Source organism: Trichosurus vulpecula, chromosome 1 (genome assembly GCF_011100635.1).
Source record: "Trichosurus vulpecula isolate mTriVul1 chromosome 1, mTriVul1.pri, whole genome shotgun sequence".
Taxonomy (NCBI): domain Eukaryota; kingdom Metazoa; phylum Chordata; class Mammalia; order Diprotodontia; family Phalangeridae; genus Trichosurus; species Trichosurus vulpecula.
Window position 1 is genome coordinate 521,725,962 of NC_050573.1, and position 129,773 is coordinate 521,855,734.

Here is a 129,773-nt window from a genome sequence, read left to right on the forward strand (position 1 = left end):
TTCCCTCCCTTGTTTATCATCTGGTCAAGAGTATCCTAAGGCTTAACCACGGGCCCTTTAAGAGCCTCCGCTCTAGGGAGCCGCTCACCCCACTCCGAGGCCATCTATAGGGCCTTAGGCCCACCTCCTCAAGGGGCGGAGTGCGAGGCTCTCTGATTGGTCCATGTGTGGGCCCGGGAGAAAAATAAGGTACTTTATTGGCTTCTTCTCCTGTCTTGTCCCGCCTCCTCCCCGCTCTCTATTGCCTGGTTACTCGTCTGCGCCTGCGTAAAGGGAGAGCGCGCCGGAGGACCGGAGCCCGGGAAAGCCGGGTCGGGAGAGGGGGAGGGGCCGGGCTCAGAAGCTTCACGTGGCTTCGGAGTTAGCGGGTCCTCTGCAGCACCATGCCAGGGGGCAGCGACCCCGAGGGCGCGGCGGCGGGAGCAGCGCCCTCGGGGCAAGACGTACCATTTAGCTTCAGCCCGGAGCCCACGCTGGAGGACATGTGAGATGCACTTCTCCTCCCCCTCCTCGGGGATGCCGCCCACCCCTGGGGGAAGATGGCGGGGGATGGGAGGGGGGTCCTGATGAACCCGAGACTTCCTGTTTCCTAATAATGCTCAGCCTAGGTTGGAATGCAATCTGGAAAAAGCCCGCATTTCTATTATTTCGTTATTAGCGTTAGCAACTCCCAGGTGAGGAAACACCCTCTACCGGTATAGGTTCGCACCTCCTCTGCACTTAATAAGCTCAGTTGCCTGGAGCCCAGTGGTTAAGTGACTTGCCCAGGGTCACATAGCCGGGACTTGAACCCAGGTTCTTAAGTCCTCTCTGCCATGCTGCTTTGCATACATATAAAATACACAGGTGAAAAACCCAAGCTCGTAGGAAGGTTCTCCCGGGTCAGGAGGTGATGTAAGTGCGGGGCGCTGGGCTCGGAGTGGAGGGACCCGTGGGAGGGGGTGTTAGTAACAGCGCGCACCTCCCGAGCCATGAAGCTCTGTGTAAATGTTAGCCGTGATGATGGTGATGGTGGTACCCGCGCCTCCAGCCTCACCTGTAAGGTGGGCGTGGCAGTGCCCCCACGAGGGCGTCAGCCGTGGAGAGCTTTGTGGTGGCTGCTCAGTCACTTCCGACTCCTCCCGACCCCGTTGGGGGTCTTCCTGGCAAAGACACTGGAGTGGTTTGTGCCATTTCCTTCTCCGGCTCATTTTACAGATGAGGAAACTGAGACAAACGGGGTGAAGTGACTTGCCCAGGTCACACAGCTAGTAAGTGCCTGAGGCTGGGTTTGAGCTCAGGACGATGGGTCTTTCTGACTCCAGGTCCGGTGCTCTATATCAGCTACATCACCTGCCTGGCCTCAGTTTACCCCTCTGTAAAATGAGGGGTTCGTAGCTGTGCTGACCTAGCCTCTGCCTCTCCCACCCCTCCCCCTTCTCTCTCCTCCGTAGCCGCCGGCTCCAGACAGAGTTTGCCGCAGAGCGAGACTGGGACCAGTTCCATAAACCTCGGAACCTCCTCCTGGCCCTGGTTGGGGAGGTGGGGGAGCTGGCAGAGCTCTTGTGAGTAGTTGGGATGAACTGGGGACAGGTGGGGAAGAACGGATGCCTCGGGGCCTTCCTCTCTTCCCGTCCTGCTTTGGCATCAGGATTCCTCTGTGGGGTTTCATCTTTGTTCCGTGGTGCAGCGGGGCATATGAAGAGGTACCAGGCATAGGCTGTGCCCTTAAAACGTTCACAGCCTGGTAGGGAGAATGAGTGAAATACATGTAATGAAATGCCATCTCCCTTCAGAGAGAGGACTGATGAACTCTGAATGCAGAATGAAACACGCCTCTTTTAACTTGCTTTATTTTTCTCCCTTTTTAAAATTAATATTTCTGATGAATAGAAAACAAAGCTTGAAAAGGAGGGCAGGGCCGCATCATAGAGAGATAGAGAGTCCTGCTTGCCAGGCTAAGGATTTGGGATTTTATCCTAAGTAGTGGGGGAGCCACTAAAGGCTCTGAGCAAAAGAGGTCTGGTGGTCGTTAGAGCTGTGCATTAGGAAATGACTTTAATAGTGGAAAGAAAGATGCATTTAGAAAGAGGAAGAACACAGAAAAAGGGAGACCAGTTACAGTATTATAGGCAACAGCTACGACAAAAGACTTGGGAATTTTGATCCACCACGGTTCTAGAGCAGAGGGGGCAGTTGTGGCAGTCTGAACCAGATTAAATGTAATTGGGAAATGCTTAACAAATTAAAACTATAACAAAACATAGGTAATGATTTCAAAGTCAGTATGTAATGTACGGGGTCCTTTTGTGACTTGTTTCTACTTGAGTTTGACTCCATTCTTTTGGAGGACTCATAATGAAACATGCCGCACACATCCTGATAGAGAGATGACGGACTCCGAGTGAAGAATGATACATTTTTGGACAAGGCCAGCGCAGGAACTCCTTTTGCTCGATTATACACATTTATAGCAGTTTTTTTGTTTGTTTATTTTGTGTGTGTGCTTTCTCAGTGGGGTGGGAGGATGTGATGGGTTGCATCTTCATTTGAAAATGAAATAAAATTTAATTAAAAAGACTATGGTTTCAAGCCTGGGTGTAAGGGCTGATTTGGGGAAAAGGGAAAACTCAGTTTGGGATGGGACTGCCCTGAACATCAAACTCGCTAGACACACAGAGCAGGGTCTGGCACTTGGATAGTGGTTTTGGGGTTAGGAGCCATCCGAAGAGGCAGAAGGTGAGGCTGTGGTTGTGGGTGCTTGGATTTGGGCACCTAGCAAAGGCCTGGTACTAACATCTGTCTCCATGTCTGTCTGTCTCGTCTTCCCCTCAGTCAGTGGAAGCCCGATGGCGGGCCTGGACCCCTGTCCTGGTCTGAAGCGGAACGAGGGGCTTTAGGAGAAGAGCTCAGTGATGTCCTTATCTACCTGGTAGCCCTGGCGTCACGATGCCATATTGACCTGCCACAGGCTGTGCTGGCCAAGATAGAGACCAATCGGCGCCACTACCCGGTCCACCTTGCTCGTGGCTCTTCCTGCAAGTACACAGAGTTGCCCCACGAAGACATCCCGAAGGCTGAGAGCCTTGGTCCTGCCCCAGGAGCTGCAGAATGTGCACCTGACCCTAAGGGAGCAGAGGGGACTAACTAAAGAACAGGACCTGTGGAACAGGGATGGGAATGTGGGCCCAGATGGGAGCTGGAATTCATGGGACTGACTCCAGCGAGGCTGGCGAGAGACAGCCTGGGACAAGAACACACTGGGAAAACCGGGACACGAAAGCCTTCTCAAATCCTTCTTTAGCTGTGTTACTAGATCCTAGAAATGCAAGGTTCCTCCACCCTCCTAAATCCTACTAGAGGAGGTAGGGGTGGGATACATGCATGGAGGAGGTCCTTCTCAGGTTGTCATTTTTTCCTTTAATAAAACGGTTTGGGATGAAGCAATTCCTTGCTGTTACTTGGATGGGGAGGGGGAGAGGTGTGACTGAGGGAGAAAAGTAACCCTTATCACATAGGAAGAGGGCTGCTTCCAAGACCCGCTGAGAGAGCCTTAGGTCTGTAGGGTACCCCTTGCTTTCTAAGTGCTTCATAAGCTCGGATGAGTCACTGTCGTGGTTCCATTGCCTCTAAAAGGAAGGAATTGGACTGGATGATTACTGGGTCAAATAGACTACATTTGCTTCTTAAAACACTTGTGAGGGAGGCAGGACGGGACCTTTTTCATTCAACGGATGGGGAAAGTCCTCATCTTCTCTAAGGCCCAGAGGGGTGACTTGTCCCAGGTCACACAGCTGATTCTTGGCAATGTTTTTCTAGGAACACAAGGGCTCCTTGGGGAGCATTGGTCCTCTGTTTGAATCCTGTTGTTCCTGGAGTCTGAATGGGAACTGAGTAGCAGCGTCACCCTCCTTTACTCACAAAATATAAATGGCTCCCTATTGCTTCCAGGAGCAAATGCAAAATGTTGTTTGGCATTCAAAGCCCTTTGTAACCCAGCCCCCTTCTACCTTTCCAGTCTTCTTACACCTTATTCCTCACACGCTCTTTGGTCCAGTGAAGCTGGACTACTGGCTGTTCTACAATTGAGACACTGTCTCACTGCTCCAGCCTTTTTCCCTGGTTGTTTCCCATGCCCGGAATGCTCTCCCATGCTCTCCCTCTGCCACTCCCAACTACTCACCTCCCTGGCTTCCATAAAGTCCCAACCAAAATCCCACCTTCTAGAAGCCTTCTCAATTTTCAGTGCCTTCCTGTGGCTAATTATCTATTTGTCCTATAGTTTACTTTGTATATATTTGTTGGCGTGAGTTCTTTGAGGGCAGGGACTGTCTTTTGCCTTTTTTTGTATCCCCAGCATTTAGCACAGTGCCTGGTACATTGTAGGTACTTAATAAATGTTGATCCATCCAATGATAGTGGGGAGCGTAAAAGATTTCTCCTGGAGTCCCAAGACCCATCTCAGTCCATTGCTGATGGCAGACAGTACTTGGGAGAGGTGAGGCCTTTGGGCTAAATCAGCTTTTCTAAATGGATTGTTTCTGCCAACAGCTTGTGTGACCCTTCAATTTTTCCAGCAATCTGAAAGCTTAGAAGAATGACATTGTGATGTAGTGGTGTATGTACATCTGTAAGTGTTATTTTCCTGATAGAATGCACACTTGAGGGCAGGGACTTGCATTTTTTTCCCATCTTATTTGCCATCACTGGGCACATAGGTACTTAGTAAATGTTGGTTACGTGAAAGAGCAGAGTTTACTGTCGGCACACTCAGATTTGAGGCCCCGCTTTGTCCTCAATTTAGTAAGTAGGCAAATCACCTTACCTATGGGACCATACAAAACCTGGAGATTCTAGCTCCTGTGCTGTGCTTCCCCAGGTAGTATAGAAAATGCTTTGTAAACTACAAAATGCTGAAGAAGAGCTCTACTTAATCCAGGGGGTGGGAAGATTTAACTTGCCTGGGGGCCTCTGGACAAATGCTTTTCCAGTTCTGGATTCTGTTGGAAGTAGAACATGGCCTGGCTCAGGGCACTCGATCACTGCTTCCAAAAACAGGGACTCAGTCTGTGTCCAGTAGCTTCACAGGGGTAAAGGGCAAGGCCTGGAACCCAGAGGACGGCCAAGACTCTGTCTCACATGGGAACCAGGCTGTTTGTAGGTTATTGTGTCTGAGCCAAGACGGAGGCTGGAGAAAGTCGCCAGAAGGGCCCCATTTCCTTAGTGACCACAGCAGTGGAAAGAGAGGGAGGGAGGGAGGGGGGAAAGCAGAGAACAGACTTCTCACAGGGAACAAGGGAGAAGGGCTGGAATTAGACATAGATGGCACCCTACTGCCCTCCCATCCCCTTTCCTTAACTCTACCAGACATTCTTTTCATTCCGATTTCTTTTTCTACGCTCTCCTATCACCAAGGCCTCACTTAGGGAGCAAGGCCCAGCGCAGGCCAGCATTTGGAGCCAGCGGGACCAGGACTGAATCCCGGCTCAACCTGGGTGATATCAACCAAGTAACTTCTTTTTTGTGAGGTTTCAGATACCTACCCTGTAGAATGACAAAGTTGGAGTAGATGCCTCTGAGGTCATTTCCAGCTCTAAATCTAAACCTGAATAAATAAAGCTCTAAATCTGTGATCCCAAGAGTCAAGAAAATCTGGGTTTACATCCTGGTTCTTCCACGTAGCACCTGGGTGTTTCTTCACCTTTAAAATGGAGCCTTCATGATTGTCACAAGACTCAAAAGAAAATGTGAACATAAAACATCTTGTAAACCATACCGAACTCTAGGAACATCCATCCTGGCTCTCCTTCACCTCTCCCTTCAAGTCCCGAGTCAGGTGCCACCTCCTCCATGAAGCCTTCCCCTCCTCACGTTCTCCCATTTCAGTTATCCATACATATGCCCCTCTCCCTTATCAGACAGCAAATTTTTCAACCGCAGATCTGTCTTGTCCAGTAGTTTCAGTCCTGTCCAATTCTTCACGACCCCATCTGGGGTTTTGTTGACAAAGATACTGGGGTGGTTTTTCACTTCCTTCTCCGACTCATTTACAGATGAGGAATTGAGGCAGGCAGGGTGAAGCGACTTGCCCAGGCTCACACAGCCAGGAAGTGTCTGAGGCCTCATTTGAGCTAGGGAAGATGACTCTTCCTGACTGCAGGCCCACTGCTTCATCCACCGCACCACCTAGCTTCCCCAAGCTGGATCTTACTGGATTCTTTTAATTCCTCCATTACTAAGAACTGGCCCTTGCCCATAGCAGCTGCCTACCCAATGACCAAAGCTGAACTGCACAGCCAGCCAGCTGCTACAGCGGATAAGGTACTGGAAGGAAGACCCAAGTTCAAATTCTGCCCCAGGGCACAGCCTGGATGTATGACCCTGGGAATGTTCCTTTACCTTTGTCTGCCTCAGTTTCCTTATCTGTAAAATACAGGTAATACCAGCAGCTCTAGTGCCAGGGTTGTTGTGAGGATCAAATATCAAATGAGACATCTGTAAGGTACTATATATAAGCGCCATATAATTATGTACTATTATTAATATTTCTAGTATTTCCTGAGCTGGGTGAGTGGCTCTAAAACGTTATTCATTCATCAAACATCTGAAGCAGAGGACTATGCTGTGTAAACAACAGACCTGGCTACACTGGGGAGGGGGTGGGAGGGAGGGTGACTAAGGCAATGCCTGTAGCTACACCAGGATAGGGAAGGAGATGCTTAACCAAAGGAAAAGTCCAAACGAAGTGCTGGGTGAAATCCAGATATAATTTTAACCTTTTTCCGGGTATGTGGCACAAGGAGGGATGGGGGCGGGGTTCATGGTGTGGTCAGAGGCTTAGGTAGATAATCTCTACGGTCCCTTCCAGCTTGGGGATTTTGTGACTCCGTGATTCTAGACAAGATGAAGACAAGGGCAAGGGGAGGGGGAGATGCCAAGAATCCCCCCAGCACGGCCCCCATTCTCTGCTTCAGACATACCACAAGGCGTTAACAGGAGGATAATACTTTATTCACGAACACAGGCTCCAACGTGTGTAGGACGTAGGAGGGGGGGCTAGTTCCTCCAGTTAACACAAGCCCCTGACCTCCTCCCCTAAGCTGGAAGCATCCCTGGGAGCCCTTGGCTTATGGGTCCCCGGTTCTTCCCTCAAGCTGGTTCCTACCTTTCTCCCTTCGATTCTACATTTGCAGAGTAAAGAGCAAGAAACTCAGTGAGAAGAAAGGGAAAAAACCAGGTAGGCAGGGTTGGAGAGCAGGGGCATATCATAGCTCCCTTAGAAATATTCTAGGGGCCTTCTGGAGACAGTGTGCTGCTTCTGACACTTCCTGTGGCAGATGCAGAAACTTCTCCTCCCAGAGTTCTCCTCATGCAGTGGAGAGGAACCTCCCTTACTGCTCCCTCTCCCTGGGGAGTGGGGGCCTTCTCTGCTGCTCCTTCCCCTATCCCTTCCTAAGGGATACGTGCGCCAGCCCCCCCAGTTTGTCTGTCCTCAGCTCCCCTCACACTCAGGGCACCGGTCGGTTCTCTCGTTGCCCCCCACTCTCCCCACACCAGATGCTAGCTTGAAGCCGCGGCCACAGCCCTCGCAGATGTAAAGCCGCCTCCGCAAGTGGGCCCGCCGGTGCCGGATGAAGTGGGAGCTGAGGCGAAAGCGACGGCCACACTCGGGGCAGGGGTACGGCCGCTCGCCCGTGTGGGTGCGGGCGTGCTCTGCCAGGTTGGAGCGGTGACCGAAACCCCGGCCGCACACCTGGCAGCGGTGGGGCTTCTCCCCGGTGTGCACCCGTCGATGTTTGGCCAAGGCCGAGCTCTGGGCAAACCTCGTCCCGCACTCGGGACAGGAGTAGGGCCGCTCCCCTGTGTGGGTACGCCTGTGCCTTGCCAAGCAGGAGCTGCCCCCAAAGCCACGCCCACAGTCTGGGCAGGTGTAGGGCTTCTCACCAGTGTGCACACGAAGATGCTGGGCATAGTTGGAGCTCTGGGCAAAACGGCGCCCACACTGGGGGCAGGCATAAGGCTTCTCGCCTGTGTGCCGGCGTCGGTGCTGCCTCAAGTTCGAGGCGGCTGAAAAACGCTTTTCACACTCGGGACAGGCATAGGGCCGCTCCCCTGTGTGGGTGCGGCCATGCTTGGTGAGCGCAGATTTCTGGGAGAAGCGGCGCCCACACTCTGGGCAAGGAAACGGGCGCTCGCCAGTGTGGGTGCGCGCATGTTTGGCCAGGGTGGAGCGGCGGGCGAAGGCTCGGCCACATTCAGGACAGGCGTGAGGCCGGGCTGGATCTGCTGGAGGCTCAGGGGCTGTGCCTGGGATCTGGGGGGAATAAAACAAGGAGAGAATCAGCTAGGAGGGAAGAACTAAAAAAAAAACAAAACAATGCCAGGGCTACAAGAAACCCAAGAAAGCATTTAATCCAACCCCCTTCATTTAAAAGAGAATCCACAGCCAAACAAGGCATCAATCAGATGAGAAATTTAATGTAATAAAATAGTAAAACTCTTGTATCAGTAAAATCAAAACACCCAGAATAAGAGGAACGGTCAAGATGGGAAAAAATCTTTGCATTAAGCATCTCAGATAATAATCTAAATTTTTTCTGGGGGGGAGGAGTCCACACCTCTGATTTCATTGGCTATTTGTCTGTAACTTATAGTTTTAGAGGATTGCTTGGGACAGACAGAAGTCACATGACTTGCCCATACTGACTCCCAGCAGGTGTCCCAGGCAGAATCTGAACCCAGGTTTCTTGACTCCAGGTTCGGTTCTCTATCTGCTATATGGTGCTGCCTCACTGATATTTAAGATATATATGGAAGTGACACGAATTCACGCGTTTGAGAGCCATTCCTCAACTGATAAATGGCCAAAGAACAGGAAGTTTTCAAAAGGATAATTTCAAACCATCAATCAATGCAAAATGGTCCAGGGAATAAGGGAGGCGAATAAGGATTTATGCAGCACCTGCTATGTATCAGACACCATGCTAAGGGCTTTGTGGTGATTACAAGTGACATCATTTGATCCTCAGAACAATGCTGGGAGGGAAGTGCTATTATTATCCCCGTTTTACAGTTGAGGAAACTGAGGCAAATAGAGGTCCAGTGACTTGGCTAGGGTCACACAACTAGAAAGTGTCAGAGACTGCACTGGAACTCAGGTCTTCCTAACTCCAGGCCCTGTGCTCTATCCATTGTGCCTCCAAATTGTTAATAAGAAGAGAAATGAAGATGAAAATAACTGAGGATTTGTCTCATATTCGTTTAACTTAGAAACATGTCCACTTGGAGAGGCTAGGTGAAGACAGGCACATTAATGCCCCATTGGCAGTTACTATTCATGCCCTTTGACCCTGAGATTCCACTAGTGGACCTGTATCCCAAGGAGGTCAACCATCAAAAGGTCATACTTATTCCAAAATATTCACAGTAGCACTTTTTATGGTAGCAAACAAACAAAAAACTAGGAACAAAATGGGTACCCCTCAATTGGAGAAAGACTGCAGAAACTGCAAGTATACGAATATAAAGAAATATCATTGCATTAAAAGAAACAATGAATATGAAGACTTTAGAAAAACATGGTATGACTTCATTTGAACTGAAGCAGAGTGATAAAAAGCAGAATCAATGAAACAATATGTACTGACTATAATAACGTAAATGAGAACACCGCAATGGCTGAACTAAGATTAACGTCTGTGATCAATATCTGTCCCACAACAAAACTTGGCTCTCTCTTTCCTGCTGTCTCTCCTTCTCTGTGTCTTTCTCCTCTCTCTCTCTCTCTCTCTTGCTATATATATATATATATCCCTCTCTCCTCTGTGTCTTTCCTTTCTTTCCCTCTGTCTTTGTGTGTATGTGTGTGTATATCTCTCTCTCTCATCTCTCTCCCTTTGTGTCTCTTTCTCTGCGTGTGTGTGTGTGTGTGTGTATTTTCCTCTCTCATCTCTCTGTTTCTCCTCTCCCCTTTCTCTCTCTCTCTCTGTCTGTCTGTCTCTCCCTCTGCATGTGTGTATCCATCTTGTTTCTCTCTGTCTGTCTCTCTGTCTTTCTCTGTCTCTCCCTCCCTCCCTCCCTTTCCCTTTCCTGCTCCCTCTGTGTCTTTCCTTTTTCCCTCTGTCTCCCCTCTCAACTGAGGATGCCCAATGTTCCGTATCTCGTCAGATGGTCGCTATGTCAACATTCATATTTTGTTTTACTCAACTGTTTTTTCTTTTTGGTGAAGGAAGAGTTCCATGGGGAGAGAAGACTACTGAGATCTGTCCATGACGTAAGAAACAAAAGCATTAACAGTAATAATAACTGGCATTTATATAGGGCTGCAAGTTTTGCAGTTAACTCAATTGGTCATCACAACAGTCCTATGAGGGAGGGGTTATTATTACCCCCATTTTACAGATAAGGAAACTGAGACAGGCACAGGCTAAGTGACTTGCCCACGTCACACAGCTAGTAAGTGTCTGAGGCTACATTTGAACTCAGGACTTCCTGACTCTAGGCCCAGTGTTCTACCCACTGAGCCACCTGGCTGCCTCTGTCTCCTTGTACAGGAAATGAACCCAGGTCTCCTACATGATGGCAGGGATACTCACCACTATACTTTACCATACTTTAAAAACAAATAAAAATAAAATAAGAGGCCCAGAGAGGGAAATTCTTATTTGTTTTTTTTCCAGACATCACACAATCTGCCCATGGCGGAGCCAAGACTGACCCCCCAGTCCAGTGCTCTTCCCCTAAAACATGTTGCTTTTTTCTTTCAAAGGCATCTGGCATCTCATGGCAAAAGCGCTGTTGAGCCATAGCATTCAAAATGAAAAGATGGGGAGCTCAGGAAGTATTTACTTATAGCAGTTAACATTAATTCAATTGAGGAAAATGAATAAAAGAAAGAAAATTAATTAAATTGAGTTTTCAATAAGCTTAATAAAAACAGGCAAAGGGATCTCCACACACAGAGGAGAGGTCTAAGGAGCCAGGCATCTGTCCAGAAACACTCAATGGTCCGTAAATAGACCTTCAAGAGCATCCGAAAAATATGCTGTTTTCCCAGGCATCACCAGAACAGGAAACAAGCAAACAAACAAAGCCAGGTAATCCAAGAGCTCCTTCACTACAGAGAATGAAACTGCAAATGAGAAAAACAAACGAAGGGCAAGTTGGGCCAATTTTTAAAAAGGAGAATGGCAAGGAAGGAGAAGGGGCTTCGCAGGCATGCGAGCAGGAAAGCCAACGCAGAAAGGTGCTGAGCCTTGCCAGAGGCAGGGCAGCAAGAGCCAAACACATTTTAATTACTGTATGGGTTCACACGAGCTGCGGCTGTTTCCCAAACCCGACCTGTGGCCTATCATCGGAGTCTTAGGATCACAGATTGGGGGTTCTCTGGTCAAGCCTCTACACGTTGTGAGGCCTGAGAAGGGAATACGGCTGCTCAAGGTCATGGGGCTCCTAAGTCACAGGACCAAAGATTCTGTGCTGGCAGGGTCCCAGAAATCGAGTCCAGCCTCCTCGTTACACAGAGGAGGAAGCTAAGGTCTAAAGCAGTTGGAGTGACTTGGTTAGTCACACAGCCAAGCAAGCAGCAAAGGCAAAATCTGAACCTAGGACTTAAGCAGCGAGGTGGGACAATGGAGAGAGAGCACCGGGCCTGGAGTCAGGAAGATCTGTGTTCAAATCCAGCCTCAGACACTTCTAAGCAAGTCACTTAACCCTATTTGCTTACCTGTAAAATGGAGATAACAGGACCTACCTTCCAGGGTGGTTGTGAGGATCAAATAAGGGAATATAGGTCACCCGGCACAACGCCTGGCCTACTGCAAATGACATGTAAATGTTAGGCATTATTACTGATGATGACGATGGCCTTCTGCTCTTTGCAACAGCAGCCAAACCAGGACAAACAGCCTCCCCACCAGGGGAACCCTACTGGAAGGGCCCGTGCTGGACCCTCCTGATGCTGTTGGCAAAAGGCCAAAGAAACAGGTATTTCTTGCAGGCATGATCAGTGATGGCCTGAATCCTTTCACCAGTTCCTTTGGAAAGACAGACGCCTGCCACAGAGCCCCAAAATTCTACCTCTCTTCCCAGGCTTTCCTAGGCTGGAGAGGATGCCCAGGCAGTGCCCTCCCCAAAGAGTTTGTGCCTTGTCCAGTAGCTGGCATTTGCTTCCCACTCATAGACAGATGATCTCCAGGGTTCCCCGCTCAAAGCTACAGAAGTAAATATGTGGATCCCATGGGGGAGTGGGGATTTCCAAGCTTTACAACTGAGAATGGTGTTGCCCTAGGAGCAAAGTGAGGGAAGGCGTGAGAATTGCCCATCTGTGGTATCTTCCTCCTCCTACTTAGCTTAAAAAATCCCAACTTCCCACATGACTTCAGTACTCTCAGTTTCTCTACTTTCCTGGATTAAAACTTGTCACTGCAAGTCTAACTAGGTTTTAACCATTTTTTTATTATAAACTTAATAATATAAGATTCCTTGAAAGATGCAACAGGAGAGGACTTTGTCCCATGATCTTCTGATTATTAAGTGAGGCATAAAACTGAGAGACAGGCTTGCCAAGAGTGTTTGCCACTGTCAAAAAAAGATTCTCAGTGCAGAGTTTAAATGGAAGAGGAATCTTTTATAGATGGCAAAGCCCTCCATATGTTCCTATTTGCCAATAATACTGTGTCTGTTACATCAAGCTCAGGAAAATTTCAGAACCTCATAAAAGAGATCCACAATCAAAGGAGTTCAGCGCAACATCCACATTCGACAAATCGAGTGGATGAAGAATATCTATTGCCCACAGACATGCAGTTGGAGGCACAGCTCATACAGCTGGTCCAACTGAACAGGTTTCTTGGACAGACACTTTGGATGAACCCAACTGATCAAGAAACATTCATTATCCACCTACTATATGCCAGGGTACTATGCTTTAACCAGATAGCAGGACAGTGGGCTGGATTGAATGAGAAATTACACAGTGTTTTCAATGTCCCCAAACTCCGGAAACAAAAGTCCATCTTTTTTTAACACCAATATTCTTCCAGGGATGCTACAGATCACGGCACACCACAGTATCCAAAGAATTAAAATTGTGGGTCAGTCATGAGGCAATGAAGAGCCATGTGATGGGTGTGAGTAACTATTACCAATATCACCAATGACAGAATGCAAAAGCAATAGCTTAAAGGATTTCATCACAGAAATGTATATCCAGAAAAGGAGATGAGTCAGTCATATCAAGGGCAAAGGATAACCTAAAGACCACCCACATGCTTTACTGCATCTAAGCAATGTCAAGGGATTTGGAGGAACAACTCAGCACCTGTGGAAGATTTACAGGGAGGACACATAAAGAGTCACCAAAGGACTCCAAAGAAGATACACTTGGATTACAATCTGCACCCCTGGAAGGAGTGTCCATTTTGTTAGAAATACAGGTCCATTTAAGGATCAAAGCAGAAATTTGATCACATCAGTATTATGAGACAGTGTGGCGTAGCAGACAGAAAGGGGGCTGGAAAAATTGGGTCATTTAAACTCTGAGCTCCTCCGGCAACTCTCTAAAACCTTAAATTTCAGAGAAAGTGCTGACCAGCACTAGTAAAGGGAGTTCTGGGAGTTTCCTTACCTGGAAATTCCAGTGAACTCGCCCAGATCCAGTCCCTATCTAAAATATCATAAACTTAAGAGCTGGAAAGGCCCTCAGATATCATCTCATAGGTCAAATAATGGATTCAACTTTGTAATGACAAAGTTAGTATTTGTTATGATTCCTTACATTTTAGTGTATCAGATATTTATGTGTTTTTTTAAAAAGTAACAGGTTTCTCTCAAATAAGTCAGTGGTTTTAAAAAAAATAGTAATTCATGTAATTATTTTTTAGGGTATGCCTATGCTAAATAATATTTACAAAAGCTCATGTCAAAGGCAAGATAGTAGCTCTGTCATGTACAAAAGCCCAGCCCAGAATCGAGTAGCCTATGAAAAACCACAGACACCCCAATTATTTGTGGTAGGTGATGGGTGAGAAACCAACACCCTTTGTGGCCTCCAAGATGGATGGCCCACCCACCATAGCCTCTAACACTTACTGGAAGAGTGCCTGTCAAAAAGTCACTCAAACTAGACTTTTAACTCCTAAGTTATAAAGTGGCTGTGATGTCTTGGACAGAATTCTCACATCAACAAAATCAGAAACTTGATGAACTGAACTATGTTGAAAGCCCTTCTGAGTAACATGAAGCTGCCAACTGCTGCAAAACCCCATTTCTCTTAATACCAATATTTTCCCAATGTGGGAATGGAATATTCCATGGAATATCACGGGTAGCAGAAGAATTGAAAAAAAAAAAAACAACTAAACAAACCCTGAAGTTCACTAGTATGTTGGCGGCAAATTCTCTACGAAGGATTTACAGAAACGAATAGACACAGGAGTGTGTCCTCTCTAGCTTGCACTGGTAGAAAGAATACATACATTACAGGAAGAGACCTAACTAAATACCTCAGTATAATCAAAGACTCTTAACTTGGGGTCTGTGAAATTGTTGGGGTTTTTTTAAACATATTTTGATAACTATATTTCAATACAGTTATGTATTTAACTTTCTAAGGATACATGGGTCCATGACACATAAAAAGTTAAGAACCCCTAAAAAATATCAAGGATATTTGATTTCTTCCATGCATGAAACCAAGCAGAAAAAGACAAAACAATCTACGACTTAATAGGTAAGTGTTAAGAGAGTTGCCTGATCTCAGAGAGGTTAAGGGATTTGCCCACAGTCACAAAGCTAGTAAATGTCAAGGCAGGACTTGAGGCCCCTCTTCCTGATGTCATATTCAATGCTCTATTCTATGTTTATTCTTGCTAAAGGTCTCTCCACTTTTTTCTCTTCATTTTAAGGGGTTGGCCTATATTTGGACAAAGGCATTAAGTGAAGGAGACAATGATGAACGAGGACTGATTAAAATACTACAGAGAACCTAACAGGAAGGGAGTCCAGGTGGGAGTGGGGATGAGAAAGGATCTCATCCAAGCTTTCCAAGCTTTGACAATGTTCACACCAGATGACCTAAAGAACTGTTAGCTATTCTTGGGAAAATCTGTGATGGCTGAAATAGGTATCTGAAAAATGAGAAAATGCAAATTTGGCACCCACATTTGGAAGGATAACTGAAATGAGGCACCAGGTTAAGTGAAAGTCTTGTAACTTTGACCTCTTGATGGGCTTAAACAGAGGGTTTAAAAGATCAATGAGATGAGTAGGGGACTGGTGAGGAGCTTGACAAATGATTCACATGAAAACAGATCTGAGCAGGGTTCAGGGGTCTGCAAACAACATGAGTCAACACCCTGACATGGCAGTCAAAAAAGCCAATGCCAAAGGGGCAGCTAGGTGGCACAGTGAGTAGAGCACTGGCCCTGTAGTCAGGAGCACCTGAGTTCAAATGCAGCCTCAGACACTTGACACATGTACTAGCTGTGTGACTTCAGGCAAGTCACTTAACCCCAAGTGCCCTGCCTTCCCCTCTCCAAAAAAAAGCCAATGCCATCTCATGTTCCATTAATGAAGTGTAAGATCAAAGATGAGAACATTTAATGAACTCCACTCCCCCCCTCCCCTTATTCTGCCCTAGTCTTGCAGGCCACATTTGGTTCTGGGAGTTACTCTTTAGGAAGGACACTCATTGGCCGAAGCAGACCAAAGGTGGATGACCAGGCTAGAGGGAATCAGAAGCCATGCCCCAAGATCAGTCAGAGGAACTGAAGATGTTTGGCATGTTAGAAATCTTCTTTTGTCCAGGTTAAAGAGTTCTTTAAGAAAGAAAGAAAGGAAGGAAAGAAGGAAGGAAGGAAGAGAGAGAGAAAGAGAGAAAGAAAGAAAAGAAAAAAGTTCTTTTCAAATATTTGAAGGGCTATTTTGTGGAAGACCTGTTTTTTCTTGGCTTTGGAGGGCAGACCTAGGAGCAACCAACAGAAACTGCAGAAAGAAAGATTTCAGCATGAAATAAAGAAGAAATTTCCTAACAGTAAGAGCTGGTCAAAAAAGTGCAATGTACTGCCTTGGAAAGCAAGGAGTTCTCTCCAACACTGAAGGTCTTCAAGCAAAGGCTGGATGACCACTTGTTGGGGAGGTTGTAGACAGGATTAAATATTCAGGCATGGATTGGGTCAGAGGACTCTCCAACTGTGAAATTCTAGGATTCTGTGACAAGAGCAAGGGTCAAGCAAAGAGAAGGTAACGTTTAGTATAGTGTGGAGGCATAATATGTATGAGAATAATAGGGGGTGAGTATGGGCTGAATATACAGGTGTCCCCAAACACAGATGACATCCCTAAAATGAGATTAAAAAAAAAAAAAAGAAAACATGCATATATATGTATGTGTATAATATTTATTTATCTATAGATATAGACTTACTTCTAAAAGTAACATTGGCCTATACACACACATACATATGTGTATGTTATATAAACTATATATAATTGTTATTTTATTATGTGTAAATTATATATATACACATATCAATTTTCGATAAACAAGATTTTTTTTGGTAGAGAGAGTATGCTGTATATTCAAACCAGCATAGTTCTGTCTTGATCCCAGGTGTGTGTAATAATTTCAAACGATTAAACATTTCTCAATTCCCTTCTGAGAGCAGAACACCAAGCTGAGGGAGACACAAAATGTTTAGTTAAAGCAGTCTCTGCCCTCATAGTGATTCCAGTCTGGTTCTCACACACATAAAATAAACACACAATAATATATCATACATGCATGAGAGAGTTGCGAAACAAACTGCCAAGTGAGGTCTAAGAACTGGATGGTTACTAACCTCAAAGAGGAGGTGGCATTTGAATTGGGCTTTATAGGATAAGTAAATATTCAATAAGTGAAGCTGCATGGAGAAAATATTCCAGGCTAAGGGGGCAATGTGAGCAACGGCACATAGAAAATAGTCCAATATGACTAGAGCATATAACACATGGAGGGGAATAATCTAAAATAATGCTAAAAAGATAAAGATAAAGTGATGCCAGATTGTAGGAAGCTTTGAAAGCCAGGCAAAGAAATCTGAATTTTGTTCACTAAGCAGTAGCAGGCTACCAAAAGTTTTGCATAGGAGAGTGAAAAGACCCAAGCTCTGCCTCAGGAAGATTACAGACTGAAGGGGGACAGAGATTGGTGGTGAATATCTGGTAGGATGATACTGCAATAATTCAGGGGGGGTTGTGATAAGAATCTGAACCGTGTGGTGGCAGTGGGACCAGCAAGGAGGAGATGTGAGAGACATTGCAGAGGTAGGGTTTGAGGTGAGAGATATTATGGAAGACCTGTAAGGGCGAGAGGGAAAAATCAAAGATAAAACCAAGACTCTGAAAATGGCAATGGATTGGTGTGTCACTGACCAACACAATTAAGTAAGAGGGATGAGCAGGTTTAGGAGGAAAAATATTAAGCTAAGTTTGGGGCATGTTGAACTGAAGTTCCAGAGAGGCAACCTATCAGGCATTTAATGAATGAATTCTGTCTGATAAGGAAGAATAGAACAGAAAAAGATGTGGAGATCAGAGCGGACTTCTAGAAGCCAGAGAAATGGTGTCAACACAACAGTGGAATAGATTTAAAAGGTACAAAGTGTGATATCCACAAGCTCCCGTCATGTTCAACACGGAATCCTCACAAGTCTACAGGCCTTGTTGCCAAAAACAAACAAATCCACAATTGTGAAGAAGTATCCCGCTCTCTACCCTCTCACTTGCTCTCACACCCCCAGTGCAGGTGCCTCTATGGTTGGCATAGACCCACCTATACTGAAACCTTTGAAACGAGTCTCTTAGGGGGCTAGTATTTCAAGGATAGGGACTAGACCTGGGATTGCACTGGTTTAGGAAACTCTCTCAATCGATGCAGGTCAGCATCTTTTCCTCAATATACAGTTTGAGATAGTTACCTAGGACACTGAGACATAAAGTGACTTACTCTGGATCAAACAGCCAGTTTATTTCAGAGGCAGGACCTGAACCCAGGACTTCCTGGTTTTGAGGCCTGCTCTCTATACTATTCCCTGATACCACTGAAAACAAGAATCCTTAATTTGGATGTCATAAGTACTCCCTCTAACAATAACCAATTACAACTTCTTCATGCTATAGTAGACAGGCTTCGTGTGTAGCTACGGCCAGAAAATTCATCCTCCTTTGCCAGCCTGCTGCCTTGGAGCCTCTCCAAAGGTGGCCAGGCCGATCTCTGACTACGGATATACAATCTGTCGCTAGGCCTGTCCTTGAGGACTTTCCAGTATGGTAGCATCTTCCAGCATTTTTGCGCTGAACAGGCAGGGCCTTCGATGACCCAGGATCGCTTCCATGCCATAATGAGACATCCAAAGAGGGACTGGCAACAAAGGGGACACTCTGGCACAACGTGAAGCTCCTTCTTCTTGCTGATGGTGCCAGATCACTACTGCCTGTCTATTTTAACTTCAGTCTTGGCTCTGATCTCTAAAATCTACCGAGTTCTCCCTGCCACCTTGGGACTTCCCTGGACTCTAATTCTTTTAATCTGCTCTGACTTAACAGGAGTTCCTCCATTCCCCATCTGGGTATCCCAGTCAACCTGGCCTTTCTCCTAAGGATATTCCCTTTGACATCATCACCCAAGCATTAAAAATGTAGAAGGATGGGGCAGTCAGGTGGCACAGTGAGTAGAGCACTGGTCCTGGGGTCAGGAGGACCTGAGTTCAAATCCAGCCTCAGACCCTTGACACACTTGCTAGCTGGGTGACCTTGGGCAAGTCACTTAACCCCAACTGCCCTGCCTTCTCCCCTCCAAAAAAAATGTAGAAGGATGACAAAAAATGAATCATACTGAAAACTGGGCTGTCTTGTCACCATCTACTCTAATCATAAGAACATAAGATTTAGAACTAGAAGGTACCTTAGAGGTCACTGAGTCCGGCTCCCATCATTTGGCAGATGCTCAGAGATGAGATTTGCCTCAAGTCACACAACTATTAAGTGTCTGAGGCAGCATTTAAACCAGACCTCCCCAACTCCAAGTCACCATCACGCTGCTCCTCAGTCTTTGTCCTGAGGGCGCTGCTGCTCCTGGCCACTCTGGTCAGAGCTCAGGATGAGAACCAACAACCTTGTCCCTAAGCCCCGTCCTCAGGACCACACATGTTCAATCCTGGAAAGAGCACTGGAACAGGAGTTAGAAGACCTGGTTTCCATTGTATATGCCGTCAAATTCAAATGATGTACCAGTTAGTTTTCCTGACCTGCTTCCTCCTGAGCCCACTTTTATTCTATGTTACAAGCAGTGGCTCTCTGGGGAGTGACATATTTGGAAAATGAAGGTGACACCCCCGACAGAGAAGTAATGTACTCAAGAGGCAGAATGAGACATATATTTAGGGTCAGAGACAATGCGCAAATTTGTTTTGCTTGACAATGTGTATTTGTTACAAGGGCTTTGTTTTTCTTACTTTAAAAGAAAAGCAAGTTGTACATAACACAGCTTTCATGTACAATCCTCTTTCTGTTCTACTGTGTACGTGGAAATACCCATTTTATTCAGTGTTTGTTAGATTCAGAACACAAATAAATTTTTAAAAAAGAAAACGAAGGTGATATAAAAATAAAATATACTGACCAAAAAAAATTTTTTTTCAAGAAGTCCTGGGTTCTAATCCCAGCTCTTTTCACTGACTCACTGTGTCCCCTCTCTGAGTCTATTTCCTCTCCTCTGTTTAACTCATACTTTCCAGGGACATACAAATAGATGATGAGTTTGATGCATGCACTGCCAGATCTGCTCGGTGCTGGCGAGGCTCTGAAGCAAAGTACGGGAGAGAAGATGTATTAGACTGACTACCAAACTGAAGGTCTACAGAGCCTTTGTGCCAACCTCATTGTGGTATGCTTGTGAAACCTAGAGTCTACCAGCATCGTGCCAGGAAACTGAATTGCTTCCCTCTGAATTATCTTAGGAAGATGTTAAAGACCATCTGGCAGGATAAGATACCAAACACCGAGGTCCTGTCTAGAGCTGAACTGCCAAGCGTGCAAAACTCTACCGCAGAGATTGCAACTCTGGTGGGCTGGCCACCTTGTTCAGAAGCCGAACATACATATGCCTAAAAGACTACTTTACAGAGAACTCACACAAGGCAAGCCCTCACATGGAGGTCAGAAGTGTTACCCAACATGACTAATGTAGAAATAGGTTTAATATGACTGTACATGTATAACCTGTATCAGACTGCTTGTCATCTTGGGGGGAGGGAAAGGAGAAAAAAAAAATGGGAACTCAAAATCTTATAAAAGTAAACATTGAAAACTATCTACGTGTAATTGGAAAAAATAAAATACTATAGAGGCAGCTAGGTGGCGCAGTGAGTAGAGTACCAGCCCTGGAGTCAGGAGGATCTGAGTTCAAATCCGACCTCAGACACTTGACACGTACTAGCTGCCTTCCCCCCTGGAAAGAAAAAAAGGAAAAAAAATACTATCAAGTGTGGAGAGAGGTCAGTATTTCCTATTGACAAGAGAATGAACACTGACAAAATGATCTGAAAAAAAGTGTTACAAGCACACACTCAAGGTCTCTCTGAAGAACTGTGGAATCAATTGTGAGACATAGGACAGGACTCATGTGAGACATGAGACAATGACACAGGACTGCCCAGGATGGTGTACCTGCATCAGAGAAGGAGCTATGATCCATGAGCAAAGCAGAACTGCAGTAGCTCAAAGAAAACATGAGATGCACAGATTTGGAGACATCTCAATTCCAAATGTCCATATGGACTATTTGTGCCAGCTCTTATTGGTCTGATAAGCCACAGTCGGGCACACTGTACCTCGACCCCGACATAGTGATATCACTTTGGTCCTCTTCAGCTACGAAGGACAACACCCTTCTTCTATTTAAAATGAGGAGATTAAATAAGATGCTCTCAAAGAACCCTCGCAGATCTAAAGGGTGACTCAAGAAAATTAATGCGGACTGGAGAGTGGGTATCAGCCAGAAATTTTTAAGGAATTATTCTGTCTAACACTGGTATTGGAGACATCCTTGATTTAAATGGATAAGCACTAATTAAGTACAAGCACGGATGATACACACCAGGTACTGTATTCAATGCCTGACCTCCAGGAACAGATAATGTAATATGGGAAAGTAAACAGCAAATATATGACTATGATATTAAGGTGTGTGCGATAAAGGAGAGAGAGAAGTGTGGGCAAAACGTTAAGAGAAATTTGAGGCAGAAGAGATTGTTTTCATTTTTAAAGAAAGGGGAAGGATGGGGGGAGAATTACAGAAGACTTCATTCTTAGATGAATGGATGAGATGGTCCTTGACATGAACCTGTCCTTTGACAGAGCCAGGGAAAAAGGGAGGCCATTCCGGTCACAGAGAAGAGAGACAGCAAGATACAATCAGGAACAGAGAGCTGTCCAGTTTGGCTGGAATGTGGAGAACATTTAGTACCAATAGCAGAGCAGGCTGAAAAGGCAGGTTGTGGAGAACCTCAAATACCAAGGCTGGGCATTTATATTTTATTCACTAGGCAATGGGGAGCCACTGAAGTGTTTTGTTTTGTTTTAGGAGGGGAATAACAAGGAGGGGAGTAACATGAGCTGAATGGTGCATTAAGAAGATTACTCAGATAGTGGTAAACTGCAGAGGGGAGAGAATGGAGGCAGGAAGTCAAGTTAGGAAGCTATTATAAGTCTAGGCGATCTGGCCCAGACACCCCACTGCTAGGCACGTACCCCAAGGGGGTCAAAGCCAGAAAGAAATGGCTCATATACAACAGACTATTCAAGGTGACATTTTATGCAGTAGCAAAGAACTGGGAATAAGGCAGACAGATGCCCGCTGACTAAGGAATGGCTAAACAAACCATGGTGTGGTTTGGTACGGGAACATAATAGAATATTTCCATGCCATAAAAAACGATTAATATGAAGAATCCAGAAAAGCATGGATTTATACGAAGCGATGAAAAGTGAAGTAAGCAGAAACATGAAACAACACACACGATAGCCACAACAATACAGAGAAACAAAAAATAAAAATAAAAAAAATGAATGCTGTGTAATTATAATGACCGAGGTTGAACTGGAAGAAAAGATGAGAAAAATGTATCTCCCTCTCTTCTTTGCAAAAGTGGGGGCCTATGGGTATGGAACACTGTATACACAGTCAGTCCTGGCTGATGTGTGTATCAGTTTAAATGAATTGCTTTTAAAAAAAATCTTCTTTCGTATTCTTTATTATGAAGGATAGCTCTCCGGATAGAAAAGGAGAGAGGGACATATTTGGAAGAGACGATAAAAAATAAATATTTTTAGTTGTCTTTTCCATTGTGTCCAACTCTCGGTGAACCCTTTTGGGGTTTTCTTGGCAGATACTGCCACTTTCTTTTCCAGACCATTTTACAGATGAGGAAACTGAAGCAAACAGGGTTAAGTGACCTGCCCAGGGTCACACAGTTGGAGAGTCTCAGAGGCCAGATTTGAACTTAGGAAGAGGATTCTTCCTGACACTTCCAGGCCTGGCACTCTATCTAACCACTGCACCACCTAGCCACCCACAAAAAACCAGGAGATATCAACAATTAAAAAAACAAATCTGGGCAAGAAGTGATGAAGAATCTGAGCTGGAGCAGTAGAAGCCTGAGTACAAAGGAAGGCACAGTGATGAAAGGTGTGGCTATAGCTAAACTTGAACAGACCTGGATGCAAGGCACAACAGAGAGGGGAAGGTCAGAGATAATTTTAAGGTTTCAAGCCAGAATGAATAGGAAGATGAGGGGTGTGGGTGTGTTGGTGTACATAAACATGAATTCCTATACATAAAGAGAGAGATAGATTAGAAGAAAAGTCAGGTTTTGGGGGGGAAATATAAATTATAAGTTGAATTTTGGACATGCTAAGTTTGAGGTTCCAGTGGGAACAGCCAAATGAAAGGGTTTAGTAGGCAGAAGGAAGACGAGAGTTCTTGGGTGAGGTTGAGGAGTAGAGATACAGATTTGGGAAAAGTATATAAGGCCAAAATAGGGGTTGACAGACTGGGAAAATGGAGAGATGAGGAGGGACTGAGGTATGAAAAAAAAGTAATGGGAGGAGAAAGGTAGTAGAGAAGGTGGAAGGACAAGAGATTATTGCTAAAGAAGGGAATTTTATAGTTCAGGATCTTAGAAATGGTGCAATTTTGAGTGATGGTATTATGGCCACCCTGGCGGGTAAATGTTCAGATGACAGGAAAGTGGGAAGAACAACTGAGTCAATGGATGACAGAATCAGGATTCAAAATAGCTTGACAGGCTTGCTGAGCCAAAACTCATGAAATGAAATTTAATAGTTCTAATAGTAAAGCCTTATTCTTCTTACGTTCAAGAAATAAATTATATAAGTAGGGTGGAAGCAACAGGCATTCCTATGAAAAAAAATCTGAGTATGTGAGTTGACTATAAGGTCAGTATTAGTATAAGAACTGATGAAGCTGATCTTAGGCTATGTTAATACAATGTCCAGACAAAATGGGGTCACAGTCCCACTGTACTCTGAGCTGGTCAGACCATATCTGAGTATGACCAGGACAAAAGGAGTCAGAGACATGGATATGAACAAGAATCATTCAGGGAGCGCTCTTTGGAAGGAGGCCATGAACTGGGTCTTGAAGGATGGAATCCTCCATCTGAAGTATCACATTCAGCTTTAGACGCCACATTTTAAGGAGTGATCTGTAGTCTAAAGAAATAAAGACAGGGAGACAGTGCCCTGCAGATAATAGATATTTAGAAGTATTAATGGGGAACAGTTAAACAAATTATCAAAAATGCATGTAATGGAATATTCCAATGCTATACAAAACAACAAACATGAAGAATTCAGAGAAGTGTGGGAAGACTTAGATGAACTGACACAAAGTGAACTAGGAAGAATGAGGAGGGGAAAAGAACATAATGATTACAACAACGCAAATGAAAAAAATAAAGTAATGAAACTGAATGCTGTATAATTAAATTAACAATGCTCAGGCCCAGAAAAGTCTTGAGAAAATGCATTTTTCTCCTTTCATAGAGAGAGATGGAGGTGGACGACTACAGCTGTTGCATAAATGGTCAGATACAATCAATGTATTTGTTAGTTTTGCTGCATTAAAAAAAACCAACAAAAAACTATTACGAGAGATGGATAGGGTAGGGCAAAGGAAAGGGATACCTTAGTGAATGAGGGTACTGTAATAACAAAAGGTTAACAATAAAAAGATGTAAGATTTAAAAAAAAATAATGTGATAGAAATCACACAACCAGGATAAATTTATACTGCAGTCTCAAAAAAAAAAGTTTGTTAAAGTGAATAAATAGTTATTTTTAGCATCTGAAGGTCCATTTTGGGGGAAAGGAGAACAGATCTGTTTTTGCTGGCACCAGAAAGCAGAACCAGGGCCAATGAGGGGAGGTTATAAGGAGGCAGATTTCAATTTCACATGGGCAGACGTTTCTAATAGTCAAAGCTGTTGAACAATGCAATAGACCGTGCAGCAGTGAGCTCCCTATCAGTGGATTTGTTTAAGCTGAAACTGGATATCCATCTGTCAGAGACCCTAAAAAGGAAATTCCTATGTGGGCAGAAGGTTGGATTAGTTGAGAGGTAACAATGTTAGAGCAAAGTGTGAACCAGATTAAAATAAAAATATAATACAAAACAGATAATGCTACTTTGTGGTTTTCTACATCAATATGCAAGGCATGAATGCGTTTCTATTTTGAACCTGACACCACTGGACTAGATGACCTCTGAGGTAGAATCCAACTCTAAGTAAGAGTCCAGTCCATGAATACAGATTCTGTAGCCCGGAAGAACAAAAGGCGGGGACAGTGATGTATAATGGAAGAAGTTGTGTATTGTAAGGTGAATTCTATTTTGGTTATAGGTTAGTCTAGGGGGTCACTACTAGACTGTAATCTCCATGAAGGCAAGGACTATTTAATCTAAACTCTTTGTTTCAGCTAGGACCACGGTTTCTCTCCACACAGGAAGTGCTTAATATATGTTTGTCGAATTTGAACTCTTGTTTATGCAACGAGTATGTTGACCTCTTCCCTTGTTCATGGTGCCTGGAAAAAGAACAATGAACCTACAGGTACGTGACCTAGGTCCTAGTTCTGGCTCTGCCACTAATTCTGTGTGACCCATTATTCAGTTATTTCAGCCAAGTCTGACTCTTTGTGACGCTGTTTGGGGTTTTCTTGGCAAAGATACTAGAATGCTTTGCCATTTCCTGCTCCAGCTCATCTTACCGATGAGGAAACTGAAGCAAACAAGGTTAGGTGACTTGCCTAGGGTAACACAGCCGATATCTGTGGCCAAATTTGAACTCGGGTCTTCCTGACTCCAGGCCCAGTACTCTATCCAATTTGCCACTTAGCTGCCGCCTGGGTGACCCTAACATCCCCTCAATCTACTACCCTACATCTCTCCTCACATTGACAGCTAAACTCCTAGAAAAAAAAAAGCTGCCACTATTCATTGCTTCCCCCCTTACTTCTTAACCCCCTGCAAACTGGCTTCTGTCTCTACCACTTGACTAAACTTGCTATCTCCAAGGTTACCAGTGATCTCAACTGCTAAAGCCAGGGGACTTTTCTCAACTCTCATCTTTCTGAACCTCTCTACAGTATCTGAAGGAGCATATATGAAGAGCACCCTCCTTCTGCATACTCTCCTAAGTTTCGCAACATTCTTATGTTAGGGTTCTCCTAGCTGTCGGATCATTCCTTCTCTATCTTCTTTACAGGTCTATCAATCATCCGATTCTTACTCTCCAACTACGGGTGTACACCAAAGCCCTGCCCTGGCCATCTCCTATTCTTTCTCTATATTCTCTACCTTGGTCATCTCAATGTCTCTCATAGAGTCAACCATCATTTCTATGCGAATGGCTCTTGAGCAAGAAATATTTATTAAGCATTTGCTATGTGCTAGGCAATATGCAAAAAGGGGCAAAAAATATAATCTCTGCCCTCAAGGAGCTCACATTCTAACAGGGAGCCAATATGAAAATAACTATGTACACACAAGATTAGTTCAGCTGTTTCAGTCAAGTCTCACTCTTCATGACCCCATTTGGGGTCTTCTTGCCAAAGATAATGGAATGATTTGCCATTTCCTTCTCCAGTTCATTTTACTGCTGAGGAAACTGGGCAAACAAGGTTAAGTGACTTGCCCAGGGTCACACAGCTAGTGTCTGAGGCTGGATTTGAATTCAGGGAAGTTTTCCTGACTCTAAGCCTGGATCCACTGCGCCACCTAGCTACCCCATATACAAAATATATACAATGTAAAGGGAAGGTAATCTCAAGAGGGAAGGCACTAATAGGTAGGACTGAGAAAGGCCTCCTGAAGAAAGTGGGGCGTGAGCTGAGTGTTAAAGGAAGCCAGAGAAACAAAGAGGCAGGGGTGAGGAGAGTATTCCAGGCCTGGGGTCAGTCAGTACTAATGTACATTCAGGAGAGAGAATGTGATCATTTCTAGAGGGAACTAGGGGTGCAATACACATAGTCTTGGTCCTAGAATAAAGACCTGAGTTCAAATCCAGCCACAGACACTGTGTGACCCTGGGCAAGTCACTTAGCTGCCATCTGGCTCAGTTTCCTCATTGTAAAATGAGCATAACAGCATCTAACACCCAGGGTCGTTGAAAGTATCAAATGAGATAATATTTGTAAAGTGCTTAGCACAGCGGCTGGCGCATAGTAGACACTGTGTAAATACTTCCTTCCTGCCTTCCTTCTTTCCTATATATCCGGCCCTCAACTCTCCGCAGAGCTCCAGTCCTGCATTTCCAGACGCCTGCTTGACCTCTCCACCTGGACGTCCCAAAAGCATGTCAAACCCAAGAACAAAACTCACTATTTCCCCCCCTAAATTCACCTTTCCTCCTTATTTCTCTGATTCGGTTTAGGACACCACCATTCTCATAATCACAGGGGCTCACGGTCGAGGAGTCGCTCTCTCTAACCCTACGTATCTAATCAATTGCCAAAGCTTGTCAATTCCACTTCCTTGACATCTCTCGGACCTATCTCCTTCTCTCTACTCACAACAATCACCCTAGTTTAGGCCCTCATCGTCTTACCTAGACGACTGCCAAGGGCTTCAACTGGTCTCCCTGCCTTCAGTCTCTTCCCTCTCTACTTCAACCTCCACCCAGCTGCCAAAATGATATTGCAGTTCTGACCATGTCTCTCCTCAAGAAGCTGCACTGGCTCCCTACTGCCTCTAGGATAAAATACAAACTCTTCTGTTTGGGCACTTAAAGTCCCTTCTGGTGCCTCCATGTAGTAGGTGCTTAACAAATGGTTACTGATTATTAGCAAGTCTTATCCCTGATCTGGACCTCAATTTTCTCAGAGAGGTTCAGATTAAATGATCTCTAAATATCCGTTTCAGAAATGACTTTTGCTGCCTCACACCAACTCCAAGCATTTTGCTTTGACTGTACTTTACAATTAGCACTGGGCGACATGTATTCTCTTGTTCTTTAGTTACTTCATACCTCAGTTCAGGAAACATTTATTAAGAGCCTCCAGGGTGCAGAATGTTATTATGCGGGATGCTGGGAGAAATACAAAGTTTAGATAAAGACACAGTTCCTACCCTCATAGAGCACCCAGTAGGAGATAAGAGAGATGACTATGACATACAAAAATACATGTTAAGTGCTTCAGAGAGTTGCAAAGTGTTCCATCTGTCTGTCTGGAATCCCAAATAGACCATAAGCAGCATCGCCTTCCCCCCACCTCAGGACATTAGTATGTATTATCTTTCTTTCTTCCTTCCCTCCAGTTTAGTTCCAGAAACTCAGTATCAGCAGCTCCTCACTCCTGGCCCTTATCACATACTCCCTCATGGTAGCCAAGTCCTTCTTCTGGTCTCTCCTACAATGCTTAGTGAGGGCAGAGGCAAATGGTAAAGACTCAGACACTTGCTGATTGACCTTCCCCCTAGGGCAAAGCATGATAAACTGTCCTTGTGCCCACTACAGCAAGTGGGACTGAAGTTAGACTTCAGAATAAGATCCCAGTGTTAGAGTTAATAGGTTTTAAGCCAATGGTGTGAGGGAGGCCAGCCAAGGCAGTTGGCCTGGGCCCCAAGATTCAAAATCAGGCACAAGCTAAGTCAAGCCTAAAAGATGTAGCTAATAGGCAAACAAGAACCTGGTTAGACTCGGCCAATTCCACACTCCTCCCTGGACCATTCTGCCCAGTGGGGTACCCAGACAACATCTCATTAGTCTCTGGGCCATGGTGTCCTGGAGTAAAGAGCCACATAAGAATATGGAGGCAGGGAGAAGGATACAAAGACCCCTGGAAGGGGATGGCCAGGCCTGCAGCCTGGTGAGGGGGAGGAGAGGTGTGTGCAGGACCTACCTCCTTGCCATCCATTGGAATCTTCAGCTTGACCACTTCATATTTCTCCTCACCCTCTTCTTCCTCGCCCTTCACCAGCAGCACCATCTCTTCTTGCATCTCTCTCTCCTCCTCCTCCTCTTCCTCCTCCTCCTCCTCCTCTTCCTCCTGCTCTCCCGGCATGGCCAGCCCCTGAGAGGCAGAGGACAGGGGGCCTGACATTCAAGAGCAAGAACCCACCAAGAGTCCCCTCCCCCAGCTCTCAGGCCCTCTCTCGCTGTCCCCTCCCCCTGGAAGTCTCCCCTTGGCCCATTCTCCTCCCCGCCAGCTCCCCTCTCCGGACTCACTTCAGGCCCCTCCCCCTTCTCCCCTCTCTCCGAAGACCCTCCCTCCTAGGGCCTCCCCTCCCCCAGGGCTGAGTCACCCCCCCCACCCCCCGCCTTCGTCCTTCTCCCCTCCTTCCCCGCCCCTCTCCAGGCTTCCCTCCTCTCCTTCCCCCCGCCAGCTAAGGGTCCGCCCCAAGCCCCCGCAAGCGGGGCTGCCAGACGCGGCCAAGGCCAAGGGCCAGGGAGGCGGGGGACTCACCGAGCCGCCGCCCACCGCTGCTACTGCGCGGGAGACCCCGGCGTCCGGGCGCACGCGAGGCCGCGGCTGCAGCAGCAACCGAGGATCTCCGAGCTGTCCGGGCAGGGGGCCTGGGGCCGGGGGCTGGGGGCGGTGCCGGGGGAGCGCGCTGCCGATTGGCAGAAGCGCCAGGGCCCCGCCTCCTCCGGCCCCGCCCCGCCTCGCGGAGGAGGGAGGAGCGCGCGAGCCAGCCCCGGAGCAGACCCGGGCGTCCCCGCCCCCTCCTCCTCTTCCTTCTCCTCCCCACACTGAGCCCTCCCCGTCGTGGGACCGCCCAGCGGCTGGGACTCTGGGCACCTGACCCCAGCTCCACCCCGAGGCTTCCCCTGTGCCGCGTGCCCCGCCAAAGCCGGGCCTCCTGCCTGGGTCCCCATCCCGTGAACCTGTCCTCCCGCTGCAGCCCGCAGTGGCCCCCGGCGCCCACTGGGCTACGTGCTCCTGGAAACAGCTGGACTGGCTGACCTGGTTTAGAACCCTAGCCGTGTCCCGAACTACCCTTGTGACCTTGGGCAAGTCACTTACCCCCTCTGTAAAATAAGGGTGTGGAACTAGACAGATGGCCTCTAAGGTCCCCTTCTAACCCTGATATTCCATGACTGAGACACTGGCCCCCACAAGGCCCCGGGGCATTTCAGCCTCTTGCCCTTAATTGCCCATCCCTCCTTTTCCCACCTGCATCCCTCTTTTCCTCAGCTGCATCCCTCCTTTTTCCCATCTGCATCCCTCCTTTCCATTCTTCCATCATTCCTTCGCCCTCTCCTCTTTCCTCTTCCCTCTTTCTCCAGCTCCATCCCTTCTTTCTCCTCCATCCCACTGCACTTCCCTCCTCCCTCCCTCTCTTATCTAAGCCCTACCCCTCATTCAAGGTTCCAACTCTTCTCATAAGGCTTGTATTTCTTCTTTCTCTGAACTCTACCACCACTGTTTCTTCTACTTATTTGGCAGAGCCCCTGCAACATTATATCATGTGATGGCATAAAAAGATTTATGGGCTCAGAGTCAGGAAGACCTGAGTTTCACTTCTGAATATCTGTGAAAATTGACCCTGTGACCTTGAGCTAGTAGTTACCCACCCTCTCAAATCTTTTAGCTTCCCATCTGTAAAATGCAGGTAATTGTTCTTGCTTCGTCTTGTAAGGAGCAAATAGGTTTGTGCATTTATCATGTATTATTGAGTGTCATAGTTGTCCCTGTACGTTGAATACCTATAACCTTAAACTCTCTGAGGGCTAGTAGTGTATGTTATCAAAGTCTTGTATCTCACCTCTGCACCCAAGAGGTGCTTAATACTTACTGAAAAATAAACATTGCAAAAGTACAAAGAACTAGCTTGGTCCCAAAGAAGAGGTATGAGAAAACCTCCCCTCATTACTTGGGGGAGGGAATTGGCCCATAGGTGTGGAACATTACATGTATTGTTAGATTTTTCTCAGTGTTTTGAACACTTTTGCTAATTTTTTTTTCTCTTCCTCTTTTTCTTAAAAAAAAATTCTTTGTTATATGGAATGGCTCTCTGGAAGTGGAGAGGGGAAGGGTTAGGTTACTGAACCTCTCTGTGCTCTAGGAAACTTTCTAAAACTTTAAGTTGAAGAGAAAGTACAGACCTGTATTGATTCCTCTGGGAGTTCTGGACACCAGAAATCCCTGGCTGATCATTCAGGGTATAAAAAAAGCAAAAAACACTTGGTTCAAAAGCTTTGTGAAGTAGGGTGTGTAATTCAATTAAATAGACATTTAAATATTAATTATGGGGCACTAATGATGAACCCCTAAAAAGTCCCTGAACTTTCCCACAAATTTCAGCAACCAAGTCCCTGGCTTCTCCCTGAGGCATCTGGCCTATCCCAGGCTTTTAGGGGTTCATTACTGTCCCATCATTATGATCTCCATTTTCTGGATGGAAAAACTGAGGTGCAGTAATTTAATACAACTTCACACAGTTTGTGTCAGAGCTGGGAACAAATCTTGTGACTCCCAATCCAGCTCTTTTTTCACAATACCAACAAAAGAAAACAAACAAAGCATTTAATAAGTACTATATAGGGCTAACAATTGGAGTTACAAATACAAAACAAAAGTGAAGTAGTTGCTGGCCCTTGAGGAGTTTACATTTTAATAGGGAGAGTTAAAACAAACCAGATAGTAAGAACTGAGAAACGAATGGCAGATTTTAGTGATAAAAGGAATTCCTGGGGGCAGCTAGGTGGTGCAGTGAGTAGAGCACCGGCCCTGGAGTCAGGAGGACCTGAGTTCAAATGTGTCTTCAGATACTTGACACACTTACTAGCTGTGTGACCTTGGGCAAGTCACTTAACCCCAATTGCCTTGCCTTCCCCCCCTGCAAAAAATAAAAAAGGAATTCCTTTCCTACCCCGCACCCCTTTATAGATGAGCATTTCCTCAGTGACCTTTAATTTTATTTTTATAATACTATCTTATTTTTTCCAATTATATGTAAAGATGAATTTTAACATCCATTTTAAAAAAATCTTTGAGTTCTAAATTTTCTCTCTCCCTCCCTCACCTACTTCCGCTCTAAGATGGTAAGCAATTTGACATGGGTTATATACGTGCAATTATGTAAAACATATGTCCATATTAGTCATGTTGTGAAAGGAGAAACAGACCAAATGGAAAACACACACACACACACACACAAAGAAAGCAAAAGTAGTATTCTTCAATCTGTATTCAGACCCTATGAGTTCTTTCTCTGGAAGTGGATAGCATTTTTCATCATGAGTCCTTTGGAATGGAATTGTCTGGGACCTTTGTATGCCTGAGAATAGCTAAGTCATTCATAGTTGATCATTATACAATGTTGCTGTCGCTGTTACTGTGTACAATGTTCACTTTACATCAGTTCGCCTAAGTCTTTCCATGCAACCTTTAATTTTAGAGAAATGTTTAGAATTCTAAGAGGTTAAGTTGACCTGGCCAGGCTTACCAGTCTTTGTGTGTCAGTGGTGGGTCCTGAGACCTGATCTCTGTTGCTCAAAGGCTGAGACTCTGTCCTCTGAGCTACGGTTTTGTCTGAGTTGATGCTGGAGGCAGCTGACACCCCTTTCCCAGAAACAGTAAAATGTGGATTTGATTGTTTTGCCTAGAGTAAGAGGTGGATAGCAGACCAGGTGGGGGATGGACTGGGAGGGAGAGGTATAAATACAGTAAGCAGCAAAGCCTGTAAGCAAGGTGAGGCATGGTTTAAAGGTCTGATGTAGGTCTAATGGAACTATTCAGTAATCAGAAAGCTCAGATCCTTCTTGCCCCCAAAATTAAGTGCATTAATTCCTCCAGAAACTGGGGGGGGGGGGTTGATGTTTTCTGGTGTTTTCTAAAGTGCTGTTCTGGGTTGGGGAATATGGGCCAGTGGGCTGGATGGTGTAATATCAATTAAGTTGGGACTTTTTTACTGTTTTAGAATAATAAATTAAGTGTCTTTGATTGAGCCTTACTAGGTGCAAAGCCCCAGGCCCAAACTCCTATCTACTAGGTGTTGAGCCTATGTGGGCATGAAGCCCTCAGGGTCCTAAGGGGAGTTGCTAAGACCAGAGCCAATAGTAGGAGCCTGAGTTCTGGTCGCTCAGATGACGTTTGATGATGGCTAAAGAGTGTATAAAAAGAGAGAACAGAGCTATTTGCTTGAGCCTCTCACTAAGAGCCTCCCGGCTCATCCAGATGTTGATGGTTTCTTGGTAACTATGTATTTGGTCTGTTTATAATGTATGTTTGTAATTTGTTTGTACTTGCTCTGAAGTTCAGATTGCTGGCTTTTTCCCCTGAACTAAGTGAATGATATATGTATATGTTGGACTAAAGCAAGATTGTTAACCCCTTAATGCTAGTTTCCTTAGTAAGGCAGATCAAAAGAACCTGTGCTGGCAGCATCCTTGTTGTTAGGCTTGTGTTGGTCTTTCACCCCCACAGCAGCTGCTAGCCGAATTGTTACAACAAATGGATAACATGGTGCCCTGGGTGGAATGTGAACAATGGTCCAAGGCTTATGGCCTTCTAATAATACGGGGCTAGTTGAGTTGCCCAAATAGGTGAATCAGAAATAAGAAGGACAAGAGTTGCCATCCTCTTGGGGACACTGGGAAGGACTGGAGCCAAACAAGGCCTGAAGAACCATAGGTAAACAGGGTAGCCGAGACCTGAGTGCTACCCAGTCAGAGATTTGGTGGATTTCTTTCACCGTGGTATAGTGAAGTGAGTATTGAATCTGGAATCAAAAGAACTTCAGTTCCAGATCCAGATGTGCTCTTCAATTCATTTGGCCACGCATTTATTAAGTACCTACTATGTGCCAGGCACTGTGGGAACTGCTAGAAATACCGAGATAAAAAGAGATGGAAAATAATTTGTCTTTCAGTGTTCAATTTCCTCACCTATAAAATAAGAACCTCTAGACTAGATAGTCTGTTACATCAAATCAGTTTTGTTTTAGTAAGGGGGATTGATCAAGGGAACTTTCCCCCATTAGTACAAACCCATCAGTTCCATGCTAAAGGGTAATTTGGTAGCAGGGAAGCATTAGTCTATAGAAGGACCACAGAAAAGCCTAATGTGGAAGGTGGCACTTGCACTGAGCTTTGAGGGATACTGGGGAGTCTAAGAAGCAGAGGTGAGGAAGGACTGCACACTCTAGGCTTGGGGGAATGGCCTGTGGAAAGTCTCAGAGAAGGGGCAGTGCAATAATTTTAGTGAGAACAGTAAGATGGAAGAAATAATGAGGAGGGGGAAAGGCAGGTAGGAGTCAGGCTGTGGAGAGCTTTAAAATGCTAAACAGAGGAGTTTGTATTTGCTTCTAGAGGTAACTAGTGATCACAGGAAATTATAGTAGCATTAAAAAAAAAAGAAGTGCCTGGAATTCTTTAAAAATAAATTAAAAAAACAAATCCTGGCACATGCTCTGTGGTTTACAGTGTGTTGAGATGGAACAGAAGGGAGAAGAAGAAGTGGATGCCAAGGAGCTGTGGCAGTGGCAGAATTGCAAGGGTAAATATATTTGAATGGGAAAGACCTCTGAATCCAGAGGGCCAGGGCTAGCTCAGAGGCTGGGCCTAGTGCAGGTTGTGGTTCAGTTGTGTTTGTCCTTCGTTCTTGAAGAGGACCACAATGTCAGGAAAATGACGACATGACTTGCAGTTGACTTTGGTTTGAGTGAGGGAGGGCTGTGCAAGGTCACCAGCTTCACTTTCTCCTCCCAATCAAGAAAGTAACAGAAGGTGAAAGCAAGATTCCCAGGTTTCTAGAAGGGCTTGGATACTAAACTTTATACCCTTTGGCCTATCAAGACCACTACTGGCAGGTACATATCCCAAAACAATCAAATAAGAACTGTGGGTATAAAAAAATATCTACAGCAGCTCATTTTGTGGCAGCAAAGAATAGGAAACTAAGGGGTTGCCTGTCAGTTGGGAATGGATGAACTTATTATGGTATATGAATGTGATGGAATACTGTTGTGCTACAAGAAATGACAAAAAAAGATTCAGAGAGGGGCAGCTAGGTGGCGCAGTGAGTAGATCGCCAGCCCTTGAGTCAGGAGGACCTGAGTTCAAATCAGACCTCAGACACTTGACACACTAGGTGTGTGACCTTGGGCAAATCACTTAACCCCAATTGCCCAGCCTTCCCCCCTGCAAAACAAACAAACAAACACAAAGGTTCAGAGAAACCCAGGAAGACTTATATGAACTCATATGATACAAAATGAAGGGGGCAGAAATAGAACAGTTTATACAACTGTTGTAAGACAAACAACTTTGAAAAACTTAAATGATCAACAGTAATGATTAACCAAGATCCCAAAGAACCAATGATGAAGGCGGCTACCTATTTCCTGACAGAGAAGTGATGGGCTCAGGGTATTGAATGACACATATATTTTTGGACATGGACAATGGGAAGGATTTGTTTTGCTTGACCATAAATATTTGTTACAAGGGTTTTCTTTTCCTTGTCATGGAGGTGGGGGTAGGGAGAGGAAGGTAGGAAGGAAAGAAAATAACCTTTGGTTAACTAAAATAATTTTTTTTAAAAAGCTGGAAATCATTCATCGAACACCACTTAAAAGAGATCCTATGAGGAAAACTCATAGGAATATCAGAGTAAAATTCCAAAACCCCCAGCTCAAGGATAAAATATTAAAAGCATCAAGATTAAAACAATTTAAATATGATGGTGCCACAATTAGAATTACACAAGACCTAGCAGCAGAGACATTAAAGGACCGCAGGTCTTGGAACACAATATATTGAAGAGCAAAAGACTTGAGGCTCCAGCCAAAAAAATCATACCCTGCAAATTTAAGTATTATCTTGAATGAAAAAAAATGGACATTTGATAAACTCTCAGACTTTCAAGACTTTGTTTAAAAAAAATCCTGAAATTAACAGAAGATTCGACATACAAGAACCAAGAGAAACATAAGGTACATAACAAAGACTGACTATAAGGGATCCATAAGGACAGACTGTTTACCTTTTATATAATGTAAAATGTATGCCTAAGATTCTTATCAATAATTAACAAGCTCATAAGAAAGAGGGGGTAAACTTGACTATGACATGAATTTAAAAAGTAAAACCATTTAGAAACAGCTAAAAAGAGTAACTATTTTATATAAATGAGGTGCAAGAGGAAGAAAGGATACAGAGGAATTAGATGGGGGAGGAGGGCTGGTAGTTCTGGTAACCTATTTTCAACGGGAATGGGTTTAAGAGGGAACAATACATATATATTTAGAAAAGTATAAAAGTCTTCAAAATTTAGAAGAAATAAAATGGTAGAGATATAGAGGGGGGGACAAGGGAAGCATTTTTAGAGGGGAGAATGAGGGAATAGGTAAAAAGGGGGTATAGAAGAGTGTTTAGATTTATGGGAATGGGAAGATAGGGGAGGGATCCTTGGAGTGGGGTAGGCAAGTAATAGGAGGGCAAGTTAGTCAGTAGAAGTAAAGTATAGGAAGCAGGAGGGATAGGAAAACAAGAGACATGCATAAATATAAAAACAAAGATCAGAAGTCTACTCTAGTATGTTTGGGGAAGCATATGTCTATATATGTGTATATCTATAGCTACAGAGAAACACATATCTAAACTTTAATGTAGCCTTCAGGAGTGGGGTGGGGGGAGAGAAAAAAAAGAACAAAGTAAAACAGTGCACAGCAGTATGCAAGAGAAAACTCACAAAGGAGCAAAGAAAAGATGGACAATTCTCAACATATCATGTGTTATTTATCATAGAGGCTTTCTTGAAATGAAAATCTATTGTGATATATTTTGAATCCTCTCTTATGTTCTGCTATGCACATGACATGCTTCTTTTTCTTTCCTACTTTGTATTTAAGTTTTAATATTTAAGTTTATTATACGTTTTGTTCCTTTTCTCTATCCTGTATTTGTGTTCTGGCCCTTGAGTGTAAAATTAAATTAAATGAAAAAAATTTGTTTAAAAGCTGGAACTCAAAAAACCTCCCTCAATTCATTGAGACCCCAAATCAAGGTCAGGTCTAAGCTGGATGGGCCCACTGGGACCTGATCTCAAATCCAAAAGTCACCGGACCACTCTAAGGATCCTCAGAAATCCCAAGAGTAAACAAAGTTTGAGCTTGGTTCCTTGGGCAGGCGTGTGTCAAGGTATGTGGTCAGAATTTCTTTTGATGACTAAATGAGATACCTCTATCCGTGACTGATGAAAGCTTCCATCCAGAACTTTTCTGGGAAAGTGAATTAGTTTCATGCTCCTATATCTCCTCGATCTTCCCCTCCCCCAAATACTAGGGTATGTAAAAAATGACTCAGGGATCCACTGGACAGAAATGTGTCTCAACCTATAACTACCAGTCCTTTTTCTCTAATACTCCTAACATGGCTAGACTGAATAGCTTTGATGTTAAGATTTCTTTCACCATGGTATTAAGAGTAATGGATTTGGGACTTCCTTTTCTCCAGGTCAACTAAGATGTTAAATTCCTTGAGAGCAAATCTTATCTTTTTTTTCTTCCACAGCAACAAAGAACTTCAACCAAACTCTGTACTTTAAAAAATATTTGTTAAATCTAACTGAAATTGTCAAGATATTAGGAGACACCCTGTTTTTCAGAGCAGAAGGCCCAGAAATCAAGATGTGCCCTGAACTTGGCATAACAACAATCCTTTGCACTCACCCTCAGGATGATCTCGGCCACAGCAAAATCCCAGAATTGTTTCATATAATTATCGTATTGCTTTGACCAGCACCAGGTGTTCTCTGAGCTCAGACAAGCACATGCTATATCCATGTTCTGGTTATGAAGCCCTGCTATGAATCAAGCTTGTCATATTATTGCTGTCACTCCTCATTATCAGGACTACAGCTCACTGGTATAAGTACTGAGATTTGGCCACACTAAAGCAGGTCCCCCCGCTAGGGGTGGGGCCCTGGCATATGTGTCTAATTTGCCTCCTTGCTTGCAAGCCATTTCCCTTACTTTGAAATTAAACTTCTGTTTGATTCCTGACTCTCCTGTCTCTAGCCTGTTGGGCTCTGGCCACTCACGGGTTAGAAGCCAGTTTGGTCCAGTTGACAAACTAAACATAAAAGAAAATTTTAAAAAGAATCTAACTGAACTCTACTATGCCCTTTAAGGAGGACATAGCTCTACTGACGTTTTTGCAAATTCAAGACTGGGAGCTTCATTGGGTGGGGTGGCAGAGGCCAGCACTCTGGGCAGGTGTGTGTTCTGGTCCAAGGTGGTAATGTGGCCAGGATTCCTGCTAGTTTGTGTCCCACCCCAAGGCTAGAGGCCTGACATTCCAAGAGGCTTTACTTCCAGTCCCTCCAGTAGGAGTCCTAGGCAGTTCCAAGACAGGGAACAAGCCTACCCTATGCCAGGCACCGTGCTTAACACAAATCTCATCTCACTCGTTCCTCACAATCGTAGCATCATAGAATCTCAAGACTAGAGCTGCATTCCAGCATGACCTTCTTACTTTGGAGAGAAAAGTAAGGGAGAGAGAGGGGCAATTAAGTGACACAGTGAAGAGCGTTGAACCTGGAATCAAGACCTGGGTTCAAACATGATCTCAGACACTTATTAGCTGTGTGACCTTGGGCAGGTTGCTTAACCTCTGCCTCAAAGTCCTCATCTGTAAAATGGGGATTACCATAGCACCTGCCTCCCAGAGTTGTCGCGAAGGTCAAAAGCGATTTGTAAATCGCTTAACATTGTGCCTGGCACATAGTAGGCACTCTATAAATGTTGGCTAGTTATTCCAAAGAGGCCCAGCTCCTTAGTTTAGAGTCTCTTTAATCCACTTTCCTCTACTACATCACGCTGCTCTGGCTTCTGGCTTGCACCACGCGTGCATGAAAACCAGGTGCCCTCCACTGTTCCAAGCCAACGTAGCCCTCCCGAGACCTAGGCACGAGCCCTTTGTCGTCCACAGGCTAGCCCAGGCCAGAGAACAGAAGTGGGCCATGCGCTAGGGGATTCTGGGAAATGCAGTCCGTGCTTTATCTTTGGATAAGCGCCTTTGCTCATCCGCGGGATCTGATTGGTCTCTTCGTAGGGCGCGATTGACCTATCCAGGCCCACCGGCCTCCACACAGCCAGAGAGACCCCTGCCGGGGACACCGCCCACGCCAAAGTGGGGAGGAGGATGGCAATCTAAGCGCAGCGATTTGTTAGAAACTCGTTAGAGGCGGGATGACGGAGAACAACTCCTCTGTGCCAAAGGCTAAGTGGTCCACAGCCTGCCAAACAGCCCGAGTTCGGGCCTCATTGGCTGGGGCTTCGCCCTTCTAATTCAGTAAATTCATCTCCTCCTCTGCCGAACCGCTCACGATTCCCACCTAGCCGAAGTGAGCCGCCTGTAGTTTTGGGCAGGGTCCGCTTTTCAGGGACTGGTCTGGTTACGGGTTTGCTTGTACGGATTCGGAGCCAATTTCGCTCCTGCCGCGTTTAACTGGTGAGGCGGACTCGAGCTCTTCCTCGGCCGGGCGGCAGACGAGGCGGGGCCGGCGACCCTTAGGGCCGATTGCTCCATTTGTTTCCTCCCCGCAGCGCCAACGTGCCCCGTCGCCATGGCAACAAGCCCCGCCTTGTGGCTCAGCGGAGGATGTTAGGGCTCTCCCTCGTGGGTGTGGCGCCCGGGACAGGGGGTCCCAACGGCTCCTGCGCTTTAAGGCCCCCCCGGGGAGTTCTAAACACTGGCAGAGCTTCGGACTGCAGAGCTGGAAGGGGTCTAATCAAATTTTGTACCTGGTCTGGTCCTGCCCTCAGCGTGCCTACAGTCTAACGGGGGAAGCTGCAAGCAAACAGATAAGCAAACAAGTAGGGGCGGGGGTTAGGAAAGGCTTCGTCTGAGAACCTGAGGAAGCCCCCAAGCAGTCCTGTGACTTACCCGTAACCATGGCTAGTATGTTGGAGGCAGGAGCTGGGCCCAGTCTTTCCCAAGCCGCCTGCGTACTAGTCTAGGTAAAGCCAACTTCTAGCAGAATGTATAGCTCCTTGAGAACGGTGGTCTTCATTTTGTTTTGGAATCCCTGGTACCTTACCTTGAAAATAGCGAGCACTTAAGCCCTTGAGGAATGAATGTGTTTGAAGTCTACCTGCTGTCTCCAATAGAATGGAGGCTACTGGAGATCAGGGGCAGATTCGTTTTTCTTTTTGTACCCCCACCACTTCCAACAGCAAGTAAGACGCTGCACACTGTTGACTATTTCCTGTCTCTTCCCCACCCCCTCAATCCCTGTACAAAAGGCTACACAGTTTGAAGACAAGAGACAGTTTATTGGAAATGAGATAGTGTCAACAGAGATCCCAGAGATAAAACCCTTATTGCCTACCTAGCTCTTTTTGGGAGGGGAGGAGGGGAGAGGAAGAGTTCTCCTTTAAGGTTCATTCACATTGCTAGGCCTCTCCCCTGGTGCCAGTATGCTTTCTCCACCCATAGCCACCTTGCCCCTTCTTCTGTCCTGGGGAACTGAGGACTGGACACTGCTACTCTTCATCGTGTGCATGAAAATGACTCTACAGACCCATGAGCAGCAGGGCCTGAGATGTGTGGTTTCCCCAATTACTTAGTAGACTGGTACTACTATATTACAGTCTTCTCAGGGTCCCTTTCATCTAAGGTCAAGAGGCTGCAAGGTGGCTAGTTGGGGTGAGTGGGCCCGTGTACTTGGCCCGCTCAAGGATTGGTCTGGCTTCACTGGAACACTATTTTAACTCGGCCCCCCAAGCTAACTGGTTCAGAGGAATAGCCCTGAAATAGAAGTCAAAGCCCCAGCTGGCAAAGAAGACAGTGTGGGTACTTCCCCACTGGTCTTCCCCCCTTGGCAGTGTAATGGAGCTCTGATGTCACCAGTGGGGAACTCTGGGAGTTGAGAACCCCTCCACTGACCTCCTCTTCTCTGGCTCTCTGCCTCCTGACTCTCCTTTCCCACTGCACGGTTATCACTTCCCTTACTCCCCACTTCAGGCAGCAGCAGATTCCCTCCCATCCCCCTTCTGGACCCATCTTTCTGGCTCCATCACTCCAGTCCGGTCCCCAGCTCGGTCTTGGGGGGCCGAGCTCTGGCGGGCCCTGCTCCATAGGGTCGCAGTGCTAGGTGCCCACGTTGGTGCTTGATGCGGGCAGAGCTGTCCCCAAAGCCCTTGCCACACTCTGCACACTTGTAGGGTTTCTCACCTGTATGAGTACGCCGATGCTTCACCAGGTCTGAGCTTCGAGGGAATTCTTTCCCACAGTACCCACAGGTATGAGTCCTACTTGTGCCAGGTGGCCTGCCCCGAGGCCGGGGAGTGGGGGCTGCTGGGCCAGGAGGGTTGTGGGGCCGAAGGAGGGCTGCTGGGGGGGTTGGCGCTGGGCGGGCCCGTTCACCACGGTGGGTGCGTAGGTGCTTGACACGGGCTGAGCTGTCAGCAAAGCCTTTCCCACACTCAGGGCACAGGTAGGGCTTTTCACCTGTATGCACACGGTGGTGCTTTACCAGGTCTGAACCTCGCCGGAATCCTTTCCCGCACTCGGGACATTTGTGAGGCTTGTCCACTGCTGGAGGGGGTGGCTCTCCAACCTGGGGGCCCTCGGGCTCTGGCTCTAGACCAGGGAGGCCAAAAGGGCCCTCCCCAGGATGGGGGGGACTACGTGGGACAAGTGGGGGACTAGGGCCATGAGGAACTGGTAGAGGACTTGAGCTGGGGGGTGGGCTGGGACTGTGGGGAGCCAAAGGATACCCATGAACCCCGAAAGCCTGCGGTTCCAGGTGGGTGAGGCGATGTCGCAAAAGCGTAGAGCCGAGGCTAAAGGTTCGGCCACACTCAGGGCAGCCATGGGGCCGCTCACCACTGTGTGTTCGAAGATGCTTGACACGTGCTGAGCTGTCAGCAAAACCCTTGCCACATTCCGGGCACAGGTAGGGCTTTTCACCCGTGTGCACACGCAGGTGCTTTACAAGGTCTGATCCACGAGCAAACTCCTTTCCACACACATCACATCCAAATGGTTTTGGCCCCAAGTGGCTGCGTTGGTGGCTCAGGAGGCTGCAGCTCAACACAAAGCGTTTCCCACATTCAGGACACATGTGGGGCTTGTCCTTGGGTCCAGCTGCTGAACCTTGTGGGATGGAGGAAGCAGCCCGGGCCACTCGCCGGGATGCCACCGTACGTGGAGGCCGTTCACCTCTGTGCGTCCGCTGGTGCTTAATACGTGCTGAACTGTCCCCAAAGCCCTTGCCACAGACAGCACATTTGTATGGCTTCTCACCTGTGTGTGTGCGTTGATGTTTCACCAGGTCTGAGCTCTGCCGAAAGCTCTTGCCACATTCACCGCAAATGGTGGGGCGCTCGCCAGCAGGAATTCGAGGTCTTGGAGTCCTAGGTGGGCCTGGAGCTGGTGGGCGGGGCCGGTACGGCTTCTCACCACTGTGTGTTCTCTGATGCTTGATGCGTGCTGAGCTATCCCCAAAACCCTTACCACATACCCCACACTTGTAGGGCTTCTCCCCCGTATGTGTGCGCTGGTGTTTCACCAGGTCTGACATTTGCCGAAAGCTTTTCCCACATTCACTGCACACAGGTGCCCTCTCCCCAACCTGTGCCCTCCGTGTTTCTGAAAGAGGTCTGGGAATTCGAGAATGGGGTTTCCCATGGCTTGCACTTGCCCATATGTCTTCCCAGGTCCCATCCGGTTCTAATTTGATGGCGGTATCTCCGTCATCCCGGCCTGAAGCCACATCGTGAGTTTCCTTGAAACCCAGGCCAGATACCTGTTGGGGGTCAACTTCAAAATCCAGACCATCATGCTGAGGGTGATCTTCATTCTCACTCCCCATACCTGTTCAAAAGAAAGGGGAAATTGCAGACTCTGCCCCTTAGCCTCTCAGCCCCTTTGCTGGATACTCATCTCCTCTAGAAAGCCTTCCTGGAACAAACAAACACAAGTGATCTTTCCTTTCTCTAACCTTCCACAGCATGTAAGATGCTCACCTGACATTTGCCACCTGTTTCACTTTGGCACACCTTCAAAATTTGTGTGTGTGTGTGTGTGTGATTTCCACTGAGGCAAATCACAATCTCCTCTCTATACCTTAGTAAACAGTCTTCATCAGTTGTTATAGCTGGAAAAAACCCATCATCTGGTAGCCAGTCTCTGTCACCAGGCCTGTACTAAATAACTATTATTATATGTATATTTAGCACTTTAAGGTCTACAAGGCCCTTTCCTCACAGCTCTTCCATGTAGCTAGTGAAACATTTCTGGGTTTTCAAGGACCTGTCAGGGCTGGTGCTCTATCAGCCTAGTTTTCCAAAACCCTTATGATATGACGAAACATCACATTAAGATTTCAGCATAAGAAAGGGTGTTGGGGATTATTTCTTTGGGATGTCCCATCTTCTCAAGCAGACTGGAAACTATTTGAGGGGCCTGCCCATACACCTTGTTGTATTCAACGTCTGCCAAATAACTGATGCCATGTTACCTTTACCTGTTCGGGTGCTTTTGAGGAGCTCCCTCTCCTCTGAGCCTTGAAGATCTGGGTCCCATGGCTCAGCCCCTTGCTCCATCCCAGGGAGGATATCCTGGACAGTTAAAAAAAAAATACCCCTTAGGGGCCACACAACCACGCTAATTTCTTCTGCTGCTTCCTACTGGCTCAAACAGATAATTTTATCCTGACCCGGGCAGCAAGTTTTTCTTCCACAGTAACAATCAGATAGTTCATGTTTACCAAGTATTTTAAGGTGCATAACCCATATTTATATAGCAATTTAAGGCTTACAAAGCATTTCCCTCACAACAGCAGCATGAGGCAGTTCATGCACATATTTTTAACCTCCATTTTAAAGATAGGAAATGGAGAGTCAAAGGATTTAAGTAATTTAGGATGAGAGAATTTGGAGCTGGCAAAGGTCATCCAATCCAAGAGTTCTTTTTTTTATTTTTTTTGAGGAGGGAAGGCAGGGCAATTGGGGTTAAGTGACTTGCTCAAGGTCACACAGCTAGTAAGATCAAGTGTCTGAGGCCGAAATCCAGGAGTTCTTAACCTGAGGTCTGTGAACTTTTTAAAAAATATATTTTGAAAACTACTTCATTATAATTGATTTCCCTTGAAATCCTATGTTATCTTCTGTATGCATTTAAAAACATTCTTCTTTACTATGTGATCTTGGACAAGTCATTTTAACCCTCTGAGCCTCACTCTGCCTTCATCCACAAAATGGAGATGTCAACAAGCATTTGTTAAGCATGTAGTAGGTACTACAGTAGAGACTCAAAGAGAAGGCAAAAAACCAGTCTCTGGCCTCAAGGAGCTCTCAAGCTAATGGGGTCAGGACAAATTACTGACCAACAAGACAGATATAGAATTGGACATGGTCTTAGAGAAGCTACCAACCATAAGGAAAGGGTTTCATGCAGAATCCTATCATAATACTTTGAACTATCAAGCTCACTGAGTTGTGAGGAAAGGCCCATGTACGCCTGAAAGCTCTCATTGAAACGTGAGCTGTTACTTTTATTCCCGTCTGGCCTTGGCTGTTGGCTAGCTGCGTACTCTTCCATTTCATTATTTGCAAAATAGGGAAACTGAACTAAAAGACTGCCAAGGCACCGTTCACTCAGGATTTTACAATGTAAGTTCTGGAATAGGAACTTCACCAAAAAACCCAACTTTAAAGTTCTAATACGTTTGGCAGTGACAAAACAAAGTGATTTCATCCACAGTGACTGAAGTTAGCGATCACTAATAAATATCTTACACATCCCCAGCTGCGGAGGAATCAAGAATTCCAGTGACTAGTCTTGCTATACAAATTTAGAAAACTGAAAACAGTTTTCAATTTTGCCTAATAAGTATCAAGTTTTTTTTTTTCTTAGCTCTCTATGTATATTTGGAAACCAACCAACCAACCAAAACACTAATAAGAAAGCCAGGAGTTACCGATGTGCCAGGTACTGTGCTCAGCCTTGACAGCACACACGCGAAAAAGATAAAGAACTCCTGGATCTAGTCCAACCTCACGTCAAGTCAACCAGCCTTTATTAAGTACCTAACGTGCCAGGCACAGTGCTAAGCGCCGGCACCCCTCCCCCCGGTTAAGAACCTCCAGGTCTAGTTCAACCCCAAAGCGAGTCAGCAAGTATTTATTTATTAAACGCCTACTGCCTACCAGGCAGTGTGCTTGGCTGTGGCAAAGGGGGGGGGGGGCGGGGAAGGTGAAGAGCTCCTGGGTCTAAAGCATTTATGGAGCGCCTACTATATGCCAGGCACTGTGCTAAGCGTTGACACCAAAAGCAAAAGTGTCGAGCCCTGGGTCTGGTCCCACCTCGAGTCACAGTGAGCGCCTACTGTGTGCGGGGCGCTCCTCCCCACCAGGGCCAGAGGCCCAGGGGCCGGGGCTGCCCTCCCCCCCCTCCGGCCGCCCAAGGTTCCGCTCGAAGGGCGGCCGCTCGCCCCGAGCCTCCCACGACCCCGGCCGCTTTCCGTTTAACCGCAGGCGGCCGCTCGGCTCCGGCACGAGCGTGGAGATGCGGGGGTCCTCCCGCGCTCCTCTCTCAGTGACAGCAGGAAGCTTAGCCTGTATTGGCCGCGGAGGGCGGCGAGTCCGCGCGCCCCGCCCCGCGCCCCCCGCCCCAGCCCTGCCCCCAGGACCCCCTCACCTCGGCTTGGCCTCCAGGCGCTCCTTCGCGTCCTCCCTGGGACCCCGGCGATCCCGCCGCCTCGCTCCCCCCCGCCCCTCCCACAGGGGGTTGTCCCTCCTTCGGGTCCCCGCCCCCGGCTTGGGGGGAGCTAGCAGAAGTCGGAGAACGGGCCGCCCTACTGGGCCCAGGGACCCGGAGGTCTGAGCGGAGCGGGCGGAACTAGGGACCCAGGCGTCCGGGAGGCTGAGAGCCAGGTGTGGGGGCGGGGACGGGAAGCGGAAGCGGCCTCCTCTCCGCGATGGGGCCGCTCTAGAAGGACGAGGCGGCCTGTCTCGATGGTGCTAGCCCGGCTAGCGGCTGAGTTGAGTGGCTATGGATGCGATCCGGCCCAGCGGAGGGAGGGGTCAGGAAATGGCCTTCCGCCGGCCGTGGGGCCCCTCTAGGCGCCGGGTGGTAGCCCGAACTCGGTGGTATTAACCGGTTCACGCTCGCTGCAGCGCCACAGGAGCCGGAGCTGGACGGGGAGGGGGTGGGGAGGAGTTCAGCCTCGGCCGGCCTCGGGGGTGGGGGGGTTAGGGTGGGGGGGGACCCTCCTTCGGTCTCTCCGCCTGACTCTGCCCCTCCAGGAGAAGCGGCAGGCAGGTCAGGGCCAAGAGACCCTGACCCAGGGAGAGAGAGAGAAGCAGAGACCCGGGAGAGAGATAGGAAGACCAAGGGAGAGGGAGACAGACTGGGAGACAGCCCGGGAAACTGGGAGGAAAGAGACAAAAGGAGACGGAGACTCAGAGATAGGGGAAAAGTGGGGGAGGGAAGGGGAGGAGAATCGAGGCAGATAAGGATGGCGAGCGGGAGACGGAGGGGAAAGGGAGGGAGGCAGAGACAAAGAAAGGAGGCGAGAGACAGACCCAGAGACCCGGGACCCGAGGAAGGGGGTGGGGCTCGGAGGCGCGGGGAGACGGACGGGGAAACTGAGACCCCAGGAAGGAGGAGGCAGGGTCGAGAGGGAGACAGAGGCAGAGAGGCAGTCAGAAAAACTAGAGACCCGAGGGAAGCAGAGGCTGGGCAGAGACAGACAAAGGGAGGAGACAGAGACCGAGAAACAGAGACATGGGGCAAGAGGAAGGGGGTGGAGCTCAGAGACAGAGACAAAGGGGGAGCGAGAGAGACAGAGAAGCTGGCTAAGGGGAGGGCAGAGACTGTCAGAAACCGAGACACAAAAGACAAAAGAGATAGGCAGAAAACAGAGCCCAGAGGAAGGCGGTGAGGAAGAGACGGGCGAGGGACCAATCCGAAAGCAGACACTGAGTCACAGAGACAGGGACCGCGATCCCCAGAAAAAGGCAGAGACAGACAGACTGGCAGAAGGAGGCTGAGAAGGAAACCGAGACACAGACAAAGGAAGTGCTGGAGACAGAAACAGAAACCCAGACACCTAGGGAGACTGGGACAGTAAACTGGCTTCCCACTTTAGGCAGAGCCAGGCCGTGTCCCCCGAGCAGTGGGCTCCCTGGGACCAGAAGCGAGCAGAAGTCAGCCTTGGCCTGCCTTTGTGGGGGAGGGGGGAATTCTAGTGGGTGGATGTTTGAGACAAGCAAGTCTATCATTATGAAGATAAAGTGAGATAATAGATGGGAGGAACTCCAGATAAAACAAGTTTTAGAAATTATTCCAGCGCCAGATATTTATGGTTATCATTGGTCCTCTGTGTACACACACAAGTTCCTGCATGTGGGGGAGGTGGTCAGGCTGTTGGTAATGCTAGAATGGTGTGGACCAGTCCATAATACACCAGGTTAGAGCCGGAGTGGATAGTATGAGGCTCTGGAAAGACCCAGACAGAGGCTAAGTGAGGATGGAGCCAGTCTTTCCCTCCCTGCTGGGGCTGGTTCAGGCCCTCTGTGATGGTTTCTCTGAGGCCCCTTCCCATGAAACGTAGGGGCTTTTATCATGTAGCCCTTTTGACATGGGCAAAAAGCTGCCTCGAATCCCATCCCCGCTCCCTTGCATCCTGTTGAACTCAAAACTATGGCATACTTCCAACCTCATCTACTTTCTACTAGCCCCCAGAGCTGAGCATAAATTTTTCTCCTTTCGATTCAGATAGGCCAAGACAATTAAAAAAAAAACCACTTAAATGTCTAGCGTGAAGGCAGGCAATTAAAGAAAAATCATTTAAGTGCCTAGCATGAGCAACCTTTTAGGTAAGGCTGAGCATACAAAGACAAATATGAAACAATCTGTCTTCAAGGAGAATATGTTTTACTGGGAGATACAGTACATATACAAGAAAATACAAATATAAACAAGGTGATTTCAAAAGGGGGAGCTATGAACTAGAAGGGATCAGAAAAGGTCTTGTGGTATAAAAGCTGGTACTGCCCTCCTCTGGCATCAAGATAGCTTTTGCAAGGAAAGCCTGGACTGCCTAGAAGTTTAAGGACACATCTCTTCTCTCCCACCATATCAGGACACCATGGCTTTCCACAAGAGTTTTGCTTTCCCTGTTCCCATCCCACCCCCACGTAATAATGACTTTCTCCTTTTTCTCTGCTTGTCTGAATTCTAAACTGTCATTCAGGAACCAGCTCAAAGTCTCATCTTCTCCATGAAACCCCTGCTTGTCTGAATTCTAAACTGTCATTCAGGAACCAGCTCAAAGTCTCATCTTCTCCACAAAACCCCCACTAACTTTGCCTGTGTCTTCCTAGTCTGGAAATTGGACCCTTTATTTGGGGCTTAGCATGTATGCTGCCTACAATTATCATGTGACACCTGTGGGCTGCCTGGGCCACACTGGAGTACATGAGGGACCCTGGAGATACTCTTGCAAGCAGTTCTCATACTGCCAGCCTGTATTTTGTCCAGTGAAGAGGCATAATGTTTCAGCTGTACACCAGGTGGCACTAAATTCAAGCCGCCAGCCAAATGGTTGCTTGCAAGGCTCTTCTGCATGCAGGCGGGAGCCACTGAGCTCAGATTAGCTGTCCCAGTTCTAAATTTAGACTGGAGCAAGGGTTTTTAACCTGAGTTGGGGGTGGGGGGGAAGGGGCGGTCCATGGATCAGAGGAGTGCATGAATGTAAGATGGAGGGGGTGGAAATTTACATCTTTATTTTCATTCACCTCCAACTAAAATTTAGTACTTCAGTTATTTAAAAACATTATTTTGAGGATTGAGGCTTCACCAGACTGCCAAAGGGGTCCAAGGTACAAAGAGCAGTTAAGAACCTCTGAACTAGATGATAAAATATTGCTTAAAAATATTTTTAAAATGAGAAAATTTGTGGTTCTGTCTCTACATCTGGGCTTTCCTCTTTGTTGAATGACCGTCCATAATCATTAGATAGAGGTGAGCAACATGTTGTGGTCAAATAATTTATTAAGCATAATGAAAATAGTCAAATGTTCCTCATTGAAGCCTAAAACCCCATTGTCTCTCCAAACTCCTTACTACCTTCCCCAATCTTTGGGATATCTAGGGAAAGGTCCTAAACTCTCAATAGCATAGAAATGTCCCCTTGATCCCAGCTCTAGAGCTCAGAGTTGGAGCTAGTAAGGGAAGGGAACCTTGGGGAGAGAGCTTGTTTTCTCTGCCCCTGACTCACAATTTCTCCAGAATTCACAATAGCTGTCAGTTACCAGCACCTGGGGGCTTCTTCTTGCTCCATTCCCTACTTTTTGCTCCCCATCTGGGTCACTTCCATAGCACCAACCTTTATACTGATTCTGGATTCTGAAGGTTGAGGCTCTGGACGTGGCCAACAGCCTCGGTCTGGTCTCAACTCTGTTATCTTTAGTGCCCGGCATATATAGTAAGTTATTTGGTCAGTTGATAAGCATTTATTGAATCTTTACTGTGTGCCAGACACTGTGCTAAGCCCTGGAAACACAAAGAAAGACAAAAGGCAGTCTCCTGCTCTCAGGGGGCTCATGTTCTAGCAGAGATGAGACAACGTGCAAACAACTATGTGTAAACAAGATACAGGATAAATTAGAAATAATCAGCAGTATTAAGGCACTAAAATTAAGGAGGGCTGGGAAAGGTTTCATGCAGAAGATAAGATTTTAGCCAAGACTTGAAGGAAGCCAGAGAAACGAGGAGACAGGGATAAGATAGAGCTTTCCAGGAATAAGAAACAGAAAAAATACCTAACGTCAGGAGACAGAATGTATTGCAAGGATTCCCATGTCCCAGGATCACAAAATGTATGGAAGGGAGTAAGGTGTATAAAGACTGGAAAGGTAGGAAGGAGCCAGGTTATGGAGGGCTTTAAAAGCCAATGAAGGATATAATATTTAATCTTGGAAGTAATAAGGAACCACTAGAGCTTATTGAATAGGGGAGTGGCATGGTCAGACCCGTGCTTTGTAGGAAGTTCAATTTGACCGCTGCATGGAGGGTAGACTGGAGCGGGGAGAGACTGGAAGCAAGGAGACCAACCAGCAGTCTATTGGAATAGTCCAGACTTGAGATGATGAGGGCCTGATGGAGGTGGCGGTGGTGCCTGAGAGAAGGGGGCATATGCTAGCGTAGGTAAAATTGACAAGACGACAGATTTGACAGAGTGAGAGGGTTGAGAGAGAGAGAGAGAGAGAGAGAGAGACAGGACAACACTCAAGTGCTTAGTGTCTGCATTGGGAACTTTGGGCAGACTGACCAAGATGAGGAAAAGCACCTTCAGGGCTCTCTACAGGGGGCCCAGCAGAAAAGTTATAACATATGCAAAGGGAACATCTTAAAGATTCTAGCAGAAAGACTTCCAGGAGCTTCGAGTTACCCTCTTTGCTACATATTCTCTAAACCTGATCCTTAAATCCCTCTAGACTCTGTATGTATCTGTGGTAGATAGAATGTGTCAGACTTTGGGGGAGTTGTTTCGTAATAATTGTACCACCAAAATAAATCCTCGTTTCCAAAAACTAAGTCAGAGTGGTTCACTGATAACAACTGATAATTGGGGGGAAGCACTGAGCTATAGCATTAGAAAGATACCCTCCTTCTATCCCTCAGGGTTAACCCTAAAGCTTTGAGGAAACCCAGCCTGCCAATTCAAGTGGGGTCCAGAGCATGTGCTGCAAATATATTGAGAGACACGATTATTTCTCTCATATTAATAAGCAATGATTAATATTATGGACATCCCAATTTCCTTTCCTATTTCCTCATTCTCTACTAGGTCAAATCAGACTCTGAAGAATAGGGAGATGATGAGATTGGATTTTAACATTCTTCTCTGATTAAAGAGTAAAAAGAATTTAATTTAGGTGACTTTGGGCCCATTGTGTTCTACCCAGGCTTGAATGAGAGTAGGGATGGAAGCTGGGGCAGATCCTTTGTCTAGATTGCACAGGCTGGGTTGTGGTCTGGGAGTCACATCTCCCCCCTCTCCCCATCAGAATAGGCCCACCTCTCATTATTTATTCTCTCATTAATTGTTAACCAATCAGGGTTCATTGCCACCTTTCAGGAACACCCACTTTTCCAAGGGTATGTAGGCAGGAAGAGGCCACCATGCCATGAACCCGCCTTTGGTTTATGAGAGACAGCAAGTGACTTTCCTTTTATCAATTATTTGCTGGCTGTAATTAATAAAATGATTAATTACCCAGAAATCCTATCTCTCAAACTTTTTACATGTCACAACATATACAATAACTTTAACATTTTTGCAGGGAAGCCTAGTCCTAGCATGGGCATCTAGGTAGCATAATGGAGAGAGCGCTGGGCTTTGAACCAGGAAGACTTGTCTTCATGAGTTCCGATCTGGTCTCAGACACTTACTAGCTCTGTGACCCTGGGCAAGTCACTTAAACCTGTTTGCCTCAGTTTCCTCATCTATAAAATGAGCTGGAGAAGGAAGTGGCAAACTGCTGCAGTGTATTTGCCAAGAAAACCCCCAAAGGGGTCACAAAAAGAATCAGAAATAAGTGAAAGGACTGAACAGCTGGAGGCATCAGCAAAGGTTTTATGTGGAAGGCATCCCTAACAATAGACACTGTACATTCGAATAGTACCTAGGCCTATAAACAACAATAATAAATAATGAAGTGTTTTAGAAATATTTTATCCTCAAACATTGGCTCGTGTGATCCTTGATCTAGATCATGAGGTAGGTAGTATGGGTATTATTGTTCCCAATTCATAGACGGACAAATGGTGGCCCAGAGAGGTAAAATGAACTGCCAGAGGTCACAGAGCCAGCTCTTGAACTCGGACTTTTGATGGTCTTTCTTCTTTCTACGCTACAAATTCCAGAGTCATTTTCACTGCATTATTTCCCACATTAAAAGCAGAAAATTTCACTGTCTGATCTCTATCTATCCTATCCACACTTCCTTTTATTATATGTGTGTGCCTGTTAACATAAACCTTGATAAGCTCAATGTATAAGAAGGCACAGGAGAGAACAATACAAGGTATGTTGGAAAATATGGGTTAGGGCTGAGAAATGAAAGACCAAAGACTTGTTTGTTACTGCATGTGAAATCTCATAACAGGAATACTTGTTCAAAAAGAAAATCAGACAAGCACAGAACAATACCATCTCAAATGAATTTGATTACCTAGACCAAAAGGAAATGACTGGTTATGAATTTACGAGTCTTTTCAAAAATGGTTCTACAGTCAGACCACAGGTTGGCTAGAGCAAAGTAAAAATGGTCAAATTAGAAGGAAGGCTAACGGTGATAAGATAGTGTATATAATTACATTTGATTTAACCTTGACCTATTTAAATGAACTTTGAGTCTGAAAAATGAAGAATGGATAAAAGCAAAGACTGGATTTGAATAGCACCATTTCTTAGAAAGTTTATTGGATGCAAAAGTTACTATAATAAGGAAACAAAAAGATCCAAAAAAGTCCAACAACCAACTGCTGGATCCCTTTGATAAAACAGAGACAGGATTATCAAAGGCAACATAGGTTTAAAGTACAAGTTCATTTGCTCAGTTTCCAGAAGAGGATGTTTATGAAGCTATTCCCTCAAGAGACATGGAACATCAGCTGAAGAGAAAATGAGCTTGCAAATAAACTAGAGAATCCCAAGATAATTTATATGTGAACCCAGAAGGAGGAAAACAAACATATGTGGAAGAGAATCATATAGGATAAGAAGGCATGGAAGAATTTTGATCCGTGCTAATGGAATAAGGAAATAATGGATTTATCTAAGTATCTGGCTATGTGTGTAAGAGACACATGATTATAAATGGAGTGATTTTTAGTGGTTACAGGGAGTCAGTCAACAAGCATTTACTTAGGGTTTTACTGTGTACCAAGCATTATGCTAATCCCTGGTGATACAAAGAAAGACAAAAAATGAAGTCCCTGTCCCCAGGGATTGTATATTCTAATGGTGGGAGACAACATGCAAACAACTATGTACATACGAAATACATCCATATAAATGGAGGGTAATTTCAGAGGGAAGGCACTAGAAGGGATGGAGAGGGCCTCCTGGAAAGGCTTCCTGAGCTGAGTCTTAAAGGAAGGAGATGAGGAGGGAGGGCATTCTGGGGATGAGGATCAGATTAATATAAATATGACTAGTAAATAAACAGTCACATTTTACATAAAGTGGGCCTACCCCATATATCACCATGTGCCTGGTTTTACCTAGAGGTACCTAGCTCAGTGCTTTGAACACAGTGGGTGCTTAATAAGTTATTACTTAATTTACTTTAATAAGTGCTATAGGAGGTCTCAATTTTCAGAAATGCCAGGAGAATCCTCTTCTTCACCCCCCAAAAAGCCCAACTCTCTTATGGAGCAGAATTCCTAGTTTCTTTCAAAGATGAGCTTAAGAACCACTTTCTACATGAGACTTTTTTGTACCTCTTTTTGGCCCCATTACCTTGTATATATTTTGTATATGCTTATATACACAGTCATTATCTGCTTGCTTCTGGACAGCCTAGTAGGAATTTTGAGGCTGTGTCTGTCCATGCATTGACCCATTGCTGAAAGAACCTGGCATTTTAGGATGATATGGAAAATCCTGAGTGGTCTTTTGTTCTTTTCCCCACCTCATGGTGACAGCAAGGGTGGTTCTATTAAAAGAAAAAATCAATTCCAGCTCTGGTCTTTTTGGCTATGACTCTCCAAGTGGCAAGGTATAATTACAATGAGAGAAGGGATAGGAAAGAGTCATTCTCTCCTATGGTATCTTGTCTATCTGGCAGCTTGTACTAGGAGCTGCAACTAAGAGAACTTATGGCTAGGACCCTGGCAGGCCTTGCCTCTTTTGTGTTTCCTTTCTTTGAGGAGGTGACCTTATGAATTCAAAAGATCCAGAGATTTGTCAGTGGGCTGGTGCCAAGGGTAACTTCTATATCAGAGTACAGCCACCAAAAAGAAGATTGACCCAAGCTTAACTGTTTGAATTGTTATCAGCCAAGCGAAACATAATTTGCTAGTAGTGGCCCAAAACTGTTTTATATCTTGATAAGGCTCAAATAGTGGCTTACCTACCTATAACTGTAGTTATCAGGTAAGTTACTGAATTCTGTTCTAATCAGTCTGTTAAGGTGTACTGTTGTTCTTATATACTCAGCATTCATTTTTGTGAGTAGAAATAAATTACCTCTAACATACTAAATTCATACTGTACATGGAGTACCTATGTTACTCTCTGGTTTTAGGGAAATTTCTAGATTTGGCTTAAATTTTTTTTTCAATTAACAAACATCTGTTGTTATTGTGGAAATTATTCACTTTACTCTGCATCAGTTCATACAACTCTTCCCAGGTTTCTCTAACTCTGTTTCCCTTCATCATTTCTTAGGACACAATAATATCCTATTATATTCATATACCATAATTTGTTCAGCCATTCCTCGTGAATGTCCCCTAAGTTTCCATTTCTTTGTCATTACAAAAAGATCTGTTATATTTTAAAAATTACATATCAGTTCTTTTCCTCTTTCTTAGATCTTTGGGGCCTAGGACTACTAATGGCATTGCTAAATCAAAGGGTATATACAATTGAATCCTTGAATACTTGTGAGCCATAATTAGCAATGTCCCTGGGACGCCAGGGTTAGGGCTAACAATGATTAGGTAAAAGGTCAGAGAGTGTTTCCTGGGGCCCAGCTGAGTGATCTCTTGGTACTAGAAATAAATGTACATGCTGTTTCCCTTGAATTTAAACTCCTTGAGGGCAGGATCTATTTTATTTTTGTCTTTGTTTCTCCATTGCCTAACAAAATCTCTGGTGCACAGTAGTTGCTTAATAAATAGTTGTTGACATTAATTGATTAATTGGCACCAGGATCCATATTCAAGAGAAGGAGAAAATAAATGGTATTTTTCCAAAGGTATATTATGGGGCTGGAGGAAAAAAAAAAGAAGAAAAGAAGAGCTGGGGAAAGGAGAATAGAAAGAAGACCTAGAAGTTTTGTCCTCATATTGCTTGGAAGAAATGGAATAGAAGAACACGAAAACCCTAGAAACTAATCTTCACCTTGATTTAAAAATTGCATGGGAAGAGCCATTAAGAATATCAGGAAGAGGAGAGAGGGAGAGAGAGAGAGAGACAGAGAGAGAGAGAGAGAGAGAGAGAGAGAGAGAGAGAGAGAGAGAGAGAAGCTGCCCTGCTTCCTTTTTCTGCTTTGAATGATGGAGAGCAATGGGAAAACATAAGCTTGGAGCACAGTGTCTGTCAGAGGAGTCCTTATGTTCAGGACTCTAACAATTTGGGGGATTTACATACCTCTTTGGGACTCAGAGTTGCTCCTCTAACAGTCTCTAATTTTCTTCCTCATTAGACTATAAGTTCCTTGAATGCAAGGACCATTTATTTCATTTTTGTATACATAGGTTATCTCAAAAGTCTTAGTGCGTTTTAAAGTTTTAATAACTTCAGCAATATAAATGCTACAAACTTACAAAAATGTCATTGGAAATTTCATTATTTAAATTTCTTTTACACTTATTTAGTTTTGTGAATTTTGAATTATAACACTTTTTAATTTTGACAAGACAGGGCTTTCTGTCATTCTGCATTTTGAGTGCAACAATTTCTGGATGACACTTTCTCAGACTGGTGGATCGGTAGAGGAGGTTGTCTTGTTAGACCACTTTGAGTCACCTTATCTACCTTTATTAGGTTTTTGTCTTGTGGAGTTATGTCAAAACTGTAGTGTATGAAGGAGAACCTTGTTCTTTGGATTATCTGGAGGCTGAGATTACAAATGAAATTCTTTCATTCCCTGAACAGCAACTGATGAAAAATTTTACAGAGTTCTAAAGCTGAATAAGCAATATATAGCACAAGAGAGTGGTTGAGTTTTAATAAGAAATGTATCAATATTTTAAAATTTCACATAATTACCCTTTCAAAATTTTTTGTGTGTTTGTAGGCTTTATATTTTGGTTTTATTGAAGCTTAAAAGTGCACTGAGACTTTTGGAACATACTGTGTATTCCTAGTGCTTAGCACATGGTAGGAGTTTGTTTATTGATTAGTTAATTTTCTTCTTTAAAAGTAACCAACTTGACTATGAAGGGAATTAATGGGAAAAAAATGTGAAGGAAGGGAGCCTTATCTATCACTGGCTAAGAAATAGAGTGGTAGATCAGTGGAATAGATTAGGTATGCAATACACAATATTAACTGACCATAATAATTTAGTGTTTGATAAACCCAAAGATCCAAGCTTTTGAGACAAGAACTCACTATCTGACAAAAAATTGCTGTGAAAACTGGAAAACCAATTTGGTAAAAACTAGGTATAGACTAACATTTCATACCCTATACCAAGATAAGGTCAAAATGAGTACATGATTTAGACATAAAGGGTGATAACATAAGTAAATTTAGAGAGCATGGAATAGTTTACTTGTCAAATCTATGGATAAGGGAAGAATTTATGACCAAATAAAAGATAGAGAGCATTACAGGATGTAAAATGGATAATTTTGTTTACATTAGATTAAAATATGTTTGCACAAACAAAACTAATGGAGCCAAGATTAGAAGGAAAACAAAAAACAAGGGGGTTGGGGGGAATAGGAGGGGGGAGGAACAGAGTTTATAGCTAATTCTTTGATAAAGGCTTCATTTCTCAAATATATAGAGAATTGTGGCAAATTTATAAGAATATATGCCATTCCCCAGTTGAGAAATGGTAAAAAGATATGAACAGGAAGTTTTCAGATGAAAAAATCAAAGCTATCGATAATCATATGAAAAAAATGCTCTAGGTCAGGGCCTCTTAAACTTTTTTCACTCATGACTCCGTTTTGCCCCCCAAATTTTTATGTGATCCCAGGTATATAAGTATATAAAATATGTATGCAAATCAAATATTTGCTAATAATAAATCATAACCAAATTTATTTTAAAACAATTCTTTGGCATATATATAATTTTACCATTTATTAAAGATGAAAGTTAATTTGCATACTAATGAGATGGATGCGCTTGTTTATTTTTACATAAAGAATTAAGTCTTGGTGAAATATTTGATACTGCAGGATATATAGAGCATCTTCCACATTTTTCAGAGTTGATCGATATTTTAATTTCATAATCACCAATGCTGAGAACACTGTTTTGCATAAATGGCAAAAGTATGTTTGGGCCATTTCAGAAATTGTTGGAAATTCTGTCCTAATCCCAAGCCAAAATTCAATTAGTGATTTTATATGTACAGTAAAAACTCTGTACTTCATAACATACAAGTCTCAAATCTGAGCCGAGGTGTTTCTAGAAGTGTTTGTCGGTGTTGAGTGGCGTGATGACATGTGCAGTGCAAAGTGTGCAAGTTGTATGTTCAGAACCAATGCTTCAGCGAAGATGTGCGATGGATTAGGGGCAAATGCTGCCAGAAACACCTTGGATTCATTATGTGTTTGATTTTGAATTAATCTTTGATCATTGTGCATTCAGAAACCTTTTACTGTTGCCAAATTTTTTGAGACCCCTCACATTCAGTGACATGATCCCGTGTGGGGTCACGGCCCACAGTTTAAGAAGCGCAGCTCTAGATCACTACTGGTTGGAGAAATGTACATTAAAACAACTCTGAGATGTCATCTTATACCTATCAGATTGGTTAATGTGAGAGAAAAAGAAAATGACATGTTAGAAGGGATGTGGAAAAATTGGAACACTGTTGGTAAAGTTGTGAACTGATGCAAATATTCTAAAGGACAATTTGGAACCATACCCAAAAGGAGATAAAACTGTGCATACCCTTTGACCCAGCAATAGCACTACTAGATCTGTATCCTAAAGAGATTAAAAAAAAAAAGGGAAAAGGACCTATACACACAAAGTATTTATAGCAGCTCTTTTTGTGGTGGCAAAGAATTGGAAATTGAGGGGAATGGCCATCGATTGAGGAATGGCTAAACAAGTTGTGGTACGTGATAACTGTGCTGGAATACTATTGTGCTATAAGAAATGAGGAGCAGGGTGGTTTAAAAAGAAAAAACCTGGGAAGACTGAACTGATGCAAAATGAAATGAGCAGAACCAGGAGAACATTGTACACTATAGCAGCAATGTTTTATGATGATCAACTATAAATAACTTAGCTATTCTCAGCAATACAATAATCTAAGACAATTTTGAAGGACTTATGATGAAAAAATGCTATCCACTTCCAGAGAAAGAATGGATGGAGTCTGAATGAAGATCAAAGCATACTTTTTTTTAAAAAAACTATTTCTTTGTGGAGGGTTTTTCTTGATTTGTTTCACAGCAAGACTAATATGGAAATGTGTTTTGCATGACTGCACATGTATAACCTATATCAAATTGCTTGCCTTCTTAATGAAGAAGGTAGGTAGAGAGGGAATTTGAAACTCAAAATTTTTAAAAAATTGAAAAAATAAAATATTAAAAAGTATAAAAGTAACCAACTCTCTTTTACAGTATTATTACTGTATGTGGAGTAAGTGAAGATGAGTACCATGCAGCTATTTCCAAAGAAAGTTAAAAAATCCAGGCATGTCATGTCCTGAGAGTCTCAGACACAAGGGTTACAATAATTTACCATATCCCATGTTGCTTATAGCATTGAAAAACACTTTCAAATCCATTATCTCATTGGACCTTGACAACACTCCAGTGAGTTACTTCAATCCCCATTTGACAGAGAGGAAAATGAAGCCTACAAGGGGGAGGTAAATGACTTGCTTAAAGCCATACTGGGAGTTAGCAAGAAAGCCAGGACTGCAGCCCATATCTCTCAACTCCAAGCCTATCACTTTCTTCCCGTACCCCTCTATGGTGACCATTCTAGCTAAGAGGCTGCAGCCTGTGTCTATGGCTTTCCCACAGAGGATATCCGTAAAGGAATGCCACACTTCCTGCTCCTTGGTCAGATAAGCCAGTGAGTGGGTCAATATCACATGAAAGTCTTGATGGATTCGCTGCTCCCTCCAACTCTGTACTCCAGTTTTATTCCCATAGGTTCATACTCTCAGAATAGAAAGGTTCTTCAGGATCCAGATAGTTCTACCTATTCATTGTGTACTTGATTCTATCTCTACCACTTAGGGCTCCGTTTAGTTATTATCCATGATCAGCTTTGGTTCCACTCGGTCCTATTCTGACAGATTAAAGCACAACACTGTTCCCTGGCTTCTCTCTGTTTTCCCCACCAAAGGGTATCACCCTATGAGAAGGATGTCTCTTCAATACCCTCACAAAAAGTTGATGGGAATGAGGAGGATCAAGAAATTTAAGTATATAAAAAAAGAAATTTAAGTATATAGAGGAGAAAGGATGGATAAAAATCATGACAATTTTGTAAAAGGTATGAACTCCCCAGTTATTGTTCCTTGAGTTCCAAGGGGTCAGATTTAGGGTCCCATCTTTAATCTCCAAGAGCCTCAGGACTCCCCTGGGAAGCTCAATCCACCTTCCCCCTACCCTCTTCTTGAGGAACAGGTATGAACCCTTCCCTTACTCCCTTTCCCCCCTCCACACCCCTACACCCCCCCCCAGATAGACATACCACTTCCTGCACAGCCTGGCTAAAGCCACCGTCAACTTCCTCCCCTAGCAGAGGAAGTGGGGAGCCGAACCAGGTGCAGCAAGAAGACACTAGGATCATGGTGAGCCCTTCTTGGAAAGCTCGACATCTTCAGCATCCCTCCTTAGACCTTACAGGACTCATAGTCCTATTCCTTAAGTCATATTACATGACTATCCCACCCAGTCCTCAGGCCCCAGCCTCCATTCACCTTCCCACTAGCCTCCCTCTCTAATGTCCCTCCCCTCATCTCTCCCCAACAGCCTCTTCTCTCCCTGAATGAAGCAAGTGCTTTCCCCCCAGTCTTTGCTCCATCCTGCAGCCTCCTCCAAGCCCTAGCCTCCTCACTCCCACATCCTTTTTCCTTTGCAGGACAAAGAATATGTGGGCTTTGCAGCCCTGCCCAGTCAGCTGCACAGAAAGTCGGTCAAGAAAGGATTTGATTTCACCCTTATGGTGGCAGGTGAGGGGTCTGAGGGTGGGACACTACTCTCTTTAGAAATGTAAGGTCCAGCAGGAATGGGGTAGGGAGGCAGGCCATTTTTCTCTGTCCTTGACCAGCCTGGTTAATCCCATTAGGGGAGTCAGGCCTGGGGAAGTCAACACTTATCAACAGCCTTTTCCTTACTGACCTCTACAAGGACCGGCTGATTCCTGATGCCAGTGGTGAGTGAAGGGCCCCTGGCTGGGATGTGATGTTCTTCTCCCTCCCTGGCTTCTGTCTTCCTCAAACTGGTTCCTTCTTTGATCCTCCAGCCTGCCTTATCAAGCTCTCCATCTCTCTGACCACAGCTTTGTTGTTCTGTAATTGTTAGGCTAGGGTGGGAGACAGACTGAGAAATCCAGTCATACTTCAGGCCATCCCCAGTTCCCTTCTCCCTTAGCCTTTCCTCTTCTCTTCAAAGGATCTTTCACCCTCCTAAGTCACTGTCTCTTTCCTGCTGCTCCCTCCCTTCCCCCCTGGCACCCACTCCCTTCCCTTCTCCTTTATGGGATCTGCTTTCGACCCCTGTCCTGCCCTGGTACAGCTCGCCTGAGCCAGACCCTGACCATTGAGCGCCGGGGTGTGGAGATCGAAGAGGAAGGAATCAAAGTGAAGCTCACCTTGGTGGACACTCCAGGTTTTGGTGATGCAGTGGACAATGGAGACTGGTGAGGCTGGGGGACAGAGAGCATGGGCCAGGGGGAGAAGGCTCTGACCTGAAGCAGGTACTGTCAATATTGAAGGTGATTAATAATAGCTAATCCAATTAAACTGATTTAATTTGACAGCCTGAGAAGGGAAACAGGCTTCAAGCACAGCCACTCAGGGAAGGGAAAGATTGCAAAGGAAAAGGAAGCTGAAAGAGAATAAGCCTTCCAATCCTTAGAGCTAGGGATTGGTATCCACAGCTCCTGGCAGATTTCAGGGAGTCTGTGAACTTGGATGGGAGCAAAAATCGTATCTTCAGTTTAACATAATTGGTTTCCTTTGTAAGCATATATATTTTATTTTCTGCATTTAAAAATATCATTCTGAGAAGAGGTCCATGGGCTTCACCAGAATGCCAGAAGTATAAGGGGCATAAAAAAGCTTGAGAACCCTTGGTTTATTAGGGTAACCAAGAGGGAGGCATGGTACTAAGGAGAATGAAGGGAAAGGAGGGTGGGCCCTGGGGCTAAGGGGAAGCCATGGTAGCATGGTAGGAGATTTGGGAGCTTGGATTAGGCTCGTCTCCTTTCATCTTTGTCTCCCCCTGGGTTTTCCTGACCTAGAATCCCCAAATGGAAGATAGAGGTATCAGCCAGGAGCCACTGGCATCTAATTTGGATTCAAGCTGGTTTGGAAACATGGGGATGGCAGAATAGGATCCCCCATGTTCAGCTACTGAAAGAAGCCTGTTTGACTCCAGGGTCATTACTCTAGACCTCCTGGTTGAGTGGGTGGGAAGGGATTATAGAGCAATCCTCTAGAAATCTGAGGGGCTCTGAGAGCTCAGCTCCTTTGATCCACACACGCACATCCACGTACGGCTTCCAATGTTGAAACTTTACTGGAGGGAACATCCAAGACAACTCCAATCTGTCCCAGCCCCTACTTCATATTCCCAAGGCCGTCCAGTAACGGAGATTCTGGTGGGCTCCTGTTCTAGGGTCAGAAGCGTTGGCTGCTGGCAAACCTCGTTTCCATTTGTGCCTAGCCCTCTATTTCAAAACTCCCTGGAGAAAGAGGACAATGAGTTTGATTCCTGCTGCATACACTTACTGGCTGTGTGTCTCTGTGCAAGTCACTTTAGTTCAGTCAGCCTCAGTGGCCTCATCTGTATAACGGGCAGGTTGTTGTGAGGATCAGATGATATAATATCTGTAAATCACTTTGTAAACCTTAAAGCAGCCGTATAAATGCTAGCTATCATCTTCAGGGTCCTAATCCTGAGCTCCACTCCAGGTCTCTGTCATCTAGCTGTTTTCTTCCTCTGGACCCCTCTTGGCTCCTCTCTGCCATAGGCCTGAGTTTGACATGTATATACAGGGCCTGATCACTCTTGCTGGTCTGAAAGCCTCAGTCTGGGGTGAGGGAGCATCACCAGACACCCATCACAGCCCTGCCAGGCCCCCTATTTTCCTTGCCTCTGCTCCAGAGCCTGAGTTTCTTCTCCCCTGTCCCCCAAACCTTCCTAGCTGGATGCCTGTGGTTCGATTCATCGAGGAACAGTTCGAACAGTATCTGAGGGATGAGAGTGGCCTCAACAGGAAGAATATACAGGACTCCAGGGTCCATTGCTGTCTCTACTTCATCTCTCCCTTTGGTCGAGGGTAAGGGGAGGGGAGGAGACGGTACAGTCCTAGGGGGAGGAATGAGAGATGGCAAATGCAGTTTCTGGCCAGAAAGTTTTACCACTCAGGCTAAAGAGGGAGGCTGCCTAGAGAGACTCTTCAGCCACTCTGTGCCTTCTTTTTGAGATGGAGCTAGGATGGTAAATGTTCAACAACCAGCTCTCTCTCAAAAAAGGGGGGGGGAAGGTTTAATTTGAGTTATTAACATCTCACTATCACTTTATTAAGTCTAAAAATTAATAAAATAATAAGTCAAGCTCCGATAATGAAATAGCTTTTACTGATTTTGAAGGTATAAATGCTCACACTGGGCAGCCTATACAAGCTGACTCCTGAATACCACTGGACATTGGGCATAGTATATTAGAAAGAATTAAGGAACATAGAATGTCAGAACTAACTGGAACCTTAGAGATCACCTAAACTAACCCTCTAATTTAACCCATCAGGAAACAGGAGAGTCCAGAACTAGAAGTCAGGAGAATTGGGTTCTAGTTCTGCTTCTGTCATTCATTTGTTGTATGACCTTAGGCAAATCACGGCTTCTTTCTGGAACTCAGTTTCCTCCCACATAAAATGAGGAGACTGGACTTAATCACTTTGGGGGTGCATCTCACCTAATCTGGCTCATCTGACCCTGAACCCCCAGCTCAACCAGGAATTCTGGGGGGCGTTTAATCAGGGATGCTGAGGGAATTTCTCAACTGAGTAGATTGGATTAGATATCTTCTAAAGTCCTCCCCCACCCCCGTCTTTAAGTTTCTATAATCTGATTCTCAGGAAGAAAGATGAACCTTGAGGATGGAAGAGGAGAAAGCTTTTCCCCAGGAAATTGCCTAGGGAGGGGATAGGGGTAGAGCAGGTAGGGGAAGGGCAATAAGGTGGGGTGGAGAGGGGTAGAAGTCTAGACCCTGACTGCCCTTGTGGCTTAGGCTCCGCCCCTTAGATGTGGCATTCCTCCGGGCTGTGCATGAGAAAGTCAACATTGTCCCTGTCATTGGGAAAGCTGATGCCCTGACTCCTAAGGAAACCCAGATTCTCAAGCAGAAGGTATGTTTGGGGAAGGTGGGCATATGCTGAGGGGGCTTCTAATCTCCGACCTCTTTCCTTGGTCCTCAAAGAAGCCAAAGTTTAAGCTAATGCTTCACCCCATCTCTAATACCTTCCCTCTTCTTCACTTGGACTTTTTCCTTTTTCAAAAATGGATTTAAGCTTAACAATGAATTTCCTGATAGGGAGGGAGTGTTTAGGCTCTAAAAAGATTTCCTAACGGACCTAGGGACCTAGAGGGCTCTTCTGCCTAGGAGGCTTTAAAAACTTGATTGAAAAATACCACACTCTAGGGTGGTTCTGGTACAAGGCAGCTTGAAGGCCTGAGGATAGTCCTAATGAGAACAATGCAGTAGGCTGAGTCTTGGAGACGGCCTCAGGCGCTTAGCTGTGTTACTTGGGTCAAATTACTTCACTTAGAGCCTTCCTTGACTATCAGTAAAATCTGGATCCAAACACCTGGGTGTTGTAAAGAGGATGAGGAAAGCTCTTTGTAAAGGGCAGCTTTGTTATGATGATGTTCTAAGGGCCTCAGGACCAGGATGCTTCCTCTGATTTGTCATCTATTCTCTCTCTCTGGTGTATTTCCTCCCTTCTGCCAGATCCGGGAGCAGCTGGTGGAACAGGAGATCAACATTTACCAGTTTCCAGACTGTGATTCCGATGAGGATGAAGACTTCAAGAAACAGGATGCTGAGATGAAAGTGAGGGCCAAGTGGGTGGAGGCTCTTATGGGACCAAAAGTCAGATGACCAATGTCAGAGAAGAGGAAGTGAAAGGCAAGGGAGGAGAGTGGGAGCTGTTAGTAAGGTGAGACCTTGGTGATGACTAATATTCCTGGCTATGTTGTTTGGCCCTTGACCTCCTTCAGGCAAGCATCCCCTTTGCTGTGATTGGCTCCAGTAGTGTGGTGAGGGACGGCGCTGCCAGGCCAGTAAGGGGTCGCCTCTACCCCTGGGGAGCAGCAGAAGGTAAGTAGAGCTGGAAGAAAGGTTGAGGATGTAGCAAAGAAGGAGGCTTTGTAGCCTGGCCCCTTTAAAGTCTCCAAGAGGTTAACCTACCCAGGATAATGGTTTAGACAGGGCAGGTAGAAGGAAAACCTCCACCGGTCAGAGGCATAGCCAAAAGTGAAAATCTTTGAGGGAGAAGTATTTGATTATCGAATGAATGAGCGATTGAGTGAATGAATGAATAAATGAAAAAGTATTTGTTAAGCACTTACTCTATGCCATGACCTTGGATGTCACTTCATCTTTCTGGGCCACAGCTTCCTTATCTATATGTAAGAGAAGTGGTTGCCCTTCCCCATCACAGAGATTGAGTAGAATGGAATCATATGTTGTTAAAGAGGTGTCTAATTGACTATAGAATTTGTCTTCATCTACATAGAACACAATAAGAATTTGGTCAAATGATTTCTGAGGATCTCCCTTCCATCTCTGACATGCTATGATTCTAAACAGTTTTCCCCGATTCCCATGTTCCCAAATTTGGTCATGACGCCTCCTTGATGTTTCTGTTTGCTTCCAACCCTCACTCCTTCACATCCTGCCAGTGGAAAATCCTCGTCACTGTGACTTCCTCAACCTGAGACGTATGTTGGTACAGACCCACTTACAGGACCTGAAGGAGGTGACCCACGACCTGCTCTATGAAGGCTACCGAGCCCGTTGTCTTCAGAGCCTGGCCCGTCCTGGGGCCCGAGAACGAGCCAGTCGAAGGTGAGGGGGCCCCCAAGGCCACACAAACCCTTCCCCAACCCTGGATTCTAGGTGTGGCAGAGGAGGGTAGTATGTGAGTGACTGGTGGGGTGGGGGTGGGGTGCTTATCTATCAATAAGTTCCAAACCAGTTCCGATTCTCTTCCTTTCTCCTCTCTGCCTTCAGCAAGTTGTCCCGCCAGAGTGCCACTGAAATACCCCTCCCTATGCTGCCCCTGGCAGAGACAGAGAAACTTATCAGAGAAAAGGATGAGGAGGTGAGTTCCAACGGGAGAGGGGGAGCTGGGCACCCCACCCCATCTTCTCAGCTGTCAGGGAGGGACCCATTTCACATTCAGCTGAATTTCCCCCAACCTCTTACTCCTGCAGCTGCGCCGGATGCAGGAGATGCTGGAGAAGATGCAGGCCCAGATGCAGCAGAGCCAGGGAGAACAGTCCGACGTTCTCTGAACCCACGTCTTCCTCCTCCCCACTGCTTTTTTTACACCCTAGGGACCTTCTCCCCCAGTCTCTCGGGACCCAAGCAAATTGCTCAGCGCTATCCTCCCTAGACTCCCTCCCAAAACGTCCCTGGCTGAGCTCTAACCCGTAACTTATCCCACTGAGGCTCGTTTCCTTCTCCACGGATATTTGGGAATCCTACTGCCCTCCCTGCAGCTTCCTCATCCCCATTTCCCATTCCCACAATCCTCTATTCCGTCTGATCTTGTGCGACACGAACACTCTTCTCCATTTGCTTCTTCTGCTCCTTGTTCAGTCAGTTGCCTAACTGTCAAGGCTGATCTTCTTCGCAACAAGCATTTATTAAGCCCTTCTGTGTACCCCCAATGTCTTGAAATAAAAGTTGATTTCCTTAAGGGTGCCTGCTCTGTAGGCTGAGAGGTGCTTGCTGAGAGGTGGGAAGAATGATCTGGTCTTGGGGCAGGGCAGGGGAAGGCTAGGAAAGAAGAATTTCGAAAGATGGTCTGTGACCTGGGAAGTACCTGCTTAATGTTTGAGCCAAGAATGGAGAATAGGAACCGGCAGATTGCTTCCCTGTAGGAGCAGAGGGGCCCAACCCTGCTGCATGCCAGACTGGAATAGAGAGGGGGTGGGGGAGGACTGGGGAAACCAGATAGCCAGGTCCCTTAAGGAGCCTAATGGAGTTATAGCTGCAGTCAGACTAAAGGGCTGGAGGGGGAGGGAAGGGAGGGAGAGAGGGGGAGGAGGGGGGGGAAGGTGGTGCTGGGCCCCACCCCCACTGCAGGCTGAATCCGGATATCAATCTATCTCCGGGCCAGCCGGAGCTAGAGGCAGATTGTCTGTGATGTACCATCCTGCAGACCCCCGCCCCCATCCTCTCCATTAACATACCCTCCTTCCCTTTACATCCATCTCCTTACACACATAAATTCCTCTTCTCACTCTCCGTATGAATCCTCTGTCCCCACAAACACTATTCCCAAACATACACTTCATACACTCATGTACATATATACTGTGTGTGTGTATGTATATATACTCCTCCCAAATATATAAAACAGATATACCATATACATACTCCCGCAACAAGCCCTTACATATGTTTGTATTCCTCCCACAAATATGCCTTTTTAGACATCTACGTTTGCCTTTCCTTGACATGCGTGTACATTCTTGCTACACACATACGAACTTCCTCTCCTCACATATAAACTCTCCACAAACACATTCCCCATATACGTACATTCTCCTTGAATATACACACTCTCCATGAATATGGACCATATACACAACCTCCACTGTGCATATACATTTCTCTCAAGTGGACATAATGTCATAGGAGCCTAGATTTGGAGCTAGAAAAGTCTAGTCCAGCTCCCTCATTTTAGCAATGAGGACACTGAGATCCAGAGAGGAGAAGGGTCCTACTGGTGTGGCCTTAAGAAAGTCATTGGGAGTAGCACTGTCTAGTGGATAAGAGACCTATCTGGGAAAACTGGATTCAAAGCCTGCCTGAGACATTTGCTATGATGTGACCTTGAGCAAGTCACTAGCTTCTCCATGCCTCAGTTTCCTCAAATGTAAAATGAGGGAGGTTGTACTTGATAGTTTCTAAGATTCTTTCCAGCTCTATCATCCTGAGTGCAAGCAAACTTTCCCTCCTTTCCTACTCACTGCTCTTTGCATCCCCTTTTTGTCCCAAAATGTCCCTGTTTGGTTGAAATTAGAGTACCCCAAGGTCTACTGTATGAACTATGGAGGGGGAGGCAGGAGATCCTGACTTTTGATCACTCCAGGCTCCAGCTTTGCCCTCTCATGGAATCCAAGCAAGGCCTTTCTAGAAGGGTTTCCCTGCAGGAAGTTTTCCAGTGGAACTTTCTTCAGTCCTAACCCCCTTTCTCCAAATTTGCTCACTTCAGGTAAAAATAAAGATTCCCCTCTCTTCCCCTTAACCCTCCTCCACAGAAAGATATCGGGGAGTCATCAATAAGAAACACAAGTTCATCTTTATTTGGGGAATAAAGGGGGTCAGATCCAGAGGAACTCAATGCTCCCCATTCCAGGGACCAAATGAAGGAAGGCTGAGACTCTGGAGGCCTCTCTACTCCTGGTCCTTGGCATCTCCATGGGTGATGACATAGCAGATATTCTTGTAGTCCACGTTGCCTCCTACATCTGGGGGGAAGGCTGCCCACATGTTCTTGATCTGGGGTAGAGACAGGACAAGTCAGATAGAAGGAGTCACCTCCCACAGGAACCTCCCTCTCCTCTGTCTTCCCCTAAATAGATAAGTCTTCCCTCTTCTCCTCAACTTTCTTCCTCCAAAAAACCCACCTCCTCCTGAGAGAATCGGTCACACTGGGTTGTAAGCAGCTCCTCCAGACTGGAGAGGAAAGAGGAGTTACAGGAAATAAATCAGTTTATTTTGGAGAACGGTGGCTACCTCCCTACCCCAAAAAAAGAAAGAAACAAAGAGGCAGGGGAAGTTATGGATGGAAAATACTGGGGCTAGAAACTTGGGGCAGGGAATAAAGGGAGAGCATGGGACAGCCCAATAAGCTACTACTCACAATTGCTTCTTGATGGATCCCTTCCCCTCGGGGTCCAGGACTTTGAAGGCTCCAGTGATCACATCCTCTGGATCAGCACCTGGAGACAAGGAAGGCTGGAAGCTAAGTTCCCATGTTTTGGGGGAAAGGGTGTGTCTCTAGGAGAACAGAATGCTGGAGCCCCAAGGAGAATTGGGTAAGAGGGATGGTATGTATACCTAGGACCTTTAAACTCACCCTTCAATTTCTCTCCAAACATGGTCAAAAAGACAGTGAAGTTGATGGGTCCACTGGCCTCCTTCATCATGGCATCCAGTTCCTCATTCTTCACATTCAGTCGGCCTAGGAGGTAGGGTGGGGGACATAGGGAGGGGATAGGTTTCAAATTGTGCTCCTGAGAAAGGCAGGTTAATGGGGGGAAGCTGGTAGAAAGAATGAGGGGTTTAAGGTGGAAAGGGCCAGGAATGAGTACAATGAAACCTGGGTATGAGTCCCACCACTGCCACTAAATGGTTGTGTAACCCTGGGCCAATTGTCTGTGCCTTTTTGTCTCCTCTGGAAAATTGGTAGATTGGACTAAGTGATAAATAATGTTCTTTCCAACTTTACTTAACATTACTCCTAGCTTTCTTGGACTCTATGAGAAGCTGAGACAGGAATTAAGTCGCCAAAGTTCTGATAGAGAATAGTGGCTAGGCCTGGGGGCTTTGTGTTCGGTTCTCAGGAGAACAATATATGATCAGGACTTAAGGGCTGAGGGGCAGAGGTACTCTTACCCATAGCTGCAAAGGTGTCCCTTAGGTCTTCCTTGTCAATGATGCCATCTCGGTTTTGGTCAATGACAGTGAAGGCCTAGGGAGGGAGGGAATTGTTGAGGAACAGGAAAAGAGAAGGTATTGGGGTTCTACTTTCTTCCTCATTCCTAGGATTCAATTCTCTTAAGCTCTTTTCCTCAGGCCCCCAGTTTCATACTCTCTGTTCCATTCTTTCCCCCCACCCCAGCTGTCCCTCTGCTAGGTCAGCCCTTGGGATGGAAGGAATTCTCCATCTCTCTTTCCTTCCCTTCACCCCTACCCCCACTGTGGGACAGGTGCACATTCCAGGGAGGGGTGGGGGAAGGAAAGGAAGGAGAAGAACCCAGAGTTGGAGGAAATCATGTTGACTGACAGCTGGGAGCCCAGGACACCTGGCTTCATGGTGCCCCATGCTGCCACCTGGCACCAGGACTCCTCACTGTCTTATCACCTCCCCTCATCCCTCCCACTCCCAATGCCCCCCCCCCCCAACTCTTCCTTACCTCCTTAAACTCCTGAATTTGTGTTTGGTCAAACATGGAGAAGACATTGGAGCTGCCACCCTCTGCTGCCCTTCTCTTGGCCTTCTTGGGTGCCTGGGGGGAGAGGAGATAGGCAGACAAAAGGGTCAGATGCCTGGGACCTACAGGCTAGCAAGGCTTGGTGAATGGCTAGAGAATCAGTGACTCTAGAGCAGTAGGGAGGGGAAGACAGGCTAAAGTCCTCAGTGTAGGAGTTAGCTTGTGGGGGTCAGGAACAGAATGACCAATGCTCCCAGAGCTGCTTCCCAGAGCTCCTAGCCCTTCTAGGTGCCCCTTGCTTATTTGTGGCCTCTGTGGCACACTCATCATGACCCCAATCCCTGGAGCATGGTGGTGGAGAGAGAGGTAGAGGTGATGATGGTAGTGGTGATGGGGCCAGGAGATCTGTAAGGAAGATACTACAGGCAGAAGAGTAGGGTAACTCCCCTGGAATGCCTGTAGCTCCCCCCGCCCCTTCTGTCTCTTTCTCTGTCTCTCCAACTTTTCTTTTCTTATAGAGACAGAACTCTTTCCCTTTAGTTGGACAGATAGATGTATCGGTTACCTCTGTGTGACTTAAAGCTGGGTGCTCAGTGAATCTGGCTGGTGTAGGACCAGATCAAGGCACATCATGGGCAGAAAGGTCCGGCTATCACAGCAAAGTCAGACCATGGTTATTAGCCTCATCGTCTGTGCCCAGGGTTTCACAAAGTGTTCCTGCTACCCCAGAATCCTCTAGTACGGGACTGCACTCTGTGGGCACGTCTGGCATGCCTGAAGATTTGGGAGAAGGAAGAGGACAGGATGGGGACCTCTACCACCAGCTTTTATGACCTCAAGCGAATCATTTACCCTCTCTGGGCTTAAGTTTCCTTATCTGTAAAACAAAGACATTGGGACTAGACAGCCCATTTAGAGCCCCTTAAATCCTATTATCTTACTGTCTTACTGACTGGTAGGTGGATTCTGCTCCCAGGTAAGGTAAGGGAGTGTGTGTGTGTGTGTGTGTGTGTGTGTGTGTGTGTGTGTTTAGGGGAAGTACAGTGAGGATTTCATGACTGTCACCTGGAGTAACTTTTGACTAAGGTCTTTCTTTGCTCTCTGTGAGGGAACTGGGTTTTCTTACAATAGCGGCGGTGGAGGTGAGAAGGGACTGTCAATTATATCCAGTAACTCCATTTTGCAATAATGCTGATGGGGTTCTCTTTCTAGCCTTAGGAGTTAGAGTTGGAAAAGGTCAACCTCTCTGACCTGATGTACCCTGAGGTCAAGTTGGCCGGTCCTGATGCTCAAAAGCAAACACTGTCTTGCTATTTATAGTTCTATGATTCTCCAATCTCAAGGTAATATTGGAGAGGGGGCGGGCTGGGAATTTCTTCTAAGGTGTTACTATAGCAATTACTGGAGTAATTTTAGCACATCTATTCTTGATGAAACACTGACAGTTACTAGAGTGTAGTACACTTTCTAGTACAAAAGCAACGTGATGTTATTTGGACAGAAATTGCTTGTAGTCTTTTTGGGTAGGGTGGGTGGGGATGGAAGTGAGAGTGGCCAAGTAGGGGATTTTTATCGATCTTCCTTCATCACTTCAAGTGCTAGTGTCTGCTCTGTTGCTCACTGGCTACAGGACCTTAGGCAAGTCACACCATGCCCTTCTCAGCCTCAGTTTCTCTACCTGTAAAGTGAAGAGGTTGGACCAGATGATCTCAGAGGTTATTTCTACCTTTACATTTTGATATCTTATCATGTCAGAGGCATTCCCCTCTTTGTAAATTACATATTTTTCTAGGAGGTTAAACCCTTCTCCCTTGATTGCCACAGAACCATCCTGTTAGCTGTGTTACTTCTTCAAAGAATGTTCCTGCCCCCACAAGTTGTCCTCTAATTTAACGGAGCTGGGAGTCAGTGTCTGGAGGCCTTAGGGTGGGGAGGGGGGAAGAGATCTCACTCACCATATCTTCTCTCTATGGGGTTGGGTGACCGCTCTGGTGGTACGCTGGAAGGAACCGGAGCAGAGTGACAAAGCTTGGACAATTCCTCTGTGGTTATATACCCCACCCGGGGGAGCCCTTAACATACCAGGGTAACCTTAGCCGAGTCTTAGAGTTGGGAAGGGGAGGGGCTGGGTAGAAAAAGAGCCAAGGGCTGATGTGGGGGGAGGGATGAAGGGGGGGAACAGATGGCTACCCAAGATACCGAAATAGCCCTAGCTCACAGGCCTCTCCTTTCTTGGAGAAGTGAGGGGGAGGGAAGCAACTGGAGATGGAGGGAAATCTTAGGGATGTTCTAACTCAGGGAGAGTCTTCGTGGAGGACAAGTGTACCAGTTGGGAGGGGGTGTGGAGAGGCAGAATGTGGAGTGTGGCAGATGAAGTCAGGATGGGATGTTTGTGCCTCCCCAGAAGGCACAAAGATTCCAGGGTGACTAGACTGGGGAAGGAATGAGAAATCAGGGAAGTCAGTGGCTTCCTGAGCAGCCAAGGAGATATAAAAATGAATAAGACATAGTCCCTTTCTTAAGGAGTTCACAGGGAAGCAAAACATTTTCATAACAAAGATGAGCTAACAATACCAGGAAGTTATGCTAGGTACCACATGTGTGTTCCCAACAGTAAGCTTAGTTGAAATTCAGAGGAAGAAAAGATCATGGTAGGACAGGGTGATCTGAGATGACTCCGCAGAGGAGATGGGGTTTAATCTGGGCTTTGACAGATAGATAGAAATTAGAGAGGATGGGAAAGGGCATTGCAAACTGGGAGACCAACATTAGCCTAGATGCCAAAGTCAGAGGTAGCCATAGTGGATAGAGCCCTGGGTTTGGAGTCAGGAAGACCTGAGTTCAAATCTAGCCTTAGACACTAGCTGTGTGACTCAGGACAAATCACTTAAACTCTTTGTGCCTCAGTTTCCCCATATGTAAAGTGGGGATAATAACTGTGCCTACTTCTCAGGGCTATTTTTGAAGATTAAATGAAGTTATATTTGTAAAGCATCTGACACATAGTAGGTGATTAATAAATGCTTAGACCCTTCCATTTCTTCAGGAAATAGTGGATAGTTAGGCTTAGAAAGGAAGGCTGGGCCTTAGAATACTGAGGGCCTTGAATGACAGTCTAAGTTCAGACTTGAACAATGGGGATCTACTGAAAGTTTGTGAGCAGGAGAGGGGCATGATGATCAAAGCTGTTCTGACAAATAGTTCTGAAAGGTTGTTTTGCCTTAGATAGGGGAAAGGAGACGTAAAGGAAAGGATGCAGTCTGATGAAATGGCCAGGCTTAGACTTAGGTGACCCTCCCTCCAAAAAAGAGAAAAGCAGGCACTGTGTAGCCAAGGACCAGAAGCATGGATAGTTAATGGAAGAGACAATGAGATTTAGGGGGATGACCCGGCCTGAGAACATGGACAGGGCCCAAGAGGCTGGGGCCCCTAAAGAGCTTGTGTCTTCTATGGGAGCTTGCCATTCTGGGGAATGCTCCTTGCCTCTCAGAATGCCCCTCCCCCAGTACCAAGCCAATGCCTCTAAGACATTTTCCTTTCTGGGCACTGGGGACAGTCCACCTGTTGTGTCTGATGGGAGGGGGGGAAGGAGCCACCTAAACTTAGCACCAGCTGCCCCCCTGCTGGCCTCCTAACTAACCCTCCCCTCCCACCCTATCCCCTGACCCCAGGGCCCCACTGCTGAAGAACCTTATATGGGCAACAGGGACCCAGTGAGGTGGGGAGAGGGGACTTAGACCATGAGTGGGGGGAGTAGAAATAAATTATTCCTGGGGTCTATCCCCCCACCTTTATGGTATCTAAAAGGCAGGGCACCTGAGTTGTGGGTAGGGACTGGAGTGTCAGAAAGAAATCAAATGGAGATAGGGTTTTTTAGGTTAAACATGGGTTCCAGAAAAAAAAAAGGAATGCCATCCCAGGGAGAGATGGGGGGGGGAGCAGGAAAGGTGGGAAGACTGAAAAGATAGGGGATTAGATGCCTGGGTTCTAAATAGAGAATAAAATTACCAAAAGAGAGAGAGAGAGAGAGAGACAGACAGAGAGAGAGAGAGACAGACAGAGAGAGAGACAGAGACAGAGAGAGAGAGAATGTTAGGCCAATTGAAGGAACTTCTGGGTGGTTGAATACTTGAGCTCTAGGTGTGTAATTGGGTCCCAGCGTGTTATGGAGGAACCCGAGGAGGACTTGAAATCTGGGGGACTGGATGCATTGGGAGCTGGATAAAAAAATGATATCTTCCCGAGAAAGAACAAGGGATTGAGGGACTCTAGAAAAATTGGATGACTGGGATCGGAGAGAACAGGCTTCATGGTTGGGACTTCTGATGTCTGAGTTGTGGGTAGAATGGGATTACTCCAAAAAAGTTTGGGGGAGTCAGGAAAGTTGGTGAGTGTTGGGTGGGGGATGGGGTCTTGGAGACAGTGGGATGCCGAGAGGATTGGAGAGTCGGGAGCCTTGGATAAGTGGAATCTAGGTGGAGAATGGGATCCCTGAGAGAGTGATTAGGGATAAGAGACTGGGGGAAGGTGTTGCAGCAGATCAAATCAAGACAGTGATCATTTATTAAGCACCTACTATATGCCAGGAACTGTGCTAAGCACTGGACTCAATCAACCAACAAGATAAGGACAGAGACACCTGGATTCTTAGAGGGGAAGTGTTCATTCATTCATCCATTCATTCATTCCATTCTCAGAACAGGTTTGAAGACCCCACTATGTGCAGAGCATTGCGAGGGGATATAAGGGCGCACACAGAGACAAGAGTGGGATGAGGGAAGGCGAAGGAGGTGCTCAGGCGCTCTCCTGAGCTGTCCCCGACTGTCACCCGTCATCCGCTCTTCCCTCCCACCACCTGCCACGGACTGTCACTGCCTGTCCCCAACGCCACCACTGCCGCTGGCAGCCGCAGGACCTTCCCGAAATATCCATTGGTTGTCACACTTGTCAGTTTCTCTCGTCGGCCCCTGGCTCCTGAAGACGCATTCGTTGGCTGAAAAAGGAGAATCCCCTCCTACGATTAGCCCGCCCACTAGCGGTCATTCTCTCCTCTGCTTCTCTGGAGGACCTCGGATCTTTAAAGCTTTGAATTGACTATACCTGCTGTCAATCACCGCCCACATATGACATCACATCTGTCAATTTTGACCCTGCCGTTCCTTTCTCATTGGTTCACCCGGCTCCTTTTCTCACTTCCTTATAGCTCGAAAATTCTGGGGCCACCTTTTTCCTCTCAAACCCCACCTCTTCCTTTATCCTTCCGCGGTCAAACTCTCGCTAACTTTTTTCATTGGCCAGCAGTTGCCAACACCCTTTTTTTTAATGGGTTGCTTTCTTCAACCCACCTTCTTCCGCCTTATTTTCCATTTTGGTTGGCCCCCAGAACATTTTCCTCATAGCACGCCCCACCCCTGCTTCCTCTTCCCTGGGATCCCACCTACTTTTGCCTGATTGGTAGGCGCGTCATTCTTTAGCTCCTAATGATTGGCTAGGATCCCCTTGAAGGCGGGCTAGGGAAGGCGAGGAGGGCGGGATTACACTTCACGCAGGCGCCAGTTGTTTGACTGGAGCGCTGGTGGTGGTGGGGAGCGCTCCTCCCAGCTAACGATGTTGTGCGCAGGCGTGAAGACGGCCGCCAGCCCCAAGGGGGGAGAGAGTTAGCGCGCGAGCGAGGGTGAGAGGGCTCGAGCCGGACCCCTGCGAGGCGCCAGCCCTGTGCGGCCCCCTCCTCCCCCTCCCCTTCCTCCCTCCCCCTCCCTCTCTGTCCTACTCGGGCGCCCGCCATCTGGCTAGGCCGCGCCCTTCACCCTCTGCCCCCTCCCTCCCTCCCTCTTTCCCTCCCGGTGGGTGGGGTGGCTCCTCCCCCAGGCCCAGCCTCCGGGGAGGGGGATGTGAGGAGCACCCCGGAGCGGGGCCGTCGCCATGGAGACAGGCCCGGCGCCCTTGGTGGCCCCCCCGCGCCGCCATGGCGCCTCAGTGGCCCCCTCCCCACCACCTCGGGGCTCCCGGGCTGGGCCTGTGCTGGTGGTGGCCCCGGGGCCCCCGGTGACCACGGCCACCTCCTCTCCGGTCACTCTGGTGGCCCCCGGGGAGGCCCGCCCAGCCTGGGTGCCCAGCGGCCCCAGGCCTCCGCCTGGCATCCCCGGGAGCCGTCAGCCACCTCCTCCAGTCCCTGCAGGGTCACCGGGGCCGGCCGGGGGCAGCACGGTGGTGGTGCTGACTCTGGAAGCTGTAGCTGCAGCCTCGGCCTCCAGCCAGGATCCTGACCCCAACCCCACCGGGCAGGTGAGGACAGACAGCCCCGGCACCACAGGAATCCCAAGGACAGAGCCTGGGCCCGGGTCAGCCTCGGAACCTCATGGCAGGCCAGTGGCACCAGGAAGAAAAGCGTTGCCCATCAGTGCTGTGACTCCCGAGATGAGGACAGACTCGTCGGTAGCAGCAACAGCAACCTCAGCACCCTTGGACACAGCCCCCGTAGGTGACTCCCTGGTCACCGGCTCAGTGGGACTGACTACATCAGAAGTGGTGGCAGCACCCAGGCTGGAGCTGGCAACTGGATTAGCCAACTTGGCCCTCTCAGGAGCACCTGTGTCTGTGACAGAAGACAGCACGAGTCTCGTGCCCCTTGTAACAACTTCTGGTGCGATGACAGCCAAACCTCCTGTTGCACCCAAACTGGGAATGGTGGTAGCTTCAGGAACAACTGGACCAGCTACCGCTGTAACAGCAGGGCTGACAACAGATGGACTAGCTGCTACAGGGACAGTGGCAACAGGTGAAACAGTTGTGGCAGTGGCAGTGGCAGGCCCAGCCATTGCAATGCCAGCGGGGACAGAAACAGAGTCTCCTGCAGCTTGTGAGACTCCAGTAGCCACGGTAACTGTGACCCCAGCCCCTGAGCCAACTGAAGGTTCCCAGGACCTGGGCTCCATGTCTAGCTTAGGTCCTGGAATTCAAGGACCTCGTGGACAGGCCCCAGACAGCCTGAGCTACCTGGACTCTGTGAGCCTCATGTCAGGTACCTTAGAGTCCTTGGCAGATGATGTGAGCTCCATGGGCTCAGACTCAGAAATCAACGGGCTTGCCCTTCGCAAGACAGACAAGTATGGATTCCTGGGGGGCAGCCAGTACTCTGGAAGCCTGTGAGTACTGGGGACCCCATGGGACCACTTTTGGTATGGGGAGAAAGGGCCTTTCAGAAGAGGTGACATTTATAAATCCTGTCAGTTCCATAGTTCCTCCAACTTGGGGTTCAGTCTTATCGAGGGTTGCTTTGAATTAAACTTCATTTATACTCACCATCGATCAGTAGCTTATTGTGAAGCGTGGTGTGGTAGAAAGAACAGTGGACCTCAGAATTGGATCATTTGAGTTCTAGTTTCATCTCTGCTCTTGACTTGCAGTGTTGACCTTGGACAAGTCATTAAATAGTCCCTGGGTTTATCTCATCTGTAAAAAGGGTGGGTTAGACTACATACAACTCTAAGGCCCCTTCCGGTTCTGACAGTCTGTAATTCTCTGATGTTAAGACCTGGCCATAGGTGGGGGACCGGGTCTCATTGAAATGAGGGCTAAATAGCAGCCAGTTAGGAATAGTCTTTAGAAGTTTAGTTGGATTCACAGGCCGTGATGGAGGTCCATAGTCTTACTCAGGCGAGGATACTGCAGTGCCTCAGTATAATGTAGGTGACGAGGGATTCTTGACTTTAACCTGGAGGGTGGGGCCAGGGTATATGAAGCCAATTCCTTGTTCTTTACTTGTTGTCTCTTGCCCTAATGCGGGAGGTCCCAAAAAGTATAAAGGGTAGAGTATGATTTAGGGGGAGGGGAACATTGAATGAAACTTTTCTGAGTGAGGGAGCAGGGACTTCTAGGTCTTCACAGGAGAAAGGGACAGGAGTGCCTCTTCTCCATTTCCTCATGTCCCCAGGCCCTGCCCTCTTTCCTAGTTCCCTTGCCTCCTATAGCCTGAGTCACTCCCTCCCAAGGTGTGGGGTGTGACTGCTGTGACTCCTTCCTTCCCTCTATCTGGATCCTGGTCCTCCTTGTTCCCCTTCCTATGGGATGATGGAATGACCCCTGACACCCCCATTCTCTTGGGTAGGTCATCATGGATATAAAATGGGAAGTTGTGGAATCTGAGGAGATTTGAAAGGGAGAAGTTTGAGGGTTTACCGAAGAGAGGATGGAGAAACTTATGGTTGGGGTGACATCAGTTGGACTCCTTTTCCTTTCTCCCCCAGGGAAAGCTCTGTCCCTGTTGATGTGGCCCGTCAGCGGGAGCTAAAGTGGCTGGACATGTTCAGTAATTGGGATAAGTGGTTGTCTCGTCGATTTCAGAAGGTACATGAAATGGGGACGGCAAGGTCGAAGTTTGATACACCTTTCACCTGTGAGGGCCTGTAGCCCTCTATTCCTTTCCTTTTCTCTGCCCTTCAACCTTTCTAGTAACAAGGAGGGTGGAAGAAAGCAAAAAATATCTGTTAAGTCTTTAGGGGGAAATTATGCACAGGAATAGGATCAGCCTGCCAGACTGGATAGTATGTTGTGTTGTATGTTGGGGGCATGAAAATGTTATATGTTAAATATGTAAAGATAAGGCACCAGTGCATTTATTTTGTCTAACATTGGGATAACCCCAGGGCCACCTTGCTTGGGAGCTGGAAGCTCGGTCTTAGGATGAGCCCTGAGGGGAAGATTGGTCTCTTCCTGTAGACCGATGGAGTGTCAGGGTGGATCCAGGCTGAGTAAAAGTCTATCTTCACTTATGTCATCCTCCCCACTCCTGTCTCCTTTCTGCTAGGTGAAGCTGCGATGCCGGAAGGGCATCCCCTCATCCCTTAGAGCCAAAGCCTGGCAGTTCCTCTCCAACAGCAAGGAACTCCTAGATCAGAACCCTGGTAAATTTGAGGTATGGATGGCAGCCGGTTGTCAGGAGAGAATATTTATATTGAAATGCCAGCTCTGCCTTGTCCTCTGGTCAAGCCAAGGTTCTCCTTTGTGCTTTGGGAAAAGGGTCTAGAGGGCTTTCCCTTGAATATGGGGTTGGGGGGAAGATTGCTACAGAGATAAAACTTCTCCATTTTATCGAAGGAGCTGGAGCGGGCCCCTGGAGACCCTAAGTGGCTGGATGTGATTGAGAAGGACTTGCATCGACAATTCCCCTTTCATGAGATGTTTGCTGCCCGAGGGGGTCATGGGTAAGATTTAGGGGTGGATGACAGTGTGTAATCAAAAAAGATATAGGGCAGTTTCATTCAGCAAAAATTTTGATACAGCTTAAGGGCCCTTTGTTCGATATTATGCAGAACACAAAGATGGAAATATGGTTGGTTTCTGCACATAGTGTAGTGGGAGAAAAGACAAATAACTAAAATAAAGAGTAGGGTATGATTAAATGACATAAAAAAGGTACAAACTACTGTGCAACTTCTGGCTAGAAAATTAGGAAAAGAATCTTAGAAGAACATTTGAATTGGGTTCCAAACAGTAGGTAGAATTCTGATTGGTAGAGAAGGAGGAGGGCTTTACCAGTAGTAGGAATAGTGTAAGCAGAAGAGCTGAGAAGGAAAAATTACATGTTTTGATATACTGCAAGTAGTTTAGTTTGTGACTGAAGTATCTGAAGAGGGGAAAGAATATAAAACTGGAAAGGTAGGTTAGGGCTTGAGAACCAAGCAGAGGAATTTGAACTTTTCTTTTGTGGACAGTGAGAAGAAGTCATTGAAGGTTTTTGAGTAGGTGGCTGGGGGTGACATAATCATAGCTCTGTGTTAGGAAGATTAATCTGGTGGCTGTGGATGTGCAGCACAGATTTGAGCTGAGAAGAGGGGGCTAGAGTGGCATGTGCTGTAGACAGTTTCTTAGGATGGGTTTGGGGCAGTCTGAACAGATGTCCTCAAGAACCATTGGATCCCAGTTACTATGGTAACCTTCTTCCCTCTCCCATGCCTGCAGGCAACAAGATCTATATCGAATCTTGAAGGCCTACACCATCTATCGGCCTGACGAGGGTTACTGCCAAGCCCAGGCTCCTGTGGCAGCTGTGCTGCTCATGCATATGCCTGCTGAGGTCAGAGGGCAGGAATAAGGGACCAGGGGTTGGGCAATGGGAGGAACTGGAGTCTATGGTAATACCTTGCATGTGTTCAGACCAGACGGCTCCAGAAGCCCTTTTGGGTGGGAAGAGGGGGAGTGGCCACAGGGCTGTCAGTGGAGTAGGGATGGGGAGAAGTTTAACAAGATGCTCTTTAATCCTTACACATCCACTCTCCTTTCCCTTTCCAGCAAGCCTTCTGGTGCTTGGTACAGATATGTGACAAATACCTTCCTGGCTACTACAGTGCTGGTCTGGTGAGTAATACTTTGGCTTTAGCAATGGTGTGGAACCAAGGCAGGCTGGAAGGGAGAAGTTGGGAGAAGGGAGGTTAGAGAATCTTTTCCCTTCAGCTTGTGACTATGGTGTCTCTTCATCTCTCTGCTCACTGTTCAGGAGGCCATCCAGTTGGATGGGGAGATCTTCTTTGCCCTCCTTCGGCGGGCTTCCCCTCTAGCTCACCGACATCTTCGGCGTCAGCGCATTGACCCTGTACTCTACATGACTGAGTGGTTCATGTGCATCTTTGCTCGAACTCTGCCTTGGGCCTCAGTTCTCCGGGTCTGGGATATGTTCTTCTGTGAAGGTATCAGTGCTCAGGGGACACTTCTAGCCCTGTGGTTCTTTCTCAAGCTTCCTTTCTAGGACTTCTGTCTTCATTCTTTTCTTTTGCTTGTTACTCTTCCATCTGCTGCTATCGGAGGGCAAAACCCTCTCACAGAGGAGCCAGCTATTTACTATCATGCACTGTCTTCACTGACTTCCTTTATCAGGCTGGTTTCAAGAGTTTTCTACTCTCACCACAGTATACCAGCTCTAAAAGAGGGTGAGAGTAGTGGGAGTGGGATGCAGCCTACATTTTGAATAGATTTCTGTTAGGTTCCTCTTCCTGTTAGTTGGCTAATATTAACACCCCTTCTTCATAATCCTGATCACTTCATAGATGCCCCTGACCCAGCTACTGTTGAGAGAACTACAGACTGTCCTTGGGTTGCCGACACATACTTAAGCTCAACGGCCACCCTCATTATGCAGTGGTTTCTGTAGCAATTGCTAGGGAACGCCATTATCTTTCTGATGACCCAGGGCGCAAATCCTCAAGCAAAAATCATTGTTATTTGATAAAGGTGGGAAAGGGAGAGAGTCATCTAGGCCTTGATGTTGTAAAGCATAAGAGCTTTGGAATCAGCTAGGTCTTCAGCAGCCTTCTCTGCTCTCTGACCCCTCATCTTCCTTTAGGAGTCAAGATCATCTTCAGGGTGGCTCTGGTGCTTCTGCGGCATACGCTAGGCTCTGTAGAAAAGCTTCGGTCCTGCCAGGGAATGTACGAGACCATGGAGCAGCTGAGGAACTTACCTCAACAGTGCATGCAGGAGGAGTTCCTTGTGCATGAGGTAGGTACCTCCTGCCCTGTCTTGCGATGCATCTCTATTTCCTGGAGCCAGCTGCCTCTTTATGCTATTCCTGAGACTCTTGTGCCTCATGACCCTCTCTTCTCATTGCAGGTGACAAACCTCCCTGTGACAGAGGCCCTGATAGAGCGTGAAAATGCAGCCCAGCTAAAGAAGTGGAGAGAGACCCGGGGGGAGCTGCAGTACCGACCATCCAGGAGGCTCCATGGCTCGAGGGCTATCCACGAGGAGCGAAGGCGACAGCAGCCCCCCCTGGGTCCATCATCCAGCCTCCTCAGCCTTCCAAGCCTCAAGAGTCGTGCCTCCAGGAGTGGAGCTTCTTCCTCCCCACCACCTCCTGTTCGAAGAGCCAGCGCTGGCCCTGCTCCAGGCCCTGTGGTCACTGCTGAAGGGCTGCATCCTTCCCTGCCCTCACCAACTGGAAACAGCACACCTCTGGGACAGGTAAAGGAGACCAAGCGACAAGAGAAGGAGCGGCAGAAGCAGGAGAAGGAGCTTCAGAAGCAGGAGAAGGAGAGGCAGAAGCAGGAGAAGGAGCTTCAGAAGCAGGAGAAGGAAAGGCAGAAGCAGGAGAAGGAGAGACAGAAACAGGAAAAGGAACGGGAAAAGGAGAGGCAGAAACAAGAAAAGAAGGCCCAGGGACGGAAGGTGTCACTTCGACGGAAGGCTGACGGTTCTCCACCCCCACAAGATGGAGGGGATGGGAACTCCGCAGCTGCGGCACGACAGGATGCTTACTTCTAACCTTCTGTCCCTTCCATGCTGGTAAGGGCACTGGCTTCCCTTCACCATGATGAACTTCATTGTCTGCCCTCTGCACTCCCGTGACCTCCCAGACCCAGGGAGCCAGCCATAGGTCTCCTTTCATTATACTTGGTTAGTGATGTTCTCTCCATCTTGGTGTAAGCAGCCATATCTCAACAGGAGCAGAAGGAGTTCGTGCGGATTCTGCAGGACCCTCGGCGGGCCCCGTTCCACCATCTGGAGCTGGCCCGATTGCCTCAGCTGTTGCTGGACCCTGTCCCCAAGTCAGCCCTGTCTAGTGGGCTTGAAACCCCAAATTAAGCATTTCATGGGACAATGTGGAGTGAGCCCTGAGCCCTGCCCCACCCTTTCCTATTCTGCTCAACCAGTGTTCTTCCTTTCCTGACTCCATTAAGTTTCTCCTTTTCCCCCTCTCGCTGATCTAACCTCTTCACACCTTCTTCCAGCATGAGAGGACCTTTGAAGATGGGCCTTGGCTGTTCCTAAATTTTCACTCTTTGTGGTTCAGCTTCCCAATTCCACAAGAACTGGGTGAACCTCTCCTCTTCCTTCAAGCCTTAACCATCTCCCTACATCTCCCCTCTGTGCCAGACTGGGAGGTGGAGGGGCCTCTCTCTATATTATATATATATATATATATAGGCATATATATATATAATATATATATATCTGATATCTCTGCATTGTAATTATGTACAGAGGACCTGGGGGGGGCGGTTCAGTCTCTATTTCTCCTCTTGCTCTGTTCACTGGTTTATTTAAGGGGAGTTGACCTGCAGCAGGAAGGGTCCCTCAGCCAGACTGCTTGCCTTTCAGTCCTGTTTCTAGCTGCTTTTCTTCATACGCTCTTTCTGCCACATCTTGCAGTCTCACACACCCATCTCATCCTTCTTGGGCCCTTTCTAATTTTGTCCATGATCTCTTTCCCATTCTCTCCTGCCTTTTTTTGTTCCTTGAATCTCTTGCTCCACTTTGAGTTGGGTGTCCTCTCTGTTCTCTAAGGGGGTGGGGGGGCTCTCATGTTTACATTCTCTTTCTGCCCCCTCACTTCCCCTACTGCATTGCCCCCTACCACCCCCTTCCACCCCCAACTGTACAGAGCTTTGTGGAACCAGGAAAGAACAAATCTACTGACCTGCCCTACACTTGACTCCTGCCTGGTTATTTTTTTTTAAGGAGGTTGGGGCGCAGGGATGGAATGGATAGGTTTACAACAGACACTGACCAGAGGAGTGCTTAGCTTTGGGACTTTTATTGAAGTGTGCTTCCGGCTTGTGTGAACTTTCTTTATTTTAGTTGTCCCAAGATTAAATGTCAATCCCAGATGTCCCTTAGAGCGCTCTAGACCTGCTACATTCTTCCTCTCCCCCAAGCCCAGGATTCTGGTTCCTCCCTCACCCAAACTCCATGAGGTCCATTTGCCTCCTGTTGGCCCTGGACCTGGCAAGTGCCTGGATCTCTTCCCCAAAGCGCTGGTGCAGCTCGGGGAAGCCAGAGGGGGCTGGAGAGCAGGGGAGGCCCGGAAACCTGTCTTCCTGCGGGGGCGCCTGGGGTTCTACTCCAGCCTCTTGGCACACTCTTTGGTACTGCTCCTGTAAGGGCTGCAGGAGCTCCCACAGCTGGCTCCATCCGGCCCAAACCAGGGCTTGAAGCCAGCCGTCTAAATCATCCTTCGTCTCCGCCGCCAGTTTGTAGCTCCGGCCGCCTTCTGCGGAGGCCAGGATGGCGAAGGCGAAGGGCTCGGCGGCGCTGTCTCGGGGCTCCACCCGGCAGTTGTCCAGCAAGATAAGGCCCAGTGGGGTCCGATCCCCTTGGTGCTCCAGGTAGTACAGCAGATTGCCGCGGAGGATGAACCAGCGGCGCTGGTAGCTGGAATTGCGGGTTCCCTTCTTCAGCAAGGTTCCCTCCCGGTCTGGGGCCCGGGCGCCTGTTCCCCGAAGGTAGCTAAGCACAGGCTTCCGGTGCAGTTTCATGGCAGCCAGACCTGAGAAGGGACCATGCGTTCAAGGAAGGCGTGGGGGAAAACGGAATCCTGGGGTTGGTGGAGCAGGGGCAAGGCTTGAGCACCCGCTGTATGCAGTGTTCTGCCCTGGAACCTCGGGGAAGAAGGCTGTCCCTGCCTTGGTGAAAATTCTGTCCTAACACAAGACATTACGCTAGTAACTCCCACCGGGGCCCTCAGCTGTTCTCGGTACCTCCGGTGCTTGAGGTGCGAGTGAGCAAGGTGGGCAGCGGAAACCTGAGCCATGGCGGGGGGCACTTGGGTGGGGGGAGGTGCAACGGATGGAGCACTGGGCAACTGGGACTCCAGTCTCATGGGGTGCAGCTGCAGAGGAAGCTGGTGTTGGGGGGCTTGGCTCCACTCTCACTCTGGGCCTACCTGAGAGCAGGGGGCGGAGGGTCCCTCCGGGCTGGGACGTTGAGAACAGGTGCGGGGGCGGGGCGGTCGTCCTATCTCGTGATGGCTCCCACCCCACCCCAGGAACCAGGAACTCCTGCGGGGGACCGGCCCCTGGCCAAGCGGTAGGGCGAAAAGAGACTTCCTCCTGGGTCCTAGAGGGAACTAGGTTTTCAGGGAAGACTGGAGGTGATCGGATAATTAAGGGGGATTCCCCAGGTTTCCCTTCAAGAGAGAAAAACTGAAATCTGTGTTCCTGCCCTGAGAGTGAAGCTGGGAAGGGGGATAGGATGGAGGGGAGGGAGGAAGGTCAGAACCCTAAGAACCCTGTATTCTGGTTCAGGCTTAGGCAAGGGCAATCGGGGATGCACCTTTCTCCCTGTCCTCTCCCTCCTTTGTGCCCTATCCCACTCCTGTGTCCCTTCCGGACACACACTATTTCCGCCCTCAACACTCCAGCTCAATACTGCCAGGAAGGATCGAAGCCACTTCCGATCAGTTTGTCGCAACTTCCGCCCTCACTACCATTCCCTTCGTCCCCGGAGAGTGATGTCATCCCTGAAGTTTTTAGTTTCTTATTTCCGCCCTATTTCTCAACAAAGTCTTTCAAAGCGAGTGAAGCCACTTCCGGGCAGTTTCCACGCCTTCCGGGAATCTCTTCCGGTTGACTCCTGAGTGGTGCCCTGGATGTAGCCCCGGCGATACCGTTCCTTTCCCCCCGCCCCACCTCCCCCTCTCCTCCTCTCCTCCTCTCCTCCTCTCCCCTCCCCGGAGCCCCAGGTGAGGGCGCGCACGCGGAGTGAGCCCCGAATCCCGCGGGGTTCCATCGACTCCCTGCTCATTTACATATTAAGAGGAGAAAGGAGGGGCGGGGGCGCTTGTAAGGGATGGACCGGGAGTTGAGGCGGGTTTAGGGTAGGGGTGTATTGACCGCTGGGTCTCCCTACAGTGGGCCCCGAGCCCTGGAAGGGTCCAGGGGGTCGGGAGTGGGGTGGCAGGGTCGCGAGTGTGCGCGACCAAGGGGAATCCCTGGTCCGCGACCGCAGCCCCCTGTCACCCCAAGTGTGAGGTGGCTCGGGAATAGAAGCCATCCACCCTCTGGGAAAAGATGAAGGCCCCAGATGCTAAGCCTCCTCCCCCCAGCTGTCTTGCCCGACCGTCTGTGGGCATCCTTTCCCCTCCCCCCATCCTTCCCCAAGTCCAAGGCGCTCTAGTCCCGCCCCTCCCCCCCATCAGGGGTCAAGGGAGCTTCAGGAGACTCAGATGCAAACTCCCCTCCCCCCACCCCTTCCCTCCCTTTCCTTGTTGACCATGGAGATTGAAACACTCCAGGTCCGAGGACGTGGTGTACTTTCCCGCTAGGGAGTGAATTCTGAACCCCTAAGCCCCAGTTAAGTACCTCACCCTGTTTTAGGGCTTTCTGACCCTGGGGCTCCTTTTTGCTCAGCTCCTGGGAAGGACCCGATCCTGTCTTACAAGTCCCACCATGCCCAAGCGGAGAGTGACCTTCCAGGATGTGGGAGTTGAAGAGGATGGAGAGGATCTCCCCAAAAAGAAGGTGAGGGGGTCAGGATGCTTGGGTTTCCAAGATGTGGAATGGAGAGAATCTCCCCAAAAAGAAGGTGGGGCAGGGTCAGAATGGCTGAGTCCCCAGGTGAGTGGGGTTGGAAGGGACTGAACAGGGCTGGACTTCATAGCATTTGGGTCTGCTGCATCTAACCCTATTTCTGCCTGTAGCTGGTGGATCCTGTGACAGGAGCAGGGGGCCCTGGGAGCCGGTTCAAAGGCAAGCATTCTTTGGACAGTGATGAAGAAGATGATGATGAGGATGGTTCTAGCAAGTATGTCATCCTAGCCTCAGAAGATGTGGAAGGTGAGGCCATGGAGCCTAAGGGGCCTATGCTCCGCCCCCACCCCCCCACATTCTCCTCAGCTTCAGGCTTGATTCTTGAAAGTCGAAGGCAGATTCTTCCCAGAGATAAACGTTCCATAGATGTTTATTAAGTACTGGTCTGTGCCTAGTGTGGTGCCAAGATATGGTGAGGGAAGGCAGGGAGAGAAGATACTAAGTTTAGATCAGACACAGCCTCAACTTTCAGAAAGCTCGCAGCCCAGTAGTGGTACCCTATCGTACATGATATTGATACAGGCATTAAAGAGATGCAGAGTGGTGGTATGAGAGGTTCAAGGGGGAAGGCCATTAGAGACTAGAGTATCATGGAAAGCTTCATGGAGAAAATGGTGTTTGAGTTGGACTTTAAAGGATGGCCAGGAATAACATATGGAGTGCCTGAGTGAAAGCTCAGAGAACAGAGTAGATTGTCTGAAGCTTAGACTGCATGGAAACAAGTAATATAAGCTCAGAGAAGACAGGGCAATAGCAGATTGGAGAACCCTGAATGCTACTAGGCAAAGGGATCAATCAGAAGGAAATAAGGATTTTTGAGAAGAGGAGTGGCAAGGCAGTAGGACTTAGGTGTTGCTTCCCTTTTTCTTGCACAATTCTGGGTATCCATTCATCCAGGTCAGGAGGCGGCCACACTCCCAAGTGAGGGGGGTGTGCGTATCACACCCTTCAACCTTCAGGAGGAGATGGAAGAGGGCCACTTTGATTCAGACGGCAACTACTTTCTGCACCGGGATGCCCAGATTCGGGACAGCTGGCTGGACAACATTGACTGGGTTAGGGCCCCTAGGCCAGGAGACTTGGGTCCTGGATGGGGAGTGATATATTTCATTTGTGAAATGGGTTAGAGACCAAGATTGAGAGGTGGGGGTGCCCGGTTTGGGGGCAGGGACTAGGGAGCAGTATATCTGGATCCTAGGAGGGATAAGGCCAAAAGGTTTAAGAAAATAACCTGTCCTGTCTCGTCTCAGGTGAAGATCCGGGAGCGCCCTCCAGGCCAGCGCCCTGCCTCAGATTCAGAGGATGACAGCCCTGGCCAGACTCCACTGGGCCCTCAAGCCCTCCTAGAGGGTCTCTTGGAGATGTTGTTGCCAGGGGAGACAGTTGCTGGGGCACTGAGGCGTCTGGGTGCCCGGAAGGGTGGTGAAGGACCCCAGCGACCAAATTCCCCACAACGATTAGACCGACTCTCAGGATTGGCTGACCAGATGGTTGCCCGGGGTAACCATGGAGTGTATCAGGAGACCAGAGAACGGCTTGCTGTGAGGCTGAAAGCACTGGGGGGCCGCACTCCAGGGCAGCCAGACACAGCACCTCGTCCTGTCCTGGACATGTTTGCTGAAGAGGTTGGGGAGGGGGAGCTGGAGACCCCAACCCCAGCCCAAGGAGGAGGTGAGGGTTGGAGGCTTGGGACTGTAGATTCCTCTTGGGGCCTTGGAGACTTGGAAGGATATAGGTCCTGAAAAGATACCAGAAGGAGACTGGGAACCCATTTGGAGAGAATGTGGGGACCAGGTTGGGGTGTGAGGAGGGGCAGAGTTGAGTGGGGAAAGTCTGGAATCTACGGATGGATAGATGGGATTTGAGTATATATGGGGGGATGAAGTGTAATAGGATAATAAGGGGAGACAGAGATGGGTGGAGTGACCTTGGGCTCAGAAGGAACAGGGCAATGTACCTGAGAAGGCCTTCTCTGGTTGTCCTTCTAGAAGCAGCTGCCATGGGAGATGGCTTGGCTGATGTGATGTGGGAATATAAATGGGAAAACACAAGTGATGCAGAACTCTATGGGCCCTTCACCAGTGCTCAGATGCAGGTAAGGATTCCCTCTCTCCCCAAACCCTACCTATTTTCCCCCATTCCCCTTCCTTGGATTAGGTGTATTACCACTAGCACCCCCACACACCTCTCTTCTTCCCTTTCCCCCTAGGCCTGGGCAGATGAAGGCTATTTCCCGGATGGTGTTTATTGCCGGAAGCTGGATCCCCCTGAAGGCCAGTTCTACAACTCCAAACGTATAGATTTTGGTCTCTATTTCTGAACCTGTTTTTATTTTTTGGGTAGGAGAAGAGGGCTACGACAAGCACGTCCAGGCTACACTTTCAGGAAGAGGCCCTGGGCTTAGTCTGGGACTTGAATGGACCGTAGTTGGGGTGGGGGGGAATGGTACCAGTCTTGGGGGGGGTGCCATTTCCTGTCTCAATAAAAATCTCTAGTTGTGTAAAAGGGGTGTCCAATGTAAGGGAAGGGGAGAGGGCATAGTTACACAAAGAGCCTGATTTCCCTTTGTTCTCCACCCTAGAGAGGTGCTCCTGCCTCAGGCTGGTCAGAGTGGGCCTCTGTTCCCAAATCCCAATATCTTGGTCCGTCCCCGGCCTCCCCTCTTCTCTTATTTCCTCCATCCCCCTAGATCAGGCCTTCCATGAGATGGATGGAATGGTCCTTCCTAGGGCTGGCTGTTTAGAAAGGTGCCTATCCTCCCAGGAGTTCTGTGCTGACTTTGCTACTGACCAGTGTGTGACCATGAGTACATCGATGACTTTCTCCTCTCTGGGCCTGTGTCCACATCTGTGAACCTGTATCTAGTACCATGTTGAAGGCTCCCATGAGGGAAGCCTGAGCTTGATCAGGATACCTGGGTTTGAATCTCAAACTGCCTGGCTATAGACCTGCCTAATTCTAGTTTCTTCCCTGAGCCTCAGTCTCCTAATCATAAAATGGAGATAATCATACTACCTACCTCACAGGGTTGTTGTGGGGAATGCACTTTGTAAACCTTCAAGTGCTTGAGAAATGTGACCTATTGTAACTCTTTAAGATGCTGTGTCAAGGGAATTGGTTTGTTTTTTTTTTCATTTTTCTTACCTTAATTTGGGTCAGATATGGAAGACTAGGGCAGGTGGAGGGGGAGGATGGGGAGGGAAGAACCCCAAAACATTGAATGTTAGATTTCAAACAGGCCTCATTGACTTAAACCAGGCCAATTCCCTCCTTTTATAGATTGGAAAAAAGGGCCCAGAGCAGAGAAGGGATTTGCCAAGGTTATTCTTATAAGACCCTGGAAGAGTTGGACCTGAAGTTTCCAGTCAGTTTCCTTCCATTCTCCTCCTCCCTTGGTCAGAAACAGTGAAATGACGCCAAGGTTCTCTTTTGGGTCCAGGGGCCTCCTGTTTTCTGGAGATGGTGGGGTGCAAACTCCTGTCTCCCCCCCACCCCTTCAACTCCACCTGTGATAAGACCTCAGTTACTTATACAGTCAGTAGATGGTGATCGGTTATGCAGTCATTAAGCGAAGCAGTCTTTGCCTTTGAAAGAACTTATATTCTTCTGGGGGATACACCATCACACAAATAAACACGATGTCTATACAATAATTGGGGAGGATCAGCAAAGACCTTGGAATTGGCACCTGAGTTCAGCCTTAAAGAAAATTTGGGATTCCAGGGGTTGGAGGTAAGGACTGAGGATGTCCCAGGAGTAGAAACGTGAGACAGAATGTTTTTGGGAAATGGCAGGTAAGCATAGTGAGCGAGAGTTAATGCCAAATAAGTATGGAAGGTTAGTCTGGGGCCATATTGTGAAGGGCTTTAAATGTCTCATCCAGGAGTTTGTGCCGTATCTTGTGATTTGACTTTCCTTTTTGAAGAGCCATGATATCAGGGAGGTGATGACGTGACTTGCAACTGAATTTGATTTGAGCAAGGGAGGGCTGTGCAAGGTCACCAGCCTCACTTTCTCCTCCAGAGCCATCTGGGTCCAGCGGCCAGATATCGATCAGGACTAAAGCAGGAGGGAACCACTGTAGCATTGAGAACAGAGGAATAAAGAATGTGGTCTGAGCTGTGCTTTAGGAAGATTAATTTGGTAGCTGTATGGGGGATGAATTGGTGAGGGGAGAGACAAGATGTAGGGAGACCAACTGGGAGACTATTTCGGTTTAGGTGAAAGGGATGAAATATAGATTGTTGTGGAAAACATAAGAACAAGCAGTTGATTGGATGTCTAGGGGGAGGTGGTACATCATGATTCCAAGGTTGATAACCTGGGAAGGATGGATACTACCATCACCACCATCCTGTCCTTGCCCGTCCGGAAAAAAAAAAATTCCCAAGCAATCCAGTCCCTATGCCTGAAATTTCACCATTGGCAATACTTTCCTCTAGGTTAACCATTCCGCTTTTTAAGGACCGAATTGCAGTACTCTCATATGGAAAGTTGTTACGAGTATTCTATACCTTAGAATCCCTGGTCCAGACTTTGTAGTCAAGCATAGTGCTCTCATGGGAAAAAAATTAAGGGAAGGGGGAAGAAGAATGTTGAAGTTGAGCGCTTGACAAGGTAGGGCAAGCCCCTGGGGTGTATGAGGCTGTAAAAGACCTAGCTGACCTTAGCTTCCCACAACTGCTCTGGAATCATGCCTTCAGCTACAGGGTTTTTGCTATTTATTATAGCTACATTTTTCCTATCACTGAACTCCCAGTTGACCAACAAGCCTACCCTGTGCTAGGAATTGGAAATAACAAAGATAAAGAAAGTGAGCCTATCCTTGCCCTCAGGAAACTTTCTTTTAAAAAGTTTTCATTGATGTCTTTTGTTTTCTACATCACCATGATCACACAGTATCCTTCCCCTTGTCTGAAAGCTGTGTCATATAACAAATATTTTTTAAAGACAAAAAAAAGGGTAAGGGGGATCAGCATAATGGATCAGTGTGTATCAGAAAACTGTTTTGCACATTTCTGGACCTCCTACTTTTGCAAAGGGGGAGGGAAATGTCTTGTAGTTCTTCTTTTGAGTCACGCTTATGCTTTCTAGCTTTGCAGTATACACTTTTTTGTTTTGCTCTTTCCACGTAGTTAGAGTCATCACGTATACTGTTTTCTTGGCTCTGCTCACTTCACTCTGCCTGAGTTCGTGTAGATCTTTGCATGCTATCACATTCATCCTTTCTTACAGCACAGTAATTGTCCATTACGTTCATGTACCACAATTTGTTTAACCATTCCCCAATCAATAGTCATCTATTTTGTTTCCAATTCTTTGCTTTCACGAAAAAGTGCTGCTATATATATTTAATTCAATGACTTCCTTCAGGTATAAGCTTAATAATAGAATCTCTGGGTTACGGAGTATGGATATTTTAGTCACTTTATTTGCATAATTTCAAAATACTTTTCAGAAATGGTAGTTTTGAGTCAACACACACAGCGGAGAAGCCTCCTTTCTAAGTAAACTCTTTTGAGCCTGAGTATCCTGGACCTTCACAAACTCCGAACTGGCTTGAGCCCTGAGTTCAGAAATCCTCCACTGGAACTGGATGCCCTGGCTTAGCTTCTGCTCTTCCCTTCTCTGATCTCATCCTCCAGTCATACCCTTACACTCTGTCTCACAAAAGGGCAATTTTCAGGGATGTACTTAGAGAAAGAAGAGAAGTACAGAAATAATACACCAGAGCAAGGTTGTTACATGTTGCTAGAAAAGATCTGCCCACTCAGACTGGATATTTACAAGGTATTTATATCTAGCTTGTGCTTTCTTGGCCATGGACCCCTACGAGAGTCATTTTCTACCCCAGAAGGTAGGCTCTTGGGATTGAATCCATTGGTTCACTCCAAAAATTCCAGGCTCCTCAGCCAATCCAGAAGCCTTCTTAATAGATGGCCACATTTTTACCTAATCAACAGCTATCTAATACTTCTTTGCTGGGGAACACAGCCAGTCTTTGACTCTGCGTCTCTAAGGGAGCTCTCTTTTCTGCAGTACTTCCTAACCTTTTTAGCATAAGAAAATGGTTATCTAGACTTGTTTTTGACATCCACCATTTCTGGGATATGCCCCACCCCCAACACCCACTCAGGTGATTGTACCTGATCAATACCTCTTGTGTGAGAGAATACATAATGACAGAAGGCTATTTTAAATCAGCCATGTTATTACAATGACCTCTGCATAGATTTGAAAAATGGTATCATTATGACATTTAATCTACTGAAGGTCTGTTTGATTCAGTTAAAGGGCTGCACGTGAGGACCTAGAAGGCCACATGTGGCCTCAAGGTTCCCCATCCCTGATTTAGTTTGTTACACTGAGCCATTTGGTTAGATACATCTGTTTGTAGTAATCAGCCCTTCCCTTTCCCGCTTCCATTCCCAAAGGTCCACATGTTGAAAATCAGTGTCCTACAGTACTTTCTAATTTACTTCTGACTCAATTCAGTGTATGACCTTGGATAAATTCTTTCCTTCCTTTGGGTCCCACCGCCCCCCTTCCTAAAATGGGGTGAGACCGGTTTTGACATTCCAAGGTTTGGGCACCGAGGGATGTTCTCTTCAGATGGTGCAATATGTCTCATGTCTCCAGACTCTGAACGCCCAACATCAGGGTCACAAGGACTACATCACATACTGGGTTCCTTGGATTAGATTGAATGGTGTTTGCCCAGGTGCAGCCACAAAAAGAAGCAGCCCTTCTAGCCTGGCCTGAGCAGTTTGTCCTGCTGTCCCTGAGGCCTTGACTGTGTGCTGGGATGCTATCAGCTGGTCTGCCATCTGTGTACCTACCTGGGGCTTTGGCCTCCCTCCTTACCCAGAGAAGTTTTGGTTACTCACTACCCTATGGAGATGGAGAAATCATAGAACCGAAGGTTAGTAGTGATAATAGAGCATAATGTAACAATATTTATATAGTTTTAAGATTTTCAAATTAGTTTCCCTGTGAGGTAGATAGAATAAGTATTATCGTCCTCCCTTTTATAGGGAACTCTGAAGCTCAGAGAGGTCATTATTTTCCTAAGGTCACACAGGAAGTTAGGTGTAGTGTTGGGACTAGACCTTACGTCGTCGCCTCTTCCCAATAACTGGGGCCTAGTTCCCTCAGGCTGCCCAATGCTGGACTTTGCATCAAGATCTGTTAGCTCCTTCTGCACTCACAGGATCGTAGATTTATTCATTTTGGAGGGGGGAAGGCAAGGCAATTGGGGTTACACAGCTAGTACGGGTGTCGAGGGTCTGAGGCCGGATTTGAGTTCAGGTCCTCCGGACTCCAGGGCCAATGCTCACTGCGCCACCTAGCTGCCCCAGGATCATAGATGTATAGCCAGAAGTGACTTTGGAGATCATCTAGCCCAGTATCCTTATTTTACAGATGAAGAAATCGGGGGTTAAGTGACTAGCCCACTGGCACAGGAGGAATAAGTGGCAGAATCAGAAATTGAACCCAAGACCTCTGAATCCAAATCCAGGGGACTGAACAAGAGTGCCTGGGTAGTTGGGGTTCAGCTTGTGTTCTTCTCTGAGCCTGCCCCCCGGATTATTCTTTCAAAGGAACAATGGTCCTGGTAGGGAGGAGCTTACATATCTCCTGTTTTCTGTGGGATCTGGGGTCGGGGGTGAGGGGGTTGAGGAAAGCCCTAGGGGAGGGTGTGGCTTATCAGCAGTAGTGCCGGGGACCACAAACACAGGAAATGGCTCTCCCTGCCTCTTCTTTCTCTGTACCCCAGTCCCGCCCAGGTGGGCCCTGCCCTCTCCCCCAGTGCACATGGAGTTTCTGAAGCCCTCATCACTTTGGTCCTTAGAGAGGTGCAGTCAGCTCAGATCCAGACTAGCCTGGTACAGGGGAATTGGTTCTGGCTTTGTCATTAGAGGACCTGGTTTGAGTCCTATCTTTGACACTTGCTACATGTGTGTCCTTGGACAGGTCATTTAACTTCTTTGGATCTTGGTTTTCTCATCTGTAAAATAAGGGGCTTAGACTGGATGGCCTCTGAGATCTCTGCAGATTCTAGATTAATGATCCTCCCCTGTCCCCAATAATCATTTCTGTTCTTCAGCTCAGAAACAGGCAATTTTTATTCCAGTTCAGACCCCATTTCACACCACTGAACCAAAGATTCCCCACCAGTTCAGACCTAGGCATAGACAAATGTCCCCCCAACTTGGACCCAGAAATACACATCTCTGGCTATGTTGGCAGATGGGAAGGAGAAGTTACACTGTGGCACTGCCTTCTTTACACTTTCGCCATTGGGATATGGGCAAGTTAAGGGTGCAGTATGTTGAGGGAGGAAGGGTGGGGGCCCCTACACATAAGGGGTGGAGCTAGGGCCACTTCCTTCTCTTTCAGGGGGGCCCCAAGCTAGGTGCTGCCTGTCTTGGTTTAAAAAGGGCTCTGAACTCAGACGGACTACCAGGTTCCCCTCAGGATCTCCAACGACAGTTGTGTGAGAAACTCCAACTGAAGGTAAGAATGAAGGTGGTTGAGACAAGGTTAGGGCTGTGACTGGAGCCAGGGCAGCCCTGGGCAAGGCTGATGCTAAGAGCATCCTTCAAGATAGGAGTAGGGAACAGGGCAAATTGGAGAAGAGGTCGGTGGAAAATCCTTGTCCAAGAGGGTAATAGGAGGGTTGGGAGTTGGGGATCAAGGGCTCGATTGGTCACTGGGTCTCAAACTGAAGAGAGGGTTCCTAGGGAGAGTCAGAGCCAGAGGTGCTCAGTGAGTGGGAGGGCATTTATGTTGGGTATCTCCACCCTGATAATTTCTGAGGCTGGAAAAAGCCGTTGAACCACAAGCCCAACCAGGCAGCTGATGGGGGTGTGGGCAGAACAAGGAGGGTGTTCTGGCCTCTGTAGATCCCTCCTTGTATCTCTCCTCACAGGTCTTGACTCCCAGACACCCCTGAACCTTTGTGGGTCCTTGGGAGATCCTACCTGTTGTCATGGCGATGGTGTCCCCTCTGTCTCTGTTGTTGCTCCTCTTCCTCGCTAAGTGCCGCTGGGTCTCAACAGACTCAACAGCTGCCACTCACTCCCAGCTCCCGGATATAACGTCTGTGCCAGCCTCCTCCTCAGATCCGAGCTCTTCAATCTCTCACTTGCCCCGGGAAGCCACATCCTCACCAGCATCAAGTTTAGCTATGGTCCTCGTGTCTTCTCCAGCCCCAGATACCAGGCCCCCGACATTCATGATGACAGAGGCCAGTGATAGCACTCCTACTGAGGTGGCATCCTCCACCGCTTTGGCTTCCACAGCCCCTGGGCTGACCCAAGTGGATAAGGAAATCCCCACTAGCATCCAGGAATCGGCCACGCATACATCCACTCTGGCTGCTAGTGTCTCAGATGGAGCTGCCATGGTAACAACTCCCTTCTCCACATACCCTCCCTCTGATACCCCCATAAGGAAGGAGGAGGCCTCCCTCACAGAGCGGGAGAATACCACTCTCGTCACTGAAGAAATGACCTCCTCCAAGGTTATTTCAGTCTACACGACCACCTCCACCATGACAAGAAATTTCCAAGTGACCCAGACCACCTCCACATCTTCCATCTCATTGACCAATGTGTCTCCTACAAACAGATTGAAACAGGATAGAAGTAACAACCTGCTGGTAATTCTGATTGTGGTAGTCCTGGTGGCAACTCTCTTGGTAGTCCTGTTCTTAATGTGGCGTCAGCGGCAGAAGAGAAGGACGGGGGCTCTGATGCTTGTGGGGAGTGGGAAACATAAAGGAGCTGGGGATGCTTGGGCTGGACCAGTTCAGGCTACAGAGGACCAGGCTGCATCTGGGTCAGGAGCAGTGGAAGGGGACACAGGGAATCTTGAAGGGGAGGGGACTGGCCGTAGGCCCACACTCACCACCTTCTTTGGCAGGCGGAAGTCTAGACAGGGTTCTGTGATGCTGGAGGACCTGGAGGCTGGGGCAGCCACCAACAACCTCAGAGATGAGAGTGAACCCCTTGTGGAAAACATGAATGGAACTGTAAAGGCCTCTGAAGCTGATGGCTCAGGTGCTGATGGGTCAGTAGCAGGAGATGGGAACTTGCCCTCAGCCCCAGTGACCAAGGTATGAAGGGATGAGGATCGGCGATCAACAGACATTCATGAAGGTGTTTCAGGCATAGTGCTGGGCACCGTGAGGCAGGTGTGAGGTAGAACCTGCCCTCAAGGAATTTAGCTTCCCCATTCTTTGTCAACTCTTTCAGTCATCTTAACAATTTCTTTTTTTCATCCTTCATCTTCTCCATGACCATCATTTTCATCATCTTCCTCTTGACCATTATAGTCACTGAATATTGTCTGGGAAACACAGGGTCTCGCCAGTAAAATCTTGATGAAGTGAAATTTCTGGACTGCCTAATTTTTAAGAAAAAGACAGTCTTGACAAGCTTATGTCATGGATTTGCCCAAAAAGACTCATCCAGGATCTACCATAGGAGCCATCAGCTGTGTTTCAGCTCAGGACATTCGTTCCCACTGGGGCACTGACATGCCCCCTGTATCTCTGACAGAACCTGCCCCACACCTTCTCTATTCCCTGATTCAGTGGCCTAGTTAATGACCTGTCATACTACTAATTTTTATCCTAATGAGGCTGACCCCAGGACTGGCTGAAGCCATAGCTGAGGTAGCTTTGTAACCGGCTTCCAGCCTACCACACATTTCACATTACTATACTTCATGCCTTCTGTGGTTCAGACAAACCGACTCACTTGTTCCTCACATATATAATTCCATCTCTCATCTCCATGCCTGGAATGCCCTCCCTCCTTGACACTGACTTTTGGAATCCATAGTTTCTGTACAGCTTAGCTCATATGCCACTTCCTACGTGAAGCTTTTTCTGATCCTCAAAGCCGTTGGCGTCTCCTCAACCAGAGCCAAATCACCTCATGTTTATATACAGATTCTGTATTTGCCTGTGTGTGTATCCAGTATCTAGTACCTGGCCCAGAGTAGGGATAGGAATAGGAATAGTGACCAGATCTCTGATTTCATTGGTACAGAAACTCCTAGAGAGGCTTGTGCCTCTACAAAAGCAGGCCAGCATCTTCTCTGCAGTGTATTGCCTTAGTGAACTGCCTAGATGTTGAATGATTTGCCCTAGTCGCACATACATGTCATAGGTAGTATTTAAACCCAAATATTCCTGGCTTTGAGAGCAACTCTCCAACATACCAAACTCTGCACAGCCTCTCAGTAGTTCATTTAATCTATTTTTAATAAATTCTTGTTAATTGATTGATATTTACAGGCATCAGAGCAGTAAAGAGGCCTTGCTCAGTATTCCCCAGGCAGCTGGGGGAATGTGAGAATCCAAATCATGCTGTACCTGGAAGGTCTGCACTGAAGGGTTTCTTCAGAGCTCCCTGGGTGGGGTGAAGGGATAGGAGTGGGTACCAGGAAGAAGCCTGGAAAGATAGTGGAGAGGGGTGGTACAGAGAGAATGTTGATAATGTTACTGGGAGGGAGTGGGGTCTGCAGCCCAGGGGAATTGAGTAAGGAATGAGGTGACACCTCTCAGCTATGGTTGTGGGAGGAGATGGGGGAGGAGTGGAGGTCTCTTATTTGTGGTCCAATAAAGAATTCAAGAGTTTATTAGAAAGGCAAAATGTGGTTCTGGATTATTATTATTTCATCCCAGAAGTTTCTTTGATCACTTTTCCAAAGAAGTTTATTCCCTTAACCAGGGATGGGGAACCTGTGACCTCGAGGTCATATGTGGCCCTCTAGGTCCTCAAGTGCGGCCCTTTGACTGAATCCGAACTTCACAGAACAAATCCCCTTAATAAAAGAATTTGTTCTGTAAAACTTGGACTGGGTCAAAAGGCTGCACCCGAGGACCTAGAGGGCCACATGTGTCCTTGAGGCTGCAGGTTCCCCACCTCTGCCCTTAACCTTTCTATTCTTTCAGTTTCCTACTTCATTCTGGAAGGGCAACTAGGTGGCACATTGGATAGACCATGGGGCTTGGAATCAGTAAGACGTTTCCTCATGAGTTCAAATCTGGTCTAGCTGTGTGAAGCAAGTCACTTAACTCTGCCCTAGTTTTCTCGTCTGAAAAATGAATTGGAGAAGGAAATGGCGAACCACTCTAGTATCTTTGTCAATAAAATCCTGAATGGGGTCATGAAGAATCAGACAAGATTGAAACCCTAAAACAAGACTCCATTCTGGGTATTTGGAGGCTGTGCATCCAGGCTTTGAGCTTCCTTGCCTGGTGACCTGGCCCCATCCCTAAGCCCCCACTAACCACTTGGGACTGGACTTCATCTGTCTCCCTTGAATGAGCCTATTCAAGCATGTCTCTATTCCTGAGTGACTGTCCTAATACAGGAGAGTAAACTATGACCACAATAGGGAAGTCAGACAAGGTTTGGGGAACCTGGAGCTTCCTTCCTCAGCTCAGGGGACAGGCAGAGGAATGATACATTTGAAAAAAAAATGGGCTTTGGCTGTTTAGGTCGATCTTACCACTTTGGCCCTAGCTAAACTTAATCCTGCTCAGTCCAAAGTCCAAAGCCCAACCTAAGGGAGTCCAGCCCAGCCTAACCCAGTCCAGCTCAGTCTGTGGTGAGTGGGTGTGCAAGAAACTTCTAGGGTAGTGTTGACATGCAAGAGGAAATTTGCAAAGAAAAGGAAGCTATTGAGTCAGAACCTGTGTGTGGTCTATGACCTTGTGGGAAAGAGAAATAGACTGTGATGGTCATAGTGACAGGGAGGAGAGGAATGAAATCAGATTAAGAGAGGAGAAAAACTGAGAGTCAATGTGAACCATCCCAGTTCAGAAAATGGTCCTGGCCTGCTGGGGATGGGGTTTGGGTGGTGGTGGTGAATAATGATTGGCCATCAAGTCTAGATGAGGAGGGACCAGGAAAAGACTTCCCAGCATTTCTAGCTTACATAACTGAAAGATCCAGACCCTGACCTAAATCAATAAGTCAGGTTGTCTGCTCTCAGCCCTACTTGAAACCAGGCTAAGAACCTTTGACAGTGGAACCAAGACAAATGTCACTGCTTTCAAAGCTTTACTAATCATTGAACCTCAGCTTGAGGCATTGACCCTCTTAGCTCCTGAGTTCTGAGATCTATTGCACTCTGTCCCTAATTAACACCTCCCCACCCTTCCTCACCCAATTCTGAAGCTGCAGCCACTTGTAACCAGATGTTCTAGTTTGGTAGCTGATTTCTCTCTGGCTTCTTTTTCAAAATTTCATTTTGTTATTTTACTTTAATTCAACAAACAACAAATAAAATGAACATGTGCACATAGATTGTAGAACAGAAGGAGATTGTACATGAAATTTTGAATCTCTATTATACAGAGCTTGCTTTACTTAACTATATAATAAACGTGTAACTTTTACAAAGGGGCAGCTAGATGGTACAATGGATAGGATGCTGGGCCTGGAAGCAGGAAGACCCGAATTTAAATGTGACCTCAGACACTTACTAGCTGTATGATCTTGAGTAAGTTGCTCAGATGGCAAAACACTCCAGTATCTTTGCCAAGAAAACCCCAAAACGGGTCACAAAAGACTTAGACACAATTGACAATAATAACAAGCCCTCCTTGTCTAAAGATTCCTTCTGACCTTCTGTTCATTTGTCTTTTTGGCAGGAGGGAGATCTCCATCTCTAGGGCCTTTCTCCCTCTCTCCCTACACACATTGAAAAGAAGAAAAACAAAATTCTTACAACATATACGCATGGCCCAAACAATAAATCCCTACGTTAGCCACATCCAAACGTGCTTCTGAATCTTGGGTCTATCCCAAGGTGAATAGCGTTCTTCATCGTCAGTCATCTGGAATCACGGTTGCTCATTGCATTGATGGGAGTTCTTATATAAATGGTTCTCTAGGCTCTACTCACTTCACTCTGCATCAGTTCACACAAGTCTTCCCAGGTTTCATACCAACCTGTTGGTTCCTCTCCTGCCCAAACAGGATCAAAGCTTTTCAGAGCTTTCTCCAAACCTATTTTTGGGATTCCCTGATTTGGGCTCTCTAGATTGAGCTAATTGAGTTGGTTCTTCTCAAAGTCCTTTTGTATGAGTCTCTCTCTTCCTTTCTCTTCTTCTCCTTCCCCTTCCCTCTCTCTCCCCACTTCATTCTTCCCCTTTCTTGTCTCTCCACCCCCTTCTCTTTGTTTCTTTCTCTGTCTCTTTCTCTGTTTCTCTTTCCACTTTCTTCTCTCTGTCTCCTTCCTCTCTCCCTCCCCTCTCCTCTTCCCTGTCCTTCCCTCCTCCTTCTCTACCTTTCTATTTCCTTTCTCTCTCTCCTTCCCCTCCCCCACCTTTTCTCTCTTCTCTCCTCTTTTCCTTTCCTCCCAAGTTCTGGCCCTCATATGCAGGCTTGGAATATTGGTTACTCAATCTCCATCAATACGGAGACTTTTATAAAAAATGGACTTTGAGACTCTGGTTACACTCCAATCTTAGGCTCACTCTTAGACAATTGGGAAACTGCTTGTGCCCTGTGCCCCAGTTTGCTGAGCTGTAAAAGGGGTGGAAAGGACAGGAGACCTCTGATACCCCTTTTGGCTCTAGAGCAGGAGTCCTTAACCTGGGGTCTGTGAACTAGGTTTTTTAAAAAAAAATCTTGATGATTATTCCAATATAATTTTCTTTTGTAATCTTATGCATTTTATTTTACGCATTTAAAAACATTCTGCAAAGGGGATTGTAGTTTTCACCAGACTGCCAAATGGGTCCAAGACAAACAAAATTAAGAACCCATTTCTCTCTCCCTCCTTTCCATGATCAAGGAAACACAATATGGAGGGAGATCTCTAGTGGAATGCCCTTGGGTTGCACATGGTCAGCAGAGGAATTGATTATGTGTATTTGTTTAAAAAAAAGTCTCATTTTTCTTTCTGTTTTCAATTGGTGGGGAAGGAGGAAAGAGAAAAGAGGGAGAGAAGTCAAGAGGATTTTGGTTAACTAAAACAATGAAAGGGGCAGCTAGGTGAGCAGTGAGTAGAGCACCGGTCTTGGAGTCAGGAGGACCTAAGTTCTAATCTGGCCTCAGATGCTTGACACTTACTAGCTGTGTGGCTCTGGGCAAGCCACTTAACCTCAATTGCCCTGCCTTTCCCCCTCCAAAAAAAATGTGTCATAGATGGATCTATGGATCTTTGAAAGAACCAGAAATATTTAAACGTGGAGAAGAGAAGCCTTGGGGATAATGGAGTAGGACAGGGTTCTTCAAGTATTTTGAAAGACTGTCATGTAGAAGAAGGATTAAACTTTTTCTGCTTGGCTCCCGAGGTCAGAAAAAGGAGCAATGGGTAGACATTATAGATAGGGAGATCTGACCTTGATGCAAGATGAAACTTCTAATAGTTAAAACTGTTCCAAAGTGGGATCAGCTGCTTCTGGATGAAGCAAATCATGTGTTGCTGATTCCTGCTTAGATCTCATCTAGTGGTCTATGTGACTTGTTGGGTTCCTACTAGCTCTGAGAGACAATAGACTTATAAGGAATGGTATGATAATAGACAGGGTTCCCATCATCTCAAAAATCAGAGGAATTCAACTCCAAACATAGATAGTCCTCAAAATTTACAAGAGAACTTCTTTTCTGACATATACACACTAAGAAAGCAGTCATACACACTTACCTCCCCCAACCCCTTTCGTGCACACACTGAAACACTATCAGTGTCCAAGATGTGGGGAGAAGGGAGGGATGCTCCTTGAGGAAGGAAGGACCTGGAGCCTTCATTTGGAATTACAGAGGAGACACAGACTGTACAGGATAGCAGGAGGTCAGTACTCCTCCTGGTCCCAGGGAGCAGAGGAGTCTGGGTTCTGGGTGGGGACTGAGGATTAACGGGAGGAGGGAAGGGGGAAGAGGCAAGGCAACCAATCGGCTCTGGAGTCCTGGGAAAGGGAAAACAAGGGGCTGTGCTTAACCCAGTTTCCCACTCACTCACCACCACCATTCTTTTGTGTTCTCCTGGTTTCTGTGATCTCAACTGAGCAGCACGAAGCCCAGTCCACCCCATGGACAAGGAAGGTAAAGAAAGGCCTCTTCTTCCTCTCACCCCCACCTCCTAATATCTCACCTCGTCTTTCCCTTCTAAATACCTGTATTTTCTCCCCTCTGGAAGACTCCCTGAAAGATCTCCAGCTTCTTTTCTTTTCTACCTGTTATTTCCCAGAAGGAGGAATAGAGGAGAAGGAAGTCTCAGGGATCTCAGGAAATGGAGGAGGGAGCAATAGAGAAGGATTTTGTCTCCTGGGAAGTAATCGAGGGAAGAGGACAGAGCTGGCATTTGCAGAGCTGCCTCTGAACTTTGCCTTCCAACCAGCAACCTGAAAGGGAGGGGGCAAAGTTCTGGTGGAGCTGCATAGGAGTGGGGGAAGGGACCCCCTCTTCTGGGTCCTGCTGTCTTCCCCTGGAGTGGAAAACCAACATGATTGGGTACAACGTCTGAGCTGATGCGACACCTCAGGACCTCTTCCCTGCCAGCACTGTCTCTCCCTGCATGCCATCAGGGAAGGAGTCAAACCAAGAAAATAAATCCTGCCAAGAAAGAGACTGAGTCTGAAGTGGCATTCTGAAGGCACCCAATCAAAGAGACCACCGGCAAACATGTGGTTAGCAGGCTAGAACCAGTTACAGTGTGTCTACAAATACTCCCAAGTCTCTCCAAGATACACATCATCAAAACTCTACTGGAGGCAGCCCCCTCCCCCCACCAGCCTCTATCACGTGGAGAATTTCAGCATTTGAGTAGGCTAATTCAGGCTGCACAGGTTCATAAGGACTGGCCTTACTGACCAGTCCTCATTACACTGAGAAACAGGAACTAGATTTATTTTATTTGGCAAGGAGGCCACTAGCCTAATAGTTGGGGGAATCAGGAAAGGATGCATGTAGAAGGAGGCATTTTAGCTAAATCCAGAAAAAATCTGGGGCCAGTTTGACAGCATTGAGGGGCATATATATATATGTATATTTTTAAAGGTGAGAGCAGGAGCCTCTAATCCAAACCCCATATATTACAGAGGAGGGATAGGAATTGTCTAAGGTGACAAAGGGAATTAGCAGCATAGTTGGGAACAGAGTTCTTATCGCCTCCTACCATTATACTGTTATGGCCTCTGGTATTTTCTTAGAATAATAGATTCATAAATTAATAGGATGACGTTTCGTGTTTTCCAATCTTAGTTTTTATAAGCACTTATGTGGGCAGAGCTCTTTGTTTACATATCTTTTTTTTTTTAAGACAACCTTGGGAGTGTTAAACTTGAAAATTTGGTTGAAGGAAACAACAGAGCTAGGTGATAGAAAAATCCATGTTGTTTATTATTTTCCCTTAAAGCATAGCTAAGCTAGCTTGCTTGTACGTACAAGGAGTCAGAGCACAAGCTCTGACTGTCTGAACAAAGGAATGAGAAAACTTATATACATTATTTTAGCAGACCCAGCAAGCCTATGTTACCTCCCTTTTATGGCTCCCATGTATGTTTAACCATGATACAAGAAGAGGATTTTCCTTAATGGAATAGGGTTGTAAGGAATGTTGACAAAGGTCAGTGAATATTAAGTGAGGTAGTCTTTCTTGGGGTTAGGGTCTCATCCCTTAATGGCTAACGGGTAAGAATGTCCTTAGGTCAGTCTAATCTGGCCTTGTTGACAGTGGTAAGGGTATTTCCTGAGCAAACTTTTAGAGAGAACAAAGAAGCCCAGGTCCTGGGCTTCATCCAGTTACTCACTAATTCAGGCTCCGGGTCTAGTTGAAATTAAAAACGATATAAAATGGTATAAAATGTTCCACATTTCCTCCTTTTGGTCAAAGGCAAACTGGAAGTTTCGCCTGAAGACCAATTAAAGTATGGAAAAACCTCTATCTTCCTTATCTGGGTGGATTCAGGTTTTTTTTTCTTTCTGTGGTTGGACATCCCCAGAGATGGACAGTAATTGTAAACTAATTGTGAACAAGCAGGGGGAGCAAGTTGCAAGGGGTATCAGTAGGGAGCATAATGGAGAAACTAGAGCACCTAAGTAAAATAAGCTAAAGACACCAAAGGTACAGGTAAACAGTCTTGGGAACACAAGGGACTCAGAAAGGGAAAGAGCAGTTCTTCGTTCAGGTTCTGGTCCGGGCTCTTGGGAAGGTTGCCTGTGTCTGATGCTGTCCCCTTCAGGCTCTTTGAAACTGGAGGGTAAAGTCTCCTATGGGCTCAGAAGTCCACTCAGGAGCAGGGGCAGTCCAAAAGTTGGCAGCTGTAGAAGTAGTCAGATCTGACAGGAGCTCCCAGAACACATATGATTTGATAATTGAGAGAAAAACAGCACAACATATGTCCCAGCCACGCAGGGCTAAGTTCAAACAGTGAAATGAATGGTTCAATATCCCAGCCACACAGGGCTGAGTTTAAACAAATACAATAAAGTTTTTCTCATAATTCACAAATTTGTACAATTACGTTGAGTCAGGTACAGACCAAACCACTTAGATGGTTCACAACAGACTGGTATTGAGAGGGGGAAATTTACATGTCACATGTTTTACACTTACACATTAGATAACCAAGAAAACTTAAACATGAACCATACAAAATAATGCAATCATTATTAACAATGTTGACTAACCTCATAAACTTCAGTTATGCCATGTCTCTTTGATGGCATTTACAAAATAATCCACAAGCCATTCTTAACAAAGCTTAAAATGTTTCTGATTTAATTCCAGCAATTAATTGCACAATTGGTACACAAAGTAACTTTAAATCCCAGTTACATATTTCCAACGTCCATTTAAAGCAGCACTTTTTTTTTTCCAGATGCCTGATTGTAGTTATCTGGTCCCTAGATAGTAAAAGAGAGTTCTGCTTCTCTGGTTCAGATCTAGAAATTCTCAGATAATTCTTACTTAGTATAACTTAGTACAATCACTTAAATTTGGTTCTCCTTTTTTTTTATAAACTTCAGAATATTTCAGTTTATATATCATCTGCTGTTTCTATCCTTACCTAAATTTTGTACCTGGTATAAGAATCCTTCAAAATATGAAGGTCCAACCATAAATTGAACTCATCTTCCTTTTAAAATTATCAGACAGATACTTCAATAAAGGAGATATAATTTCACTTGTACTACTATCTTACAAAATTTTGTGCAAAAATCCACATTTAAGATCTTATTACCAAAACACACTTTTTAGCTTGAATTTCCATGATTGATAAATTTTGGAGCCAATCATACACAGATGTGTATATAATTCTTAGAGGAATCAGTCTGATCCTATGGCTTTTTCTCAAAATTTGCTATCCCCTTTCTTTTTTATTAGACATTTATCACATTACATCTTTGCCTTATTACTTTGTCTAACCATTTCCTCCTTTTGGAGGATGCTATCTCTATATTCTTTTAATCTTTATTTGGTCATGATCATAAGTTAAAATTGTAAGCTATTCATGCCTGTGTCCCATTATAATAACTCAGAGGTATTCCAATATTCATCTATTACCTAATAGATTTGGCATTGTGCTTACAAAACTTCTTGATAATATAAATTTGCTATGAAAGAAAAGAGGGACAATGTCATATATCTTAACAGAAGGAAAGAACTTCCTTATCTCTTTGATTCCAGGCATGAGTCATATCTGATAGCTAATCATACAGTCACTAGGCACTGAAAGCAGGGCTTAGGAGTAATAGGTAGGGATTTTTTCCTTTTCAGAAAGGAAGTAGCAGAATTGGGAAATAGAGTCAGGAAGATGCTACCTAGGCTGTGTCCTAGGTCATCTTCAAAACTTTTCCCAGGCACAGACATTCACCTTTAAAATTCTTAGCCTGTAATGCCTGCCATTCCACTACTGGCTTCATGTGACCTATTCATGTAATCAGAGCTTAAAACAATATTAAATTGTAGTCCCATAAAATCTTAAATAGCAAATAAATATCCTTCAGATAGGACTGTCCCAAATTTCATTGAGCTAATCATTATCAAATCAAGCTACATAACTTTTCTGTCTTTTAAAATACTTTCTTACACTCTTTCTCAACTTACTTAAACCATCTGAAACTAGTATTCTCTTGGGACATGAGAGGCTTAGCTAACTCCCATTTGTCCCCAGACTTTCTTATCTGCCTTTTGTATTTCCAATCAAACCTGTATTTACCTTTCCAAATCTCTCAAACCCATTATTCAGTCTTCCTTTACATTTCAACCATAAGACAAGATAACTCATAAATTATTGATTTTTACTGACATAACTGTCTGTACTGGAATCCATTCCAGCTTAAACAAAGCAAAGAGGTTAATGACCAGCCTCACAGATTGATGGATTTATGTTCCCTGTTTACTCATTCTAGAGGAAAGGGAATTATTTTTCCAACTGCATAGGCAATGCAATGTTAACCAATTTGTATAACATAACAAATTTAGAAATATAAGTATACCACAAGCAATTATCATGTATTTAAAACTTGAAACAGACTATAACTTAGTTGGATGAGCAAATCAAATCTGAATTCATAATCACTAATGGTAACATTTTAATTTCTAAGGTCCAATACTTAGAAAAGATTATTGCCTATAAAACCACATTTTTTCAATATTGCTGATTCATCTGTTTGTCAAATTACACAATTTAGAAATGTAACAATGCCCTAAATATAATTACGCATTTTAAAACTTGAAACAACTCATTTATCAATTTAGGTGAACACATTTCTAAATCTTCATGCACAGAGAATCTTTCATCTCATCATTTGAAACTATAACTTTAGATCACCAGATATAAAAACTTTTTCACATGGAAAGTCTGTTCTCATGGTTAAATATCAGCATTATTAATTATTTACTTGTTATAGCCACATATAACAGTTCCAAATTGGCAAATTTTATCATATCCCTTTAAAAACCCAATTTGCATATATCAAAATCTCATTAAAATTGCTATAACATAATTTCTTACCACACAATGGTCTTCTAAAATTTCACAACCTAAGAGAATTTTAGAAATACAGAAACAATTTTAGAAATACAGAAACAATTTTCAGATGACATCAATTGCATTTCCAGATTACCACATATAGAAATTATTCAGCTTATTACGTTTGGTATCTAAAACCACTTCAAATTAACAATTACATTAAATCAGAGAGAGATAATAATAATGTTGTGTCCAACATATACCAGACTTTATATTAAGCATTTTATAGTCATTATCATTTTGATCCCATAACAACCATCATTATTATTTTCCCCTTACAAATCAGGAAACAGGTCAAACAGAGATTAAAATACAGTTTTGCAATTGGAACAAAGAAGTGTGAAGTTACCTAGAGCAGAAGCTAGTTTCCCAGTGGTGACAATTCTGGGAGGCAGAGTTTAGAGAACCGAACCAAAGTCCAAATCCATCTACCTTTCCCTTCCCCCACAACTGCAGAATTTACTGAGCCTAAAGCGGTTTTGCAGCTGCTGAGGACAGAGTGGGCAGAATGCATAGGACCTGGGTGACATTTCCAAACTTTGCCAAAAAGGATGGGCTACAAAGGTACCCAGGGGCACAGGACTGTCAGAGTACTGTCAGTCTGTGAATTTCTGTCCTTCTCCTCCTTTTGCCAGCTGGGGAAGGGTGATTTAAGTTTTCCCTACAGTTCTCCTGCATTCTCTTCTCCTAATCTGATCTGGGATGAGAGAGATTTGTTTCAACTGCTCTAACTCTTACTACAGCCCTGGCTCGGTCAGAGAGAAGACAACAATGGTGAAAGATCTCAATGATTGTAACTCAAGTAAACTTCACCTAAGTGATCAGCATTGGGAGGGTGTTTTAGCACCAGTGAGAGTTCCTGGAGTGATCTATAGTCTCAGGAGTTTTCTCTCCCAAAATTCCAACTAATCAGTTTCCAAACTTTTTAATGATTAAATCCCAGAATCTGCTAAAATGTTTCAGCTCTATTTTTTTCTTCAAGTCCAGTTCGCCAGACCAGACAAGGAGAAAAAAAAGAGTCTCTGTTTCCCTAACTGCAGCCTTAGAATTCTCTGGCTACCTGCGTTTCAGATTTTACACGGTATGGACATAGAGCACCTGCTCACAGACAGTTACAATTAACAAAACAAATACAGAACAAATACAGACTGAGCTCAGAGTTTAAACAACAGAGAATTAGAAGCTTTCAGGAGTTGTCTATTAGTACCCCTATGGTCTTTGGGGAAGCCTTGGTGTTCCTGATTTTTCTGACTCTCCATATCCTATCCCTTAGGAGGGGGGAAAGGGGAGATGGAGGAGGACTAGGGCAGGTAAGGGAAGGCTAAGAGTAAGGATAAAATGCATTTATCCTCCCCATAATCAGAGCCTTCAAGGGAAGGAAGCAGGAATAGGGCAGAAGGCAAAAACAGAGCCCTTAAGGGAAGGGGGAAAGGGTGGGGGGAGGAGAAGAGATGAGGCAACGGTAGCAGAATAGAGTTACCTCCTTCCCCATCAGAGCCTTTACTGGGAGGCAGAGGGGGAGGGGATAACAGCAAAGTGCAGTTTTTCTCCCCTGGATCCGGGCCTCCAAGGAAAGGAAGGGAGGGAGGGGGTGAGGAATAGGGTGGAGGAACAGTTGGACTTCTAATTCTAGTTTTTGAGTGATCCATAGCTAATTTTCTAGATCAATCAGTGTTTCCAGGGGATCTATGTGGGTTTGACCACAGATTTGATCCCTGCCCCCAGAGCTAGCTTAAAGGGAATTTTCAGGCTTCAGCTAATTTTGTGGGAGTTCTTTTTGGAAGCTGGGAATGGAGGCAACTTACTCCCACCTTGTCAAGACCAAAATTCCAGGAAAAACTAATCCTATGGCACCCAAAAGCGTTGGCAAGGTTGGGCTGCATTGTCCCATTTCCATCATTTCCATCCGAAAGTCACGGCACCATAACTGTTAAACCTGAAAATTTGGTTGAAGGAAACAATAGAGCTAGGTGATAGAAAAATCCATGTTGTTTATTATTTTCCCTTAAAGCATAGCTAAGCTAGCTTGCTTGTACGTACAAGGAGTCAGAGCACAAGCTCTGACTGTCTGAACAAAGGAATGAGAAAACTCATATACATTATTTTAGCAGACCCAGCAAGCCTATGTTACCTCACTTTTATGGCCCCCATGTAAGTTTAACCATGATACAAGAAGAGGATTTTCCTTAATGGAATAGGGTTGTAAGGAATGTTGACAAAGGTCAGTGAATATTAAGTGAGGTAGTCTTTCTTGGGGTTAGGGTCTCATCCTTTAATGGCTAACAGGGCTAAGAATGTCCTTAGGTCAGTCTAATCTGGCCTTGTTGACAGAGGTAAGTGTATTTCCTGAGCAAACTTTTAGGTAGAATGAAGAAGCCCAGGTCCTGGATCTTCATCCAGTTACTCATTAATTCAGGCTCTGGGTCTAGTTGAAATTAAAAACGATATAAAATGGTATAAAATGTTCCACAGGAGGTAGGTGCTATTTTTGTTTCTGTTTTACGTCGAGGAAACTGAGGTAGACCGAGTTATTCAGGGTCACACAGCTAGTAAGTGTCTGAGGCCGTAATCGAACTCAGATCTTCCTGCCTCCAGGGCCGGTGCTCTATCTACTATGCCACCTAATTGCCCGTTTATACATTACCTTGCATCGTTCTCCACAGCATGTAAGAGATCAGTAATGTTAATCCCTCTTATTTAAAGTAAGCCTCCTGAGTGATGTCCAAGAAAGGCGCAGTCTCCTAAGCTGAGGCTGCCATTTTTGGATAGGACAAGCCTGGCCACACACTGCTTTTTCTATCTAAGATGCTTGATAGAGATCCTAGCTCTGCTCATCTTCTGATTTCTATGACCAAATGCTGGTAGAGTTAGGCTATACGGCGAACTTCCTCTCAATTAATGGGGGAAGCCCTACCTGGCTCTGTACTCCTCCCCCATCATATGAATACAGCGACAATAATGGAACCAATGTTGTTTCATTCCTCCCTTCCGTATCTGGCATCACAGAACCATGTGTATGACGTGTTCGTTATTACAGACCATGTCTTCTGGATCCATACTAATATTTACCAAAGAAAACACATTTCTCCATGCTCCCCAATCTATCTATACCCCAACTTCTCTCTCAAGCTCCAGGGCCCCATTTTCAACTGTCTGGATGTCAACCCCTAGTTGTCTTGTAAGCACCTCAAACTCAATAAAGTTTAAGTTCCTTTTTATTTTTTGTCTTTGCATCCCTAACACCTAGAATAGTGTTGTATATTTTCTTTGGCCACTACTTGCACTATGTGCAAGGCTCTGCACTAGGTTCTGGGGTCACCGATGTTTTTCTTGAGTGAACTCAACACGTTCAAAACTGAACTCATCATCTCCTTCTCCCCACTCTTGACTCCCCCAAAACACCACCAACAACACCCTTGTCCTGACTTCTCGGCAGAGCTATAACTAAGCTTGGGCAACCAGAAGTGCCAGAATTTAGAGTTGATTACAGCACTTTAAGTTGTATGGAATTAAAAACACCAGGATCACAAATACAGGCTGGAGGAGGTGTGGGTGGCTAGATACAAGCTTATGTGGGTGGCTAGATACAAGGGGTCAGGATGGGGTTCTAGTGGACCACAAGCTTGATAAGAGTTTCAAATTATGACTGGGCTCCTGATAAAGCCAATTAGAAGTTAAATAGGGCTGCTAGGAGAATCATAGGAGATATTATTTTTTGATGTTGCATCCATAATATCTCTCATAACTTCCACTCTCTGTACTCCCTGCCACTACTCTCACACGAGGTCTCATTATCATCTGCCTGGACTGCTGTGGCAGTCTCCCAAAAAGATCTTATTACCTCTGTGCTCTCCCATCTCTAATCTTTCCTTCATTCTACTGCCTTAGGCAATATGGTTATATTACTCTTCTGCTCAAGAAACTTCAATGGCTCCATATTCTATTTTTCATCAGGTATAATTCAAACTCCTTTGCCTGGCATTCAAAGCCCTGTCCAATTTAGCATAACATTTCTAACCTTATTAATACCAACATATCCGTTATGTATTTTATGCTAAAGATGAATTGGAGCTCTAATTTCAAATTCAAATTAAATGCAAATCTGGAGTTCTTCTTTCTCTCTTATACTTTTCTGAGAAAAATATCTCAGTTCAACTGAGAAAGGTCCTGATCTCACACAAGGGGAAGTTCCCTAGGGTCTAGGGAAGCAAGCTGGAACTAAGCGATACATTGAGCATTTTTCTGCAACATATTTACTTTCTAAAGTCTCTGTCTCTGTCTCTCTGTCTCTGTCTCTGTCTCTCTCTCTCTATATGCATATATATATATATATATATACATATATATATATATGTATATATATATATTTGGAGTTGATCCCTAAGTATGGAAACTAGTTTGCCTTTCTTTGTTGAAGAAGGAATAAAGAATATTTTTTCTCTTTAAAACTATCACATCACCTCAGTACACAGTGAGATACCATTCTCTTTGATTAGGAGAGTCTTATGCAAAATGTTCTAGATTTATCTGGAAACCTGGGTTACATATACTTATCTGTGTACATGTTGTCTCCCATGTAGATTGTAAGCACCTTGAGGGCTAGTATTTCATTTTTGTCTTTGTATTCCCTCTAACTAACACATTAATAAATACTTACTGATTTACTATTTGGTTTCTCCCTAGATATGGGTCAAGATCTCAGAAAAGAGGTCAGATTTGGGAGTCATTTGCATAGTTAAAGTTGAAAATAAAATGAGAAGGTCAAACAAAGGAATGTATTGAGAGAAGAACACTGAGGATAGAACCTTAAGAAACAATTACGCTAAGGACTTGGAAAGAGCATGCCAAGTCAGGGATGGGAACAAGGAAGAAATGGTCAGGGGCAGAAAGAAAACTAGAAGAGTTAAGTCTTTTGCAGACAAGGGAAAAGAGAGAATCCAAGTAGAGAAGGGTGTGGTTAACAGTGTCACCATCTGCCAAGAGGTCAAGGAGCATGATGGTTGAAAAAAGGCAATTGGATTTGGGGATTGGGGGAGGGGTCACTGATGACCTCAGAGGAAGTGACTTTGGTAGGAAGGCTGGGCAGAAGTCAGACTCTCAGTCATTGAGGACAAAGGGTGACGAGGAATTTGAGTCAGGGAGAATAGATCATTTACAATTTTGACGATGGGAATGTGGGTCAATGGCAGGATTAGGCAGAAGGGTCAGAGGATGACTTTTTTTTTTTTTAGGATTGGGGAAGCCTGAGCATGTTTACAGGTGGCTGCAAAGGGACAGTTATATTTCTCTGTATTAACTTTATTGTCTACATTATATCCTTCAGTAGAATATAAACTCCTTGAGGGTAAGGAGTGCTTTTTTTTTTCTTTTTTCTTTGTATTTGGAACCCCAGTGCCTAGCATAATACCTTGTATGTAGTGGGTGCATAATAAGAGTTTGTTGAATTGAATTTAAATAGAAGAGAGTTTGAAGATTTCAAAAAAGGAAATGTTGCAGAAAAGAGAGACTGTGGGTGTAGAACATTGCATACTCTGTCTGACTCAGTTGATATGTTTATTAATTTTACTGAACTGCTTTCTCCCCTCTATTTTTAAAAAAGTAATTATTTATTTTAACATTCATTTAAACATTTTTTGAATTTCCAATTCTCTCCTTCCAGCCCTTCCAGAATCCATTGAGAAGGCAAGCAAGAGGATATCAATTATTCATGTGTAGTCATGCAAAACACATTTTCATATTAGTCATGTTGCAGAAGAAAAAGGAAGACAAAGTATGTTTCAAATTACACTCAGAGTTAATCAGTTCTCTCTCTGGATGGAGACAGCGTTTTTCTTTGTTAGTCCTTTGGAACTGTTTTGGGCCATTGTATTGATTAGAGTAGCTACGTCTTTCATAGTTGATCATTGTTACATATTGCTGTTACTCCTGGTTCTGCTTACTTCACTTTGCATTGGTTCATATAAGCCTTTCCAGGTTTTTCTAAAGCCATCCCCCTCATCATTTCTTACAGACAATAGTATTCCACCCTCCACCTCTATTTCCTTTTATTATTTATTGGCACAGAGAGAGTGAGGAGGCCAGCCTGGCTGCAGCATGGGAAGGTTTGCACTGGGGACTTTGGGGAAAGGTTAGACAGGAAATGTGGTTTTGAATAACCAATCAGATGCCAAGTTTTGATGATTCTGCCCCTACAGCATCTCTTGGGTCTATTCCATGGCACAGTGGAAAGAGAGATGGATCTAGAGTCAAAGTACCTGACTTTGAACCCAAACTCTGCTACTGCTACCTGTGTGACTTTGGGGAGGTCATACTTCCTTATGTGTAAAATGAGAGATTTTAATTTTAAGGTTTCATCCACTTCTCTCCACTTACTTGGCCATCACATTAGTTCAGATATTCATCACCTTTCTCCTGGACCAGCAAGTGTGCCGCTTTGACTGAATCCAAACTTCACAGAATAAATCCCCTTAATAAAAGGATTTGTTCTGTAAAACTTGGACTCAGTCAAAAGGGCACACCAAGGACCTAGAAGACCACATGTGGCCTTGAGGTTGCAGGTTCCCCACTCTGGTCCTGGACTAATGCAATATCTTCCTAATTGGTCTCCCTGCCTCTAGTTTCTTCGCTTTCCTATCCATCCTCCATACAAGCACGGATCTGAACATATCCCTCCCTTGCTCAGTAAACTTCGGTGGCTCTCTATTACCTCTAGGCTTAAATGGTTGGTTGGTTGTTGTCCTTTGTTTTTGAAGAGGACCAAAATGACACCATTGTGTTGGGTTCAAGGGACAGTGTGTCAACTGTGGCTGATCAGACCCATATGAGCTCAGAAGGCTCTACCACAGGTCAGGCACAAATAGTCCATGTGGACATTTGGAGTGGAAACATCTCTAAATTTGTGCATTTCTCATTTCATTTGAGCTACTGCATTTTTGCTTTGCTCATATAGTGCTGTCTTTGACGGGGGTGTCCTATGCTGGGTGGTCCTGTGTCAGTGTCTCCCACATCTCACAATCGATTTAAGTTCTTCAGAGAAACCTTGAGAGTGTCCTTGTATCACTTCTGACCTCCGTGTGAGGCTCTTGCCTTGTAGGAGTTCTCTGTGAAATAGTCTTTTAGAAAAACATTCATTTGGCATTCAATCAACACGGCCAGCCTATTGAAGTTGTGTTCTCTGCAGTAGAGTTTGAATGCTTTGCAGTTCAGCTTAAGAAAGGACCTCAGTGTCTGGTATAAATACAGGCTCAAATACAGACTCTTCTGCTGGCATTTAAAGATTTTCCCAATCTGGCTTCAGTCTTCCTTTCCAGGCTTATTATACATCACCCCTCTTTCTACTCGATGGTGTAGCTATACTGACTGGCTTTCCTACTGCTCCTCACACCTGACATTCCATCTATGTGCTTTCGTACAGGATGCCTCTCATGCCTGGGGAATATGTGTATGTGTGGGGGAGGGGGAAGAGAGTGGAGGGTGGCTTTCCTAAAGGTGTTTACTCACTCCTCCTCTTAGTGACCCTGGCTACCTTCAAAGGTTCCCTTAAGTACCACTTCCTACTATGATGCTGTCTCCCTCCTCCCCCACCAAATTACGTGATATTTATTTTGACAGTAGCACCTAATCTAGCCTTACTTCTTTTTTTTTTTTTCTGGCACATAGTACATCCTTAATAAATGTTTATTGGTTGATTGGTTGGCCAAATCTACCTTTCTGTATCTTTAAAGCATCACTTCTAGTTTTGATCTCTTCTATTTTTTTTGTTGAAAGGTAAAATGAATTTATTTCAATACTCAGTATATATTCATCCAATGGCATATTTTCTAAATTCTTGTTTTTGATTTAATTTATTTATTTTTAGTTTTCGACATTCATTTCCATAAGTTTAAATTTTTCTCCCCTTCCTTCCCCTCTTCCCTCCCCAAGAAGGCATGCACTCTAATATAAGCTTTATGTATACATTCCTATTAAACATATTTTCACATTAGTCATGTATAGAAGAATTAGAACGAATGGGAGGAACCATGCAAAAGGAAAAAGCAAAACAAAACAAAACAAAAAAAGAAAATAGTCTGCTTTCTAGTCTTACTTCCTCAACCTTGTGCTCACAAGTTTGCAGGTTGGGTCCCCAGGGAGGTGCCTACTACCTTGGGTGTGGGCACCCATTCCTAATACTGTAACTCATGAACCTTTCCCCTCTGAGATTACCTTTAGTTATCATCTTGTAGACATAATTAGCTCAAAACAAAGGCTAAGAGAGTTTAGAAAGAACAGTACTTATAAAATATTCCTCCCAGAAACCTGGGATGCACTCTCCCACAAATACACATAGAATAAGTAGGGAGAGTGGGGTCTTAGAATACAAGGGGAGCAAGGCACTCATCTAGCGAATATATGAATATATATCCAAGACAACTCATACTTCTGGTCCTGGCAGGTCTGATGTCCTTTCCTGTGGAGTCCTCATGGAATCTTTCCTGAGCTGTTCACTCAGGTGAACTCCCTGGTTCTGCTCCTCTCCTCAGCTTGAGTCTCAGCTGCCAGGGTTAGTTATCTCCTGAATCCATGCGCTTCCAGAGGTCTTGCTCTTTTTGTAATGCTGTCTTTCTCTCTCTATGTCTTTCTGGACAGGGTCTCTATTCTCTGCCACAAACTGCTTGACATTCCAAACTCTTCCATCTTAAATGGGATGTCTCCTACTTGGCAAATAGCTGTACTTCTAGATGGACCATCATCTGTTGTGGAAAGTCAGCGTGAGAGCAGGAGAGGAGATCCCTCCCCCTCCCCCTCCCCCTACTGCCATCTTGTATAAATACAGGGATCACCCCCCACAAAGCTGCCCCTTACTGCTCTTCTAGCATCAATTTATACCTTGCAAAGGATTGACAAGGCTTGGGGTGGGAGGCCTTTGTACTTTATTAGCATACTAATACCTTGTTACTTCAGCTAGCCACCAAATCCTGGCCCCTATTCTGTATATTTTGTATTTACTTATATGTGTACATATTGTCTTCCCATAGAGAATGTATGCTCCTTGAGGGCAGGGATTTTTTCTGTCTTTGTCTTTGTATTGTCTTTGTATTCCTAGCACCTAGCACAGGCATCTAGCACATTAGACAAATAGTAGGTGCCTATTAAATGCTTACTGATGATCCATTAGTTGGTTTGAATGCCAGGAGTCTGAAGGTAGAAGCCTGGAGGACTGGACAGTGAATTAGAATAGTTGGGTTCAAATCTGGGCTTTGACACTTGCTCTTTTGGTACCATGTGTGAAATGAGGTGGTTGGGCTAGATCAGGAGTGGGGAACCTGTGGCCTCGAGGACACATGTAGCCCTCTAGGTCCTGAAGTGCAGCCCTTTGACTGAATCCAAATGTCATGGAACGATGCAGAAAGAGCTACACTTGAGGACCTAGAAGGCTGTGTGTGTGTGTGTGTGTGTGTGTGTGTGTGTGTGTGTGTGTGTGGCCTCCAGGCCTCAGGTTCCCCACTCCTAGAGATAATCTCCAAAGGGCCCTATCAGTTCTGAAAAGATGTTTGGTTCCTTGGAAAGAGGCGTGGGCCTTGTTGGTGGTAGCTTGGGTGGGGGTGGGAGGTATTCAGCGATTTGATCAAGGAGGGAAACTGCTAGGAGGAGCTAAGCCATGGGGCAATGTCCTGAGCTCAAGCCTCTATCTTCCTCCAGGAGAAAAATATAAAAGGTTCAAATTTTCCAGCTAGGCCTCAGGATAACTTTATAGCAAGGTTCTCAAAGTCTGTCCTTGGACTCCTAAAGGTCTCTGGGTGTCTATGAGGTCAAAACTATTTTTTAAAATAATACTAAGACCTTCTTTTGCCCATAAAAATGCTCTTCCCTTTTTCAACTACGAATCTGTGTGAGACCAGATTTTCTTCATGTACAACACATCACAACAGATTGAATGCAGAAGTATACATGAGAATCCAGATGTCTTCTACTAAGCCAGACATTAAAGAGATTTCCAAAAACATGCGAAACAATGACATTTGCTCATGAAATTTTTTGTTTTAGAACATATAGTTATTTTTCATAAAAATATATTAACATGCAAGGCATTTATTATTGTTTTTAAATGAATGAAAATATATTTAAAATTTTTCTCATTTTTATTTTCTAGTAAGATAGATATAACCCATTAAACAAAAACTCCTTAGGGGAAGGTCCTTAATAATTTTTAAGAGAGTAAATAGGGTCTGGAGACCAAAATGTTTGAGAACCATTGGTCCATCCCAGAAAGACTCCTCCAAAGCTGTGCTAGGCCTGGGAATGGGGCACTCACTGGCATTCCAATTCTTTTCTCTGTCCAGCAGATGGCAATATTGTATCAATCCCTCTGGTCACTCTGGTGACAACCTCCTTTCTCTTCTCTCCTAGATCTTGCCCTGCTTCTGCCCCCCAGGACCCTGGAGGCCCTGGCAGATTCCTGGTTACGGGAGGACTGCCCTGGCTTTGACTATGCAGCCCTGGTGGCCAAAGCAGCTCCTTCCCGAGCTGTCCTGTGGGCTAAGTCCCCTGGGGTGCTGGCAGGGAGGCCATTCTTTGATGCTATCTTCTCCCGGGTAGACTGCCAGGTGACCTGGTTCCTCCCCGAAGGCTCCCACCTGGTACCAGTGGCCCGAGTGGCTGAAGTTCAGGGCCCCGCTCACCGCCTGCTCCTTGGGGAGCGGGTGGCACTCAACACTCTGGCCCGATGCAGTGGGGTGGCCAGCGCTGCCGCGGCTGCTGTGAAAATGGCCCGGGCCACAGGCTGGACCGGGCATGTGGCAGGGACCAGGAAGACCACTCCTGGCTTCCGGCTGGCAGAGAAGTACGGGCTGCTGGTGGGGGGTGCCGTGGCACACCGCTATGACCTGGGGGGCCTAGTGATGGTGAAGGACAACCATGTCATGGCAGCTGGTGGTGTGGAAGAGGTATAGTCCAAGACTTTATCCTGACCCATCTCTGACTGTGCCAGTCCTCACTCTATCCCTAATCCCATCCAAACCCTAACCCTGTTAACTCAGATGAAATCCCAGACTAATGTCAACCTGAAACCCAATGAAAACTATCTAATCATGCCCCAAATGGCTTCAGATCTAGGCTCTGACTTTTATGAGCCATATGACCCTGGGGAAGTTGTTTTTCTTCTATGAGACTCAGTTTCCTCCCATGTAAGCTTCTTGAGGGTGGGGACTGTCTTTTGCCTCTTTTTGTGCCCCCAGCACTTAGTACAATGTCTGGCATATACCAGGTGCTTAATAAATGCTTATTGAATTTAAGTGAATTTGTAAAATCGGGCTAATAATATTTATACTAGCGGCAGCTAGTGACTCAGTAGATAGAGCACCAGTCCTGGAGTCAGGAAGACTTGAGTTCAAATCTGGCCTCAGACACTTCCTAGCTGGGTGACCCTGGGCAAGTCACTTAACCTCTATTTTCCTAAGTTTCCTTAACTGGAAAATTGGTGTAATAATAGTGCTACCTACCAGAGTTATTGTGAGGCTCAAATGAGACAATATTTGTAAAAGCCCTTAGCACAGTGCCTGACACATAATAGGCACTATATAAAGACTCATTCCTTTCCCCTTCCCTTTGTACTACCTACTTCACAGGGTTGCTCTATGGTCATTTAGTCAATAAGCATTTAGTAAGCACTTGCTGTATGCAGGACACTATGCTAAAGTTGGAGACAGCTAGGTGGCCCAATGGATAGAGTGCTGGGCCTGGAGTCAGGAAGACCTGAGTTCAAATCCTTCCGCAGACCCTCACTAGCTGTATAATCCTGGACAAGTCATTTAACCTTGTTTGCCTTAATCCACTGGAGAAAGAAATGGCAAACCACTCCAGTATCTTTGCCAAGAAAACCCATGGATAGTATGGTTCACTGGGTCTTGGAAGAATTGGACATGACTAAACATATAAAGATAGGCAAAAATAGTCCTTTCCCTCAAGAAGCATGTGGTCTAATGGGGTGGGGGTAGGAGAGGGACAGCATGTAAATAACTGGGTATATATGCAGAGCAGATGGGAGGTAATAGCATCAGGTAAGCTGAGTCATGAAGGAAGCCACCGCCAGGTGACGGTGAGAGGACAGAATGTTCCAGGCATGGGAGACTCCAGTCTAAAGGAAATAGAGTGCCTGCAGATAGGCCAGTGTTGCTGGAAGTTGAGAACGTGGAGGGTAGAAAGGTATAAGGAGACTGGAGAAGTAGGAAGGAGTTAGATTATGACAAGCTTTCAATGCCAAATAGAGGAATTTAAATTTGATCCCCTGAAACTCACTGGTATGGTCAGATCTATGCTTGAGAAAAATCACCTTGGTAGGTGAGTGGAAGATCAATCAAAGTAGGGAAAGATTGGGCAGAGAGACCAGTTATATAGTATAGACCAGGGGTGGGGAACTTTCTCCTCAAGGGCCTTCTAGGACCTTGGGTGTGGCCTTTTGACTGAGTCTAGGTTTTATCGAACAAATCCTTTTATTAAGGGGATTTGTTCTGTGAAGTTTGGATTCAGTCAAAGAGCCACGCTTGAGGACCTAGAGCGTCACATGTGGCCTTGAGGCCACATAGACTGAAAAGAGACACAGGCTTAGGACAGAGCTTTGGGTACTTTGTGAACCTCAAAGTACTACAGAATTGTGAGTTGTTATCACAATAATAATTATGATTTTCCTGTTCCTTCCTGTCCCAAGTCATGGCACCCAAACCAGCCCCCACCTACATCTTCTTCTTCAGGTCCCTGTCCCTAAGCCCCATCTTCTACCATAGGCCGTTCAAAGGGCTCGGAAGGCAGTAGACTTTGCCCTGAAGCTAGAAGTGGAGTGTAGTAGCCTACAAGACGCCCTGAAGGCTGCCCAGGCAGGTGCTGACCTCGTCCTCCTGGACAACCTCTCCCCTGAGGTGAGGCTGCATTCAACAGTAGGTTCTCTGCTGGGAGGGGAGCCATTGCTTAGGTTGTTGGGATTGGTGGCAGCAGGCCTAGTGCTTACCTTCCTCTTTCTTCTTCTCTACAACAGATACTGCACCAAACGGCAGCAGTGGTGAAGGCTAAGTTCCCACATGTTGGGGTGGAGGCAAGTGGGGGTATCAACTTGAACAACCTTCCCCAGTTCTGTGGGCCTCATATTGATGTTATCTCTCTGGGAGCTTTGACCCAGGCAGCTTCTGTGGTTGACTTTTCCCTCAAGCTGTTTGAAGATAGTGAGACCCTGAAGTCCTCTGAGCTCAGATCTCAGTGAGCAGGGAAAGGAATCAAGAGGGAGGGTAATAAACTGGCTTATGTCTGTTGCTCAAATTCAGCTCCTTTTTGGGAGGGTCTGGAAGAGAGCCTGAGGACATCTTGGGTTTCAAGAGTAGTTTTTTTTTTACTGTCCCTGGGCAGTCAAAGGAAAGAGGATACTTTGGGTCGAGTCTCACATGCTTGGATCAAGCTGAGATGGGGAAGGAGGATTCACGTGCTCCCCTTCCTCCCAGGAAACATGCCCCATGATGTCTGTAGTTTCCAGTTGGAACCCTAGCTTCACTTCTCACTATTTGTGTGACCTGAGGAAAGTCACTCGATTCTCTGAACCTCAGTAGATAGAGCACTGGGCCTGAAGTCAGGAAGACCTGAGTTCAAATCCAGCCTCAGACTTGTACTAGCTGTGTGACCCTGGGCAAGTTAAAGGTTAACGCCTTAATCCACTGGAGAAGGAAATGGAAAACACTGTAGTATCTTTGCAAAGAAAACTTCACAGACAGTATGGTCCACAAAGCGTGGGACATGACTGAACAGCTACAACAAAACGAGGCGATTGGTCTAGATCAGTGGTGTCAAACCCAAATAGAAAAGCAGGCTCTGAAACCACTTATAAGGACCTCTGCGGGCGGCAAATTGACTTAGAGAACCACACGTTAACATTGGTGTTGTTTAGTCACTTTTCAGTCATGTTTGATTCTTCAAGACCTCATTTGTGGTTCTCTTGGGAAAGATCCTGCAGTGGTTTGACATTTCCTTCTCCATCTCATTTTACAGATGAGGAAACTGAGGCAAACAGGGTGAAGTGACTTGCCCAGGGTCACACAGCTATTAAGTGTCTGAAGCCAGATTTGGACTTGAGTCTTCCTGACTCCAGGCCAGCACTCTATCCCCTGTACCACCTAATTTTATACTTAGGTAGCAATTTACTTTCTATCTCCCTGTCCCAGAACCAGGCCAGTTATATCTGCCCTTCAAGATTCTAGGGGTATCCTGAGGGATTGGGCTGTCTTCTCTAGGGCTATTGACTTGAGCCCCCACTGGTTGTGTCCTCTCTATTGTGTCAGTGACTAGTGCCCTAGTTTGAGTTAACTACTTAACATTAATTAACTTTGACAAAAGGGTACTGTATGTTGAATATAAAACAACAAAAGTACTTTTCCTCCCAGTACCTCAGGGTTGCACCCCATCTATCTCACATCCTGGGGAGAGTGGGATCATTCTTAGAACCATTCCTATATAACATTAATTCCATCAAGTTCATGTTCTTATTCAGCATCAGTATGGGATGAATCCTTATCTTAGCCATCAAAGGCTGGGTCCTAAAAGTCACTCCTTGGTCCTGAGAACATCAGCAAGGAGCTGGATGCAATACTGCCTGGTCACTGGGATGCCGGAACTACCTGTCTATAAATGCTCCAAGGTCTCTACATTACACTAATAACTACTTCCCTGGAAATATGCTCCCTATGTCATCTCCCTGGAGATGGTACTTTAAGTGTTCTCTGCATGTGCCAATATTCATTCACACATATATACACATACATATACTTACATATACATATTTCTTGTTTCCCCCAAATAAATGTAAGCTCTGTGAGGATGAGAATGGTTTGATCTTTGCTTTCCATTTCTTTAGTGCTTGGTACATAATAGGACTAGCTGGGCAGATCATTACAAAAACTAGCCACAAGAGAGTAGGGTTTGTCCTGTTGCATGAGGCCGGTGGGGGATGGGAGAGGGAGGACAGACTTTGGGAGGATTATACAGGTTTCAGATCTGGGGGTTCAAAGCACATTAAGAGGGCAGGATGAGAATGGAGATAAAATTGTAGAGTGCAAGATGGAATAGACTGAAATAAGGCTGAAAATGTAGGTCAAATCTGGAAAGACTTATATGAACTGATGCTGAGTGAAGTGAGCAGAACCAGGAGAACATTGTACACAGTAACAGCCGCATTATGCAATGACTAACTTTGATAGACTTAGTTCTTCTCAGAACTGCAAGGACCTAAGACAACTCCAAAAGAATCGTGATGGAAAATGCTATCTACATCCAGAAAAAGAATTAGAGAGTCTGAATGCAGATTGAAGCATATTATTTGTTCTTTCTCTCCTTTTTTGTTTCTTCTTTTTCGTGGTTTCTCCCATTGGTTCTAATTTTTCTTTACAACATGACTAACATGAAAATAGGTTTATCATGAATGTATATGTAGAGCCTGTCTCAAATTACATACCGTCTTGGAATAGTGGGAGAGGAGAGATGGGGAGAAAATTTGGAACTCAAAATCTTATGGAAGTAAATATTGAAAACTAAAAATAAATTAATTAATTAAAAAAAAGAAAATGTAGGTTGGAACTAGATTGCAAAGGGTTTGAAATGTCAGAAGCAGTTTATACTTTATTTAGTTGTCAATGTCAAACTAATGAAAATTTTTTTCATGATGGAGAGATGAGATCAGTGCTGTGCACTAGGATGATTACTTGAGAAACAGTAAAGAGAGGTAATATCAAATTCACATCAAACTCGAATAGGAACAGGGGCCATTAAACCATATCAGGATCCCTGTGGGCTGCTTATTATATTAGATAATATATTATTATGTTATCTATGTTTTATTGTATTTTCATTTATTTTACTAAATATTTTCTAATTACATTTTGATCCAGGTTGGGTTGCAGTTGGGAGTATTGTGCAGACCTTGAGTCGGGCACTTCTGGTGTAGAGGATCCTTTTGGAGAGAGCATAGATTGGTAGTAGAAAGGCCAGTTAGGAAGTTATTATAATAGCCTCGGTTAGATGTGATCAAGGCCTGAGCTACGGTGGTGGTCCTATGAGTGGAAAGGTCAGGAGAGATTCAAAAGATACTATCAAGGTTAGAACAAAGAGGATTGGCAATAAATGGGACATGGGGGCTGAAGGAGAAAAGAGAAACAAAAATGACTCAGGTTATGAGCCTGGATGAGTTGGAGAATGGTATTTTAGATACTTTCATCCAATAAACATTTATTAAGCTCTTACCATGGGTCAGACACAGTGTATGCCCCATAAATGGGGATACAAAAGGAGGGAGAAGACAGTCCCTGTCCTTAAGGAGCTTACAGTCTAATAGAGGGAGACAACTTGCAAACAAATATATACAAAACAAACTATATACAGGACAAATAAGAAATAAGTAAGAGAGGAAAGGCACTGGAATTAAGAGAGTTTGGGGAAGGCTTCCTTTAGGAGGTGGGATTTGAGTTGGGCCTTAAAGGAAGCCAGGAAAGTCAGTATTCAGAGTGGAAGAGGGAGAGCACTCCAGACATGGGGGACAGACAGCCAGAGAGAATGCTTGGAGTTGACATGGGGTGTCCTGTTTGTGGCACAGCCAGGAGGCCAATGTCACTGGATGGAAGAGTATGTGTTGGAAAGTAAGGTGTAAGAAACCTGGAAATACTATGAGTTTGAGGTGCCTATGGGACATCCAGTTAGAAATAGTTAGCAGGTAGTAGAGGTGTGCAGAGAGGTTGGGGGTGAAGATACAGATTTAAAAGTCATCTGCATACAGATGATAAGTAAGGCCAGGGGTATGGATGAGTTCCCTGAGAACATATACAGACAGTTCTTGTTTTATGTAAATCTGCATTAAGTAAATTTGATTTTAGATAACAAATTCTGAAAGAAATCAGTGTTCCAAATAAATGTCTATGTTTACTTTACTGTGTAGTACTGGGCTCTCTTTTTCTCTCTCTCTGCTTCTGCCCCTCCGCATGGTACTCTGTGGCCTCCTACCCCTCCTCCAAAAAAAAAACAAACCCTAAAAAATCCTCCAAGTGAAAGCCGGAGAGAGAACTCTGCTGGGCCTCCAATGCTGCTACCTCAGAGTCAGGGGCCTAGCTTGAGACCTCCAACACTGAGAGGAGACTTTTACCCCACTTATCTGTCAGTGTGTCTGTCTTTGGAACTTCTGAGCTTAGGTACACTTTCCCCCTCACAAATCCCCACCCCCGTTCTTCCTCTTGGTTGTGGTCAGGCCCCACTCAGCTGGTCTGGTCTGTCTGTCCCTCTTGCTCTTCCTTCTCTCCTCTCCTGCCCAGATTGAACCATGTGCCACCTCCCTCCATGGCGGCAGCCCCCTTCCCAGCCCCCTCCTTCCCTTCCTTCCCCACATATGTGAGCAAATCCATATTACGTAAAACTGTAAGTAGAGGTCTACTGAAAAGTTCATTTACATAAAGCAAGAACTATCTGTATTTAAAAGATGCAGACAAAAGATATGTACGTGTGTATATGTATATGTGTGTATACACACACACACACACACACACACACACACACACATATATAATGTAGTCAGCAAAAGTGAAGAGAAGGTTTGGTCAGAGAGGAAAGAGGAGAACCATCAGAGCAGCGTTTCATGCAAACCAAGGGAGGAGAGGGCATCATGGAGGAGGTCCATGCAGTAGATGAAGAGAAGTCAAGGAATATGGAGAGGACAGAAAAAAGATCATTGTATTTAGTCATGAGGAGGTCATTAGTGATTTTGGAGACAGATGTTTTTCAGGAAGTACTGGGGAGCCAAGCCAGATTGGAAGGTGTTAAGGAGAGAGTGGGTAGAGAGGAAACAGAGACAGAGAATCTCCAAGTCTGGCAGTAAGGAAAAGGGGAAGGATCTGACAGTGCCTTGAGCTTGTTGCAGAGTCAGGGGAAGGCTTAAGGGTTAAGTGACTTGCCCAAGGTCACATAGCTAGTATATGTGTCAAGTGTCTGAGGTCAGATTTGACCTCAGGTCCTCCTGACTCCAGGGCCGGTGCTCTACTCACTGCGCCACCTAGCTGCCCCCAGGGGAAAGGCTTTCTTAAGGATAGGGGAAACCTGGGCTTGTTTGTAAATTGAGCGAAGGAACCCCTAGAAAGAGAAAGATGGAAGATTCATGGAAGGTAAGGAACAACGGAAGAGTAAGGTTTTTGATTGTGACTTCCTTGAAGGCAGAGACTGTCTTTTGACTCTATTTGCACGCTCATTACTTACCACAGGGCCCAAAACACAATTTGTTGTTTCAGTCATGTCTGTTTGTGACCCCATTTGGAGTTTTCTTGGCAGAGATACCAGAGCAGTTTGCCGTTTCCTTCTCCAGCTCATTTGAACAAATGAGGAAACTGAGGCAAACAGGGTGAAGTGACTTGCCCAGGGTCACACAGCTGGGAAGGGTCAGAGGCCATCATACTGAACTCAGGAAGATGAGTCTTCCTGACTCGAGGGCCAGCGCTCTATCCACTGGCTGCCTGTGACTCAGTGCAAAAAAAAAAAAATGGCCACAAGGATCTGGACACCTTTAAAGGAGGAGAGGAGGTTGTTGAGTGATGGTAACAGAGAACAGAGGAAGGAAACATGCAATTATTAAGCGCTTACGATGTGCCAGGACCTGTGCAAATATATCATTTTATCCTAGGTAAAGCCTAACACTTGTGGAGGTATGTGCTCCTGTTTTACAGTTGAGGAAAGTGAGGCAGAGAGTAGTTAAGTGACTTGCCTAGGGTCACACAGCTAGGGAGTTTTTGAGGTCGCATTGGAATTCAGATCTTCCTGATTCTAGACCCAGCATTCTATCCACCGAGCCACACAGCTGCTTAAGAAAGTCTAAAAGGAGCTGAGGGAAGCAAGGAGTAAGCCAACTTCTTGTCCTTCCTGTCTTTGGTTGTGAGAGGAGACATCAGTCTTGAGGAAGGTCTCAAGAGATGCATCTTTAGAAGAAAGCAAGGTTTCAGTGAGCCCCCAAAAACCTGATTTAGAGTTGGAAGAGAATTTAGAGGCCATCAATTTCAATGATCTCATTTTTTGGGGGGGCAATTGAGGTTAAGTGACTTGCCCAAGGTCACACAGCTAGTAAGTGTGGAAGGCCACATTTGAACTCAGGTCATCCTGACTCCACTGGAGCTTGAGCTGAGCCTTGAAGGAAGCCAGGCAGGGATTGCAAAACTAGAGAGACATGAGATATATTTCATATGTGAGGAATAGCAAGAAGGCTAGTTCAGCTCAACCGTAGAATACGGAGAATGATGTATAAGACTGGAAAGCAAGGTTGGTACTAGGTTGGTAAAGGGCTTTAAATGTCCAACTAAGGAGTTTGCATTTAATTCTTAGAAGAAAGGGAGCCAGAGGGATTTATCATGCAGGGGAGTAACACAGTGTGAGCTCCCTTCCCTTTCAAGCCTATGCCTCCATGACCTGTGCTTTAGGGATATCACTGGGCAACTTTGTGGAGAAGGAAATGCAGAGAATAGACTTGAAGACCAACTGCAATAGTCCAGATATAAGATGATAAAGGCTGACTTGTCCAAGGCTCACAACTAAAGTAAGTGCTAAAATCAAGATTTGAACTCAGTTCCTCAAAATGTGAGTCCATTGACATTTCCACTACACAGAGGGCAAAATGGAAAGGAATCTTAGGGAGCATGATTGCTGGGAGAGAGCTAAGGCTGAGGCTGTGGAGGATGGGGTAGAGTAGGAGAAGCAGCTTCCGGTGGGGCCAGCATGGAGTTGGGACCTTCAAAGTTGATTCCCTGAACAGATCCTGTGCTGAGCCCTGGCATCCTGGGTGGGTGGGTGGGGGAAGACAGTCCTCCGCACCAATGAGAAGGCTCTGGAGAGGTGCCTTAAGACTTGGGGGATGGAGGGGATATAGCAGACGTGGGCTTTCAGGTATCTGGTGCTGGAGAGGGAGTAGAGTGGGCGGTGCCCCATCACAAGCAAGACTTAATTACCCCCTCAGATCTTGGTATTTGCAGCCAAGCCTTAGCAACTCTGAATCCCAGTTCCAACTGTGCTGGCTTTCAACCCCTGAGTATCCCTAGGGGGTGTATTTGTTGTTTCTAGTCGTCCTGATCTATGTCTTGCCACTGGATCCAGATGGCTCTGGAGGAGAAAGTGAGGCTGGTGACTGCCCAGCCCTGCCTCACTTAAATCCAATTCACTTGCAAGTCATGGCATCACTTTTACTTGATGTCATGGTCCTTTTAAAAAATGAACAACAACAAGTCAACAGTTTGTTGGTAGCTGGACCTTCAAGTTTTTCAGAATGGAGAGAGTTTGGTTTGTAGGATTAAGATGCTTGAATAGAGTCAGAAGATCCAGGTTCGAATCCTTGCTCCGACACTTACTAGCTGTGTATTAGCAAATTACTTTGTCTCTCTGAGCCTCAATTTCTTTATCTGTAAAATGGGGATATTTGTACACACACTACCGTCCTTCCAGTGTTGTTGGGAGGTGAGTCACACCATAGGTTTGTAAACCTTCAAGTGCTATAGAAATGTGAGCTGTTACCAGCTAGTGGAAGAACTTAAGAAGCTGGCAATTTAGCTCCATAGTTTTAGACGCAAAAGAAGAAAAGACTAAGAAAAAAATGAAAGTTTCATTGAGAAAAGTATTCAGTTACTAAAAGTAAATTTTGGAGGGGGGTATGGCATCAAAAACTGAATTCTGGGGGAAAAACATACCTGATTTTCTTCTTATTTGAAAAGAAAGTCAAGCACCATGGATCCTGTGGCTTAGTAATCATGGAATACCATAAATCCTCAAGAACTAAAGTTGAAGGTCATTTAGAGGGCAATGGAGAGGCACATGGTGGGTGATGAGCAGACTGCACAGTATTAGGAATGAAAAATCATTCCTAAAAATCACTACAGGGGATGTAGTGTAAAGGTGTTATTGGAGAGATATGGTACTGGAAAAGGGTGTGAGCCAGTCATCCAGTGAGTGAAAGAAAGGGAAAGCTGATAGGTAGCCTGTGTCCTCCATTTGAATCCATCCAATGCCAAGGGACCTAATGGAGGGTCCCTAGCATTGTGTGTAGAAGCCCTACTGAGGACTGATGGGAGAACGTGGAGAAGAGCTGCATGATATAAGAAGGTTCATAGTCTACACTGTTGTAGAGACGGTTATGCCAGTGTCATCGGTCTGTCTCCTTCTCTCTGTTCACACAGGTCTTAGTTTGGGTCCCTGTCACTTCTTACATGGCCTGCCCACCTCAGCCCTTCTCTCCATTCTATTCTCCCTATAGCTGCCAAAGTGATATTCCTAAAAAAACAGATCTGACCTGATCCCTCTTCTGCTCAAGAAACCTTAGTGACTCTTCCAAGCTACCTTTCCAGCCTTACTGGAAAGCTCTGGCTTTCTGGTTGTTTTTCACACATGCCGTTCCATTTCCTGACTCTTTGCACAGATTCCTCATACCTAGAAGGTACTCCTTCCTCACAACCATTTTTTAGAATCTCTCTGTTCCTTCAAATGATCAGTAACTGTTCTAACAATCAGTAACTTTTGCTAGGCCCAAGAGGCTGGGGTACCACATCCTCTCCTCCATTAACGGACCTACATGCTCTGGACTCAGGCATGCACAGCAACTGGGTGTAATACTGCAGGGAGCCTCAATACCTAAAAGGATCAGGCTCCTTTTTCCCCCCTCCCCCATAGTGTTCAGCTCATTAAACCCTCTGCTTGCTACCCTGGAAAAAATTAGTTAGGGATTACGTTTTGGGGTACATTTGCTGTTTCCCTAAAGTGGGAAGAAGAAATATTCTCAATGTAAAATAAAATCAGACATGGGACAGGTACTTATACAGATAACACACAAAAGAAATGCTAAACACAAAATACTCACAAACATGGATTCACAGTAAGATTTAAAAAAGCATTCTGTAACTTAATACTGTTATAATCTCCCAGATGGTTGAGGCTTAAACCTTATCAGAACATAAAGCATTTTGAGGGAGTACTAAATAGGCAGTTTCTTTTCACCTTAGCTCTACACTATCTCTTCAAAGTTCATGTCTTTTGGACCTCTAGGACATGATTGGGGTTCCTCCTCTCATTGGTAGCTGTCTTCCCTAATGCGGAAACTAGTCAACTAGGGAAGCAGGACCTCTAGACCTCTCAGATTGACAGTGTTGCCTTCAAGTCTGGTCATAGCCATTTCAGGGTCGATGTTTACTCCTCTCTTCTCAGGAAAGAAACAGAAAACAGAAGACGTAGCTAGGGCTGTGAGATCTAGGCAGGATGTGGGTTTTAGCTGTCATGTTCTCGTGGCTGTATAGTACCCAGGGTGGGCAAGAGAGTGAGCTGCCTTAGGCACCCCACCCACTTACCCAAGGAAGTCACAGAACTACATCATGCTAGCTGGCAAGTCCAAAGAACAGAACCAGTGGTAGACTCACTTCTTTTTTAAAGGTCCACTTAATCATTAATTCTTGCTGCTCAATAACCACTAAAAGGATTGCTTCATTATGCCCGAAGTGCCTGATCAATGAGCTGGAACATGGGGTCGGTTGGAAGCAGGTTAGGAAAAGCTTGTGAGTTCTACGTGCCTCTTGTTATATTCGACCCAAGCACCACTGCCTGTATGAGTCTTTTCCTAATTCCCCAGCTCTTAGAGCCCATCCTTCAAAAACTATTCTGTATTTTACTTTACATATACTTGTGTAACCTGGAGCTCAAAGCCCATTAGCATGGGGCTCTCTTTATTGGTGGAGATTAAGGGACAGAGTTGAGGAGAGCTCTAGAGAGCTCTACTCTGGTTCCTCACTTCAAGAAAGAAGATACCACATTTTCATCAGATCCCTGAAGGGAGAGAAAACCTGACATGAAGAGGAGCAGGCACATGCGTTTTGTCCCTAATTTTCTATCTCTCTTAGTTGAGCTGAGATATCTTGTTCCTAATGGGAGAATTTATTCTTTTTGTGTATTGTCTGGTAGATAGGTAGACGGATTAGATACACACACATATACATAGATACACACCTATAAATATAAATGTATTTACATATATATGCATACAAACACACATATACCTCCTCTGATTTCTGTTTACTATTGGATTGGACAAATAGGCTTATTTGCTATTTGCTATGTGTGTTCTTTGCAGAACTGGAATTTGGTGAGAAGAGAGTCAAGTCTTGCATATATAGCTTGGGGCATTCCTTCCCTGTTGTTTTTTTTGGGCGGGTGTGTGTGTGTGTGTGTGTGTGTGTGTGTGTGTGTGTGTGTGTGTGAGGGAGACAGCTAATTTTATTGCATAAGGGGTAGCTAGGTGGCGCAGTGAGTAGAGCACCGGCCCTGGAGTCAGGAGTACCGGAGTTCAAATCCGGCCTCAGACACTCAACACATTTACTAGCTG

The 129,773-nt window shown here is 45.9% G+C and overlaps 10 protein-coding genes across 12 annotated transcripts; 6 read left to right on the plus strand and 4 right to left on the minus strand.

Annotated features, from left to right (window-relative positions):
- Positions 1–251: 251 nt before the first annotated feature.
- DCTPP1 (dCTP pyrophosphatase 1) lies at positions 252–3,422 on the plus strand. Its single transcript, XM_036739908.1, has 3 exons — positions 252–484; positions 1,434–1,544; positions 2,815–3,422. Exons 1-3 carry the CDS (start codon positions 384–386, stop codon positions 3,128–3,130), a joined length of 528 nt encoding a protein of 175 aa, XP_036595803.1. The 5' UTR covers positions 252–383; the 3' UTR covers positions 3,131–3,422.
- A 3,546-nt stretch (positions 3,423–6,968) lies between these two features.
- On the minus strand, positions 6,969–29,151 carry ZNF771 (zinc finger protein 771). The gene is made up of 3 exons (XM_036741386.1): positions 29,008–29,151; positions 28,444–28,614; positions 6,969–8,293 (listed from the first exon to the last, which is right to left on the minus strand). Exons 2-3 carry the CDS (start codon positions 28,603–28,605, stop codon positions 7,472–7,474), a joined length of 984 nt encoding a protein of 327 aa, XP_036597281.1. The 5' UTR covers positions 28,606–28,614; positions 29,008–29,151; the 3' UTR covers positions 6,969–7,471.
- A 10,658-nt stretch (positions 29,152–39,809) lies between these two features.
- On the minus strand, positions 39,810–45,264 carry ZNF48 (zinc finger protein 48). The gene is made up of 3 exons (XM_036741384.1): positions 45,198–45,264; positions 43,024–43,117; positions 39,810–42,371 (listed from the first exon to the last, which is right to left on the minus strand). The coding sequence occupies exons 2-3, from the start codon at positions 43,100–43,102 to the stop codon at positions 40,570–40,572; spliced, it is 1,881 nt and encodes a 626-aa protein (XP_036597279.1). The 5' UTR covers positions 43,103–43,117; positions 45,198–45,264; the 3' UTR covers positions 39,810–40,569.
- A 13,936-nt stretch (positions 45,265–59,200) lies between these two features.
- Positions 59,201–65,581, plus strand: SEPTIN1 (septin 1). 2 transcript variants are annotated; one of them, XM_036761856.1, is made up of 11 exons: positions 59,201–59,248; positions 59,539–59,629; positions 59,746–59,832; positions 60,195–60,318; positions 61,828–61,962; positions 62,916–63,033; positions 63,636–63,737; positions 63,905–64,004; positions 64,589–64,754; positions 64,920–65,010; positions 65,123–65,581. In XM_036761856.1, the coding sequence occupies exons 1-11, from the start codon at positions 59,246–59,248 to the stop codon at positions 65,201–65,203; spliced, it is 1,098 nt and encodes a 365-aa protein (XP_036617751.1). In that variant the 5' UTR covers positions 59,201–59,245; the 3' UTR covers positions 65,204–65,581. The 2 variants fall into 2 exon arrangements, with proteins under 2 accessions (XP_036617751.1, XP_036617759.1); XM_036761864.1 differs by lacking the exon at positions 61,828–61,962 and having other exon boundaries at positions 59,211–59,248.
- Positions 65,582–67,316: 1,735 nt separating this feature from the next.
- On the minus strand, positions 67,317–74,195 carry MYLPF (myosin light chain, phosphorylatable, fast skeletal muscle). The gene is made up of 7 exons (XM_036740994.1): positions 74,180–74,195; positions 69,062–69,154; positions 68,541–68,616; positions 68,002–68,106; positions 67,786–67,864; positions 67,550–67,598; positions 67,317–67,421 (listed from the first exon to the last, which is right to left on the minus strand). The coding sequence occupies exons 2-7, from the start codon at positions 69,095–69,097 to the stop codon at positions 67,317–67,319; spliced, it is 450 nt and encodes a 149-aa protein (XP_036596889.1). The 5' UTR covers positions 69,098–69,154; positions 74,180–74,195.
- An 806-nt stretch (positions 74,196–75,001) lies between these two features.
- Positions 75,002–82,498, plus strand: TBC1D10B (TBC1 domain family member 10B). The gene is made up of 9 exons (XM_036741132.1): positions 75,002–76,224; positions 77,326–77,425; positions 77,886–77,993; positions 78,176–78,282; positions 79,040–79,154; positions 79,370–79,435; positions 79,575–79,764; positions 80,418–80,572; positions 80,684–82,498. Exons 1-9 carry the CDS (start codon positions 75,002–75,004, stop codon positions 81,332–81,334), a joined length of 2,715 nt encoding a protein of 904 aa, XP_036597027.1. The 3' UTR covers positions 81,335–82,498.
- Positions 82,499–82,588: 90 nt separating this feature from the next.
- Positions 82,589–84,048, minus strand: LOC118833745 (sesquipedalian-1-like; the record flags this gene model as incomplete). The annotated part of the gene is made up of 2 exons (XM_036741133.1): positions 82,589–83,339; positions 83,736–84,048. Coding segments are annotated over 2 exons (903 nt in total), but the record flags the coding sequence as incomplete, so codon positions are not given.
- A 354-nt stretch (positions 84,049–84,402) lies between these two features.
- On the plus strand, positions 84,403–88,494 carry CD2BP2 (CD2 cytoplasmic tail binding protein 2). 2 transcript variants are annotated; one of them, XM_036741135.1, is made up of 7 exons: positions 84,403–84,633; positions 85,201–85,311; positions 85,491–85,626; positions 86,278–86,435; positions 86,631–87,051; positions 87,369–87,475; positions 87,590–88,494. In XM_036741135.1, exons 2-7 carry the CDS (start codon positions 85,240–85,242, stop codon positions 87,698–87,700), a joined length of 1,005 nt encoding a protein of 334 aa, XP_036597030.1. In that variant the 5' UTR covers positions 84,403–84,633; positions 85,201–85,239; the 3' UTR covers positions 87,701–88,494. The 2 variants fall into 2 exon arrangements, with proteins under 2 accessions (XP_036597030.1, XP_036597029.1); XM_036741134.1 differs by having other exon boundaries at positions 84,403–84,533.
- Positions 88,495–92,917: 4,423 nt separating this feature from the next.
- SPN (sialophorin) lies at positions 92,918–97,026 on the plus strand. The gene is made up of 3 exons (XM_036735160.1): positions 92,918–92,995; positions 93,781–93,897; positions 94,313–97,026. The coding sequence occupies exon 3, from the start codon at positions 94,373–94,375 to the stop codon at positions 95,504–95,506; it is 1,134 nt and encodes a 377-aa protein (XP_036591055.1). The 5' UTR covers positions 92,918–92,995; positions 93,781–93,897; positions 94,313–94,372; the 3' UTR covers positions 95,507–97,026.
- A 4,321-nt stretch (positions 97,027–101,347) lies between these two features.
- Positions 101,348–119,677, plus strand: QPRT (quinolinate phosphoribosyltransferase). Its single transcript, XM_036742069.1, has 4 exons — positions 101,348–101,456; positions 116,780–117,315; positions 119,152–119,283; positions 119,400–119,677. Exons 1-4 carry the CDS (start codon positions 101,444–101,446, stop codon positions 119,619–119,621), a joined length of 903 nt encoding a protein of 300 aa, XP_036597964.1. The 5' UTR covers positions 101,348–101,443; the 3' UTR covers positions 119,622–119,677.
- Positions 119,678–129,773: the final 10,096 nt, after the last annotated feature.

Bases quoted from the DNA above. Each gene is read 5' to 3' on its own strand.
- DCTPP1 (XM_036739908.1), top strand. From the start codon at position 384: ATGCCAGGGGGCAGCGACCCCGAGGGCGCGGCGGCGGGAGCAGCGCCC. The intron at 485-1,433 runs GTGAGATGCACT...TCTCCTCCGTAG, and splicing joins GAGCCCACGCTGGAGGACAT to CCGCCGGCTCCAGACAGAGT. The intron at 1,545-2,814 runs GTGAGTAGTTGG...TCTTCCCCTCAG, and splicing joins GGGGAGCTGGCAGAGCTCTT to TCAGTGGAAGCCCGATGGCG.
- ZNF771 (XM_036741386.1), bottom strand. From the start codon at position 28,605: ATGCCGGGAGAGCAGGAGGAAGAGGAGGAGGAGGAGGAGGAAGAGGAG. The intron at 8,294-28,443 runs GTAGGTCCTGCA...TATTCCCCCCAG, and splicing joins TTCCAATGGATGGCAAGGAG to ATCCCAGGCACAGCCCCTGA.
- ZNF48 (XM_036741384.1), bottom strand. From the start codon at position 43,102: ATGGAGCAAGGGGCTGAGCCATGGGACCCAGATCTTCAAGGCTCAGAG. The intron at 42,372-43,023 runs GTAAAGGTAACA...TCTTTTGAACAG, and splicing joins CCTCAAAAGCACCCGAACAG to GTATGGGGAGTGAGAATGAA.
- SEPTIN1 (XM_036761856.1), top strand. The intron at 59,833-60,194 runs GTGAGTGAAGGG...GCCCTGGTACAG, and splicing joins GCTGATTCCTGATGCCAGTG to CTCGCCTGAGCCAGACCCTG. The intron at 65,011-65,122 runs GTGAGTTCCAAC...TTACTCCTGCAG, and splicing joins TCAGAGAAAAGGATGAGGAG to CTGCGCCGGATGCAGGAGAT.
- MYLPF (XM_036740994.1), bottom strand. From the start codon at position 69,097: ATGTTTGACCAAACACAAATTCAGGAGTTTAAGGAG. The intron at 67,599-67,785 runs GTGAGTAGTAGC...TTTCCTCTCCAG, and splicing joins GGATCCATCAAGAAGCAATT to TCTGGAGGAGCTGCTTACAA. The intron at 67,422-67,549 runs GTGGGTTTTTTG...TCTCTACCCCAG, and splicing joins ACCGATTCTCTCAGGAGGAG to ATCAAGAACATGTGGGCAGC.
- TBC1D10B (XM_036741132.1), top strand. From the start codon at position 75,002: ATGGAGACAGGCCCGGCGCCCTTGGTGGCCCCCCCGCGCCGCCATGGC. The intron at 77,994-78,175 runs GTATGGATGGCA...ATTTTATCGAAG, and splicing joins AGAACCCTGGTAAATTTGAG to GAGCTGGAGCGGGCCCCTGG. The intron at 80,573-80,683 runs GTAGGTACCTCC...TTCTCATTGCAG, and splicing joins AGGAGTTCCTTGTGCATGAG to GTGACAAACCTCCCTGTGAC.
- CD2BP2 (XM_036741135.1), top strand. From the start codon at position 85,240: ATGCCCAAGCGGAGAGTGACCTTCCAGGATGTGGGAGTTGAAGAGGAT. The intron at 85,627-86,277 runs GTGAGGCCATGG...CCATTCATCCAG, and splicing joins AGCCTCAGAAGATGTGGAAG to GTCAGGAGGCGGCCACACTC. The intron at 87,476-87,589 runs GTAAGGATTCCC...CTTTCCCCCTAG, and splicing joins TCACCAGTGCTCAGATGCAG to GCCTGGGCAGATGAAGGCTA.
- SPN (XM_036735160.1), top strand. From the start codon at position 94,373: ATGGCGATGGTGTCCCCTCTGTCTCTGTTGTTGCTCCTCTTCCTCGCT.
- QPRT (XM_036742069.1), top strand. The intron at 117,316-119,151 runs GTATAGTCCAAG...CTTCTACCATAG, and splicing joins CAGCTGGTGGTGTGGAAGAG to GCCGTTCAAAGGGCTCGGAA. The intron at 119,284-119,399 runs GTGAGGCTGCAT...TCTCTACAACAG, and splicing joins TGGACAACCTCTCCCCTGAG to ATACTGCACCAAACGGCAGC.